General features: G+C 55.0%; 8 protein-coding genes across 18 annotated transcripts in view; 6 read left to right on the top strand and 2 right to left on the bottom strand.

Moving 5' to 3' along the window:
* LOC141750444 (uncharacterized) overlaps nt 1–7,857 on the top strand; it is a 12,073-nt gene extending 4,216 nt beyond the window's left edge. Inside the window, exons 6-14 of one of the 6 annotated variants that reach the window (XM_074605494.1) lie at nt 223–354; nt 1,281–1,425; nt 1,686–1,916; nt 2,152–2,345; nt 3,203–3,330; nt 3,528–3,697; nt 5,538–5,693; nt 6,120–6,233; nt 7,082–7,857. In XM_074605494.1, coding sequence (XP_074461595.1) covers nt 223–354; nt 1,281–1,425; nt 1,686–1,916; nt 2,152–2,345; nt 3,203–3,330; nt 3,528–3,697; nt 5,538–5,693; nt 6,120–6,233; nt 7,082–7,102 — 1,291 coding nt within the window. In that variant the 3' untranslated portion in view covers nt 7,103–7,857. Of the gene's footprint in view, nt 1–222; nt 355–1,280; nt 1,426–1,685; nt 1,917–2,151; nt 2,346–3,202; nt 3,331–3,400; nt 3,698–5,537; nt 5,694–6,119; nt 6,237–6,649; nt 6,734–7,075 lie in introns of those variants that run through there. The other 5 variants (XM_074605493.1, XM_074605492.1, XM_074605495.1 and 2 more) reach the window with 5 other exon arrangements.
* A 1,320-nt stretch (nt 7,858–9,177) lies between these two features.
* LOC141750097 (uncharacterized) lies at nt 9,178–17,724 on the top strand. The gene is made up of 8 exons (XM_074604679.1): nt 9,178–9,216; nt 9,690–9,755; nt 11,675–11,778; nt 13,050–13,177; nt 13,375–13,544; nt 15,385–15,540; nt 15,967–16,080; nt 16,923–17,724. Exons 1-8 carry the CDS (start codon nt 9,178–9,180, stop codon nt 16,947–16,949), a joined length of 804 nt encoding a protein of 267 aa, XP_074460780.1. The 3' UTR covers nt 16,950–17,724.
* Nucleotides 17,725–30,785: 13,061 nt separating this feature from the next.
* Nucleotides 30,786–38,967, top strand: LOC141750194 (uncharacterized). Its single transcript, XM_074604889.1, has 11 exons — nt 30,786–31,225; nt 31,680–31,736; nt 32,207–32,283; nt 32,854–33,019; nt 34,503–34,609; nt 35,109–35,240; nt 36,167–36,311; nt 36,565–36,711; nt 37,266–37,496; nt 37,732–37,925; nt 38,786–38,967. The coding sequence occupies exons 1-11, from the start codon at nt 31,127–31,129 to the stop codon at nt 38,961–38,963; spliced, it is 1,533 nt and encodes a 510-aa protein (XP_074460990.1). The 5' UTR covers nt 30,786–31,126; the 3' UTR covers nt 38,964–38,967.
* Nucleotides 38,968–47,401: 8,434 nt separating this feature from the next.
* Nucleotides 47,402–52,684, top strand: LOC141750129 (neuritin-like). 2 transcript variants are annotated; one of them, XM_074604751.1, is made up of 3 exons: nt 47,402–47,532; nt 48,037–48,184; nt 51,725–52,684. In XM_074604751.1, exons 1-3 carry the CDS (start codon nt 47,490–47,492, stop codon nt 51,948–51,950), a joined length of 417 nt encoding a protein of 138 aa, XP_074460852.1. In that variant the 5' UTR covers nt 47,402–47,489; the 3' UTR covers nt 51,951–52,684. The 2 variants fall into 2 exon arrangements, 1 of the variants encoding a protein (XP_074460852.1); XR_012589590.1 differs by lacking the exons at nt 47,402–47,532; nt 48,037–48,184 and adding an exon at nt 49,899–50,018 and having other exon boundaries at nt 51,725–51,852.
* A 2,274-nt stretch (nt 52,685–54,958) lies between these two features.
* On the bottom strand, nt 54,959–59,481 carry SYS1 (SYS1 golgi trafficking protein). Of its 2 annotated transcripts, none has more exons than XM_074604749.1 (3): nt 59,276–59,481; nt 58,592–58,659; nt 54,959–58,000 (listed from the first exon to the last, which is right to left on the bottom strand). In XM_074604749.1, the coding sequence occupies exons 1-3, from the start codon at nt 59,435–59,437 to the stop codon at nt 57,760–57,762; spliced, it is 471 nt and encodes a 156-aa protein (XP_074460850.1). In that variant the 5' UTR covers nt 59,438–59,481; the 3' UTR covers nt 54,959–57,759. The 2 variants fall into 2 exon arrangements, 1 of the variants encoding a protein (XP_074460850.1); XR_012589589.1 differs by having other exon boundaries at nt 57,917–58,000; nt 58,592–58,831; nt 59,276–59,411.
* A 45-nt stretch (nt 59,482–59,526) lies between these two features.
* SDC4 (syndecan 4) lies at nt 59,527–83,937 on the top strand. Of its 3 annotated transcripts, none has more exons than XM_074604748.1 (5): nt 59,527–59,662; nt 80,088–80,229; nt 81,190–81,242; nt 81,481–81,664; nt 82,933–83,937. In XM_074604748.1, the coding sequence occupies exons 2-5, from the start codon at nt 80,106–80,108 to the stop codon at nt 83,082–83,084; spliced, it is 513 nt and encodes a 170-aa protein (XP_074460849.1). In that variant the 5' UTR covers nt 59,527–59,662; nt 80,088–80,105; the 3' UTR covers nt 83,085–83,937. The 3 variants fall into 3 exon arrangements, with proteins under 3 accessions (XP_074460849.1, XP_074460848.1, XP_074460847.1); XM_074604747.1 differs by lacking the exon at nt 59,527–59,662 and adding an exon at nt 64,683–64,804; XM_074604746.1 differs by lacking the exon at nt 59,527–59,662 and adding an exon at nt 65,711–65,927.
* A 12,157-nt stretch (nt 83,938–96,094) lies between these two features.
* Nucleotides 96,095–117,289, bottom strand: RBPJL (recombination signal binding protein for immunoglobulin kappa J region like). Its single transcript, XM_074604803.1, has 12 exons — nt 117,173–117,289; nt 109,203–109,278; nt 102,167–102,292; nt 100,493–100,563; nt 100,118–100,233; nt 99,052–99,226; nt 98,511–98,648; nt 97,871–97,980; nt 97,632–97,772; nt 97,132–97,287; nt 96,790–96,893; nt 96,095–96,400 (listed from the first exon to the last, which is right to left on the bottom strand). The coding sequence occupies exons 1-12, from the start codon at nt 117,219–117,221 to the stop codon at nt 96,127–96,129; spliced, it is 1,536 nt and encodes a 511-aa protein (XP_074460904.1). The 5' UTR covers nt 117,222–117,289; the 3' UTR covers nt 96,095–96,126.
* MATN4 (matrilin 4) lies at nt 108,221–127,604 on the top strand. Of its 2 annotated transcripts, XM_074604801.1 has the most exons (11): nt 108,221–109,246; nt 119,834–119,947; nt 121,334–121,903; nt 123,119–123,241; nt 123,651–123,773; nt 123,875–123,997; nt 124,136–124,258; nt 124,724–125,137; nt 125,523–125,675; nt 126,459–126,563; nt 126,742–127,604. In XM_074604801.1, the coding sequence occupies exons 2-11, from the start codon at nt 119,875–119,877 to the stop codon at nt 126,798–126,800; spliced, it is 1,866 nt and encodes a 621-aa protein (XP_074460902.1). In that variant the 5' UTR covers nt 108,221–109,246; nt 119,834–119,874; the 3' UTR covers nt 126,801–127,604. The 2 variants fall into 2 exon arrangements, with proteins under 2 accessions (XP_074460902.1, XP_074460903.1); XM_074604802.1 differs by lacking the exon at nt 108,221–109,246 and having other exon boundaries at nt 119,663–119,947.
* Nucleotides 127,605–134,056: the final 6,452 nt, after the last annotated feature.

Genomic DNA, 134,056 nt, shown 5'->3' with positions numbered 1-134,056 from the left:
ACCTTCCTGAAAAGTTTATTATGTGGCTGTTGTCGTGAGCCTCTGAGCAGTCGCTCGCCAAGGTGTGTCCTGACCCCAGAGTGTCAAGGGAATGATTTGTCCCCAGCCGAGATGTCATCTTTCCTGCCAGCTTTTCCTCTTTGCGCGATTACGTGCGTGAGAAGCGAGTCAGCTGATAGAGATGGTGGTGTGAACGTTGGCTCTTCCTTTGTTCTTCTGCAGAGATTTGTCAGAGCTGAAGGCAGAGCAAATGAGGCTTTCTGGGTCTGTAATGGCAAACTGCTCCCGTCTAAACTGCAGCGTGATGTCCTTCCAAGCCAAGGGGGAGCTGGAGAAGAAGGAGCTTCAGGACAGGTAAAGGTGTTTTAAACTTTGCTGTTACCACCATTCTCTTCTGGGGCTGACTCTTGCGTTCATAGATGGGCTGTGTTCACATTGCAAACACGCCCGTTCTGCACAGCCTTGTTTCTGTCCCGAGTCAAACGGTTGCCTTCAACAGAAAGGACGGCAAAAATCGTCTGACTGCCAGAAGCTCCTCTGGGTAAGACCAGACTGGCAAAGAGGTGGCGTATTCCAGTGCTTTTGCTGTGAACTGGTTCTTGGTGAGCAAGCGAGAGCAGCCTAAAGAGAGCTCTGTCTCTGCTACAGCCCTTTTGCTCCCCGGGGCGGTGCTAGAGGAGTTGGCAGGAATTTGCCCAGCACCATCCTAAGCACTGTAGCACCTCTGTGCTGACAGTTCCTTGCCAGACTGAGTGCAGAAGGCCTTTGGGGCAAGAGGGGCCATTTTGCAACATGCAGCATATTAACCTGGACCCTCCTGTGATCCCGTGATCATTGGATTGGACATTCATAGCCGTCTCCCCAGAGAGCTTGCAGGGCCTTTGATTCATTCACTGCAGAAGGCAAAAGTAATTGTGGGAGTCGTAGTCTGGACTTTCAAAGTCTGTTTTAGCCCAAGAAGAACTTGTGCAAGGCTTGTATCCAACGTATGAAAGAGGAGAGAGAGAACTAAGAGGCAGGAAGCTGTTGCGAGTACCTGAACGTTTTGGAAACGTTCTGTGATGTCTGGAAGCTTGATTTACTTTCTCAATGACGAACGTTTCATCCATGAGAAAGAGCGATGCAGCTCTAGTCAGGAAATGCCGGTGGTGTTTAGGTGTAGGTACAAAGCCGTTGGAAGTCGTTCCAACTGCCATAGCTGGGACACAGTATGTGCTCCTGGTTTTGGAAAGGAGAATGTTTTTACATTGACAAGTTGTTTGTCTTTCCCCTTCTCACAGACTGAAGGACTTAGTGGCCCTTGAAGACAAACACTGCTTGTTACAGCATGAGTTGTTAGTTGCGAGAGAGGCGCTGGAGGAATCGCACCTTGAGAGGGATGTGCTGAAGGAAGAGAAGCATGAGCTTAGAGTGGCCCTGGAGAAGGTATGGTCACCTTGTGGTAGCAAGACCAGCACAGATGCTTTTTTCGTGTCAGTAGACGCCAGGGAACGTGCTGTTCTCCTCCTTGGGAAATGGTGATGAGACCACGCAGGCTCTTTGGGGTAGTTTGTCCGCACGTGCTTATTGGGCGCGCTGAGCTGGGAGTATGTCAGCGAGACGCAGGGGATGTGGATTTGCTGCTCTCCTCTTCTTCAGAGTAAGTCTTGCTGTATTTAATTTCCTCTGTGCTTCTGTGATTGCAGCTGGAGGAAGAGAATGACGCTCTCTTGTGTAAAGTGGATGAGATGGAGAGAGCAAAGATCTCTGCCCAGGAGAAGCTGAGCTTGTGTAGAAGAACAACCAAAGAGCTCTGTGCAGAGAAAGCCCACCTGGAGCAGCTGCTGAAGAAAGCAGAGGAGCAACAAGAGGAGCTGCGGGTAGAGCTGGGGGTCCTGGCAGAGGAGAAGGAAGAAGCCCAAGAGAAACTCCTTGAGGTGAGACCAAAGACCTGGTGCTTCTGGGTGGGCATGTGGCTGCTTGGCTGGGTGAAGCTGTGCGTGTTGGCCTCCTTTTTGGCTTCTGGTAAGTTGCAGAGAGAGGACTGCATCCACGACTCTACTGTTCTCCCATGTGGCAAAAGCAGCAAACTGTGTAGCTCTGGAGCCTTTGTCTGGGGCAAAAGCCAGGGCTGCACGCAAGGACTCTCACTGCATTTTGTCCCGCTTTCAGGTTTCCCGCCAGCAAGAGTCGTCTCGCAGTGGCCTGGAGCAGTTGCGCCAGGAGTCCTCTCGCCAAGGGCACGCACTGGCCGAGGTGTGCGCAGAGAAGGAATTGCTGGTGCGGGAGAAGGCTGCCCTGGAGGTGCGACTGGCAGCCATGGAGCGGGAGAGACAAGGCCTTTCGGAGCAGCTGGCAGAGGCCAGGTAAGGGCAGGGAGGAGACCCTGGGCAGGACGTTCTTTAATGTCTGTAATGGTAAAGGTGACAATGGTTACATGGGGATTGATTGCATCCTCTGTGCTTTTCACATGTTTTCGCTTCCATTGACAGAAAACGGAAGAATTTCAAGCAAAAAAAACCAAAGTCTACCTTGATTTGAAGGTTATTTTTCTGACAGCTGAAGCTGGCCAAGCTCTCCTGAGCGTTGAGCTCATGTTTATGCCCCCTTACATGTTCCTCTGTGACGTCCACAGCCAGCCGAGTGGGCTCTCAATGGAGCCATGATTAAACCACACATAATTAAACTAAGCTAACTCGTGTTAGTATGGTGCAGGAGCTAGAGCTGGTGACACCAGCAGCAGGGAAACCTCTCTTGAATTGTCGCCAGCCTTCAGGGGTTCCTGCCCATCACTGATGTCTGTTAAAATGGACACAGTTACTTTGGCCTGCCAGAGACTGGTGTAATCGGGACTGTGTGCTTGTTCTCCTTGAAGATACACCCTCCGTTGTCCATCCAAGTTTTGCTTGCTGGCACAGGCTTGGTGGGCGCAGCTACCCGTGTGTCGTGGATCGGACCCCAGCAAGTGAAGATTTGGCTATTGCAGTCCAATTTGGCTGGGCTTTCTGTGCCCTGCCAGGTGACACGGGAAGCCTGGCCATTCCCTCGCAGGGGCCCGCATTGCTATTTTAAAGGGCAGAAATAGGCTCTCTGTGCAGGAGTTTCCACGCGAGCCTTTTTCCGTAGGCAGGGGTAGGGATCTTGCACCACTTCTTCCTGGAACAACTCCCTGTTGGGTGTCAGGAGCAAGCAGCTCCTTTCTCTCTGTATTCACGCTTTGCAGGTCAGGGAAGGAGACCGTGGAATGCAGCCTGTTGGAGGCTCAGCAGCACTTGTCTGAGCTGGAGATCACCAGGAGTCACCTTGAAACCCAGCTTCACGCGGTGGCGCAGGCCAAGGAGGTGATCCAAGGTGAGAGCCTCCCGTTTCTGGTGACCCCGTGCCCGGGGAAGGTGGTGTGAAAGCAGCTCTGTGTCCGCAGTGCTTCTGAGGAGTGAAGGAGCTGGAGACAGACCCCTCCTCCACGGAAACTCAAAGGGCGTAAGGTCAGTAAAGTCAGAGCCGCTGTTTGTGCAGCCTCTGACTCTTGCCATTTGTCGTGTTTGCAGGGGAAGTGAAGTGCCTTCAGTGGGAGCTGGAAGCAGAGAGGTCTCTCCTGAAGCAGGAACGGCAAAACATGGCGCAAGAGCTCCTGCAGAAAGAAGAGCAGCATACCGACACCCTCAAAGTTCGGGAGGCCGACCACCAAGGCGAGATAAACAAGCTCCTGCAAGACGTGGTAGGAAACACTATGCTTCTGAATCCTTCAAGCAAGCTTTGTGGGCTGGCTTTAGGAGAAGAACAGGCTGAGCGTGGGAAATGGCAGCAGTGGTCTGTCCCGGGCGACACGGTGCCGGGCCAGGCAGCAGAGCCAGTGGCTCGTCCTTGAAGGAGCGTGGAGACCCCCAGGACTCTGGTGGGACAGTAAATGCAGGCACGGGTTGCGTGTGGGCGTAAGAGGAGTTCAACAGAAGGTTGGGTGGTCCCCAGCCAAAGCATGGCAGCAAAGGGCTGGGATCTTAGCAGCCTCCCGCCCGCCATGGAGTAGACTCCTAACGCTGCTGCCAGCTGCAGGCGGGGGAACTTTGTTCCTTCCTTTCTGTCCTTTGGCGGCTGACAGAGGTATTGGAGCAGACGGAACAGGCCCCTTGTTCCTGGTACTGGCGTTCGCGGCCTGTCTTGTGAGGAGGGCACGAGGGTCTGGTCCCTTTCTGACCCTGCAGTCCGTCTGCACCTTTTCCTTGATGAAAAGGGAGCCGAGCTGTGAAAATGGAGGCTGTGAGCCTACGCTGTTCTGAGGAGCTTGGCTGAGACTTCATCAAATGACTGAATGGTTTGGGTTGGAAGAGACCTTAAAGATCTTCTAGTTCCTACCCCCATGCCAGTGGGACACCTCCCACTAGACCAGGTTGCTCCAAGCCCCGTCCAACCTGGCCTTGAGCACCTCCAGGGATGGGCCAGCCACAGCTTCTCCGGGCAACCTGGGCCAGGGGCTCACCGCTCGCACAGCAAAGAATTTCTTCCTAATATCTCATCTCAGTCTCCCTTCTTTCAGTCTAAAACCATTCCCCCCTGAGCCCCTTTAGGGACTGGAAGGGGCTCTAAGGTCTCCCCGGGGCCTTCTCTTCTCCAGGCCGAATCCCCAACTCTCTCAGCCTGTCCTCACAGCAGAGGGGCTCCAGCCCTCGCAGCATCTCTGTGGCCTCCTCTGTCCCCGCTCCAGCAGGTCCGTGTGCTGACATTCATGGCCCCAGAGCTGGAGGCAGCACTGCAGGGGTTCTCCCCAGAGCGGAGCAGAGGGGCAGAATCCCCTCCCTCGCTCTGCTGGCCACGCTACTGGGGATGCAGCCCAGGATACGGGGGGCTTTCTGGGCTGCAAGTGCACGTTGCCGGCTCTCATGGACCATCACCCCCAAGTCCTTCTGCTCAGGGCTCTCTCAATCCATTCTCTGCCCAGCCTGTGTTTGTGCTTGGGCCGAGAAGACAATGTTTGCTAGTAATTCACCATTCAGCTGCTCAAACGCTTTCTGTCAAGCCCAGAACTAATGAAAGAACTACGCAGCTTGCCGTTAAAATTAATGCGAGTCCAAGAGCTGTGCGTGGGTGATTGGTTCTCTCCTACCTAGGCAAGATTAAGCAATGTGTGGCGGCTGGGATTTGGCATGGAAAGGAAAGGGCACAGTTGACCAAGCGAATGTACTAAACGTAGCAGAATTTTGTAAGGATGGCTGAACAGCAGCGACGCTGATGGTGCTTAGAGGATGCTTTCAGAGATGGAGACTTCTGAGGTCCAGCTTTCCCAGGGTATTAGAGAGAATGGAAATGGTACCGTTGGCTGGTGAGGTTGAAGGCTTCATTGCGCTTTCAGGGTGTTCTTTTGGCGCAGGGATTTCTCCGAGGTGATGTGGAGGAGGGCCCCTGGGAAGGGAGAGTGTTGTTTTGGGCTGTGGACCGGGAGGAGGAGGAGAAGGGACGTAGCACTGTCCTTTCCTCCATGGTCGCTCTCCGCGATGTGTTGACTCTGGCCCTTCTCTCCTTTCTGTGGCACCACTCCCATCATCTGCTCTCTGAATGCCCAGCAGGCGATTGCAGAAGGGCAGCGGCTGTCCTGGCTCTCGGAGAAGAGACTCCTGTCGCAGCGGCTGGAACGTCTGCAGCGAGCAGTTGCAAGGCTGGACCGGGAGAAGACGGAGCTGAAGCAATACAGTGCTGAGCTCAGGAGGACTCTGGAGGAGGTAGACCAGGCTTTCGCTGCCTCTGCGCAGCATCACGGTCCTCTGGAAGACACCGCATTCCCAGAGGCAGCACTGTGGAGTCCTCGGCTTGTTTCCTTCCCTCTCCCACTGTGCCCTGTGGCCACACGCTTTTGTCTTTTCTCTCTCTTCTGGCACCCCGTTGCCTTCGCAAATGCACGTTCACTGCGGTACCACCCTTCTTGCCCCAGTGTCCCCGTACACACCCATTGGACACTCTTGTGTCAGGAACTCTTTCCTCCTGCTCGCTCTCTTCCGTGGGCTACTTGGAGTGCTTTTTGGCCCCAGCGTTCTGTGGTGCAATTCACAGTCCCTGAGCAGCCATCTCCTTGCCGTGATGTCCAGAGGTCCTTTTGCTCCTTGTTTGGTGGCAGGCTTCTGTGACCCTTTCTCCTATCCAACGTGCAGGTGGAACGTGAACGGAGGCGACTGAGGAGATATTGCAGAGGTCGTGCGCTGCCAGATGCAGGCGGATTTTCTGTCTCCGAGTCTGACCAGCACGAGATGCTGGCGTCTCAGCAGGTGAGACCAGGATCTTACTTGGTGGGAGGAGACTCTGGCCAGATGGAGGAACGATGGCAGCAGCCCCCCAGTATAGACCGGCTGAGGAGCAGGAAAGCTCTCATCCAAAGCCGCTGTGGCTGTGCTGGTGGGCACAGCTCTGCACGATACTGTGGCCCGAGTTTTGTTTGGCCATGGGGAAGGGAGACGGGCAGGCAGTGGGAATACCCAGTCAGATGCGTCCCTTGGCCATGGCCAGACAGCATCGTTCCCCGAGGTCTGGTCTCTGTGGTGCCTGTGGGTCAGGCAGGGTGGGAGAGGGATTGGAGGAAACTCAGAAAACGGAATGGATGGGAAATAGAGAATCGTCTAAGGACGTTCCCCTTGAGCCTTGCTCGTCTTGTTGAGCTTTCCCATTTTCCCTTTTCACGCGCCAGCTGTCACGTTTTTAAGGCAGATGAGAACAGAAGAGTTCCTCAGTGCCTTGTGTCACCAGTAACTCTCCTGCTGAGGAAAAAGCCTGTGGCAGTAAGGTGGCAGTAGCGCCAGTCTCTCTCTTGGAAAGGGGAGTTGGGTGACTTAATCCTGTAGGAACCTCTCTCTCTCATATCCATGGGATGTCTCGGGGTTGTACGTGTGAATGGTAAGCCAGAGAGAAAGTCAACTTGTTGATAGTGTGAGATGAGGCCAGGGTGACTCTGGGAACCTGCGACTTCCATTCCCCGAAGAGCAAGTGTTTGTCGGGGCTGGCGTTAGAGGGTGCGTCTTCCCCGAGAGCCGGTACCGTGGAGCTAGGGCTGGTCCTACCAGCGTGGGCTTGTCTGAGCTCGGCCTTTGGCCTCTTTCGGGTGTCCCTTCTGCAGACGCAGCTGGCGCAAGAGCGAAAATAGAAGCGGGACTGGATTGCGTGCTGTGCAAAGACCGGCCAGGAACTTCAAGACCTTGAAGGCCAAAGCTGCTGCTCCGATGGCAGAGACTCGGGAGCTGCGCTGAACCTTGTCCTGTCGCGGAGCAGCTGCAGCGTCGCAGGGTTCCCGTCTTGGGCCCTTCCCTGGACTGTGTTTGTTTTCCTGTGGGCAGGGGGGGGGTGCATTTGTTCTGTTTAGATTTTGCAGCATGTGCTAGTGATAGTGGGGTTTTACGTTTTTGTACTAAAAACCGTTTTGTACTATTTCTGAAGGAAAAAAGGGAGAGGGGTTTTTATGTTTTTGTAATAAAAGCCATTTTGTATTGTTTCTGAAGGAAAAAGAGAGTGGGGTTTTTACCTTTTTTGTAATAAAACCATTTTGTACTGTTTCTGAAGGAAAAAGAGAGTGCTTGGTACATTCATGGGTCAGGAAAAGGTTAGAGTAGGGATGTCAAAAGAATATGGTTAAAAAGTTACAGGAGCGCTTTGTATAGAATTGTAGTAGAACTTTGATGGAACCTGAGCTGAACTCCTGAAATTAAACCTTAATTGGCCTAATTAGGGGGATCTCCCAAACCGTTCCAAACTTGGACTTGAATGCACGTGTGTGATGAGGGCTGGTAAGGGAACTGTAGCTCACTCATGGGCTGTATCTCATCACTGTGAACCTGGGACTGTCGGAAACGTGTGGTGTGCTGGCTGTTGTTAAACGCCCGGCACCCGATTCTGCAGAACTGAAATAAAGCCAAATATCTCGACTCAGTGTGTTGATTGGTTTTTGCCCAGCGGGTGAAGAACCCTGATTTAGGGCCATCTCCTCCTGCCCTGGTTTTTCCCATTCCCCGCCTGCAGCTCTCTTTGGGTGAGCCCTGGCACCGGCTGCTCGAACCTGCTCCGCTGCACCGTTCTGGGCCTCCACAATAGAGCTGCCTCCCCGCTGCGCAGCGAGGAGACCCAAAGGCCATGTGGCAGAGCGGTCCCCAGGGGGAGACGCCACCGTCCGTCCCCGGAGGGGCGAGAACAAGGGTTTTGTGCAGGGCTGCTTGCTCTGAGGAGAAAGAGCCCTGGAGAAAGGATCTCAACACAAGGACCGCCAGAACCCAGGCTCAACAGAGCTGGGCCAGTCCCTCTGATAGCCCGGCCACAAAGCTTCCCAAAGGAGACAAAAGCTGGGTCTTCGTCTGACCCAGGCTGTGGGAGGGAGGAAGAGGAGGGAAATCATTGCAGGGAAGATGCCCGGACAGACACAGTATGGCCTGGCCTGAAGGAAGGAAGGCACAAGGCACCCCCTGGGAGCAAACGTTTTATTGTCCGCCTGGTGGAGCTGCGCGGGGGCTCCTTGCCCCAGGAGCCGCACACCTCCTCAGGACCAAACGCTGCCCAAAGCTCCCCAACGTGCTCGCCACAATCTCTCGAGCCACCAGTCCCAATTCCTCCCATCGCTCCGCAGGAGAAGTGTCCAAAGGCTCTGCCTCTCTGGCACTGGCAAACAACCTCCCGCCGACCCCATGGGGAGCCCTCCTGAAGACGTGGAGGGGCTGATCCAGCGCCTTCCCCCATCCAGCACTTCCCCGACCACAGTCTCAGCCTCCTCTTTAAGCTCCTGCTCTTCGGCCAGCGTAGCCCGCAGCAGCGTAGGCTGGATGCTGTTGGGCACGTATTCTCCGGCACGCTTCTGAGACTAAACTGGGGAGCAGCTTGGCATGAGGGGATGGTCAGGCATGAGGGGATGGTGAGGAAGAGCCGCTTAAGACAGGACTGAAGTGTAATGTGTTGGGATTCTTAACTTTGGGGGGTAGGTATGTATTAAGCTGGCCCCCCTTTAAGGGGGCTCGTCCCCATGCCCACTGCGTTCCCGTTGCCATGGCCCGTGTTCCATCTGTAACTGCCAGTCCCTGGCGACGGGCACAACGCATCCCCTCTGCCCTGTGCCCGACAGCCCTTCTCTCCTGCTCCCCACACAGCCCTGCTCTCCTGCTCCTCACAGCTCCTACCCTCCACCCAGCCCTTCCCTTCCCATCCCACCTGCTCCATTACCTTTCCCCTAGCGTTGTGATAATGAAGGCGACGAAGACCAAGAGGCTTGCGCTGGCAGAGGTACGTCCCTGCTCCCCGGAGGTGGGCACCCAGCAGTGGTCGGGGGGCCGAGACCTTGTCTTGCCCTCTCCCCCCACCCCTGCAAGGCCAGGGGCTGGCAGAAGCCCTTCTGGGCTGCTCATGCCCTGCTGGGATGCAGCATCCCTGCGCCGGGGGGACACGTCCCCACACACAGCCCAGGCTGCCCCGGGCTGGTGCCGCAGGGATGCTTGCCGGGAGCAGGCGGGTGCTGGCCGGAGCCTGAGCCGGTGCCTGCGCTGCCCCTTTCCAGGCTGGAGCCGTGGGAGCTGAGCCCTGCCAGCGGAGCAGCGCCGAGCCCAAAGGCCACCTGCACCGAGTAAGGAGCTTCGGGGCGCCCAGGCAGGCGCAGGGCCGGGGTCTGTGCAGGGGGGGGCCCTTGGCCGGGCTGTGTGCTCAGGGCCCCATGGGGCAGGGAGCAGGGCCACTCACCCCTGCCCTCTCTGTTCCGCCAGATCCAGAAGACCATGCGAAACACCAAAATGATGAAGATACAGAAGTACAGGAGCCTCCAGCTGCAGGCACTGGGGCGCCAGTGCTGGTGGGTGCTGGTGGCCAAGGAGCTGCCCAGGTCCAGCCAGCTCCTGCTGGGGCTGTGGCCACGGCTCTCCCTGGCCGGTGAGAGGGGCAGGAGTGTGAAGAGCCCTGTCACACGGGTCCACTTGGCTGGGCAGGGCAGGACCAATGCACTTTTCTGCTTGCCTCTTGTCTTAGGATGTTAGAACTTGCACTGGAGGCTGCGGACGAGGCTGCCAGGAATATAAACATAGAAGAAGAAATGGAGGTTGACAAGAAGGAGGAAGTGGAAGAGATGGAGGTGGATGTGGAGGAGGAGGAGGCGATGGATGTGGACGTGCCACCAGGAGGACAGGCACGTGCTCGCCATGCACTGGCCGCAGGGAGGGAGGGTCTCCTGCCACCGGGCTGGGGCTGGGGCTGGGGCTGGGGTGGGTGGTCCCCGCTGCAGGGACACGGCAGCCGCTGCCCTCGTGCTGGCGGCACAACCGCCCCCACCGCGCTGCCCTGAGCCCCCGTCCGCTTTGGGCCGGGAGTGGTTCCTTAGGGCTGGGACAGACAAGTGTAAGCCCGAGCCCAGGTGGGGCTCAGCGCTGGCAGCAGAGTCCCGCTGTCCCCAGCGTGTCCCAGGGCTGTGGCCATCGAATGCCCATCACGGTGAAGCCCGAAGTGAAGGAGCTGCTGCCGCTGAGCCGGCTCGGGAAGCCCCAGCTCTGCTGGGTGAGGCACTGCTCGTTAGCCAAACGGCCGTGCCGCTTGCTTTTCTTCCAGGGGCAGCGGACGTGTGGGAGTTCAAAGCAACACACAAGAGCGACAAAGAGGAAGAGATGTATATAGTTATATTTCTACCGTTGGGTTTCTATAGGATTTATATAGTTGTATTTCTACAGTTAGTTGTATTTCTATAGTATTTATATAGTTGTATTTCTACAGTTGTATTTTGTACCGTTGTGTTTTGTAGTTACTTGTGTTTTTGTCAGTAGTTGTAGGTAGTTGTGTTGTTGTTAATAAAGAGTTGTGTTCATGTTTTTCACACCCAAGTTCTCTTTGCCTTTGTTTGGGCACCCGCGGCGTTTGCAGAGTTGTGGTTCCAGTGTCTCGGGGATGGCGGGGCTGGAGGCGGCTGGGGGTGCTGGCACGGGCGCCCCGGGGGCAGGGGGTCCCTGTGCACAGATGGGATGCGGCTGACGGCAGGGACGGACCTGGGCACCAGCGGGGTTCGTGGGCTGCTGGAGAGTGGTGGCCCCAAGAGCAAAGGGGTCCCCAGCCAAGTGTGAGCTCTGCTGTGACCGACCCCTGCCGTGATGCCATCAAAGCAGGCGGGAAACCTGCTGCTGGCCTTGCTGCTGGAGGGAAAGGAAAGGGAGGGATGGGGCACAAGCCAGGATGGGGCTGCAGAGCTGCAAAATGCAAACTGATCAGCCGAGGACCATGACATCCTTGGGAATGGCTGGTACAAGGATGAGGGGAGAAGGTTTTGGAGCTGTAGCTGCTGATGTTTAAGGCCTTGAACCTCCCCACGCTCGGGTCTTTGCTTCTGGTTCTGCCTTGCTTTAGCCGGGGCCGTGCCCAGAGCTGAAGCCCGGAGCAAAGCCCTCCTTGCCCTCCGGCATTCCCGCTGCTGGCAGCGGCCCCGGGCCCTGGTCGCCACTCGGGGCGAGCCGTGGAGGGGGCAGTGCAGGCTGCGGGGGGCTTTGGGGAGAGGGAGCTGGTGCAGGGGTGCGGTGGGCGCAGGGTGTCGGGGTGCGGGGAGCCGTGGGTGCCGGCAGAGTGGCGAGGGGGGGCGATGCTGTGCGGGCCGGGGGTGCGGGATGCGGGGAGCCGCGGGGGGCCGGGGCTGCGGGCACGGGGCTGCCCCCGGGCGCTCGGGAGCCGCGGCCCCGCCCGCCCCCTCATTACCCGCGGCTCATTAGCCCCTCATTAGCGGCGGCCGGGGCGTGGTGCCCTCGCCGCGGAGGCGGGCGGGGAGTGCTGCCGGCCATGGGGGTTGCGGGCGGCGGCGCCCTGCCGTGCTGCTCCTGTCCCTGGGTAAGGCTGCCCGGGCGGGGGTCGGGCTGCGGGGGGCCGGGGTGCGGAGGGGCCGCTTCCCGGGGTGCGGAGGCGGGGGGCGATGCGGGGTCCCCTCTCTCCGTGTGGCTCTGTCGGGGCTGTGCGTGTGTGTCCGGTGGGTGTCGGCTGGCGGAGCCGAGCTGTCCGTGCCCCCCCGGCTGTCAAGGCTCCCCTGGACACAGGGGCTTCAGCCAGGGACTCGCAGGTGTCCGGGCTGTCCCAGGGTCAGGCGCTGCAGGGAGCAGCCTGCACCCGGTCTCCACTCGGATCCTGCTGCCCAAAGCAATCCTTCTCCCTTCCCCCCCGCATGCTGAGACCCTTCCTGCGAGATCCTTTGTCCTTGTGGCTTGAGTTGAGCTCAGCCCTGCTGTTGGTGAGTTTGTAGCGAGTGCCCCAAGATGATGGTGTTGGGAGGGCATTAACTTTCTCAGAGCTGTAATAATCCTAGATGAGCTGGGTAACGAGGGTGGTGTTGGGTGGGTTTGGGGAAAGGCCTGCTTAAGAAGGAATAGAGTAGAAGGGGCAAGGTGGGGGGCAAGTGGGAAGTCAGTAATAAAATGTTTGCAGGGATGACTGGGGGCATCTTTTTGTGCCCAGGAGTGAGTTGTGGGGAGCGCAAAGGAGTTGCAAGGAACTGCAGGGAGCAATGAAGGGAAAGCCCCGGTGCCTTGGTTCGGAGGAAAGGTGCCAGGGCAAGGCGGGGGCTGAGTGCCCGGTGGGTCAGGCTTTCCAAGGTGCTGCCAAGCAGCCCGTGGGCTGGGAGGGGAAGGCATCGCCCTCAGCGGTGGGGTGGAGGCTGTGGGACCCGCTCCTTGGTGCCAGCCCCGCTGGCTGGCATGTGTCAGGGCTGAGGCGGGCGGGGGGGAACCAGGATGGGGCAGGGGGTGGCGGCAGGTGGGAGTCTCAACAACCCGGGACGAGGAGCCAGTGCCGCTGCCGAGGCAAGACTGGTGGGCGCAGCTACCCGTGTGTCGTGGATCAGACCCCAGCAAGTGAAGATTTGGCTATTGCAGTCCAATTTGGCTGGGCTTTCTGTGCCCTGCCAGGTGACACGGGAAGCCTGGCCATTCCCTCGCAGGGGCCCGCATTGCTATTTTAAAGGGCAGAAATAGGCTCTCTGTGCAGGAGTTTCCACGCGAGCCTTTTTCCGTAGGCAGGGGTAGGGATCTTGCACCACTTCTTCCTGGAACAACTCCCTGTTGGGTGTCAGGAGCAAGCAGCTCCTTTCTCTCTGTATTCACGCTTTGCAGGTCAGGGAAGGAGACCGTGGAATGCAGCCTGTTGGAGGCTCAGCAGCACTTGTCTGAGCTGGAGATCACCAGGAGTCACCTTGAAACCCAGCTTCACGCGGTGGCGCAGGCCAAGGAGGTGATCCAAGGTGAGAGCCTCCCGTTTCTGGTGAGCCCGTGCCCGGGGAAGGTGGTATGAAAGCAGCTCTGTGTCCGCAGTGCTTCTGAGGAGTGAAGGAGCTGGAGACAGACCCCTCCTCCACGGAAACTCAAAGGGCGTAAGGTCAGTAAAGTCAGAGCCGCTGTTTGTGCAGCCTCTGACTCTTGCCATTTGTCGTGTTTGCAGGGGAAGTGAAGTGCCTTCAGTGGGAGCTGGAAGCAGAGAGGTCTCTCCTGAAGCAGGAACGGCAAAACATGGCGCAAGAGCTCCTGCAGAAAGAAGAGCAGCATACCGACACCCTCAAAGTTCGGGAGGCCGACCACCAAGGCGAGATAAACAAGCTCCTGCAAGACGTGGTAGGAAACACTATGCTTCTGAATCCTTCAAGCAAGCTTTGTGGGCTGGCTTTAGGAGAAGAACAGGCTGAGCGTGGGAAATGGCAGCAGTGGTCTGTCCCGGGCGACACGGTGCCGGGCCAGGCAGCAGAGCCAGTGGCTCGTCCTTGAAGGAGCGTGGAGACCCCCAGGACTCTGGTGGGACAGTAAATGCAGGCACGGGTTGCGTGTGGGCGTAAGAGGAGTTCAACAGAAGGTTGGGTGGTCCCCAGCCAAAGCATGGCAGCAAAGGGCTGGGATCTTAGCAGCCTCCCGCCCGCCATGGAGTAGACTCCTAACGCTGCTGCCAGCTGCAGGCGGGGGAACTTTGTTCCTTCCTTTCTGTCCTTTGGCGGCTGACAGAGGTATTGGAGCAGACGGAACAGGCCCCTTGTTCCTGGTACTGGCGTTCGCGGCCTGTCTTGTGAGGAGGGCACGAGGGTCTGGTCCCTTTCTGACCCTGCAGTCCGTCTGCACCTTTTCCTTGATGAAAAGGGAGCCGAGCTGTGAAAATGGAGGCTGTGAGCCTACGCTGTTCTGAGGAGCTTGGCTGAGACTTCATCAAATGACTGAATGGTTTGGGTTGGAAGAGACCTTAAAGATCTTCTAGTTCCTACCCCCATGCCAGTGGGACACCTCCCACTAGACCAGGTTGCTCCAAGCCCCGTTCAACCTGGCCTTGAGCACCTCCAGGGATGGGCCAGCCACAGCTTCTCCGGGCAACCTGGGCCAGGGGCTCACCGCTCGCACAGCAAAGAATTTCTTCCTAATATCTCATCTCAGTCTCCCTTCTTTCAGTCTAAAACCATTCCCCCCTGAGCCCCTTTAGGGACTGGAAGGGGCTCTAAGGTCTCCCCGGGGCCTTCTCTTCTCCAGGCCGAATCCCCAACTCTCTCAGCCTGTCCTCACAGCAGAGGGGCTCCAGCCCTCGCAGCATCTCTGTGGCCTCCTCTGTCCCCGCTCCAGCAGGTCCATGTGCTGATATTCATGGCCCCAGAGCTGGAGGCAGCACTGCAGGGGTTCTCCCCAGAGCGGAGCAGAGGGGCAGAATCCCCTCCCTCGCTCTGCTGGCCACGCTACTGGGGATGCAGCCCAGGATACGGGGGGCTTTCTGGGCTGCAAGTGCACGTTGCCGGCTCTCATGGACCATCACCCCCAAGTCCTTCTGCTCAGGGCTCTCTCAATCCATTCTCTGCCCAGCCTGTGTTTGTGCTTGGGCCGAGAAGACAATGTTTGCTAGTAATTCACCATTCAGCTGCTCAAACGCTTTCTGTCAAGCCCAGAAGTAATGAAAGAACTACGCAGCTTGCCGTTAAAATTAATGCGAGTCCAAGAGCTGTGCGTGGGTGATTGGTTCTCTCCTACCTAGGCAAGATTAAGCAATGTGTGGCGGCTGGGATTTGGCATTGAAAGGAAAGGGCACAGTTGACCAAGCGAATGTACTAAACGTAGCAGAATTTTGTGAGGATGGCTGAACAGCAGCGACGCTGATGGTGCTTAGAGGATGCTTTCAGAGATGGAGACTTCTGAGGTCCAGCTTTCCCAGGGTATTAGAGAGAATGGAAATGGTACCGTTGGCTGGTGAGGTTGAAGGCTTCATTGCGCTTTCAGGGTGTTCTTTTGGCGCAGGGATTTCTCCGAGGTGATGTGGAGGAGGGCCCCTGGGAAGGGAGAGTGTTGTTTTGGGCTGTGGACCGGGAGGAGGAGGAGAAGGGACGTAGCACTGTCCTTTCCTCCATGGTCGCTCTCCGCGATGTGTTGACTCTGGCCCTTCTCTCCTTTCTGTGGCACCACTCCCATCATCTGCTCTCTGAATGCCCAGCAGGCGATTGCAGAAGGGCAGCGGCTGTCCTGGCTCTCGGAGAAGAGACTCCTGTCGCAGCGGCTGGAACGTCTGCAGCGAGCAGTTGCAAGGCTGGACCGGGAGAAGACGGAGCTGAAGCAATACAGTGCTGAGCTCAGGAGGACTCTGGAGGAGGTAGACCAGGCTTTCGCTGCCTCTGCGCAGCATCACGGTCCTCTGGAAGACACCGCATTCCCAGAGGCAGCACTGTGGAGTCCTCGGCTTGTTTCCTTCCCTCTCCCACTGTGCCCTGTGGCCACACGCTTTTGTCTTTTCTCTCTCTTCTGGCACCCCGTTGCCTTCGCAAATGCACGTTCACTGCGGTACCACCCTTCTTGCCCCAGTGTCCCCGTACACACCCATTGGACACTCTTGTGTCAGGAACTCTTTCCTCCTGCTCGCTCTCTTCCGTGGGCTACTTGGAGTGCTTTTTGGCCCCAGCGTTCTGTGGTGCAATTCACAGTCCCTGAGCAGCCATCTCCTTGCCGTGATGTCCAGAGGTCCTTTTGCTCCTTGTTTGGTGGCAGGCTTCTGTGACCCTTTCTCCTATCCAACGTGCAGGTGGAACGTGAACGGAGGCGACTGAGGAGATATTGCAGAGGTCGTGCGCTGCCAGATGCAGGCGGATTTTCTGTCTCCGAGTCTGACCAGCACGAGATGCTGGCGTCTCAGCAGGTGAGACCAGGATCTTACTTGGTGGGAGGAGACTCTGGCCAGATGGAGGAACGATGGCAGCAGCCCCCCAGTATAGACCGGCTGAGGAGCAGGAAAGCTCTCATCCAAAGCCGCTGTGGCTGTGCTGGTGGGCACAGCTCTGCACGATACTGTGGCCCGAGTTTTGTTTGGCCATGGGGAAGGGAGACGGGCAGGCAGTGGGAATACCCAGTCAGATGCGTCCCTTGGCCATGGCCAGACAGCATCGTTCCCCGAGGTCTGGTCTCTGTGGTGCCTGTGGGTCAGGCAGGGTGGGAGAGGGATTGGAGGAAACTCAGAAAACGGAATGGATGGGAAATAGAGAATCGTCTAAGGACGTTCCCCTTGAGCCTTGCTCGTCTTGTTGAGCTTTCCCATTTTCCCTTTTCACGCGCCAGCTGTCACGTTTTTAAGGCAGATGAGAACAGAAGAGTTCCTCAGTGCCTTGTGTCACCAGTAACTCTCCTGCTGAGGAAAAAGCCTGTGGCAGTAAGGTGGCAGTAGCGCCAGTCTCTCTCTTGGAAAGGGGAGTTGGGTGACTTAATCCTGTAGGAACCTCTCTCTCTCATATCCATGGGATGTCTCGGGGTTGTACGTGTGAATGGTAAGCCAGAGAGAAAGTCAACTTGTTGATAGTGTGAGATGAGGCCAGGGTGACTCTGGGAACCTGCGACTTCCATTCCCCGAAGAGCAAGTGTTTGTCGGGGCTGGCGTTAGAGGGTGCGTCTTCCCCGAGAGCCGGTACCGTGGAGCTAGGGCTGGTCCTACCAGCGTGGGCTTGTCTGAGCTCGGCCTTTGGCCTCTTTCGGGTGTCCCTTCTGCAGACGCAGCTGGCGCAAGAGCGAAAATAGAAGCGGGACTGGATTGCGTGCTGTGCAAAGACCGGCCAGGAACTTCAAGACCTTGAAGGCCAAAGCTGCTGCTCCGATGGCAGAGACTCGGGAGCTGCGCTGAACCTTGTCCTGTCGCGGAGCAGCTGCAGCGTCGCAGGGTTCCCGTCTTGGGCCCTTCCCTGGACTGTGTTTGTTTTCCTGTGGGCAGGGGGGGGGTGCATTTGTTCTGTTTAGATTTTGCAGCATGTGCTAGTGATAGTGGGGTTTTACGTTTTTGTACTAAAAACCGTTTTGTACTATTTCTGAAGGAAAAAAGGGAGAGAGGTTTTTATGTTTTTGTAATAAAAGCCATTTTGTATTGTTTCTGAAGGAAAAAGAGAGTGGGGTTTTTACCTTTTTTGTAATAAAACCATTTTGTACTGTTTCTGAAGGAAAAAGAGAGTGCTTGGTACATTCATGGGTCAGGAAAAGGTTAGAGTAGGGATGTCAAAAGAATATGGTTAAAAAGTTACAGGAGCGCTTTGTATAGAATTGTAGTAGAACTTGGATGGAACCTGAGCTGAACTCCTGAAATTAAACCTTAATTGGCCTAATTAGGGGGATCTCCCAAACCGTTCCAAACTTGGACTTGAATGCACGTGTGTGATGAGGGCTGGTAAGGGAACTGTAGCTCACTCATGGGCTGTATCTTATCACTGTGAACCTGGGACTGTCGGAAACGTGTGGTGTGCTGGCTGTTGTTAAACGCCCGGCACCCGATTCTGCAGAACTGAAATAAAGCCAAATATCTCGACTCAGTGTGTTGATTGGTTTTTGCCCAGCGGGTGAAGAACCCTGATTTAGGGCCATCTCCTCCTGCCCTGGTTTTTCCCATTCCCCGCCTGCAGCTCTCTTTGGGTGAGCCCTGGCACCGGCTGCTCGAACCTGCTCCGCTGCACCGTTCTGGGCCTCCACAATAGACCTGCCTCCCCGCTGCGCAGCGAGGAGACCCAAAGGCCATGTGGCAGAGCGGTCCCCAGGGGGAGACGCCACCGTCCGTCCCCGGAGGGGCGAGAACAAGGGTTTTGTGCAGGGCTGCTTGCTCTGAGGAGAAAGAGCCCTGGAGAAAGGATCTCAACACAAGGACCGCCAGAACCCAGGCTCAACAGAGCTGGGCCAGTCCCTCTGATAGCCCGGCCACAAAGCTTCCCAAAGGAGACAAAAGCTGGGTCTTCGTCTGACCCAGGCTGTGGGAGGGAGGAAGAGGAGGGAAATCATTGCAGGGAAGATGCCCGGACAGACACAGTATGGCCTGGCCTGAAGGAAGGAAGGCACAAGGCACCCCCTGGGAGCAAACGTTTTATTGTCCGCCTGGTGGAGCTGCGCGGGGGCTCCTTGCCCCAGGAGCCGCACACCTCCTCAGGACCAAACGCTGCCCAAAGCTCCCCAACGTGCTCGCCACAATCTCTCGAGCCACCAGTCCCAATTCCTCCCATCGCTCCGCAGGAGAAGTGTCCAAAGGCTCTGCCTCTCTGGCACTGGCAAACAACCTCCCGCCGACCCCATGGGGAGCCCTCCTGAAGACGTGGAGGGGCTGATCCAGCGCCTTCCCCCATCCAGCACTTCCCCGACCACGGTCTCAGCCTCCTCTTTAAGCTCCTGCTCTTCGGCCAGCGTAGCCCGCAGCAGCGTAGGCTGGATGCTGTTGGGCACGTATTCTCCGGCACGCTTCTGAGACTAAACTGAGGAGCAGCTTGGCATGAGGGGATGGTGAGGAAGAGCCGCTTAAGACAGGACTGAAGTGTAATGTGTTGGGATTCTTAACTTTGGGGGGTAGGTATGTATTAAGCTGGCCCCCCTTTAAGGGGGTTCGTCCCAATGCCCACTGCGTTCCCGTTGCCATGGCCCGTGTTCCATCTGTAACTGCCAGTCCCTGGCGACGGGCACAACGCATCCCCTCTGCCCTGTGCCCGACAGCCCTTCTCTCCTGCTCCCCACACAGCCCTGCTCTCCTGCTCCTCACAGCTCCTACCCTCCACCCAGCCCTTCCCTTCCCATCCCACCTGCTCCATTACCTTTCCCCTAGCGTTGTGATAATGAAGGCGACGAAGACCAAGAGGCTTGCGCTGGCAGAGGTACGTCCCTGCTCCCCGGAGGTGGGCACCCAGCAGTGGTCGGGGGGCCGAGACCTTGTCTTGCCCTCTCCCCCCACCCCTGCAAGGCCAGGGGCTGGCAGAAGCCCTTCTGGGCTGCTCATGCCCTGCTGGAATGCAGCATCCCTGCGCCGGGGGGACACGTCCCCACACACAGCCCAGGCTGCCCCGGGCTGGTGCCGCAGGGATGCTCGCCGGGAGCAGGCGGGTGCTGGCCGGAGCCTGAGCCGGTGCCTGCGCTGCCCCTTTCCAGGCTGGAGCCGTGGGAGCTGAGCCCTGCCAGCGGAGCAGCGCCGAGCCCAAAGGCCACCTGCACCGAGTAAGGAGCTTCGGGGCGCCCAGGCAGGCGCAGGGCCGGGGTCTGTGCAGTGGGGGGCCCTTGGCCGGGCTGTGTGCTCAGGGCCCCATGGGGCAGGGAGCAGGGCCACTCACCCCTGCCCTCTCTGTTCTGCCAGATCCAGAAGACCATGCGAAACACCAAAATGATGAAGATACAGAAGTACAGGAGCCTCCAGCTGCAGGCACTGGGGCGCCAGTGCTGGTGGGTGCTGGTGGCCAAGGAGCTGCCCAGGTCCAGCCAGCTCCTGCTGGGGCTGTGGCCACGGCTCTCCCTGGCCGGCGAGAGGGGCAGGGGTGTGGAGAGCCCTGTCCCACGGGTCCACTCGGCTGGGCAGGGCAGGACCAATGCACTTTTCTGCTTGCCTCTTGTCTTAGGGTGTTAGAACTTGCACTGGAGGCTGCGGACGAGGCTGCCAGGAATATAAACATAGAAGAAGAAATGGAGGTTGACAAGAAGGAGGAAGTGGAAGAGATGGAGGTGGATGTGGAGGAGGAGGAGGCGATGGATGTGGACATGCCACCAGGAGGACAGGCACGTGCTCGCCATGCACTGCCTGCAGGGAGGGAGGGTCTCCTGCCACCGGGCTGGGGCTGGGGCTGGGGCTGGGGTGGGTGGTCCCGCTGCAGGGACATGGCAGTCGCTGCCCTCGTGCTGGCGGCACAACCGCCCCCACCGCGCTGCCCTGAGCCCCCGTCCGCTTTGGGCCGGGAGCGGTTCCTTAGGGCCGGGACAGGCAAGTGTAAGCCCGAGCCCAGGTGGGGCTCAGCGCTGGCAGCAGAGTCCCGCTGTCCCCAGCGTGTCCCAGGGCTGTGGCCATCGAATGCCCATCACAGTGAAGCCCGAAGTGAAGGAGCTGCTGCCGCTGAGACGGCTCGGGAAGCCCCAGCTCTGCTGGGTGAGGCGCTGCTCGTTAGCCAAACGGCCGTGCCGCTTGCTTTTCTTCCAGGGGCAGCAGACGTGTGGCAGTTCAAGGCAACACACAAGAGCGACAAAGAGGAAGAGATGTATATAGTTATATTTCTACAGTTGGGTTTCTATAGGATTTATATAGTTGTCTTTCTACAGTTAGTTGTATTTCTATAGTATTTATATAGTTGTATTTCTACAGTTGTATTTCTACCGTTGTGTTTTGTAGTTACTTGTGTTTTTGTCAGTAGTTGTAGGTAGTTGTGTTGTTGTTAATAAAGAGTTGTGTTCATGTTTTTCACACCCAAGTTCTCTTTGCCTTTGTTTGGGCACCCGCAGCGTTTGCAGAGTTGTGGTTCCAGTGTCTCGGGGATGGCGGGGCTGGAGGCGGCTGGGGGTGCTGGCACGGGCGCCCCGGGGGCAGGGGGTCCCTGTGCACAGATGGGATGCGGCTGACGGCAGGGACGGACCTGGGCACCAGCGGGGTTCGTGGGCTGCTGGAGAGTGGTGGCCCCAAGAGCAAAGGGGTCCCCAGCCAAGTGTGAGCTCTGCTGTGACCGACCCCTGCCGTGATGCCATCAAAGCAGGCGGGAAACCTGCTGCTGGCCTTGCTGCTGGAGGGAAAGGAAAGGGAGGGATGGGGCACAAGCCAGGATGAGGCCGCAGAGCTGCAAAATGCAAACTGATCACCCGAGGACCATGACATCCTTGGGAATGGCTGGTACAAGGATGAGGGGAGAAGGTTTTGGAGCTGTAGCTGCTGATGTTTAAGGCTTTGAACCTCCCCACGCTCGGGTCTTTGCTTCTGGTTCTGCCTTGCTTTAGCCGGGGCCGTGCCCAGAGTTGAAGCCCGGAGCAAAGCCCTCCTTGCCCTGTGTCACGTCCCACTCCCAGGCAAGAGGGAGAGTAAGTGACTTCAGATTCATAAATTCTCAACAGTGCGGACAAAGGTGAGATAAATCTCAAGGTCCATATAGAAATATTTATTAGCTTCCCCAGACGGTTAGTATAGGTCTTAACAAGTCCACAATAATTGGTTAGGTATATGACAAATGATGGCAAGTGGTGGGGTATGCATTGTGTTACTTAACAACAGGTACAGGACAACTTATGGCAAGCGGTACTTAAGGTCGTACTTAAGGTCGTTACTTAATAGCTGTAAGAGAAAAGAGAAACTGAGAGATAGAGAAAGGAAAAGACAGAGATAAAGAGATCACCGTTCCTGGTTCCAGCGTCATTTTCAGGGGATCTTCCCAGGCATGATCTTCTTTCTTGGAAAAATCTTCCCAGGTACGGTCTTCTTTCTTGGGAAGGATCTTCCCAGGCATTATCTTCTTCTTTTGTTTCTTCTTTGTTCCCCCTTAGGGGCACTTATTTTCCCCTTTTCTGTTTGCTGAATGAGCGTGGTCCAGCCCCCCTTGCTGAGGACAGCCTCGGCTCAGGCTTCTCCCTTCTCCCAGGTGAGGTGTAGCTTGGTTTGGGTGGAGAGACGAGTGTCATAGTCATACGTGTTTAGCGTGATCTCTATAATCTTCATTAGCATATGCAGGGTGTGCGCTTTCATATGCATTTCATGGATAATGAAGCTAAGGTCGCTTATTGGACACAATGGCCTCGAGAACTGAGAACTAGCGAGCTCACCACACGAGTGGCAGAACAATCCTGTCTTCACAAGACAGTTCTCCCACACTTTCAGGTGCCAGAAGTGTTGGCCTTACCAGTTCCTTGAAGGCCGGTCCTGCATTATTTATTTCCTTGCGAGCGTTTGAGGCATTCCACTGAAGGCTTGGAGGACCTTCTGCCCCTCGGCAGGGAATTTCCAGCCCGTCTCTTAGACCCTGCCGGCATTCCCGCTGCTGGCAGCGGCCCTGGGCCCTGGTCGCCACTCGGGGCGAGCCGTGGAGGGGGCAGCGCAGGCTGCGGGGGGCTTTGGGGAGAGGGAGCTGGTGCAGGGGTGCGGTGGGCGCAGGGTGTCGGGGTGCGGGGAGCCGTGGGTGCCGGCAGAGTGGCGAGGGGGGGCGATGCTGTGCGGGCCGGGGGTGCAGGATGCGGGGAGCGGCGGGGGGCCGGGGCTGCGGGCACGGGGCTGCCCCCGGGCGCTCGGGAGCCGCGGCCCCGCCCGCTCCTTCATTAGCCGCGGCTCAGTAGCGGCGGCCGGGGCGTGGTGTCCTCCTCGTGGAGGTGGTCGGGGAGCGCTGCCGGCCAGGGGGGATGCGTGCAGCTGCGGAGCCCGAGCCCGAGCCCGAGCCCGAGCCCGGAGCCCGCTCCCGATGCCGGTGTGAGTCGGTGTCAGGATGGGTCGTCGTCGGGGCGCGGCCGTGCTGCTCCTGGCGGTGGATAGAGCTGCCCGGGCGTGAGTCGAGCTATAGGGTGGCCGGGGGGGGCTGTGGGGTGCCGGGCTGTGGAGGGGCCGCTCCCCGGGGTGCGGAGGCGGGGGGCGATGCGGGGTCCCCTCTCTGTGTGGCTGTGTCGGGGCTGTGCGTGTGTGTCCGGTGGGTGTGGGCTGGCGGAGCCGAGCTGCCCGTGCCCCCCCGGGTGTCCGTGCCCTGGGCTCCGGGCCGGGGGTGCCGGTGCTGGGGTGCCCCGGCTGCCCCCGCACGGGCTCCCTGCCCCGGCGGAGCGGCGCTTTGGGGCTCTCCGCAAAGGGCGGCGGGGCTGGGCAGGGGCGAGGGACAGCATGAGGTTGGTGTGTGTCCTGCGGGGAAGGGGCAGCTCGCCGTGCCTGGGTGGCAGCGGCACGGTGGTGGCCGTGGTGTGCCCAGGTGAGCCCGGGGGGGAGGTGGGCTCTATCCCCCGAGGTGTGGGCGCTGACGCCGACCCCGTGGGTGGCTGGCAGGGCTGCTGGCATCGGGCACCGCCTGCTCCAGCGTTTACCAAGGCTTGTGGGACTGCGTCCTCCAGCTGGGGGAAGACATGGCCACGTACGAGGAGGCGGATGGTGTGGAGCTGCAGGGCTTGCACCGAGTCTGTGGGTGAGTACGGCCCCACGCCGCGACCCCCTGCCTGTTCCACCCCGTGGGGACAGTCCCCGGAGGGGGGCGGGTTGGGGGTTTATCCGTGGTGCACGGCCAGCGTGGCTTTTTGGCCTTGCCCCTGTGGTGGGTGCTGCTGTCTGACCTCTTCTCTTCCAGCACTCCTGGATCCCACCGGTGTGTGCAGACACACACGTGCTCCCCACCTTGCTCTGACTGAGCCCTTCCCTTCCTCCCAAAGCCACAGTGCTGGCAGTGTCCCACATTTGCTGTCCCCTGTTGGGAGTGCACCGCTTCCTGCTGATAAAATTGCCTGAGCTTGTATATCTTGTATTAATATCGTCATTAATACTGTTTCTTTAGTGTTATTGTCAATTCTTTGGTCTTATCCTATTAAATCTATTTATATTTCAACCCTTGTGTTTCCCTGCTTTCCCCAATTCCCCTTCCTGGGTGGGGAGGCTCATCGGGTTATAGAATAATTGTCTAAACAACACTAAGTTTTTATGGCTTTTCTCAAACCACAGTAAGATTGTAAAGGGGAGCTGGGGAAGCTTCTCTATGGCTTAAAACTCCCCTTTTCTCCCAGCTCAGTTCCAAGCTGGAGTTGACTTGGTGGCTCCTCACTAATTGTCCTGCGAGAGCCGAGGAGGCAGGAAGGACCCCGCTGTGAGCACAGCTGGAGGATTTCCAGCTCCCTGCAGTAAACCGGCCTTGGGGGGCAGCCAGAATGGAGGCATCCAGAAGAGGGGCAGATCCCCCGGCCCTTGCGCGGCTGCCACCGTCAGTGGCTGCACCAGCAAAGTGGGGAGGATGCAGCGTCGCGGCAGCATCGCTTTGCTCCAGGTTGTTCTTGTGCGCCCATTGCTCAGGTATTTGTCTCTTCTCAACGTTATTTGAGACAGCAACGAGAGCAACTGAACGCTTTAATGAAGTCACTGGGGTGATGACTGCATGGTTAAAATTGTTGTTCCTGAATGTTGTTGTTCCTGAAGATATAGCCAATACTGAAAAAGGAATGTTAAGGAAATTTAGATATGATGTTTTTATTTTTTTAATAGATGACATAAATTTAGGGTTACTATAATTCATATGCATTATTATTTAATGCAATAGCTCTATGTTGTAGTTTTGTTTTGTCAGAAATGAAGGTGTAAATGACTGAAGCTTGCTAACAAATGTTGAAACCTTCTTCTTGCTGGGACAACTCCTCAACAAAATGATACAAGCCCGGGAGAAGACGACAAGTGGGGCTGCACCCCCTAAACCGTGGGGACCATTTGAAAACGGACCGTTTGAAAAGCATGGATTAACAAGGAGCTCCTGGACAAGCTCAAAAGCAAAAAGGAGGCGTACAGAGGGTGGAAGCAAGGACGGGTTGACTGGGTGGAATCCAGAGAAACTGTCCGAGTGGGCAGGAACCAGATTAGGCAAGCTAAAGCCCAGACAGAATTAAATCTGGTTAGGGACATCAAGGGTGACAAGAAAAACTTCTCTAAGTACGTCACGGGCAAAGGCCAGAGTAGGGAAGGTGTGGGCCCTCTCCAGAAGGAAACAGGCGACCTGGTCACCCAGGATCTGGAGAAGGCTGAGGTACTCAATGATTTTTTTCGCCTCTTTCTTCACCAGCAAGGGCTCCAACCACACCGCCCAAGCTGCAGAATGCCAAGGCAGGATCTACGAGAATGAAGAAGCGCCTGCTGTAGGAGTAGATCAGGTCTGAGACCATCTGAGGAACCTGATGGTGCATAAGTCCATGGGACGTGATGAAATCCATCCCCGGCTCCTGAGGGAGCTGGCGGATGAAGTCGCTGAGCCACTTTCCGTTATATTTGAAAAGTCGTGGCAGTCGGGTGAAGTTCCCGCTGACTGGAAGAGGGGACACATAACCCCCATTTTCAAAAAGGGAAAAGAGGAAGACCCGGGCGTCGTGGTTTGGCCTCAGACAGCAACAAAGAGCCACGTGCTGCTCTCTTGGGCTTTCCCAATATGGGAAGAATCAGAAGAAAAAGGCAAAACTCTTGGGTTGAGACAAAGGCAGTTTAACAGAACAGCAAAGGGAACAAGAAAACAACAACAATAACACGGATAGAGGAGTATACAAACACGATTACCGGACCGCCGCTCACTGCCCGCTCACCAACCCGGCCCGGGACGCCCCCGCCCCCTCCAAGCGGCGACTTCCTGCTGCCTCCCCCGGCAGCTCGGAGTGGGCATGGCTCCCATGGGATAGAATACCTGTGTCCCTGCCGGAGCGTGGGGAGAATTAATCCTCTCCCCACAGGAACCAGGACACCTGTGCCTGACACAGACCTTGTGCCCTGAACCTTCTGCCTTGAACCCACAGCCCAGCGCTTCCTGCTTGATCCCAACCTTTCCACCCCGAGCCCTTCTGCCATGCGCCTGGTGCCTTGAGACCACGCCCCAGCGAGCGTTTCCCGCCTCAACCTTTGGACACACCGCAGCCCTCCCGCCCTGCCTGTGCCCATCACCGTTATTTCTTTGCCTGCTGCCATAGCATTGTGAGAAAAATTCCCCAACATTCCCCATGGATCTGCAGTCCATGAATGCTGCTGCCTTCCAGGCTGGAGCCGTGGGAGCTGAGCCCTGCCAGCGGAGCAGCACCGAGCCCAAAGGCCACCTGCACCGAGTAAGGAGCTTCGGGGCACCCAGGCACACGTGGGGCCAGGGGCTGGGGGGGGTGGGGGGGGGGGGCGGGGTGCTGGGTGTATGCCCGTGGCCCTGCAGGGCAGGGAGCAGGGCTGCTCACCCCTGCCCTCTCTGTGCCATCAGATCCAGAAGACCATGAGAATCACCAAAATGATGAAGATGCAGAAGAACAGGAGCCTCCAGCTGCAGGCACTGGGGTGTCAGCGCTGGTGGGTGCTGGTGGCCAAGGAGCTGCCCAGGTCCAGCCAGCTCCTGCTGGGGCTGTGGCCACGGCTCTCCCTGGCCGGCGAGAGGGGCAGGGGTGTGGAGAGCCCTGTCCCACGGGTCCACTCGGCTGGGCAGGGCAGGACCAATGCACTTTTCTGCTTGCCTCTTGTCTTAGGATGTTAGAACTTGCACTGGAGGCTGTGGAGGAGACTGTGAAGATGGAGGAAGACATGGAGATCGAGCAGGTGGAGGAAAGTGAAGAGATGGAGGTGGATGTGGAGGAGGAGGAGGCGATGGATGTGGACGTGCCATCAGGAGGACAGGCACGTGCTCGCCATGCACTGCCCGCAGGGAGGGAGGGTCTCCTGCCACTGGGCTGGGGCTGGGGCTGGGGTGAGTGGTCCCCGCTGCAGGGACCCCGCGCACGATGCCCTCGTGCTTTGTTAGTTGTTAATAGTTTTGTTAGTTGTTAATAGTTTTGTTAGTTAATATTTGTAAGAGTTGTTAATAGTTGTTAGGAGTTGTAGGTAGTTGTGTTGTTGTTAATAAAGAGTTGTATTCGTGTTTTTCATGTGTTGTGGTGGGGTGCGGGGAGCCGTGGGTGCCGGCAGAGTGGCGAGGGGGGGCGATGCTGTGCGGGCCGGGGGTGCAGGATGCGGGGAGCGGCGGGGGGCCGGGGCTGCGGGCACGGGGCTGCCCCCGGGCGCTCGGGAGCCGCGGCCCCGCCCGCCCCCTCATTAGCCGCAGGTCATTAGCCCCTCATTAGCGGTGGTCCGGGCCGGGCGCCCTCCCCGCGGAGGGGGTCGGGGAGCGCTGCCGGCCATGGGGGTTGCGGCCAGCTGCGGAGCCGGAGCCCGCTCCCGATGCCGGTGTGAGGGGACGGGGACCGGGACGCGGCCGTGGGGTTCCTGGCCGGGGGTAAGGCTGTCCGGGCGTGGGTCGAGCTATGGGGTGGCCGGGGGGGGCTGTGGGGTGCCGGGCTGTGGAGGGGCCGCTCCCCGGGGTGCGGAGGCGGGGGGCGATGCGGGGTCCCCTCTCTGTGTGGCTGTGTCGGGGCTGTGCGTGTGTGTCCGGTGGGTGTGGGCTGGCGGAGCCGAGCTGCCCGTGCCCCCCCGGGTGTCCGTGCCCTGGGCTCCGGGCCGGGGGTGCCGGTGCTGGGGTGCCCCGGCTGCCCCCGCACGGGCTCCCTGCCCCGGCGGAGCGGCGCTTTGGGGCTCTCCGCAAAGGGCGGCGGGGCTGGGCAGGGGCGAGGGACAGCATGAGGTTGGTGTGTGTCCTGCGGGGAAGGGGCAGCTCGCCGTGCCTGGGTGGCAGCGGCACGGTGGTGGCCGTGGTGTGCCCAGGTGAGCCCGGGGGGGAGGTGGGCTCTGTCCCCCGAGGTGTGGGCGCTGACGCCGACCCCGTGGGTGGCTGGCCGGGCTGCTGGCATCGGGCACCGCCTGCGCCAGCGTTTACCAAGGCTTGTGGGACTGCGTCCTCCAGCTGGGGGAAGACATGGCCACGTACGAGGAGGCGGATGGTGTGGAGCTGCAGGGCTTGCACCGAGTCTGTGGGTGAGTACGGCCCCACGCCGCGACCCCCTTGCCTGTTCCACCCCGTGGGGACAGTCCCCGGAGGGGGGCGGGTTGGGCGTTTATCCGTGGTGCACGGCCAGCGTGGCTTTTTGGCCTTGCCCCTGTGGTGGGTGCTGCTGTCTGACCTCTTCTCTTCCAGCACTCCTGGATCCCACCGGTGTGTGCAGACACACACGTGCTCCCCACCTTGCTCTGATTTCATACCGATCTGCTGAGCTCCTTTCCTCGCTCCCTCCGTCTGTCTGGGGTGCCTGGCTCCAGCAGGATTTCGCATCCCTGGCCCTTAGCATCTCGTCAGGGCCCATGGACTTATGGATGTCCAGTTTGGCCGAGTGGTCTCTAACCTGATCTTCCCCTACTGGGGAAAACTCTTCCTCTCTCCAGACTGCCCCCCTTGCCTCCAGGGCCTGGGATTCGTGCGGGTTGGCTTTAGCAGTGAAGGCTGAAGCAAAGAAGGCATTCGGTAGCTCTGCCTTCTCTGTGTCTTCCACCACTAGGGCGCCCATCTCATTCGTTAGTGGGCCTACGTTTTCCCTAGTCTTCCTTTTGCTGTTGATATACTGAAAGAACCTCTTGTTCTCTTTAACCGTGGTGGCCAAGACGAGTTCTGCTTGAGCTTTGGCCCTTCTGATTTTCGCCCTGCATAGCTTTACTACGTCTTGGTATTTTTCATAAGTAGCCAACCCCCTTTTCCAAGGATCATAAACTTTCTTTTTTTTCTCTGATGGCCAGCCTAAGCTCTCTATTTAGTCAGGCTGGTCTTCTTCCCTGTCTGCTTGTTTTCTGGGACTTGGGGATGGCCTTCTCCTGAGCTTTTAGGAGTTCCTCCTTGAAGTAAGACCAGCCTTCCTGGGCACCTTTGCCCTTCTGGACTGTCCCCCAAGGGACACTCTCAACCATGCTCTTAAGAAGGCCAAAGTTCGCCCTTCGGAAATCTTCGGGAACCGCTCTCGGGAAACGTCTAAATTATCCCTGGCACCCTCAGAGACACCCCACTCCCACAAGGAGTCAGACAAGGAGTCAGACAGCCGAAGGTGGGGGGGTTGAGACAGGAGGCAGCTTTCAACCACTTTTAAGCTGTGCTCCTGAAGCGGTGTTTGTGAAGATGGTTATGGGCTTGGAGGGGCTTGGTTTGTGGATTTTTTTTTTTTGCCTTAAGTGTATTACCCTTCAGGGTAACGCTTTCTGTGGCAGCTGGAAACAGTCCTTCTTGTACACCAAACCCAACCCCGTATTTGGAAGGGGCATTTCGGCTGCTGCAACGTGTGTTTTCTTCCCTGGGTGACACTTGGCCCCAAGCATACAGAGTCTTTCACTTTGGCACATTCTTGTCCCCCTGGCTGAAAGATTCTGTGTTTTCACGGGTTGAATGCTTCCTCAGCCCACCACAGGCCATAATGACTGTGCCTTTACAGACCACTTCCCTTGCTCACTGCTTTCAGATTTGAGCATCGAAGCCATGGAGGGAGCAGGAGAGCAGCAGCTGGATGTAGAGCACAACCTGTTTAAGCAGCGGTTGGATAAAGGTGGCAATCGCGTGACTCCAGGGGCCGAGAGACACGGTAAGATGCTCTTCTGCCTTTCTTGGGTGGATGCTCTGGTCGTCCTGCCATCACTGTGTGCCTGGTTTGGCTTTCACGGGAACAAGGGACAGCTGACGAGCATTTAAACACCTTAAAGGTGTTTAAAACTGAAACACCTTAAGGTTAAATCTTAAACACATTTAAGGCATGCAAGTCTATGAAATGTGCAGATCAGTCCGACTGCTTTTATACTGGCTACTTTTGCGGGGCAAATCTTTGCCTAGTCCCTCTGAAATCATGACAAGGACTCATGGATGCATTTCAGGAATAAAGCTCCCAAGTTAATGGTCTTTTACGACTAGAAAGGAAGCAGCTGTTCTGGCCAAACTTGGCTTTGGTTGTATCTTTAAATCACAGCGGGCTGACAAATGGCATGACCTGGTTAGAGGAAAGAGCCTCTCCCCAGGGAAGGTTCCGGCGACTCAAGCCTTTAAGCCTAAACGTGCCCCTTACTGCAGGCACTTTGTGTGTGTTCATGCATACCTGAGAAATATATTGTAGCTGACTTATCGGTTACAAGTTGTAGGAAGTGGCCCTTGGCTACGTGACCCTCTCCTCTACCCTTTCTACCTGTTATGGCTCACCCTTGCTCTTCGATACAAACCAGAAAGGATTCTGGCAAAGTGTTGCAGTCTAACAGGAATACTGTCCTGACTTCTCCTTTCCAAAACATGATCTCCTGGCTCCCTTTTCTGGGAGACAGCGTCATTCTGTGTGTCAGCATAAAGGGAATTTGTTGGTTTGTGTCACTTGGATGTAGCTTTCTGTTGTTGAAGCTGAAAGGCTAAACTAAGGCAAGAGCTGAATGAGGGGGAGGTACGAGGATTTCTCCCGTTGTCGCGGGAGTGTGGTGATAGTGCTCTCGCTGCTGTGTCCCTTGGCAGCCTTTCTCTATTCACAGGTTGTGGCATTGCAAATTTAATGCCTGGGGACAAGAAGTATTTAAAATGTTGCGTAACGGGTCCTGTATCAGTCACAACGTCCTGACTGGGTCTACTTTAGACCCAGGATGCAGCAGCAGCCGGCCCGCTCAGGCTTTCGTGCTTCCCGGGGTGACACAGGGGACGCCCGCACCGTGATGGAAGGGGAAGGATGAGCACTCTCACTAGGGAACTAATTCTCTTTTGTTTGCTTGCAAGTGCCCGACTTAAGGGCTGTAAGTTATGCAAGCTCATGACTTGAGTGGCGAATAAGTGAATTCCCAGGACAGAGGAGGCTGGGGGGCAAAGGGGGCTGAGCCCCGTTTGTCGTGTTTCCTCCTGAGCCCATGAAATAGCGCTTTATTCCCGGGGTCCCTTGCCCTGGAACTCGGAAGCTTTCCCTCCCGCCCCGGCTTCCCCGTTCCCTGCTGGCGGCCCGGGCCCTTCGCGCCGCCCGTCGGGGAGGACAAGGTCCGGGAGCTCCCCCCGGCCACGTCGGGGTTTCGCCCCGGGCCGGGCCCCCGCTCCCGCGGCAGCCCAGGCCGAAGCCGGAGCCTCCGGCAGAGGCTCCGGCGCTGCCGCCGCCTTCCCCGGGCGACGGCCCGTCCCCGCGGCCCCGGCTCTCGCCCGCCGTCTCGGGGCCCCCCGACACGCGGCTCGCGGGGACCGTTTCCCCCCGCTCCCGCCCCCAGCGTCGGCCGGGGCCGGTAACGGTCTCCGAGCGGAGCCGGCCGGAGCGAACCGCGGCCGGAGCGGCCTCTTCCCCCGCGGCAGCCCCGCAGCCCGCAGGAAAGCGCCGCCGCAGAGCGGCCCCGAGCGAGCCCGTCCCTCCCGCCCCGCGGCTCCCGGCGGCGCCCGTCAGGCGGCGGAGCCCGGCCGGCGAGCGGGGGCATGGCGGCGCCGGGCCCGGCCTCCCTGCAGCGCCGGCTGCAGAGCTCGCAGGAGGCGCGGCACCGGCAAGCGGTGCTGGTGCGGAAGCTGCAGGCGAAGGTGAGGAGCGGGGGCGCCTGCCCGGGGGGAGCTCCCCGAGGCCGGGCCGGGGTGCCCGCGCCGTCGGCGGACGGGACTCGGCGGCGGAGCCCTCGGGGGGCGAAGGCGCGGCCCCGGCGGGGTCCTGCCCGGGCCCTGCCCTGCGCTGCCGCGGGCGGGACGGCGCCGAGCCCGGAGCTCGGGGGAGGGAGGGAGGGAGGGAGGGAGGCCCCGGGAGCCGCCCCGTCCCGTCCCGTCCCGTCCCGTCCGCGGTCACCCCCGAGCCGCTCGCCGGGGCTTGGCCGGGCTCGGGGGAAGCGAAGCTTCCCGGTCCCGAAGGGACTCGGTGTTGTAGCGGCAGCGCCGTGGCGCGGGCTGAGCTCGGGCTGCGGAGAGCGAGAGAAAAGCCGGTGCCGGAGGAGCCGGGTCCGTCCCCGGCTGCAGTCGCTCATCTTCATGCCGTGTCTGCGCCCAGGTCCTGCAGTACCGGACCCGCTGCCGAGAGCTGGAGCAGCAGCTGGAAGCAGGAGCGGTGAGTGCGCAGGGCGCGAACTGAAGAGAGCGGCCGGAGCGTTCGGGAGTGAAAAAGCTCCCCGGGCCATGACAGGGGAAAGCAAGATTGTGCTCGCGGAGGGTTTCAAGAAGCGCTGCGAGTTTGCCCGCCCGTGTTCTGCCCAGTTGCCGCTCTTAGAGCAGCCAGCAGTCCCAGAAATGCAGGATTGGAGTTGTGTGCGGGAGTGCTTTATTGGCGGGGAACGTTTTGTCCTGGGTCTCGGGCGAGGGCTTTGCTGCCTGTTCTAGGGCTGTCTCTGAAATGGAATGGGTGGACAGACAGTGTTTTGGAAGGCGAGAATGCTGGCGTCGGGCAGAGAGAGCTGTCTCTGTGCTTTTCGTTCTGCTTCCCGGCTAAAGCAGATCTAGGAAAGAAAGGGTGGGAGCGTAGGAGAGCATTCCTGGGCTTCAGGTGGAAGAATTGGACTAACTATTTGCTTTCTTCTTCAGGGATGCCTCCCAGGCAGGTGGGAAGGCACAGAGGCCCTGGAGAAAGCCCTGCTTCAGGTGAAAGAGGAGCAGCAAAGGTACAAGGAAGAAGCGTTCCCTCCTACTCAGTATCCTGGATGCTCACGGCAGGGAGGGAAAACCTGTCAGTGGTAGTCAGTCTCCGCAAGGGAAGTGTTGGGGCAAGCCCTTTGGAAAGGAGAGAGGTGCACCACCTGTTCTGTGGGGCAGTAATAGTGGTGTGTGCTGAATGCTTCTGTTTGGAGCGGGGCGTTCCTGTGGGTGAGCTCCAAGGGTCCCTTTCCAGCCTAAACGCTGCCCTGGTGCAGTAGGTGAGGGACTGGGGGCAACGCTAGAGAAAGGTGATGCGTCCAGTGATGAGGCAGCACGAAGGGGAGGCCCAGCCGTGGGCATCGTCCGAGTTGAAGAGGAAGGAGAAACCCAACCTGTAGGTGGAAATGGAAGGCTTAAAGCAAGGAGAAGCAAATGAGTTGGCCATCAGCGAGAGATCTTAGTTCACCCTAGAAAGCGGTTTTCCTGCCTCTCAGTTTGAGAAGAAAGTCAGTGTTGGGGGAGCCGGGAAATCCCGGGGATGGTGCTTGTGGATAGGGGTTGTTCAGTGACCTCATGGCTGTTCCTCCCTTTCCAAGGTGCGAGGATCTGGCCGAAGCGAACAGTCTGCTGCGGGAGCACCTGGAGAAAGCGGACGAGGTGAATTCAGCCCTCAAAGAAGATGTTGGAAAGCTGACGGTGGATTGGATGAGGGCGCGGGAGGAGCTGGAAGCGAAGGAGCGCGAATGGCGCCAGGAACGTGAGGTGAGGCTCAGCTGCGGGAATGTCAGAGGTGGTGCCAGCGTGGCATGAGAACGCATTTTGTTTCTGGCCCAGAGAACTTGCTGTGAGAAGGTTGTGGCTCTGCTGAGGATGTGTTGGTGTTGACGAGCAGAAGAGAGGGGTTGTCGCGGATGGAGCGATAGACTTCACCCCTAAGAGAGAAGCAGCAATATATTTATTGATATAAACCAATGATTTGACCAAGTCGACAGTAGATGCGACAGTTTTAAGGGGGTGCTATAGCAAGGTCCACTTGTTTTTTTCCTGCACAGAGGACGGGGTCAGAGAGAGCTGTCAGGGAGACCCTCCCGTTGAGTCAAGGTTCAGAAAGGACCCCTGGCTTTCTAAAGGCCTTCTGAGAGAGGAGTCTGGGTGCGGCTGGACCCAATCCTAGTCGCAGACTTGGTCAATGGTTTATGGCTAAAGGATTATATGTGCACAAGCAATGCTTTCTATCACAGAATGTCAAAGTTCAGCATGCTATAAAGCAATTTAGCGAGGATCTGTTGCAGCCAGGAATCTCTTAACCTGGAGGAGTAATCCTGAGCAGCGTCCCTGCTCACGGGGAGATCCTGGCCGCAGCCCGCTGCCGAGCAGGAGAGCTCCAAATGCCCTTGGGCTCTTGACTATTTATGGGGGGAAGATGACGACTTCCAGTCGTATTTGCACATTGACCACAGTACCAGGATTGCGGTGAGGTGGGCGCATTGCTCACGTCACCCCTTGGCTGTTGTGGTGTTATGCGTCTCCCTGAGACCCCCTGTGAGCCCCGGATGCCGCCATCACGACGAGATGCGCCCATGCTGACCTCCAGGGGTGGTTATCGCTTGGGCAGGGTTATGGGAGCCAAAGATCAAGTTGGTGCGTGGGAGGGGGAGCTCAGCGTGGCAGGGGTGGGAGGTGGAGGAGTGTCTGCAAATCGTGGTGATGGAAGAGGCCCACCTGCTGTGGCCGTGCTGCTCGGTCCTAAAGGCAAATGCTTGCTGCTGCTGGACGCTGTAGGGCAGTGACACAGGAGCGCTCGTCTTTTTGATGGTTCTTAAATCTCCGTCTAGAGCCGTGAGAGCAGAGAGGTCTGTGTGTTTTGAGATTCAGAGTAGCCAAGGGAAGGACAAGACAGGCCTCCGTCACCGCTAGCAAATGGGACAGTGGTCTTGGAGGGGCTTGTCTTTGTCTTCCTCCACCAAGAGTGTGAGACAGCTCTGCAAGGCGAGGTGCTGACTCGGGGTCAGCTTGCTTTGCTGATGTCCCCTCCCGCAGGAGAAGGGTGGATGTTGCCTTCTTTGAAGGCAGGTGGCAGGTCTGCTGGGGCTGCTTCTGCGGTGCCTCTTCAGTCCTTGGTGCCCTGTCGGAATAGTTATTCAAGGAGAGCTGGCGATGGTGGTTGTGCTCTCTGCCAGCGGAAAGACTCGTACAGTGATGGCGGAGGCTGAACTGGCATTTCTTTTTGTCTTTGCATCTTTAGCTCTATGAGAACTACTTCAGGGGTGACCGTGACCGTCTGCTCGGGCTGTGGCATCAGATGGTCACCTTCCGCCGTCATTTCCTGGAAATGAAGGCTGCCACGAACCGGTGAGTAGAAGTTGAGGCCCCATCTCTTGCAGCAAAAATGTACCTTCCCTTCACACCTCTCTGAGGTTCCTTTCTCAGAGTTGCCTTCTACACAAACAAGAGCAGCGTAGCCGTGATAGTGTCTGCTGCTGGTGTCAGCAAGCGATTTCAAACTCTGGGTTACTGTCAGCCGTTTATCTTCCTGGATTATGAACCTTCCTTAATGCGTCGAGCGTGCCTTGGTTCTTGTGTTCTTTGTGCTTTTTCTGTTACGCCGTTTTAGGCTTATTCTTCCTCCACCTTCCTGAAAAGTTTATTATGTGGCTGTTGTCGTGAGCCTCTGAGCAGTCGCTCGCCAAGGTGTGTCCTGACCCCAGAGTGTCAGGGGAATGATTTGTCCCCAGCCGAGATGTCATCTTTCCTGCCAGCTTTTCCTCTTTGCGCGATTACGTGCGTGAGAAGCGAGTCAGCTGATAGAGCTGGTGGTGTGAACGTTGGCTCTTCCTTTGTTCTTCTGCAGAGATTTGTCAGAGCTGAAGGCAGAGCAAATGAGGCTTTCTGGGTCTGTAATGGCAAACTGCTCCCGTCTAAACTGCAGCGTGATGTCCTTCCAAGCCAAGGGGGAGCTGGAGAAGAAGGAGCTTCAGGACAGGTAAAGGTGTTTTAAACTTTGCTGTTACCACCGTTCTCTTCTGGGGCTGCCTCTTGCGTTCATAGATGGGCTGTGTTCGCATTGCAAACACGCCCGTTCTGCACAGCCTTGTTTCTGTCCCGAGTCAAACGGTTGCCTTCAACAGAAAGGACGGCAAAAATCGTCTGACTGCCAGAAGCTCCTCTGGGTAAGACCAGACTGGCAAAGAGGTGGCGTATTCCAGTGCTTTTGCTGTGAACTGGTTCTTGGTGAGCAAGCGAGAGCAGCCTAAAGAGAGCTCTGTCTCTGGTACAGCCCTTTTGCTCCCCGGGGCGGTGCTAGAGGAGTTGGCAGGAATTTGCCCAGCACCATCCTAAGCACTGTAGCACCTCTGTGCTGACAGTTCCTTGCCAGACTGAGTGCAGAAGGCCTTTGGGGCAAGAGGGGCCATTTTGCAACATGCAGCGTATTAACCTGGACCCTCCTGTGATCCCGTGATCATTGGAGTGGACATTCATAGCCGTCTCCCCAGAGAGCTTGCAGGGCCTTTGATTCATTCACTGCAGAAGGCAAAAGTAATTGTGGGAGTCGTAGTCTGGACTTTCAAAGTCTGTTTTAGCCCAAGAAGAACTTGTGCAAGGCTTGTATCCAACGTATGAAAGAGGAGAGAGAGAACTAAGAGGCAGGAAGCTGTTGCGAGTACCTGAACGTTTTGGAAACGTTCTGTGATGTCTGGAAGCTTGATTTACTTTCTCAATGACGAACGTTTCATCCATGAGAAAGAGTGATGCAGCTCTAGTCAGGAAATGCCGGTGGTGTTTAGGTGTAGGTACAAAGCCGTTGGAAGTCGTTCCAACTGCCATAGCTGGGACACAGTATGTGCTCCTGGTTTTGGAAAGGAGAATGTTTTTACGTTGACAAGTTGTTTGTCTTTCCCCTTCTCACAGACTGAAGGACTTAGTGGCACTTGAAGAGAAACACTGCTTGTTACAGCATGAGTTGTTAGTTGCGAGAGAGGCGCTGGAGGAATCGCACCTTGAGAGGGATGTGCTGAAGGAAGAGAAGCATGAGCTTAGAGTGGCCCTGGAGAAGGTATGGTCACCTTGTGGTAGCAAGACCAGCACAGATGCTTTTTTCGTGTCAGTAGACGCCAGGGAACGTGCTGTTCTCCTCCTTGGGAAATGGTGATGAGACCACGCAGGCTCTTTGGGGTAGTTTGTCGGCACGTGCTTATTGGGAGCGCTGACCTGGGAGTATGTCAGCGAGACGCAGGGGATGTGGAGTTGCTGCTCGAAGGCAGGGATTTCCCTGCCCTTGTTGTCATGTTGTTCTTTTGTCTCTTCAGGCCGAGCAGTCGGTGGCAGAGCTGACAGGGGCTCAGAATGAGCTGAGTGCTGAACTTGCCGATCTACGTGTTGCAACAGCAAACATGAGCTGTATCAATGAAGCTCTTGCTTTGGACAAAGTGCAACTGAACAAACTTGTGCTGCAGGTGAGCAGAGTTGCCAAAGGTCTTGGCAGGTGTTTGTCTCCAGCTGCTGCTTCTTCTCAGACTTCTTGCCTTCTGAGAGTGTGACTGACTGAATATGGAAGGGTTCCTTTTTCTGTCCAAGCCCAACCTTCATAGGAAGTCTAGCAAGAGCGCCACAGATGCTGTTTCTGGCAGGGGAAGACAGGGACAATCGTAGACTCGTAGAATTGTCTAGGTTGGAAGGGACCTTTAAAATCATTGAGCCCAAACACGAACCTAACACTGCCAAAACCCCACTAACCCATGTCCCTGAGCGCCACGTCTACCCGTCTTTGAAGACCGTGTTGCTCCCTTTCCATTCTCCTACTGTTGCTTAAATGCAGTGTCCTCCTTCTTCTTGGGAAATGGTGATGAGACCACGCAGGCTCTTTGGGGTAGTTTGTCCGCACGTGCTTATTGGGCGCGCTGAGCTGGGAGTATGTCAGCGAGACGCAGGGGATGTGGATTTGCTGCTCTCCTCTTCTTCAGAGTAAGTCTTGCTGTATTTAATTTCCTCTGTGCTTCTGTGATTGCAGCTGGAGGAAGAGAATGACGCTCTCTTGTGTAAAGTGGATGAGATGGAGAGAGCAAAGATCTCTGCCCAGGAGAAGCTGAGCTTGTGTAGAAGAACAACCAAAGAGCTCTGTGCAGAGAAAGCCCACCTGGAGCAGCTGCTGAAGAAAGCAGAGGAGCAACAAGAGGAGCTGTGGGTAGAGCTGGGGGTCCTGGCAGAGGAGAAGGAAGAAGCCCAAGAGAAACTCCTTGAGGTGAGACCAAAGACCTGGTGCTTCTGGGTGGGCATGTGGCTGCTTGGCTGGGTGAAGCTGTGCGTGTTGGCCTCCTTTTTGGCTTCTGGTAAGTTGCAGAGAGAGGACTGCATCCACGACTCTACTGTTCTCCCATGTGGCAAAAGCATCAAACTGTGTAGCTCTGGAGCCTTTGTCTGGGGCAAAAGCCAGGGCTGCACGCAAGGACTCTCACTGCATTTTGTCCCGCTTTCAGGTTTCCCGCCAGCAAGAGTCGTCTCGCAGTGGCCTGGAGCAGTTGCGCCAGGAGTCCTCTCGCCAAGGGCACGCACTGGCCGAGGTGTGCGCAGAGAAGGAATTGCTGGTGCGGGAGAAGGCTGCCCTGGAGGTGCGACTGGCAGCCATGGAGCGGGAGAGACAAGGCCTTTCGGAGCAGCTGGCAGAGGCCAGGTAAGGGCAGGGAGGAGACCCTGGGCAGGACGTTCTTTAATGTCTGTAATGGTAAAGGTGACAGTGGTTACATGGGGATTGATTGCATCCTCTGTGCTTTTCACATGTTTTCGCTTCCATGGACAGAAAACGGAAGAATTTCAAGCAAAAAAAAACAAAGTCTACCTTGATTTGAAGGTTATTTTTCTGACAGCTGAAGCTGGCCAAGCTGTCCTGAGCGTTGAGCTCATGTTTATGCCCCCTTACGTGTTCCTCTGTGACGTCCACAGCAAGCCGAGTGGGCTCTCAATGGAGCCATGGTTAAACCACACATAATTAAACTAAGCTAACTCGTGTTAGTATGGTGCAGGAGCTAGAGCTGGTGACACCAGCAGCAGGGAAACCTCTCTTGAATTGTCGCCAGCCTTCAGGGGTTCCTGCCCATCACTGATGTCTGTTAAAATGGACATAGTTACTTTGGCCTGCCAGAGACTGGTGTAATCGGGACTGTGTGCTTGTTCTCCTCCTTGAAGATACACCCTCCGTTGTCCATCCAAGTTTTGCTTGCTGGCAGAGGCTTGGTGGGCGCAGCTACCCGTGTGTCGTGGATCAGACCCCAGCAAGTGAAGATTTGGCTATTGCAGTCCAATTTGGCTGGGCTTTCTGTGCCCTGCCAGGTGACACGGGAAGCCTGGCCATTCCCTCGCAGGGGCCCGCATTGCTATTTTAAAGGGCAGAAATAGGCTCTCTGTGCAGGAGTTTCCACGCGAGCCTTTTTCCGTAGGCAGGGGTAGGGATCTTGCACCACTTCTTCCTGGAACAACTCCCTGTTGGGTGTCAGGAGCAAGCAGCTCCTTTCTCTCTGTATTCACGCTTTGCAGGTCAGGGAAGGAGACCGTGGAATGCAGGCTGTTGGAGGCTCAGCAGCACTTGTCTGAGCTGGAGATCACCAGGAGTCATCTTGAAACCCAGCTTCACGCGGTGGCGCAGGCCAAGGAGGTGATCCAAGGTGAGAGCCTCCCGTTTCTGGTGACCCCGTGCCCGGGGAAGGTGGTATGAAAGCAGCTCTGTGTCCGCAGTGCTTCTGAGGAGTGAAGGAGCTGGAGACAGACCCCTCCTCCACGGAAACTCAAAGGGCGTAAGGTCAGTAAAGTCAGAGCCGCTGTTTGTGCAGCCTCTGACTCTTGCCATTTGTCGTGTTTGCAGGGGAAGTGAAGTGCCTTCAGTGGGAGCTGGAAGCAGAGAGGTCTCTCCTGAAGCAGGAACGGCAAAACATGGCGCAAGAGCTCCTGCAGAAAGAAGAGCAGCATACCGACACCCTCAAAGTTCGGGAGGCCGACCACCAAGGGGAGATAAACAAGCTCCTGCAAGACGTGGTAGGAAACACTATGCTTCTGAATCCTTCAAGCAAGCTTTGTGGGCTGGCTTTAGGAGAAGAACAGGCTGAGCGTGTGAAATGGCAGCAGTGGTCTGTCCCGGGCGACACGGTGCCGGGCCAGGCAGCAGAGCCAGTGGCTCGTCCTTGAAGGAGCGTGGAGACCCCCAGGACTCTGGTGGGACAGTAAATGCAGGCACGGGTTGCGTGTGGGCGTAAGAGGAGTTCAACAGAAGGTTGGGTGGTCCCCAGCCAAAGCATGGCAGCAAAGGGCTGGGATCTTAGCAGCCTCCCGCCCGCCATGGAGTAGACTCCTAACGCTGCTGCCAGCTGCAGGCGGGGGAACTTTGTTCCTTCCTTTCTGTCCTTTGGCGGCTGACAGAGGTGTTGGAGCAGATGGAACAGGCCCCTTGTTCCTGGTACTGGCGTTCGCGGCCTGTCTTGTGAGGAGGGCACGAGGGTCTGGTCCCTTTCTGACCCTGCAGTCCGTCTGCACCTTTTCCTTGATGAAAAGGGAGCCGAGCTGTGAAAATGGAGGCTGTGAGCCTACGCTGTTCTGAGGAGCTTGGCTGAGACTTCATCAAATGACTGAATGGTTTGGGTTGGAAGAGACCTTAAAGATCTTCTAGTTTCTACCCCCATGCCAGTGGGACACCTCCCACTAGACCAGGTTGCTCCAAGCCCCGTCCAACCTGGCCTTGAGCACCTCCAGGGATGGGCCAGCCACAGCTTCTCCGGGCAACCTGGGCCAGGGGCTCACCGCTCGCACAGCAAAGAATTTCTTCCTAATATCTCATCTCAGTCTCCCTTCTTTCAGTCTAAAACTGTTCCCCCTGAGGCCCTTTAGGGACTGGAAGGGGCTCTAAGGTCTCCCCGGGGCCTTCTCTTCTCCAGGCCGAATCCCCCAACTCTCTCAGCCTGTCCTCACAGCAGAGGGGCTCCAGCCCTCGCAGCATCTCTTTGGCCTCCTCTGTCCCCGCTCCGACAGGTCCGTGTGCTGATATTCATGGCCCCAGAGCTGGAGGCAGCACTGCAGGGGTTCTCCCCAGAGCGGAGCAGAGGGGCAGAATCCCCTCCCTCGCTCTGCTGGCCACGCTACTGGGGATGCAGCCCAGGATACGGGGGGCTTTCTGGGCTGCAAGTGCACGTTGCCGGCTCTCATGGACCATCACCCCCAAGTCCTTCTGCTCAGGGCTCTCTCAATCCATTCTCTGCCCAGCCTGTGTTTGTGCTTGGGCCGAGAAGAAAATGTTTGCTAGTAATTCACCATTCAGCTGCTCAAACGCTTTCTGTCAAGCCCAGAAGTAATGAAAGAACTACGCAGCTTGCCGTTAAAATTAATGCGAGTCCAAGAGCTGTGCGTGGGTGATTGGTTCTCTCCTATCTAGGCAAGATTAAGCAATGTGTGGTGGTTGGGATTTGGCATGGAAAGGAAAGGGCACAGTTGACCAAGCGAATGTACTAAACGTAGCAGAATTTTGTAAGGATGGCTGAACAGCAGCGACACTGATGGTGCTTAGAGGATGCTTTCAGAGATGGAGACTTCTGAGGTCCAGCTTTCCCAGGGTATTAGAGAGAATGGAAATGGTACCGTTGGCTGGTGAGGTTGAAGGCTTCATTGCGCTTTCAGGGTGTTCTTTTGGCGCAGGGATTTCTCCGAGGTGATGTGGAGGAGGGCCCCTGGGAAGGGAGAGTGTTGTTTTGGGCTGTGGACCGGGAGGAGGAGGAGAAGGGACGTAGCACTGTCCTTTCCTCCATGGTCGCTCTCCGCGATGTGTTGACTCTGGCCCTTCTCTCCTTTCTGTGGCACCACTCCCATCATCTGCTCTCTGAATGCCCAGCAGGCGATTGCAGAAGGGCAGCGGCTGTCCTGGCTCTCGGAGAAGAGACTCCTGTCGCAGCGGCTGGAACGTCTGCAGCGAGCAGTTGCAAGGCTGGACCGGGAGAAGACGGAGCTGAAGCAATACAGTGCTGAGCTCAGGAGGACTCTGGAGGAGGTAGACCAGGCTTTCGCTGCCTCTGCGCAGCATCACGGTCCTCTGGAAGACACCGCATTCCCAGAGGCAGCACTGTGGAGTCCTCGGCTTGTTTCCTTCCCTCTCCCACTGTGCCCTGTGGCCACACACTTTTGTCTTTTCTCTCTCTTCTGGCACCCCGTTGCCTTCGCAAATGCACGTTCACTGCGGTACCACCCTTCTTGCCCCAGTGTCCTCGTACACACCCATTGGACACTCTTGTGTCAGGAACTCTTTCCTCCTGCGCGCTCTCTTCCGTGGGCTACTTGGAGTGCTTTTTGGCCCCAGCGTTCTGTGGTGCAATTCACAGTCCCTGAGCAGCCATCTCCTTGCCGTGATGTCCAGAGGTCCTTTTGCTCCTTGTTTGGTGGCAGGCTTCTGTGACCCTTTCTCCTATCCAACGTGCAGGTGGAACGTGAACGGAGGCGACTGAGGAGATATTGCAGAGGTCGTGCGCTGCCAGATGCAGGCGGATTTTCTGTCTCCGAGTCTGACCAGCACGAGATGCTGGCGTCTCAGCAGGTGAGACCAGGATCTTACTTGGTGGGAGGAGACTCTGGCCAGATGGAGGAACGATGGCAGCAGCCCCCCAGTATAGACCGGCTGAGGAGCAGGAAAGCTCTCATCCAAAGCCGCTGTGGCTGTGCTGGTGGGCACAGCTCTGCACGATGCTGTGGCCCGAGTTTTGTTTGGCCATGGGGAAGGGAGACGGGCAGGCAGTGGGAATACCCAGTCAGATGCGTCCCTTGGCCATGGCCAGACAGCATCGTTCCCCGAGGTCTGGTCTCTGTGGTGCCTGTGGGTCAGGCAGGGTGGGAGAGGGATTGGAGGAAACTCAGAAAACGGAATGGATGGGAAATAGAGAATAGTCTAAGGACGTTCCCCTTGAGCCTTGCTCGTCTTGTTGAGCTTTCCCATTTTCCCTTTTCACGCGCCAGCTGTCACGTTTTTAAGGCAGATGAGAACAGAAGAGTTCCTCAGTGCCTTGTGTCACCAGTAACTCTCCTGCTGAGGAAAAAGCCTGTGGCAGTAAGGTGGCAGTAGCCCCAGTCTCTCTCTTGGAAAGGGGAGTTGGGTGACTTAATCCTGTAGGAACCTCTCTCTCTCATATCCATGGGATGTCTCGGGGTTGTACGTGTGAATGGTGAGCCAGAGAGAAAGTCAACTTGTTGATAGTGTGAGGTGAGGCCAGGGTGACTCTGGGAACCTGCGACTTCCATTCCCCGAAGAGCAAGTGTTTGTCGGGGCTGGCGTTAGAGGGTGCGTCTTCCCCGAGAGCCGGGACCGTGGAGCTAGGGCTGGTCCTACCAGCGTGGGCTTGTCTGAGCTCGGCCTTTGGCCTCTTTCAGGTGTCCCTTCTGCAGACGCAGCTGGCGCAAGAGCGAAAATAGAAGCGGGACTGGATTGAGTGCTGTGCAAAGACCGGCCAGGAACTTCAAGACCTTGAAGGCCAAAGCTGCTGCTCCGATGGCAGAGACTCGGGAGCTGCGCTGAACCTTGTCCTGCCGCGGAGCAGCTGCAGCGTCGCAGGGTTCCCGTCTTGGGCCCTTCCCTGGACTGTGTTTGTTTTCCTGTGGGCAGGGGGGGTGCATTTGTTCTGTTTAGATTTTGCAGCATGTGCTAGTGATAGTGGGGTTTTATGTTTTTGTACTAAAAACCGTTTTGTACTATTTCTGAAGGAAAAAAGGGAGAGGGGGTTTTATGTTTTTGTAATAAAAACCGTTTTGTACTATTTCTGAAGGAAAAAAGGGAGAGGGGTTTTTATGTTTTTGTAATAAAAGCCATTTTGTATTGTTTCTGAAGGAAAAAGGGAGAGGGGTTTTTATGTTTTTGTAATAAAAGCCATTTTGTATTGTTTCTGAAGGAAAAAGAGAGTGGGGTTTTTACCTTTTTTGTAATAAAAGCATTTTGTACTGTTTCTGAAGGAAAAAGAGAGTGCTTGGTACATTCATGGGTCAGGAAAAGGTTAGAGTAGGGATATCAAAAGAATATGGTTAAAAAGTTACAGGAGCGCTTTGTATAGAATTGTAGTAGAACTTTGATGGAACCTGAGCTGAATTCCTGAAATTAAACCTTAATTGGCCTAATTAGGGGGATCTCCCAAACCGTTCCAAACTTGGACTTGAATGCACGTGTGTGATGAGGGCTGGTAAGGGAACTGTAGCTCACTCATGGGCTGTATCTTTTCACTGTGAACCTGGGACTGTCGGAAACGTGTGGTGTGCTGGCTGTTGTTAAACGCCCGGCACCCGATTCTGCAGAACTGAAATAAAGCCAAATATCTCGACTCAGTGTGTTGATTGGTTTTTGCACAGCGGGTGAAGAACCCTGATTTAGGGCCATCTCCTCCTGCCCTGGTTTTTCCCATTCCCCGCCTGCAGCTCTCTTTGGGTGAGCCCTGGCACCGGCTGCTCGAACCTGCTCCGCTGCACCGTTCTGGGCCTCCACAATAGACCTGCCTCCCCGCTGCGCAGCGAGGAGACCCAAAGGCCATGTGGCAGAGCGGTCCCCAGGGGGAGACGCCACCGTCCGTCCCCGGAGGGGCGAGAACAAGGGTTTTGTGCAGGGCTGCTTGCTCTGAGGAGAAAGAGCCCTGGAGAAAGGATCTCAACACAAGGACCGCCAGAACCCAGGCTCAACAGAGCTGGGCCAGTCCCTCTGATAGCCCGGCCACAAAGCTTCCCAAAGGAGACAAAAGCTGGGTCTTCGTCTGACCCAGGCTGTGGGAGGGAGGAAGAGGAGGGAAATCATTGCAGGGAAGATGCCCGGACAGACACAGTATGGCCTGGCCTGAAGGAAGGAAGGCACAAGGCACCCCCTGGGAGCAAACGTTTTATTGTCCGCCTGGTGGAGCTGCGCGGGGGCTCCTTGCCCCAGGAGCCGCACACCTCCTCAGGACCAAACGCTGCCCAAAGCTCCCCAACGTGCTCGCCACAATCTCTCGAGCCACCAGTCCCAATTCCTCCCATCACTCCGCAGGAGAAGTGTCCAAAGGCTCTGCCTCTCTGGCACTGGCAAACAACCTCCCGCCGACCCCATGGGGAGCCCTCCTGAAGACGTGGAGGGGCTGATCCAGCGCCTTCCCCCATCCAGCACTTCCCCGACCACGGTCTCAGCCTCCTCTTTAAGCTCCTGCTCTTCGGCCAGCGTAGCCCGCAGCAGCGTAGGCTGGATGCTGTTGGGCACGTATTCTCCGGCACGCTTCTGAGACTAAACTGAGGAGCAGCTTGGCATGAGGGGATGGTCAGGCATGAGGGGATGGTGAGGAAGAGCCGCTTAAGACAGGACTGAAGTGTAATGTGTTGGGATTCTTAACTTTGGGGGGTAGGTATGTATTAAGCTGGCCCCCCTTTAAGGGGGCTCGTCCCCATGCCCACTGCGTTCCCGTTGCCATGGCCCGTGTTCCATCTGTAACTGCCAGTCCCTGGCGACGGGCACAACGCATCCCCTCTGCCCTGTGCCCGACAGCCCTGCTCTCCTGCTCCCCACACAGCCCTGCTCTCCTGCTCCTCACAGCTCCTACCCTCCACCCAGCCCTTCCCTTCCCATCCCACCTGCTCCATTACCTTTCCCCTAGCGTTGTGATAATGAAGGCGACGAAGACCAAGAGGCTTGCGCTGGCAGAGGTACGTCCCTGCTCCCCGGAGGTGGGCACCCAGCAGTGGTCGGGGGGCCGAGACCTTGTCTTGCCCTCTCCCCCCACCCCTGCAAGGTCAGGGGCTGGCAGAAGCCCTTCTGGGCTGCTCATGCCCTGCTGGGATGCAGCATCCCTGCGCCGGGGGGACACGTCCCCACAGACAGCCCAGGCAGCCCCGGGCTGGTGCCGCAGGGATGCTCGCCGGGAGCAGGCGGGTGCTGGCCGGAGCCTGAGCCGGTGCCTGCGCTGCCCCTTTCCAGGCTGGAGCCGTGGGAGCTGAGCCCTGCCAGCGGAGCAGCGCCGAGCCCAAAGGCCACCTGCACCGAGTAAGGAGCTTCGGGGCGCCCAGGCAGGCGCAGGGCCGGGGTCTGTGCAGGGGGGGGCCCTTGGCCGGGCTGTGTGCTCAGGGCCCCATGGGGCAGGGAGCAGGGCCGCTCACCCCTGCCCTCTCTGTTCCGCCAGATCCAGAAGACCATGCGAAACACCAAAATGATGAAGATACAGAAGTACAGGAGCCTCCAGCTGCAGGCACTGGGGCGCCAGTGCTGGTGGGTGCTGGTGGCCAAGGAGCTGCCCAGGTCCAGCCAGCTCCTGCTGGGGCTGTGGCCACGGCTCTCCCTGGCCGGCGAGAGGGGCAGGGGTGTGGAGAGCCCTGTCCCACGGGTCCACTCGGCTGGGCAGGGCAGGACCAATGCACTTTTCTGCTTGCCTCTTGTCTTAGGATGTTAGAACTTGCACTGGAGGCTGTGGATGAAGCTGCCAGGAATATAAACATAGAAGAAGAAATGGAGGTTGACAAGAAGGAGGAAGTGGAAGAGATGGAGGTGGATGTGGAGGAGGAGGAGGCGATGGATGTGGACGTGCCATCAGGAGGACAGGCATGTGCTCGCCATGCACTGCCCGCAGGGAGGGAGGGTCTCCTGCCACCGGGCTGGGGCTGGGGCTGGGGCTGGGGTGGGTGGTCCCCGCTGCAGGGACACGGCAGCCGCTGCCCTCGTGCTGGTGGCACAACCGCCCCCACCGCGCCGCCCTGAGCCGCCGTCCGCTTTGGGCCGGGAGCGGTTCCTTAGGGCCGGGACAGGCAAGTGTAAGCCCGAGCCCAGGTGGGGCTCAGCGCTGGCAGCAGAGTCCCGCTGTCCCCAGCGTGTCCCAGGGCTGTGGCCATCGAATGCCCATCACAGTGAAGCCCGAAGTGAAGGAGCTGCTGCCGCTGAGCTGGCTCGGGAAGCCCCAGCTCTGCTGGGTGAGGCGCTGCTCGTTAGCCAAACGGCCGTGCCGCTTGCTTTTCTTCCAGGGGCAGCAGACGTGTGGCAGTTCAAAGCAACACACAAGAGCGACAAAGAGGAAGAGATGTATATAGTTATATTTCTACAGTTGGGTTTCTATAGGATTTATATAGTTGTATTTCTACAGTTAGTTGTATTTCTATAGTATTTATATAGTTGTATTTCTACAGTTGTATTTCTACCGTTGTGTTTTGTAGTTACTTGTGTTTTTGTCAGTAGTTGTAGGTAGTTGTGTTGTTGTTAATAAAGAGTTGTGTTCATGTTTTTCACACCCAAGTTCTCTTTGCCTTTGTTTGGGCACCCGCGGCGTTTGCAGAGTTGTGGTTCCAGTGTCTCGGGGATGGCGGGGCTGGAGGCGGCTGGGGGTGCTGGCACGGGCGCCCCGGGGGCAGGGGGTCCCTGTACAGGGATGGGATGCGGCTGATGGCAGGGACGTCCCTGGGCACCAGCGGGGTTCGTGGGCTGCTGGAGAGTGGTGGCCCCAAGAGCAAAGGGGTCCCCAGCTAAGTGCGAGCTCTGCTGTGACCAACCCCTGCCGTGATGCCATCAAAGCAGGCGGGAAACCTGCTGCTGGCCTTGCTGCTGGAGGGAAAGGAAAGGGAGGGATGGGGCACAAGCCAGGATGAGGCCGCAGAGCTGCAAAATGCAAACTGATCACCCGAGGGCCATGACATCCTTGGGAATGGCTGGTACAAGGATGAGGGGAGAAGGTTTTGGAGCTGTAGCTGCTGATGTTTAAGGCTTTGAACCTCGCCACGCTCGGGTCTTTGCTTCTGGTTCTGCCTTGCTTTAGCCAGGGCCGTGCCCAGAGCTGAAGCCCGGAGCAAAGCCCTCCTTGCCCTCCGGCATTCCCGCTGCTGTCAGCGGCCCCGGGCCCTGGTCGCCACTCGGGGCGAGCCGTGGAGGGGGCAGCGCAGGCTGCGGGGGGCTTTGGGGAGAGGGAGCTGGTGCAGGGGTGCGGTGGGCGCAGGGTGTCGGGGTGCGGGGAGCCGTGGGTGCCGGCAGAGTGGCGAGGGGGGGCGATGCCGTGCGGGCCGGGGGTGCAGGATGCGGGGAGCGGCGGGGGGCCGGGGCTGCGGGCACGGGGCTGCCCCCGGGCGCTCGGGAGCCGCGGCCCCGCCCGCCCCCTCATTAGCCGCGGCTCATTAGCGGCTCATTAGCGGCGGTCCGGGACGGGGCGGTCTCCCCGCGGAGGTGGTCGGGGAGCGCTGCCGGCCATGGTGGTGCGGGCGGCGGTGGCCGAGCCCAATGCCGGTGTGAAGCGGAGTCGGGATGGGTCGTCGTTGGGGCATGGCCGTGCTGCTCCTGACCCTGGGTAAGGCTGCCCGGGCGGGGGTCGGGCTGTGAGGTGCCCGGGGGGGCTGTGGGGTGCTGGGCTGCGGAGGGGCCGCTCCCCGGGGTGCGGAGGCGGGGGGCGATGCGGGGTCCCCTCTCTGTGTGGCTGTGTCGGGGCTGTGCGTGTGTGTCCGGTGGGTGTCGGCTGGCGGTGCCGAGCTGCCCGTGCCCCGCCGGGTGTCCGTGCCCTGGGCCCCGGGCCGGGGGTGCCGGTGCTGGGGTGCCCCGGCTGCCCCCGCATGGGCTCCCTGCCCCGGCGGAGCGGCGCTTTGGGGCTCTCCGCAAAGGGCGGCGGGGCTGGGCAGGGGCGAGGGACAGCATGAGGTTGGTGTGTGTCCTGCGGGGAAGGGGCAGCTCGCCGTGCCTGGGTGGCAGCGGCACGGTGGTGGCCGTGGTGTGCCCGGGTGAGCCTGGGGAGGAGGTGGGGGTGGGCTCTATCCCCCGAGGTGTGGGCGCTGACGCCGACCCCGTGGGTGGCTGGCAGGGCACCTGGCCGGGCTGCTGGCATCGGGCACCGCCTGCTCCAGCGTTTACCAAGGCTTCTCAGACTGCGTCCTCCAGCTGGGGGAAAACATGGCCACATACGAGGAGGCGGATGGTGTGGAGCTGCAGAGCTTGCACCGAGTCTGTGGGTGAGTAAGGTGGACACGCTTATGCTCCCCAGCTTTTCCGATTTCAGATAGACCTGGTGAGCTCCCTCCATCCCTCTGTCTGTCTGTTGCATGGGTCCAACCAGAGTTGGCGTCCCTGGCCCTTACCAATAGCTTCATCCCCAGGACTTGTGCTGCGACCCCCTGCACGCCTGCAGCCAGGAGTGGGGCTGGTGGGACCTTCTGCCCTACAGGAAAGTCTCCCCTGGACATGTGGGTTCCAGCCAGCGATTCGCAGGTGTCCGAGCTGTCCCAGGGTCCAGCACTGCAGGGAGCAGCCTTCACCCGGTCTCCAGTTGGATCCTGCTGCCCAAAGCAATCCTTCTCCCTCCCTCTGCCTCTCCTGAGACCCTTCCTGTGAGAGCTTTCCTCCTTTTGGCTTGAATTGTCCCCCCTTTTTGTGTTGGTGAGTTTGTAGCGAGTGCCCCAAGAAGATGGTGTTGGGAGGGCATTAACTTTATCAGAGCTGTAATAATCGTAGAAGAGCTGGGTAACGAGGGTGGTGTTGGGTGGGTTTGGGGAAAGGTCTGCTTAAAAAGCAAATAAGCGGAAGTGGTGAGGTAGGGGGCAAGTAGAAGGCTGGTAATAAAATGTTTGTCTGGATAAATGGGGCCATCTTTTTGTGCCCAGCAGTGAGTTGTGGGGAGCACAAAGGAGTTACAAGGAACTGCAGACAGCAATTAAAGGAAACCCCAAGTGCCTTTGGGCACCTGGCTCCATGGGACAGCTGAGCTCAGGATGAAAATTCTCTGTGGGATGTGGCTGAAGGCTGGGTTGAAACAGGAACTGCTCTGCTTTCGGCTGTGATATATGCCTTTTTTGAATATGTGGCTTCTTGGTGTTAGGAAACAGCCGAGCATGCAGCCCAAGCACCGGCTGTGATTGACTGATGGTGGATTGATTCCTCTGCTGAAACTCACATGAAATGTGCGAGACGAAGGTTTTTTGCAGGTTCTGGGGCACAAACCATCACAGAACAGGTCCTGGGATCTTCCCCGCTGGCAGGGCTGGGGCTCTGCACCTTTAGGGCCATGCCAGCTTCTCCTGTTAGTCCCAGCGCACAGCTAGCCAGGCGTGCTGTGGCTGAAGGAAGCAGGTGATGATGTCCCAGCTTCCTGCCAGGAAATATTTCTGAATTATTGGTCTTTAAGCTTCAGCCTTCTCTGCTGCTGTCTGCTTTCCTGGATCCGTGGTCCCATCTTCGGGAGCGCGGGTAGGGGACAGACATGGAACTGGGAGCTGGCATGGGGCTGGTGGCATCTTGGCTCTGCGTGCACCGTGCTGCCCCAGAGCTGACGGCAGCCTGCCTGGCTGAGCAGATGGAGGGTTTGAAGGGTGAAACACTGGGAATGGCCATCCAGAACCAGGCAGGAGCTGTCATCATTCCCTCAGCCATCCTTTGCTGGAAGACATGGTCAGGTTTAACCCTTGCCTGGCAGAGCTGCCTTCTGCTGCAGCTTGGGAACGAGCGTGGGAGGTCACCTGGGCTGGCACCAGCTTTTCTCATTTTCTGGAGATATTTATTCTGCCAGAGTGACTCGGTTTAATGAACTCCCTCACAGCTGGTGTTCTGACGTAAGCCCCAGTAGGAAAACCAAGTAGAGTGCTCGGGTTCGCCTGTCCGCACAAGGTGTTGTCTCCAGCACAGGGCACTTGAACAAAACCAAGGTGCCCCTTTTCCACGTGCAGGGTCCCTGCTCAGCTGTCCGGGCTCCATCTCCTTCCTGAGGGGTGGCATGTGTGCCTGGTGTCCTGGTGTGATGGGGAAGATGGCAGAGCAATTGCTCCTGTCCTCTATGCAGTCCACAGCTTGCAGGTAAATTATGGCTTGGAGGCGATGCCCAGCCCCAGATAAGGTGGAACAGCAAAACTGAGGTGCAGGAGGTGCCTCAGAGTGCAAGTCCATGGGTGCTGGGGGCTGGCAGAGCCCGGGGAGCTGGCTGGGACCCAGGGGGTGCCACCTGTGGCTGGTCCCTGCCTTGCCCCAGCGCTGGGTGCCAGCATTCCTCCAAAGAAGCTGCAACAGGAAATGCTTTTGTGAAGCTCTTTTCTTTCAAAGTGAGTTTTTTATCTGAAGTTGTGGGGGGAAGGTTAGTAGCAAGTGTGGTGTAGAGCCTTATCTGTCCCTTGGGGAAGTTTTTGTTTTGGTGAGGAGCCACTTCCAGAGGAGAGGATGACCCAAGGCATTTGCTGAGGTTTTCGGGCTCCTACTGTTTTATTTTGTGGGTTTGTACCTACAAAACAGAGACTTTGCCTGTGAGTTCAGCTGTGTCAGGACTTACAGGCACGCTAGAGTGGATGCAGCCACCTGCCAGGCTGTGGGTGCCCTCCCCCTCACAGGGCAGCACCTACAACAGCCTTTGGGGGGGTCTGATGAGGAGTCTAATGCCCCACTATCCTCGGATACTCGGCATCCAAAAAAAATCGGGCAGGGATGCCATTCTTGTCCTCCCTACGCTGAGTGGGGGGCACATGGCCCAGCTTGGTGCCTGCTGTCCTTGTCCCTGGGCAGCTGGAGCCCACCCCTCCCTGCTCAGCCTGACACCCGTGGGCGTGGGATCGCTGGAAAAGGCTCAAACCCCGCTTCTTCAGAGCCACCGTGCTGCTTCGCCAGAGGTAAGGCAGGAGCTCGGGGAGGGGATGAAGCTGGCAGGCTGAGTACTGCTCTGGGTAAGTACAGCACGGGGTCAGCCCACGTGGCGCTGGCACCAGCATGACGGACTGGTGGGGTGGTGTCCACCGAGCCCCTCCTGGGACAGCTTTCTTGGGGGCTGCAATTTTAAGCTCAGTTTCTGCTGGGATTCTCTGTTGCCTGGTTATACCTCTGGATCTGAAAGTAATCAAATAAAAAGTAAAAATCCAAGTCCTCATCCCCAGGGGAGGCAGCCTATGGGTCTTCAACAAGCAGCTCCTGATTTTTTTTACTGCAGGACTGTGGGTTACCTCTGCCTGTCTTGTTGTTTTCCCCTGGTGCTCCCCAAGAGTCTCTTTCCATTGAGCAGCTTCTACTTGTGCAGGGTAGTACCCGGCAGATCAATGGAGATGTGTCTAATGAGAACACAGTCAATATCTCCTCCCGCCCCTGCCCATACCTTAGTTATAAAGCTGCGACCGCCTGCGGGAGACGTTGTCCTTCTTTCTTTGTGCTTGCGTTTTGCCCTTGACTCAGCTTGGAGAAAGCTGTGAATGAAACACGCTGGGCCTTTGTTTACAGCCCATTTTAGATACTTAGGGTGCTCAGTGACAAAGGGAGACGTTTGTTGATGGAAAATAATGGAATTTATTGACTTCCAGAGACAGGAGGAAAAAAAAGAAGAAAAAAAAAAAGGCATGAAATAATTTCAGTGTGTTTTGCTGTTTGGAGTTTTAGCCAAGATGCTCTGTGAGACCATGGAGAGGATGACAGAATACTGAGGCAGTTGCTACTCACAGGGCCGGCTTGGGGCAGCAAGGCTCTGCCCAGCTCCTTGGCATTGTGCTACGGCAAAGGGACTGATGGTGCGGTGTCTCCCCCGGCTGCAGGTACTGGGATGAGTTTCACACGTGTGCCCTGACGGCGCTCTGGGAGTGCCAGAAGGAAGCAGTGGCCATCTGGGAGATGCTGAGAAGGGAGTCTCAAAAAATCAAATTTCAAGGCAGCTTGTTCGACCTCTGCAGCCCCAGCATGACCCAAAGCTTTGCCTGGACCCACGTTCCCAACGTTTCCATCCTGGGCATCCCCCTCATCGTCACTTGGCTGAACTTATAAACGGCAGCTCTGTAAGTATCGCAACAAAGGTGGTGGCAGCGTGTCGTTTTGTTTTTCCAAACCTTTGAGGAATACGCTGTGCGGTGCTCCGTGAACGCTTTGCTCCATCCTGCGCCTGTGAGACGTGGAAGAGCTCGGCAGCATCTCCCACGTTTTGCTCTTCCTCTATAATTTGGACTAATGCCTGTCCCCTTCTGCCTCAAGGCACAGGCACAGATCTGGCTGACTGTGGAATTTGGGAGCTTGTAGATGTGGGGCAGAGGATTGGGGGAAAAATGATAAATTGGCCATGAACGCTGGATTCTCTTGCACTCTTCTACGGGTACTGGAAAGAAACCTGTTTACTTTGCTGGCTCTTTCCACCTGATCAACTCTCCAGATTTTTGATGTGGGCACTGAAAACAAGATGGGCATTTTCATGGCTGGTTTGTGAGGCACAGGGGATGGTGTAATGGTGTATGTCCTGTCAAAGGCAGAAAGGAGACCTTACTGCCTGTACGAGCCTTTTTTCTTTGAGGACATGGTGAAACCCCTGCTGAAGAACAATCTCAGGTGCATGACCTATTCTCGCTCACATCTGGATTCCTGTGTAAATCCCATGTAATGTGTACATCCCTTTTCTAAGGAAATAGAGGACAAAAATATTTGGGGGAAGAGGGAGTGTCAAAATAGCATGACAAAAAGGATTTAGAACAACTCTCTTGTTTTAAAGCTTTCTCCAAAGGTACCGTCTCTGTGGGTGGCAGTGTGTAATTCCAGAGTATTAAAGTTTGTTGTAGAGTCTGCAGTGTTAAAGAAATTTCTTCACTCTAGGTTTTCTGCAGCAGAGTCTCAAACGAGAGATATATAAGTAATTTAAAGTAAAATCAGTAAGTAGTTTATTTGAATGGTACAGCAGCATGAACAGCTCGATCTGGGTACCTCCATGGAGAATAATATAGAAATTTGGGCAATTACACCCTTACAGTCTGAGTTTCCACCCCTCACGTGACAGTTTGGACCAACAGTAATATTCAGGTCTGGGGTCTTCTCATTCTTCACTGGATTCTTTCTCTGTGTCCAGGCGGGACGTTCCTTCTCTTCTGCTGGTGGCTGAGGCTTCCTTATCTTCCAGCTTGAACCACCTGTGCGGCCGTATTTTACTAAACTGGGTAAAATTCAAAATATCTAGTTGAACGTGTACAACTTCCAGCCCGAGGCTTTGGTGAAATGCTCATGTAAGCTTTTCATAGTGCGAGCACCGTCGTTCAATTATAGTTCACTCTCATTCGTTAGTATTCCTTAACCACAGCACGAGAGAAGTTACTTGTCCCCCCTCCTGCTCGACAGCAGAGTCTCTTCTTGCCTCCTTTGTGGCTCAGGGAATTGTTAGTTTTGCGGCTTCAGTACAGGCATGACGGTATTTGTAATAGGGAGGTGCTTACAAGTGATTTCTGGGTCTGTTAGAAACACTCGGCAGTATTTTTGGTTAGTAAGATGCAATTGTGCGTTTTAAGGATGCTAATGAAGCTGTGTGCCCTGCCTGGCTGCACAGGGCCGTAGGAGCCATGGTGACCCAGCGTGGGTACGTAACCTGTTCCTGGGAGGGTCTCAGGGCAGTTCCTCGCTAAGAGGAAGCACAGTGAGTCCTGATGGGACGTTCTGCTGCTTCCAGTGCATTCCCCATGCAGTGCTGAATGGGGAAAGAGCTGGTCGTCATCATGCTCTAGACCTATGGCTCAACAGCTGGATGTGGTGGTAAACTCCATGTTCTAATTATGGGACTCAGCTGTCTTCCATCAGATCTGAAATTTCCACATTCAACTAATGAGGTCGTTCAGCCGAGCTTTCCTAGATGTGTCACACATCACTTTGGCTGTTTCCAGAGATTGTTTGTCCCTGACAAAGGGCTCTTGCTTTGTCCTCAGTCGGGGCAGGCAGCCGCTAACAGTGAAGGGTGACCCTGGCACTGATGGTCTGAGTGCTGCCTGCTGTGGGAGTGGGCACAGCAATAGATGCCTCCAACTGTAAATGGATCTGAGAAGTTCTGAAATGGTGTCCCCAAACTTGAAAATGTGCTTTACAGTATGAGCAGGGGACCTGGGACCCTGCTAGCCCCAGAGATCCCACCGGATGCATTACAGGCACGTGGGCAAGCTTCTCCTACAGCAAAGGATCCTTTTACCAACAGTGGTGTTGGGCTTTTTAATGATGGCTCATGCTGCTCTGCTTTGGCATTCATGTGTTCTGCCTCTTACCTTGTCTCTCACTTAACGTTCTGCTCCTGCAGCAGCAGGAGGGAACGAATAAATTGAGGCAAATTCCAAGAAATAAGTCAGGGAGGAGAAGCTGGTGTTCAGGCAGCACTTCAGTGCAATGAACCTAGGCTTTCTACAGACAACAGAGTTGTTACTTATGTACTTGGCATTTCAGACACAAAGCCTTAAGATAAGTAGGAGAGAAAGGGTAAACCAGAGCACTGCAGAACCTGCAGTGAACCACTCAGCTCCTTTGTTTTTTCTTCTTACTCTGCTCCAGCAGCAGCATGTGCTGTTTGATCCTGCTCCCTGCTCCCCACTCCCCCTGTTATCTCTTCTCCTGCCTCTGGTTTGTAGCTGGGGAAAGCTAAAGCAGGTGGGTATCGTGTACAAGCAAGGCTGGAGTCTTCTGGATCCAAATCCTGTACCTGCTCTTCATTTAGAATAGGTGTTTAATGCCTTTAGGAAAACAAACAAGCACAGTCCCCCAAAATCCCACAACCCTTAGCTTTTCTTTGTATTTGGCGTCTTTCTCTCTGTTAAAATTTTCTACTTTTAAACAGCTTTGGGGAAAGAGAATATAAAAGTCTCAGCAGAGATCTCTAAGAAGTCGTCTTTTTGCAAAACCATGGATGCAAATGGCTAACTGACACTACCACTGTCTCTAAGAAGAGCAGGTGTTGGGGCATATCTTCCCTGGAAGCAAATCCCTCAAGTCCATTGCACACAAAAAACAAAGATTCATTATGAAACAAAGACCATCTGCCACCATTCTGGTACAGAGCAGCAATTTTTATTTTTTTTTTTTAAAGCCAAAGGTGCTCCGAAATCTTGACTGAAAGCATGTGAGTGAAAATTAGGTCTCACAGTATGGGAGTGATGAGTTTCAGAGGTTCCCTCCTCAATCAATATTTCATTTTTAGCAGAACTTCCCCTATGACTAGGACAATTACAGTAGATTTCCTTTAAAAAAGAAAAAAGGGATATAGATTCAGCCCTCAAAGGCAAAGTCAGCAGACTTTCAGAAAGAATTTCTAATCCTACAGCACACTTCGTGCTGATGCAGCGCAGCTCATTGGATCTCCCACAGACTCAGTGTTAAATGCACATTTGTCAAGGATTCTTCTCGTGGCCTTGCTCTGAGCATCTCCAGATAACAAACTGTACCCTCACACACACCTCCCCCACCCCGGCAAGGGAAGCTGCTGAAGCAGTTACAGCATATCTCATGTTCAGAAAAAAAAGGAGGTAAGTGTTCCTCAGTCTGAAGTTTTCATCTCTGTCCTTACAGGGGAACAAAGATAGCACCTCTTTGATATGGTCTCACAGCAACTCTGGGTTCAGCCGCCCATTCTCCTTTAAGAAATGGGATGAATGTGGCTTTTCCTCTGCTCTCTCATATTCACTGTAATTAGTCTTCTAGCTCAGATTTGCCTTAAGACCACCCTTGAAGTACATATAAGTTCACACTGTGCTTTGGTATTAAGCCTTGAATTAAACCTGCAAGCTTTCCCTGTGCAGGGCTGGGATGTTCTTTCTCAATAACAGCAACAAAAAGCAGGAGAGGACAAAATGACCCTCAAAGAGTCTTAAAATACGACTGACATCAAGCCAGTGTTTGTCCAGCCCAGAGGCAGAGCGTGCCTTCTGCTGTGAGCTCTGATCCCAATCGCTTGCTTGCTCACCGCTCTTTTCTGAAGGAGATACTGGCACCTACTGGAAGACCAGTTTATATCTAGGCTGAAGGTGACTTGAAGAAAGGCAAGTATCCTTATATATGAGAAACAAGCAAGGTTTTGATGAATTGTCTTGTTGACTGCAGAGCAGGGTTGCAGGGAAAGCCCTAGGAAGTGACCTCTGTGTGGCCCTCCAGCAAGCGTTGGCTCCTGCCCAGAAAAAAACTTGTGCAAACTCTTCCCTCTGAATGACTGCTGCTGTTTAAAACTGTGCTTAAAGGGGCTTTTGGTCAGGAAGAGGTCCTGGCAAAATCTCAGAATATAAAAAGTGATGTCTAAACAAATGTAACCGGCAATCCTCCTCTGTGGCAGACCTGCCAACTATTTAAAACATCAGGATGTTATCCTGGCCCAATTTATAGTATCTGAATATGAAAGCAGGAATTGAAATACAGCTCCGCCAGTAAAAACAGTCAAAAGAGCAGCTTCAAAGAGTTTATCAACTTCTACATCTCAAATCATCCCACTACTTTTCAACAAACTGAACTAGCAAACAATTTATGCAAATTACCACTTACAAATATTAACATACAAAGGAAAGTTACTGCAGCAAGATGCTGCACAGGAGAAAATCTGTCCTTAGAACTGGCTTTGCCCTCATTTGGTATTGCACAAACTGGTCACCCCTCAGTCGAAATCAGGCAGGATGCAGATCTGCTTGTTTGGGCTGTGGGAGCTGGAGGAACCATCCAGCTTTGGCCCCTTAGCAGTAAGGTGGTGTCCCTGCGTGCCCACAGGTGATGTGTATTTGAAGTGCCACTAAAGGCAGGCACATCCTGTTATTTTGAGAAACAAACAGCAGTCTCTCACTTAACTGAACGTCGCCTCTACCAGACCAGATCTGTTGCTAGACTTCTGAAGCCTGACAGGAAGACCCAGGCAAGTGGGAACAGCAGCGTGGCTCCAGGACACCTTTGCAAGCTTCCCCCGGTCAGCTCCAGCCTCGGGCTGAACACGTGGAGACCCTTGATTGCTGACAGCTCCTGAAGCGAGCATTATACTGGCTGACTTCCCAAGACAGCACTCATTGATGCCCTCATTTCAGAGCAGAGGTATGAAATATTTATTGTAGGAAATTTTATGTGCCCTAAACAACAGGCATCTTACAGCCACATGTTCTCCTCTGGCCGACTCCTCCTGTTGCCATGATACAGACACTCATGGTACTTCTTGAAGTGCTCAGCTTCCCAGGAGAACCGTAACACGCTCACAGCAACATAATATTTTTATTATTACAAAAGATTTCTTCAGCAAACCGCTGTCTGACATCTCTATGTATTAAACACGGAAACGGCAAACAAACCCATCTAATGTTACAGGTTATTTAGGGTCTCAGCTGGTGATTCAGGTAAGTACAACTATTTTCTTTCTCCCCATCCATTCTCTTCCTTGACTTTTTTTCCAACCAAAGCCCAAACAAGTTACAGATTGGAAGCAGCAGCTCCCAGCCCCACTGCTCACTGTGCCAGCCCCTGCAAGAAGAGCTGACCATTGCATTACCCATACAGGGCACCCCCATATTTGTTAAATTCCAGATGCTCCTCACACATCCAGTTTTGCTACCTGGCTTTTAACAGTCTTATGAGTGAAGAGTTTAAGAGCACGCTCGCCATACAGTCATATTAAATGCTTTGTGTTAACAAAATAAACATCTGCTCCTCCCCCATTGTTGGCTGATGCCAGAGAAGATGCTCACGCTCATGCAGTCACCAAGGTCCAAAAAAAAAAAAAGTCTAAACAGACCTGCTGTGCTTCTTCAGTGGTGATTCTCAGGCATTTAGATGCACTTATGCTGGAAACAATGGCATAATGCAGCATATTGTTGCCAGAGCGAGTCTATACGTTGGATTTGGGGGCAGAATTGAGGGGGATTTCTCTGAGTTCTATCCTCATACAGAGGTACTCCCCGATTGCAGCCATCAGCGCAGTACACACGATGTGCACCAGCCACCACGTGAGAGTCGAGGGAAAGTGTGAGTTATAAATCCAGCAGCCCAGAAGGTGGAAGAAGTGAACTGTGACTGTGAAATCCAGGCACTGCTTTCCTCGGCGGATGAAGTACAGCAAGCCCAGAGCACTGCAAAATAAAGACAGATTAATAAACAAACTGTGCTGTGTCTATGGAAAAGGGGATACAGCAAGAGCTAATAGAAGCTGTCAGTGCTAATTATTTAGCTGCTTTAGACTTCTTAGATGTTTTAAGGATAGGTTGTTTCTGATCTTGCTCCCAGCAGCTGCAGCAAGACTTAAATGCTTACAGCTTTTTAATCATCTGATAGCAGGGAAATGAGCTTTTAGTTTAAAATTTCCTGCCTGGCTCTCTGCACAATCTCCCCCAGTAATCTTTGCCCAGTGGCAGGGGCAAAATACATTCTTGTTTGTAGATCAGTGTTTGCGGAGATCCATTAATTCTAACTTTCAGTAAAAGCTCTCACAGAAGCAAATCTCATTGCCAGCTGGGAAACTGAGGCAGTGAAGTGAAATGACTTATCCAGGCTTTAGAAAGTCAGGAGTCAGCAGTTCCCCACTGCCCTCAGCAGATGCTCTCAACCAGGCACAGGGCTGTCAGGAGATGTTTTGAAAGAGGCAGTATGTCATGCTGAATTCTCTTAAAGTTTGATGTTAAGAAAGAACAAGACACAGGCACTCCAGCTACTTGCTGACTTACCAGGTGAGCGCATTGAGGATGAAAGCCATCATGGAGAGCCTCCCCGGCGGGGTTGAGAAGCCTAAAATCTACACGGGACTATTAGTAGGAAACCATGGCACAAATCACAGCCCACAGCACGTAATCTCCTCCCGTGGCCCAGCTGCATCGGCATGGCCCTGTGCTGATTATGATCCGTAAGTGGAGCCTGAGCAGTTACAGCAGTCCTTTTAAGAGGTCTGTCTCTCTCCCTGGGGATACCTACAGAAAAGGGACAGGTCTGTTTCTATACTGAGGGGTACCACCTAAACGGGGGCTGTGCCTCCATACTGGGGTTACCTATATGGGGGGGTGCTTGTCTTTATACTAGGGGAACCTATACGGGCTGTCTGTCTCTATACTGGGGGGTGGCACCTGTACAACTGTCTCTGTACTGGGGATTGCACCTATTCGAAGGGAGGGGTGGGCCTCCATACTGGGGGCACCTCCACAGACGGCGGGTCTGTCCGTATACCGGGGGGCAGCTGCATGGAGTCGGGGCGGTCGGCCTCCATAGCGGGGTGTTACCTACGGCGGGGGACTGTCTCTCATACCGGGGAATGCCCACACGGGGAGCGGGGCCTGTCTCCCCCAGGGGAGCCTCCGAGCAAGGCCTCCCCCCCACCGCCCCAGGGGCCTGTGCCCAGGACGGGCCCGCCCCCTCACCTCGTCGCTGAAGACCTGGTGGAGGGAGGGCCCGGTCCTGCCCAGGGTGCCGAGGAGGGCGAGCCAGAGCCCCAGCGAGCTGTAGTAGCCGGCCTGCAGCAGCACCATCTGCGCCACGATCAGCGCCGGGTCCCACACGTAGCTGCGGAACTGGGCCGCCATCGCCCGCCCCGCCGCAGCGCGCCGGAAGTGGCGCCCGTCCGTCCCGTCCCGTCCCCCCCCTCCCCCGGCCCGCCGCTGCAGCGCCCCCTAGCGCGGCGGAGGCCGCGGGGCTGACCCCCTGACCCCGACCCCCGCCCGCTGGTCGCGACATGGCGGGCGGCGGTCGCCGAGGCGGGGTGGGGGGTGTGTGTGTGTCCGCTGCCTCCCGCCCCCGCTGACAGCCAGGTAAGCACCGGGCCCTGAGCCGTCGGTCGTCCCCGGGGAGCTGAGCCCGCCGGTCGGCGCGGCCCGGCCCCGCCTGTCAGGCCTCACCGTGAGCGCTTGGGCCTTGGGTCATGGCTGAGGCATCGCCCTGGAGCGCAGGCCGGGCGGCTGCGGGGGGGAAGGCGCTCCCCTCCGCCCCGGAGGCCGTAGCACGTATATGATTTGTTATCTAGGGAAATTCTGTCGGTGAGGGAGTCTCGGCTGTGTGCTGCCCGCCCGGCGATCCGCACCCAGCTCAGTTTCTCATGCCGGCGTGATTTGGGCTTTCCCCATCTCCTGCATGGTAACAGTCCGCGTTTGTTTCACTGGATTCAATCATTTGTCTGAGTGAGCAACCCTTGCTAAAAAGACACAGATAGCAGACATGGAAGAAATTATTGTCCTGGGATATTTCCGTTCATCTCTGGGCCAGTTCCCGCAGGTACTGGGACTGTTGGTAGCTGCTGCCCAGCTGTACGTGTTTTAGCTTTAGGCCACAGGGCACCAAGATGTTACGAGTCTTGGTGTGCCCTGGCAGCACTATTCTGTTAGAGGTCAGGTGTAGTGCTTGGCTTCTTTTGGGAGGTTTCTTCTGGTACCTGGTGGTTCTTTTCACGCCCCATGGAATGGTGAGGTGCCAGAGTCCTTCATGCTCAGCCGTACTCCCTCTGTCATTTGTTCTTGGCTGCTAGAGCTCATTTAGTGGCCTCAATAAGCTGTCCTGCTTGCTTAGCTTTGGATGTGGGAATCGTCACTAACTGAATACTGAAATCCCCAAGGCTGCGTGGGACAACGGAGCATTTTGGAGATAAGGTCTTCACTGGAAAAAGGAGAGGAGACACCCCTAGGCTGTGCTGGTGGACAGGAGAGTTCTCACAGAGCTCTTGTCACCTAGAAAAGAGAGGAGGAAGACAAAAGGGGAACCCAGCTTTTATGGGAGGTGGTAGACTCACATTGGTCGTGGGTGTGGAATATTTCTGGCTATGGGAGCTCAGATTATGATCTCTGACATTCTCTTGTGACGTTTTTTCCATGTCCCCATATGGGAAGTTCCCTATGCAGCTTGCAGCGTGTTTTCCCTTCCTCATTCTGTGGAAGTCACTGTGCCGAGGCCGCTTTGACACATTTTCCTCCCTGTTCTGGACTTGCCGCTCCTGGAAAGGATTGTGCAAGGCAGAGGCGGTGCACAGTGGATGTGGGCCACTGCTGCTGAGTTCTGACTTGGGCCTTCGGAGAATTTATCTCTGTAGAAGCTTACTAACCTTAGCCAGTGCAGAAATGAACATGGGAAAATCCCAGCCCTATCAGGGCTGTCTGCTGCCAGCACGTTGCTGAGCATAAATTGCAAGACTTAACACTTCCTCTGTTAACTCTTGGTAGAAATTGATTTCCTTTCCTGATATCTGCTATGCTTGGCTCTCCAAGCCACTGCTTAGATATTAATTTTCACTTTTCTCCTTCCTTTTCAAGTTGTATAGGACTGACTTTCCTTTGACAGCAAAAATTTCGTTGTTTAGCCACAGCTGACTAAAACTCCAAGCTAGCGTAAGGTAGGACTGTTGGTATGATTTCTGGGTGTTTTTCCACAGCCAAAGTCACCAGCAACAATATTTCTGATTTATCCAGCAGTCCCCTGGTTACGAGCTGGTGTTTTGGGAGGCGCCAACTTGAATTCCTTCCAAATTTGAGACTCCTCCCTTCTTGGTTGCTGCCCTGTAATTGAAGGCATGGGCATGTCAGGTGTGAGTTGAGGCTTCATCCTGCCTTGGGCAGGCAGTGCACCAGCACAGATGCACTAAAGTGCTGTGGCACGAAGACATTTGTGCTGCGAGTCAGCTGCAGCTTGATTCGTGGATTCATTTTGTGTCTGACTGCGACGGCATGGTGCATGGTCACATTTGTTGGTCTCCGCTCCTGAATTTGGCCCTCCCTCCTCTCCAGGCTGCTCCGACTAAGGGGACCATGTCCTTGTCCTGGAAGAAAGGGTGTTCTCCCCACACAGAGCCTCTCCCCACAGCCTTGCTCTGTGGGAAGGGCTTGAAGTGAACCTGGGGAGCAGACGTTTTTGGGGAAATAAGTGGCATTTTCAGCTTTTCTTTCCTTTCTCTTTAGTTCAAACAAAAGTCAGAGGCGGCTGTGGAGAAAAGATGTGTAAAGGGGAAAAAGGATGTTGAAACATAAAGACTGTGCTTTCTAGGATACCATAGTAGGTGCTGCTTGTTTGGCTTCTACTTAGAATGTCCTTTTTTAACCAGCTGACTGTTTTGTGTGTGACACCTGCATGTCATGAAAAGCAGCAGGTGGAAGAAGAAGTGGCAATATGCCCAGGACATTGCAAATGCCCTGGGAATGTACCCATATCACATGCAGCTATCGTGGTCACTTTTTATCTGGAGTGTGGAATAAGAATGCTCTATTTAGGCATAGATTTTTTCCATAAGAAATCGCTGTATAGGATGGTATTGTTTTTCCTCCTCAGGAATCATTGCCTAAAACAGCAAGCTGTTTGTTTAGGTGGTCCATATTTTTCCAGCTGGTGTACAAAGGGCAGTGCTATCTGAACGGGCCTTTGCTGGGATTTGTTTCCCTCTTGCCAGGCAGGTAGGATTTGTACTTAGATGACCTTTGCTAAAGGGACGGTAAGGCTAAGATTATACGTTTCCAGAATAACTCGGCATTAAGTAGCTCAAAATAAGGGGTGAGAGTTTTCAGTCGCTCCTCTTCTTCTACCCACATGGTGTGCCAGTGTGTTTTCCCAAAGAGCTCAGCATACTGAATGGACTTTGAGAGTTGAGATTTTTTTAAAACTCTACTTAAGGTTTCTTCGTGCTTGAGAATCCTGCTCTAAGCTCGTTTTAAAATCTGCCTGTAGGAACTATGCTGAGCTTGGCTAAAGAATCTTTTTTTCTGGCCAGTGCAGTAGCATTTATGATCTAGAATTGTCTAAAGGGCTCTGCGTGTGGCCTTCTCAAAATTATCTAGACATTTCTTAACATGTCATGTAAAAATGTAATTCCCCTCGCCCGCCAAATGCATTGTATTTGGACGCTCCATTCCACTTCCAGCATGTTTGTGTTGTGTATTGGGAACTGGCAGTTATTTATTTTTACTTTCTATGCAAGAGTTAGGTGACTGTTCACTGTTGAACGCTGGATTAGGAACAATGGTGGCCAGCCTATGTTATTTCTCTGCCAACTGTAATTTTTAAATGGCGGAGGGAACTGACACACCTTGAGTGTGAGAATTCATCGCCCAGAACAAATGTGTGGCTCAACATGTGTTTTATTTTTCTTCTGCTTCTCTCACGTGTAGTGAGGTTTCAGGAAAGTACTTTTCAGTTGTGCACTTTTTCTCTGTGGGCCCATTTGTTCTCTTTCTCCTGTTCTGTCACATACCCACGATTTTTCTGCATTATTCTAGAGAGGAGAATGTCAACATTTTGAGAGGGGCCACTTGAAGGGCAAAATGAAGCAGACTATTTTATGTCATGGGTTATGGAACCATATTATGATTTTTGTGGCTGCATTTCCTCTCATACAAATTCTCTCGAGACACAGTCGCAGAAAGTGTGTGTTTGTGTGTGTCAGGGAGGGGGGGTCTATGTAATGCACTTTGAAAATGTCATCGGTAAGGTTACGTAAATTTGTTCTCGAGGTTGGAAGATACATTAGGGTGGAGTTTAATTTTCTCTTCTGTTTCCGGAGGCCCAAAATTTCTGGCACTTCGCTTGAAGGATTGTGCGTGCAGGTGTGACTTTGATGGATAATGTGTGTGGTCCCTGGGCCAGGTAGGCAGACTGGCTCCTCTCCATTCTGTCAAAGCAGAACTTTTCTAGGAGAGGAAATGGTGTCCTGTGCCATGCAGGGGGACGTTTTGGTGGAGGGGGTGTGCTGAGGAGCATGAGAACCAGGAGGAATAAGGTGTATTGTGCTTGTTTGAAGAGGAAGTTAACAGGGAAGTGAGCAGTGTTTGTAGCCACAATACAGAAAGCTGGTTTTGAAAGCGTCTTTGTGGTGGTTGCTTTACCTGTAAGGAGGTGTTAAGGGGTCATGACCACACACACACAAATACAGGTGCCATTTAGAGGCTTAGGGAGGAATGGAGTGCTTCTGGCCACCTTGTGGTGCTGAGGCTGTCTCCTGCCTGGCAGATGTTGTCATGGTACGGGCCAGTCTTTGCACATTCGACCCAGCCCATGTGCTCTTGCTTCTCTCCGTCCTCTGCTACCCATCTCTGCTGGGTGTCCAGACCTGGAGGCTCGCTGGAGCTGTGCTCCCCAGCTGCACCAGGAGTGCCTTTCACCAGCTCCTCTGTGTGATGAAGCGAGGGTAATAATGAAGGTTGGTAACCCAGCCCACAGCACAGATCCCTCCCTCGTGTCCTTGGTGGCCTTGGATGCTGAGATGAACCAGAGAGTTAGCAGTACCTCGCTGTCCTCAGCACAGAGGGTCATGTGCTATGGGAAACTCCACCACAGCCTCCTAACAAACATTGAGGAGACCTCTTGACCTCAGCTTGCACCCTCCATACCTATTTCTTCCCAAAGGAATAGGAAGTTGGGAAAGCTGCTTCACCTTAGAGATCTTATTAATTTGAGGGTTAGCATGCTAAGGTGGGACAGGAGGAAAGCTACAGGTTCTCTCAGGGTAGTTTTGTAGTGCTGGAGCAGGCTGAGAACCACATCTGTCAGAGTTTGCATCCGTACCTGACAGATGGGATCATGGCACACACGCTTTCTAGTCTGTGCTTTGCTTCCCTGTTAAGAAAATATTTTATTCTCTACAAACTTAAGAGTCCAAGTGCAAACTGATGTGACAGCAGAATGAGCAAGGGACTGACGCAGAGGGCATATCGGGCTGTTAAGGGGCTGAAGTGGATGCTTTCAAGCAAATTCTCATGGTCAAAGTTATTAATGAGAGAAGAAAAACTGAAATAGTTAAACTGCTGTTGGGGGTTTTCCCCTTCTTTATCTGTGTGGGTTTTTGGCACTTGCTGCTTACAGAGAAAACAGACGGAGCGGTTTCATTTTCCATCTCCGAGAAGAGCTGTGTGATGTGTAACACCCCGACTGATAACCACAGCGATGACACGCTGCCAGTCGCAGAAAGTTCTTCTCGGTTTTCTGTAAGTGTGAGACTGTCACTTGTGGAATGCTGTGAAAGCAGAAACTGCTCCCCCCACCCCTTCGCTTTCCCCCCCTCTCTTCTTTCCCCCCCCTCCTCTTTTTTCTTTCCCCTTCTCTTTTCCCATCTCCCCCTCCTCCTTTCCCTCCCTCTCTTCTTTCCCCCCCCTCCTCTTTTTTCTTTCCCCCCCTCTTTTCCCATCTCCCCCTCCTCCTTTCCCTCCCTCTCTTCTTTCCCCCCCCTCCTCTTTTTTCTTTCCCCCCCTCTTTTCCCATCTCCCCCTCCTCCTTTCCCTTTTACCCCCTTTCACTTTTCCCCACGCCTCCCTTTCCTTCCCCTCCTTTCCCTTTTCCCACACTCCTCCATTCCTTTTTCCCCCTCCTCCTTTCCTTTCCCCCTCTCCTTTCCCTTCCCCTTTCCCTTTTCCGCCCCTTCTCCTTCCCCTTCCCCCTCCTCCTTTCCCCCCTTCTCCTTGCCTTTTTCCCCCTTCTCTCCCCGCCCTTTTCCTTTCCCCCCCTTCTTACCCCCCTTTCCCTTCCCCCCCCTTGTTGCCGTTGCCCCCCCTTTTCCTTTCCCCCCCTCCTTCTTCCTCCCCCCATCCTTCTCCCCCCCCTCCCCCTTTCCCCCAGCCCCACGGGCTCAGGCCATGCCGAGCAGGCTCTTCGGCTGACCCACGGCCGGGGGGGGCCGTCACAGCGGGGCTGAGATGCCTCGGAAACAACCCGACACTGTCGCCGGCGCCCTGTGCCGGTCCCCGGGCTCCCGCGGCGGGACCGGCGCCGCCCTCCCGGGGATGCCGGTGCGGGGTTGCTCGCATCCCTCTCGGCCTCCCGCCGCCGGGACGGGGGTGCGGAGCCGGGGATGCGGGGCCCGTCCCGGCGGCGGGAGGCCGCGGGCATTCCCGGTGGGGCGGGCGGCAGCGGCGCTCCGCCCCCGCGGGGGCCGCACCGGCCCTATAAGAGGCACGACGGCGGCGAGAGGCGGCTGGATTCCGTTCCGCCATCCGCTGTCTCGGTCCGTGCAGCCAGCACAGCCCGGCCATGCCGCTGCCCCGCGTCCCGGTGGTGCTCCGCGCCGCCCTGCTTGTCGGTCTCCTTCTGCTGCAAGCCGTTGCCGCCGAGTCGGTGAGTCCCGTGGGAGAGAGGAGGGGGTTTCCCCCCCACCTCCGTGCCCCGGTAGGGAAGGGTGGTCCCGGTAGCGGGGGGGATCTCAGCCGGGGGCGCACTTAGAGCGGGTCCCGCTTGCCTGAGAGCTAATGCCACCGGTGCCCGCCTGGGGATCTGTCCCCGGCCGTTTGCCCCTCTCCGGGGAAGGGAGGGGGGGAGTGGGCAAAATGGGTTAACGGCAATAGGGCAGTTGCCAATCCCTCCTCTGGTTCCCCTGCCTCCTTCCTGGCTTGCATGCTGCTTCCTCCGTTTTAGGCCAAAGCTGCGTTTCCTGGCCTGTGTAGACCCCTTGCCCTGTCACTAGCGGCCCTGGTGGCTGTGCCGCTCCTCACATACCGCTTATTTCCCTCTGCACACTGGTGAGCCTCGTCTTGCTCTTCCGTAATCAGGCTCGGTGGAATTAGGGCGGTTCAGGGTACAAGGGTACGTGATAGAAGCAAACTGCTCTCCATTACAGCTTTGATCTCCAACTGCTGGTCATGGACTTAAGTCCTTTAATCCTGTGCCTGGGTAGGCTTTCCAGTCTTACCTGAGTTTGGTTGTGCCGGTACCTGGTGTCATTTCTGTGTGTACCAAATCTTCCTCTCTTCCCCATCGTAGTGAAAAAAGAGTCATTACCATGGAGGGTTTAAGAGTCTCTTAAATATAGAGTGAGGTGAAACTGTTTGGATGCTTCAAGCCAGGCACATGTGGGATCTTTGTGGTGAAGCAGAGATTTTGGGATTCTGTCTTCCCTGCTGTTTGTTTTGTGTGTGTCCATCTTGCTGATAGTGCAGTCAGGGCAGATTCCTCTGCTAGTCTGAAAGAGCTGCAGAGATTAAGATAACTGCGGGAGATCAGGGGGTCTCAAAACAAGGTTTAATCATTCGCATTGCTTCCTTCTGGATGGAAGGCTGGGTGGGCAGATCACAACTGATAAGCCTCTGCTGCTCTGTTGCTCTTTAATAGGGACACAGGGTTGGGGGGGTTGATGGTTGTAGAGTAGGAAACTCACACAGAGAGCATCTGTAGTAATTGTCAGCTACTCTCTGCTAAAACCAACCAGCCTAAATCCACTTTATTCTAATCTGGTGTCTTTATCCCTGCTATTAAGCACGTGAATCGCTCGTTTGAGAACTGGCCCCAACTAGTAGGGCAAACCTTTGGGGCAGCCAGCATCTGGAAGTTGCATTGACCATGTTTGGTATGAAATGCAACTTGGTGTCCCTGGGGAACAGAGTGGTCTGCAAGCATCGGATTTCTGCAAAGACAACAAATTTTGCACAGATGTATTCTGTAATTCCTTATATAGAACTTGTACGGAGGATTTGTCCATATCTTTTAAGCTACCTAAGATGGAGTGTACGCTTGAGAAGTAACACTGGCCTACTGTAAAGCCTTATCCAAACAATTTGTTTGGGTTACAGGCTGCTGGGGAGGAAACGAGGATGACAGACTGTTTGGGAGAGTTCTGCTGGTGCTCCTCCCATTTTTTTATTTTTATTTTTTTTAATAGCACTCCCAAAACGTGCAGGGCTGCACAGCATGTGGCTGTCAGTTTTTCTGTGCGGGCAGGGTGAAGACAGGTAGCTCTTTCTTAACAAGACAGGGATTGTATTTCTCGTGCTTATGTAAGAGCATGGCTTTTGAGAGTGATTCGGTGCTTGAATATTTCCCCGAGCCTGTACAAACAAAAATGCCTTGGCTCCTTTCCCCTTGCCTGGCTTTCTGGTGTAGATGGGATTTCTCCACGTGAAGCAATCTCGGATGTGTAAGAGGGTGGGGAATATTACTGAAGTGCTGAAGTGTGACGTTGGTGCTTGGGCTGTGGGTGGGTTGTGTTACAACAGCATTGTGTGAGAACATCCCCATGTTTCCTTGGGGTGGGGGGAGGTTGGAGCTGAAGCCTGACCTCTCCTAGTGGTCCCAAGCCCTCTCTGGTTGACTGCTGTAGAGAGCAAAGGCTGTGTGAGGCTCTGCTTGTGCTGTGCGAGGATGGGGCTCCTGCAGACGATGCTTTAGGGGTCTGCAGCTGGGGATGGGCAGAAAGCCACCAGCGCCGCCAAGTCATGGCATCAGTGGAGCTGATGAAGGACTTGAGGTCTGCCTTGCTTGGGCAAAGTAGCATCCTTCAGCTCTCCCTGCGCTTTTAGCATCTAAAAGCGCCCCTGGCAGCACAGGAGGGAAGCAAGGGGTATTCCCCTGCAGCAGAGGTGTCTGTCTGCGGTGGGCTTGGGCTGCTCCTGTTTTCAAGCTGCAAGAGGGCTCCAAGTGCCCTGAGCCCAGCAGGGCCATAGCAGTGCTAATGGGCTGCAAGCTTGTTCCAGCAGTCCTACGTTTCTGCCTTGAATTAAGCAGAAAAAGCCTCTGTGCCACACCACATCGTGTGTGTGTGTCCCCAGCAGTGTAGACAAGCAGAAATCCAGCCCAGAAGCTGCTGGCAGAGGATTGCTCAGGGAGAGGGGGGAGGCTTCGTGCTGTTTGTGAGCTCTGTTTGCTGGTTTAAAGCAATCATGCTTGGAGGCCTCCTGATTGGCAAAGCTGGTGTCTTGTTGATGATAGCTGTGTTTGGAAAGTAGTGCAGCATTATTAATGTTAAAACCGGTTTGGCTTGTCCTGCTGCCATTGATCCCCGAGGCCTGTTCTTTCTGCTCTTTGCCCAGTTTCTCATCTGTCCCTCCCAATCAAATCAAGACATTGTTATCTGCACGTTTTACTTTATTTTACCTTCTGACTTGGCAAACTCACGGGGCAGCTGAACATGTAGAGAAAATCATTGCTTTGCTTCAGCCTCCCTAAACCACAGAGCAGGAAAATTACAGTGTCTAAGGCGATGTCCCTTAGTCTTGAAGGGAAGGAGCCCATGACTTCTGGTAGCTGAACCTAGAGCTGGCTGTTAGGATGAAAAGTTTGTAATGTGTAAAAAGAAGTAGGCTCTCTAGCACCTTGTACCTTGTTGAACTGTGTGCACAACCCATGGGGCGGGATTTTAGGGGTGCACAGGCCCCCTGCAGCCCAGCACCTTGTTCGTACCAGCCCTGGAGGTCCCCAGGTGGGTGGGAGCAGTCACCCCACAGTGCTTGAGGTACAGTCAGGGAAACAGTGCTCCTGCCCAGTTCTCCTCTGTCCTAAGTGGCTGCCAGCTCCCATGCTGGAGAGCACTTTCATGTGGTTCAGAGTTTTCCGAACAGCTTACGCAAGAGGCAAATTGGGGCTGATCTTGGTACTTCTCAGACTCACAACACCAGAGACCCATTCATTCTAGGAAGTTGAGGCTGTTAGCCAACATGATTGCCCTCTTTCCTGCCACTCCTGTCATTGTCCCCCAAGGCCTTGGCACTTTGAGGTCCTGCAATGGCCTGTATCCAGTCCAACAACTGTGAAAATATTTTTTCCCTATATGTCTTCTCCTCCCCTCCAAGCCTCTATTAATGGCTTTACTATTATTGCCTTGAGCTGTCTGAATGGTTGGGGAGGCCGTTTGCTGCTCTAAAATGCCTGAAGTGGAACCTTAATGTGACCTTGCCATGGTTTTCCTGTGGTGGCTTACTGCCTTCTTGGTACACTCGTGTCCTGCTTCCACCACAAGCTGGAAGCTGCTAACTTGACTTTTGGAGTGACGATGGAGAGGAGGGCACCTGGCTGGCTGCTTGGCACACAGACTTCAGCACAACTGCTGCGGCTAGTTTTCCCTTCCCTCCGACTCCCAGTGCTGGTAAATGCTCTGTCGAAAACGTGCTGGCTGCTTGAATCCACTTGTCTGGCTCTAAGTTGAGTTGCATTTTGCATGTGTTAAATTATTCTCCCTCAAACGGATGGACTGATGGGCTTTGTCTTTAAAACCAACATTTTCTTTTTTTTTTTTTTTAAATTTGGTGGTAGTGACTGTACCAACAAGGGGAATCGTGGTAACTGTGGTTCTATGGTCTGCAATGTAAGTGACTTAAATTGACTCAAGATTACTTGATTGAGTTATTGTGGCTTGTTGATTCCGCAGAACTCCCCAGTTATCACTTCAACTAGATAAAACGGAGCGTCCATCTTTCAAAACACTTCCTTGCTCTTGAGTCAACACTTATCCTCTTCAGCCTGCTCTTAGATCCTTGCAGCTGCATTCTCCTCCTCCACTCAGTACAGCTTGTTCCTTTATGCCCTGCAACAACAGCAGGGTCGTGCTGCTTTTGCAGTCTCAAACTAGAAGCTAATGTAGTTGAAGCACTACAAAACCGGTGGGGACAAACCCTGTGTATGCCTGACCTCTGGGTTGCTGTTGCGGAGCATGTGTGGCTGTTTGTTTGAGACTCGGTGGAATGCAAACACTTCAGATTAAGGATTCAAATGATTTGCACTAGAATGAGACTCTTGTGATGAGACCGGGCTTGGTGGCTCTGAATAGACAGGGCAGCCTAGTTAAAGAGTTTAACTTGTAATAAGCCGCTGCTCCGAGGGGCTATAAAAGATACTACGTTAATGAGCTGCGAGGGCTGCACTTCTAGATTAGCTCAGACTTCTATTTTTATTTTTTTTGTTGTTTTTAAGCGTGTGCCTGAATGGTTGTCCAGTGAATGCTGCTGCCTCTGACCAGCTCTGCTGCGTATCACCATCAGCGCTGACTCGCAGCAGTCATGCTCTGACTCAGGGTTTCTGGCACTTGCCTGCCCTGCCAGCTCCTGGAGCCACTGCTGTCACCCTCTGAGTAACGGCCCTGGCCCCTTACCCAAAGCAATGACTCAGGCTTCCGAGGCGCTGCAGCACAGAGGTGGATCTCTTCTTACAGGGGGAAGAAAAGCATAATTAGTGCTGCTTGGCGGAGATGGCCTGTGCTGCCCTCGACACCGAGCGCCTGCGCTGCTGCCTCTTGTCTAATCTGCTGTGGGTTGTGGGCATGGGTGGGCAAAAAGCTATCGGGCTCTGACATATGATTGCTGCCAGTAGCTGAGTTGGTGTTGGCAAAGGCAGATCAGAAAACGGCCTTGTCTTGAGCAGCCACTGACTTGCTCTGGCAGCTCTGTGGCGATTGTGTTCTCAGACACATACAGCTGGAAACGAGAGTTGCACGGGGGAGAGAGGAAGGCAGCGGTGTTATCTGAAATGACTGAAAGTGTTCAAAGCAAGTAAAGGAGCGGAAAGTCTCAAAAGAGGGGGTTAAATACTTAATCCTGAATCTGGAGAAAATGTCAGCGTAGGAGGGGAAAACACACAAGATGTAGCTGCGTCCCTCTCAATTTCTGAAGGCTGGCTGACTTCAAAAATGCACTTCTTGTAAGAGTCTTATTTTTGCTGGAAATATGCACTCTTGTCAGTTTTAGCCTTAAATCCTTTGAGGCTGAGACTGCTTATAAAATGCCAAGTGTCTCTTGTTAGACAAATTATTTGGATAACTTAAAAATCAAAGCAGTTAATTAAAGTCTCAGAGAGACACTCCTTGGGGCGGGAAGGAGACTGGGAGACCCGTAGCACTGTGTTACCCAAGCAACTAGTGTCACGTCAAGCAAAAACAAGGTTTCTTCTTGCTTAAACAAATTGCATTCTGTCAGGGAAGGCAAAGCCTGCCATGGGAAGGATTTCTCTCTTCTGGTGTTGCTCTGCCTCTAGCTGCTGAAGGGGAAAAGGTGTCTCCACCGCAATACAACTAAAACTGCGCTGCTGTTCTTTGTAAAATGAATATGAAGTGCCATGGCCTCGCCTTGTTTACTTTGCTGTGAGGCTAACCCTGCCTCCTGCTCTTTAGCTACCATTACAGTCAAACTATAGTGATAAAAAGAAGCACTAACATGCATTAATGACTGTGAAAGTGCCTGCCTTGGACTTGCACCAAAATGGCCCATGCAGCACAGCATGGTAACCAGAAATCTCTGCATGAGGTGAGTGCGGGGAGCATGGCTGGAAGGAGGGTGCCTGGTATGATGGGGTGCTGCGACCCCGGCCTGGAGAGGAGTGGGACCCACGGGTGGAAGGACGACAGATCCTGGCCAGTGTGCTGCTAGGAGAGTGGCAGAAGCTTCTTTTGTGGGCTAGTGTCCCCCATTAAAATCAGAGAAGCTTCTATGGGTCTCTCCCCCAAATGGAAATATAGTCCTTACTGATGTCAGGAGCTTTTGCTTGGAAGACTCTGTTCCCCAGTGAGATAAATATTTATTGCAAATCCACAGTGTGCAGTGGAGCAGACTCTGGAGCCAGGATCTTGCAGGAGACTGTTTATGTGCGGGCTGTTCTTGGCGCTAATTCTAAATTTCCTGAGGCTGAGTATGAGGAGCTGGTCCTGCGCGTTTGTTGCTAAATGACTTGCTAGTCCAGCCGAGTGCAGGCTTTGCAGAGCCAGGGAAGGAGTGACCAAAACAAGAGCTGGGTCCCTCTGGTCCTGGCTGTGACCATGTGGGTGCAGAGACGTGGTCAGGGAGGGCTGGAAAACTGCTACCAGCTGCTCACCCCCAGCTCGGAGAGGGGAGGAAGCCTGGCTGGGAGTCCAGAGCTCTCCGAGAGAGGAAAACGCTCCGGGAGTGACGGGTTTCCCCAAGCATAGCTGCATTATCCCCGATAGCACGCGCTGTGTCTGCTGCTTTCTGGGCCCAAGCCAAGGCAACCTCTGCACAAGTCAGGAATGTCCCTACTGAAAAAGAAAAAGAAAAAAGAAAAAAAAGAAAAAAAAAAAAAAAACAGAACAAAAAAACCCCACTCACCAAAAACCCAGCCTCTGCATCTGTAGCTAACTAGGAAAACCCCTGCTGTTGAAATGTTTGTTTGTATAAATGCTTACATGGGTATAGCCTGATAGTGCGGTGGCACGGATACTCCATCTCGAGTGCTTTTGTGCTGATAACTTCCTCTGCTACATTTTTGCTGGTAGCTTTGCCAACAGGGCAAAACTTTAAATAGCATAACTCGTGCTGGCAGAGCTCAACCGCCTGGGCTAAGCCTAAATCTTTGGGCTACTACTGCTGATTATTAAAATGGCTTGTGGGAGGGGAGGCATTTGTAAGGTGCAGCATTGGGAATCTTGACTGTACAAACATGCTGAGATTAGCTGCATGGTGAGCCAGCTGGGAAAGGCACCCTTTGAAGTTGGGTGTCTGCCTGGCTTAATGTTCCTAACATTCTGGCATGAGGGAGCATAAAGATCCCGAAAATGCACGTCATGTGTTTCTTGCCAAGTGGAAGTTCTGCTTGTGTGTGTGTCCAGGGAAATATTGGGATGTAGCTGTATTCTAGGAAAGGGCAGAGAGGGCAGACCTCTCCCTGGTGTGAGGGGGGAACGTGATGTATGAAATATCCCTGAAAGCCTGAAGTATCTAGCATGAGAAACCATCCTTGATGGAAGAGTTGCTTTGCTGGGGCCTTTATATCCCTTTTCTTCTTCCACAGACGAGGATGCAACAGGAGCCTCCTGGTGCAGAGTAGGGCAACTCAGACTAGGTCATGATTCAGAAAAACTGAATTCCTTTTTTAACATTGACTAGAGTTCTCCAACTTCTGAATTGAGACCTGGGCAGTGAAGTATATGAAATACCTATGATCAGGTTTGTAAATACCATAAAAAATATAATCACTTTATGAACTAGGTGTGTATTCACTGCCTGTGACTGGGAGAACCTTTCAGGGGCATGAAATGTCTGTGCCGCAGTTGTTTTCCTCCCGAGTCACATGAGAGCTCCTGCTTTCCCCTCCTGCAGTTCTCCTCTGAACCTTATCTTTATTTGCTTCAGGGCAAGTGATTGACACACAGCCATCTGCAGCTGCCTGCTGAGCTTTATCTCCTCTAGCTGGAGGGGGGAGGCAGCCATCTCCTTCCCAATCCAGCTCTCTAGGTCTCTGGAGCTGGGCATTGAGTATTTAGAGCAGCTATTTTGCCAGCGTTGCAGTAAACAGATCCCAGCATGTGCCTGCCTGGCAATGGACTCAATCTTTATGGCTTTGCTCTTGGTTGATAATCAGGCAAGAGCAGTTAAACAAGAATTCATTCCTTTGTAATCTCTCCGTCCTCCTCCTGCTTGCTTCTATGGCATGGCCTGAAAGGCACGCACACACGGTGTGGTCTGAAGAGAGCAGGCTGTGTGTAAGCAAACGCACACGAGTGAAAAGGTAAGTGAGGTTTGACTTTTATGAGTGCAGGGAAGCCTATTTTGAGCAAGCAGAGCCTGGGAGGATTCATCCCTGCTGCAGGGGAGGCACCCGTGACAGCGGGTCGCTCTCCGGAGCCCGGGATTAGGGTGTAATTGTCATGGGGATTATGCCTCCGCTGCCGCATGAGCCCCCAGGAGAGCTGCTTGCGGCGACGCAGCTTAAAGAACCACCCAGGGTGTGGGGGCAAGTCGGGGGGGTGACCCGGGCTGAGGCTGTGTTAGTGCAGGACGTGCATTACTGCGCCTGCCCCACACAGCGTGTGGGCTGCCGAGTGTGAGCACACGGGAGTGGTTATATGGCTGCAGGGAGATGGGTACCTGCTTGGGCAGGGACTGGGGATGCATCTCTTAAGTCACCTTGAATGAATGATGCTTTTACCAGCTGAACAGTTCATCAGTGTGCATGTTGCCCTTGGCTTATTAAGCAAGACCTTGCTCCTTGCCTGTATTACTGAGCACAAGTCAAAAAATAAATGTATTTTTCCCTTCTTTGGTAAGAGGCATAAAGAGATAGCATGCAATAACTGGTACTGAAGATGCAGTGCTATCCCCTGCTGCCAGCCAGGAGCTGCCTGCAAGCCCCAATCTGTGCTTCTGTCTCTGATTTCCCCCTTAGTCCTCAGAGGTGTTACGGATTTACTTTTGCAGCTCACTGTGATGGGAGTGCTCCGGTACAGTGGCCGTTGGAGAGGAGACGGGCAAGGCCGGCTTTGCCCAAGCTGCTGCGGCTGTGGTCCTGCTCTAGGATTGCTCGAAAAGTGTTGAGCAAAGGCATGGTAGTATTTAACCATGTCTGGAGGCCTCGGGATGAGCCTGTCGTGCAACTAAACATGCATGTGTACCTGGATGGAAGCTGATTAACTTCTGTCCCTTGGCACAGAGGCCAGTGCGGGCCGTGTATGCTGTGAATTACGTGGGACAGACTGACCAGGGACAAGCAAGAGTTAAAATGATACCCTCCAAGCATGGGTACTAGGAGTTAGCACAAGTGGATTTGCTACTGTGGCTGATGTGTCGGAGGGAGTTAGGTGTGACCTGGATTGAAATAGCAATATTTGCTTTGCTCTCAGAACAAAAGTGACTTTTGTATTTTTCATTTTTTTCCTCCCCAAGGAGCTGGAGCCTGGAGGGAGGGGAGGGAGTAAAGGGTGGTTTGAAGGGAAACATAGACCCTTCCCTTACTAGCCTGGCAGGAGCTGCCGCTGCCAGAAGCTCATGTCACTTCTAATAACTTTCTTTTAGTGCTTATTAGGATGGGAACATAGAGCTGTCCTTGCCTGTTACCTTGCTGTGTGCCCCCCTCCCTTGGAGGTCCACTCTATTTGGCTGACTTGCACCAATCTGAGCGTTGCCACCATTGCGTGGCTCCTCCGCTCCCCTGGTTTCAGGGGGCTGGTGTGCTTCAAGGGGGTGAGCTCAGCTCCTAACCCCTGCTCCTTTGCATGAGCTGTAAAACCTTCCTGCTTTGTGTACTTCTGCAAGAGTTTGGTGGAAGTGGACTGTATGGAAATCCCCTCTCTCGGGCTTGGTGGCTCACAGCGTTTGCACTGGAAAGGCCCCCTTGGGTTCGGAGCTCTGTGGCCTGTGATGCAGGAGAGCAAGAGGGTCAGGGTGGTGGCTTTGCAAGAATCATCTCTTAATAACCAGACTCCGATGCTGGGCCATGCAGGCAGCTGCTCATGTCATTCAGGAGCCCTTTCTTGTTCAGTTGAGCTGGATGTGCATTGTGGTGGTATAAGGTGACATCTGCCTGTGACAGCACAGGTCTGGGAAAGATGTTTTGTATAATACTGTGCGTGAGGTGATCCATACGACTGTCCCCTAGTACAGAACCCCTGACGGAAGCCCCAGGAGCCACTTGCATTTATCTGTCCCTGCAGGCTATAAAGAGTTAACAGGTCTACGCCTCTGCCCCCTCTTCTGCCACCTCCCAGGCTGGCCCAGCTCCATGTGCTTTTGTCTAGGAAAGGCTGACTTTCACCTTGCTCCTGTTTACTCCTAGACTTGTGTACACAGTGCTGGGGAGGGAGACACAGGAGCGAGCGCTGGGGCTCCACGCCAAAGTTATATATATAAATTTGATAGAGAGCTCTCTGGGCTTTGGATGCCCAGGTCGCTCCAGGTCTGACTCCCTTTGCAGCTTGCTGGCTGTGACCCTTCAAAGAAGCTTTTAATGAACTCCGGTGTGTTTGATCAGAGACAAGGGCCAGCCATAAAAGCTAGTTTCATGTCTGTAAAACTTTGTCTCTGCCCAAAACATCATTTGGAGTTTTTTTTTTAAAGGGTTTGCAAAGGCTGTGGTGAGGACATGTGGACTGGGGCAGGCGAAGTGCCTGCGTTTGTTACTTCCCAGAATTAGCCAGCGGCTGGGGAAATTCACTCAGTGGACAGAAACTTTGCTTGCTGCCTTAATAAATAGATGTTCTTGCTTTGAGAAGAAGCTAGTAGTATACTGGGGCTGTAAGCAAAGGCCCCAGGAGCACAAAATGGAGTGGGGTGGGCTAGGGATGGAGCCCAGCAAGGCTGCAAGCCCCTGCCAGGGGTGCAATTCCTGTGCTTGAACTGAGTAAACAGTGTCTGGCTTCATCCAGTAGTGCAGCCTCTCTGGGGCTCGAACATGAGACCTCTGTGCCCAGCTTTTCCAGGAATGACGCTCATAGTTCACGTGCCTGACGTGCGGGTTGTCTGGCAGGGAATAAACCCTTATTTTTTTGCCACTGGCAAGCGGGAAAACCTTCTGCTCCCCGGCACATTGGTTAATCCCCCATGGTGCTTACTGGGGATAAAGCTGCCTAACGTGAGGAAGAAATTCTGGAACCAGACTCCTGCAGAAAAGGTTGATTTCTGTACAGACCCCTCCTAGAGAGGAGCATATTAATAATAGTAGGGCTCGACTTCAGCTGCTGGGACGAGGTGTGACTGTGCAGCCGCCCAGTCCGACACTCCCAGCAAGTCCCTGGCCCGGCTCCAGCGCAGGGATAACAGGTGGTGGAAAGCAGACTCCGGGCAGCGCCGGTGCCCTTCTCCAGCTGGCAGTTGCAGAAGGTGTTAAGCTGAATGTGGCCAGAGATGACTTGGCAAGCACTGGCCATCCTCCTGTGGCAGCCTCCTAGCTTTTTCCTCTTGGCTGCAGCTTGCCAGCCAAGAGGAAGCATGGGCACCTTTTTGGTGCCTCTTCACCTGGTAGTGGTGCTATAGGGAGGGACAGAATCCTCTCGGAAAGGGATGCACTTTTTAAGGAATACTCTTAAGAGCTCTTTATGTGGCCCTTGGGAAGCCCAAAGCCTTGCTTTTAAGTCTGTGAAAGTACCTGTGTGCCCTCTCACAGGTGTGTATGTGAGGAATGTGCCTGCTCCAGACCTGCCCTGTGAGCACAGCACTCCAGTGTTAACTCTTCCCGGGCTGTCCATGCCCCAGATCCCAGGAGGAGCCTGCTCCCAAGGAGAGCATGTCTTGAAACCTGGAGGATAAGTACAGAGATGCCCTGCAGCCCTCTTAACTTCCCTGGCAGATGAATTTGTAAAATGAGGCTCACTGCCCACAAGAAAAGATTCCTGTACATTTTGAGAAGCTCTCATGGCTTCCAGGAACTTCCCTGTCCTTGCTCAAGAGTATGATGAAGAGTGAGTTCAGGGAACGCTCCCATATAATCTTATTTACGCTTGTGAGTCAGTAATTTCCTTGTTATGTCCTCTGGCCTGTAAACACTGTCTGTCCTGATTTAAATAAGGTTTTCTGATAGCCAGACCTGGTGCATTCCACAGTATGTACTAATCACCGTGGCTGGCTGCCACTGCTTTGCTTGCGGCTGGGCTGATCTGATAAGGCCAGCCTGCTGTCCAGCCATTTGGTGGCCTAAACATGGGTTTTCTTGAGCCACCCTCGTTAGGACATTAGTTGGCCGTGATTCATAATGAAGCACGGCGTGAGCTGGCACAGGGGTGCGGCTTGGCACAGCGCTTTTGCCAACATTGATCTACCCTGACGCAGCAGCTGAGTTATACGGATCTGCAGCAAACGTGCTCCCCAGCCCCGGTGCCCTGGCTCAAGCAGGCGGGAATTGGGCTCTTCTTGCCCCTTAATGAGATGACCAGAAGCTCTCATGGGAACAGCTACTGCGTGCTGGCAGCAGTTTCTGTTGCACGTCTGGCTTTGGCTGGGTTTCACATATCTTGAAATGAATTTGCCTTGGAGCGAGTGATCCATAACGTTTGGAATGCCGGGTTCCAGGCTGGGAGGGGATTTCTTCCCAGCTGGCCTTCTTCCCCAGCCCCCTTCCCATCATCTAGTGCCAGGCTCGGGCAGAGCGGAGACAAGGGGTCTAGGAGGCGAGCTGGCTTCAGCACTTCATGCCCTTTAGGCTGTTCATTTGGTTATCCTCCAGCAGAGTTGCTGGGGAAACCAACGATGCCTCAATAAGCACATCTAGTAGCCACTGCTCCTTATGCAAAATGAGAAACATCTTGTCCTGACCACAAGACCTTGTTTGTGGCAAAACCAGTATGCTAATGGACCGGGAGATCTGGGCTGGAAGCAGGGCTGGGGCTGTGGGCAGAGGAAGCTGACACATGGCTTATAGCTGATTGTTGACCTTCGCTTGTGAGACTGATAGCGGATGTAATTCTTCAGTTGGTGTCGCCGCTGGGCTGTAGGATGGGCCACACATGGCCAGGTGAGCAGGAGGGCTGATCCCAGCCACTGGAGCTGCAAAACCCCTTGTCTCATACTCAGGGGCTCGCTGCTGCCCTGATGAAGAACCAAGTGCTGGGGTTGGGTTGGTGTCACCCAGCTTTAACTGTCCCCGTGAGCCTCTGCTCTTCACCCCCGTGAGGCTGTAGCTCATGGTAAACCTGTATGTTAAGAAGGGCCTTCAGACATGCAGGACTGGAATGAATTAAAAACGCTCTCTTGGGTAGTTATACATTGAGCTTAAGTTCTAGGAGACACTCGGGGAATGTGTTCCCAATCTTTTGATGGGGACACCATGGAAAAAATGCTGACAGCTTAGCCCCTAGCTATGGGACCTGTCCATCTGCATTGTGCATCTTGCCATAGGGGAAAGGGTCAAGTCCCCCACCACGACGATGACTTCATGGCTGTGGAAGCATCTGGAGCTGCTGCGGGCTGGTGTTAAGCAACCAGAGAGCTCATACCTGTGGTACGCTCACCGGGGCTGGCCCCAGGGCTGTGGGGTGAGGGGAAATAGTTCTGGGGAAGTTGCATAACCTTGGCGAGGGCAGGAGGTTTGGGCTTGTGGCTCCTTGAAGCCAAGTGCATATGAGGTCTGGTGTTTAAGTGGCCGTTGTGGCCAAAGAACTGATTCTCTGGGAGGCTGTCCTGCTGTTTGGCTAATGTGTCTGTAGCTGCAGTCATTCGGACTTCATTTTACAGGCTTGTTTGTTTACATGGGTTTTGAGAGGTGAGGCAGGGGAAGCTCTACCTTCAGGCAAGTCATTATTGATAGCAAGTGCTCTTGAACGTCACACTATATTGCAGTGCAATTCAGCTGAACTGACAGGCCACTTTTTAACCCTTGGGTGATAAAATAGGTTTGTTCTCAACACAAGCAGCAATGAATTGTCTTGGTGTGAAACTTCAGTGCTATGCAAAAAACCAACCTATAGGTGCCAGGCTTTTTCTCTGGGAATAGCAAGTCCTTTCAAATCCCCCCTTAGCACAAACTGAAGGTATTGCTTTTCCAAATGCTTTTGCTACAAACTCCTGACCAAGATCCTGTTGTGTTATTTTCACCCTTTGGGTTCACGTGAACCTCCTGAATCCGTAGCCCTCAGGAAATTCCACTCACAGGCAGGCTCTCACTTCTCTTCTGAAAAATTCTAGGGGAATTCAGCTATTTCCAGGCTGATGAAGATAATGCTCTTGCTGGAGAGGAAGTTCAGCATTTAATGTTCTTCTGATGGAAGTGATGTGCTCAGCACAAGCTCTGAACTCCTGACCTTTTATGAAATGCCTCTGATGAGTTGCCTGATACTTAACGCTTTTCGACCTCCATTTTCAGGTGAGAGAAACTGAGACCATGGACGCCCGATGGCTTGACTACCCTGCCTCTGGAGACTTGCCAGACGATGAAGACATTGGCGAATTCAGACCTCACTTAACTTCTGATGAGTTAGATATAGATGAGGCATCTGGGTCTGGAGGTAAGTGGGGAAGGGGGAAATGGATCTCCCTCAGTTGGTGCTGTGAAATTCTTCCCAGTGCCACCAGTCGTGAGCTAAGGGCACACCCAGAGCTCCAGAGGGAACTACAGCGTCAGGTGGAGATGAGAAAGCCGTGTGAATAGTAGGCACTCATAGATGAGTACAGTGAAAGTGGTTGTACCGTGATGTTGAATCACCTGGGGGAGGACAGATGGAGTCCAGCCAGCCTTGTCTTACTGCAAGTGAAAAGGCATTGCACTCGCTGGATCTCTTTCCTGTTGAACTCCAAAGAACTTCTGAGATGCTTGGTGGGGGGGAAATATATATTAAAAAAAAATATCTGTTGTTGAGGCAGTGTTAAAAGGCTTAGGGGTAGTGTCTCAGCTGAGGCCAAACAAGGTAAAGGGCTAACTGGTGTTCGGGTGAACTTTGTGTGACATGCAAAGCTCCCTGCCCAAACCAGTTTCTGTAGCTCCGTGTCCCCTTTATGTGAACATTTGTTCTCTAAGAGGGAAAGAACAAGTGCTGAAATCGGTTCCTGACATGTTTGGGCAGATCTCATAACTAGAGGGCTGGTGAACTACCCTTCAGGGATGGGTGGTGAGACCATTGCCCTCCATTGGCATTAGCTTAGCAAGCCATAGCAGACCTGCTTTGCCGGGCAGCTCCTGATGATCTGCATCAGGGGCTGATGGATCCAGCTGAAGATCCCTCCCATGCGAGAGGTGTTGGCCTTCAGATTACATCTCGTGGTCTTGTGCAATCAAAGCTGTTAAGTGGCGAAAATACTAGTAGATAAGAGGGAATTGTACTCAGAACATGAGGTCTAGTTTGTCTGCAGTTGCTGGTATTGTTGGAAGTGTCTGAATTCTGGAAAAATACCAAGTAATGAGAGGAAAATTTAGTGTCCTCTTTTTTTTTTTTTATTTTAATTAATTTATTCTTCCCCCTCCTGTGCAGACTACCCAGACTCTGAAGATGTCATATATCTGACCACCATGGATACTCCTGTGGTAGGTATTGCCTCTGCATGTTCTAAGCCATACATAGTTCCTCTGGTCTGTCTGAAGCTTTCTGAATACCCTTCCCCCTGCAAGACGTGGCATCAAGATGAATCTACCTGCATGAGCAGGAACAGTGTACTCGTAATGCACTAAGCAAACTTTCTTTTCTCTGCACGCCCTCTTACTTTTAATTGTAGGTAGGCTGGGTGCTGCTTACTGATGGGTGTGGTCTGTCTATATTCTGTAGATATCTGACAACTATATCCCTGGAGATACTGAAAGAAAGATAGAAGGTGAGAAGAAAAACACAATGGTGGACAATGAAATCATTCCAGACAAAGCTCTACCTGTCGGAGAGAACCTGTCCAACAAGATCTCCATGGCAAGCACAACCAACAGCAGCATCTTTGAAAGAACAGAAGTCCTTACAGGTAATATTCCACCTCGTCCTGATAAATCATTAATACTGTAAATCAAAATGGTTTCTGTTGCTCCCTGTTTCTCTGGGGAGCAGTCCCCTGCTGACAAGGGGAGTGAGATGCCTTACCTCTGTGACTACCTGGAGCAGGGTCACTTCTCCCTTCCAGTCCTTAAACAGCAGAAGAGCCTACTAGGTGCCTTGCTGGGGTGAGCAGCTTGGTTTTTAGCCTGCCAGCCGACTGTTGGCTTACGTGCCACGCAAGTCATGTGGCAGCTGCTCTGCACCCAGGTACTGCCTCGGTGAGAGGTGTATCTAGCCATAAATCAATGACATCATAGACTTTTGTATCAAATGCAGGCATTTTCCTTCTAACCTCTGCCCAAGTCCTGCCTTTTCCGAGCCTTGCCAGGAACCAAACAATTCCTGTAAGGGATTTGAACACCGAGTTGACTGTTACGAATTTACCTATCTAGGGCAAAACCAAGCGACTGGCGTCCCTTCAGCATGTGGGGGTATATCTGTCTCAAGGTACACTTCATCCACTTGGCCTGGTGGTCCAAGTACAAGCTTCAGCACATCTTGCTGATCTGCAGCCATCCTTCCAGCTGGAGGAGGGGCTGGAAGAGTGGATTGCAAAGCCACCTAACAAAGAAGTTGATTTAGGGCAATGAGTAGGTATCACAGACAACTTCACTGAAGTCTTGTGGCCGCCCTTGCTGTGAGGAGAGAGAAAATCTTAGTGGGTTTTTGTGGGTTTGTGGTTTTTGTTAAATTCTTCCCAAGGTGTTTTTTGGAAGGAGATGGTGGTGGTAGTGGGATGTTGCTGTTTAATTGAAGTACAGAGTCTCCAGAATGTGCTCACACAGGTAGTTAACAAAGCAGTCAGATCAGAGCTGTACCATTTTCCTGGAGTTGGTGGTGTTTGTGGGTTGTGGTGGGGCTTTTTTGGGTGTGTTTGTTTTGTTTTGTCTCCATGCGATGGGCATGTCTTTTTTTTTTTTTTTATCATCAAGACTTCCTTCTTGCACTAAACTGGAATATTAATAATGTGGAACATGTGATTATTCTATGGTTGGATGAAAAGCAATTTCTGGCCTTTTCCAAAAACATCTGCTGTCGCTGAAAATGCCAGCACATATGGTGACAGGCACACGGAGAGCAGGGACTCCGGAGGCAGTTCTGGGGGCTGGTACTCTTGAAGCAGATTTTGAGATGTCGCTGATGGTTTAGAGTTGTCCAGGAGTTTATGCTTATTCCATGCTCTGTTTCCTTCCCCAGCTCTCATTGCAGGAGGGGCGGTGGGCCTCCTCTTTGCTGTCTTCCTCATCCTCCTCTTAGTCTATCGCATGAAGAAAAAGGACGAAGGCAGTTACGATCTTGGGAAGAAACCGATCTACAAGAAAGCCCCTACAAACGAGTTCTATGCTTAAAGCTCAGCAGCACCTTGCGCCCAGCAAGGGACAAACAGACTATGGAAACACAGTGCCCTCAGATGAGATCTGCTGGACAAATGCTCTTTTTGGATTGAATTTTAAAGCGACTTCGAGAAAAAACAAACTTCCTACGTGACCCTTCCCATCCTGCTCAGCTAACAAGGGCCCAATGAAATACAAAGAGTCTGAAAAAAAACCAAAACAACACCTCAGTGTATTTTTTTTTCTAAAGCTAGTGTAAAAAGAATAAAGATGCCAGATTTTCTGCTTGGTTTTATAGAGGGTATATAAACACAAAACAGACTGTATGGAAGCAAACACCATGTGTTTGCATCCAGTGGGCCGTGCTCAGATTGGCTGCTTCTATAGAAGATGGCTTTTTTTTTAAAAAACAAACAAACAAACAACCAAAAAACCAAACCACCATGCTAATAGATGTCTTCCAGCAGGCTGTTGGTGTGAAGCTTTTTTGTGGAGAACTATTTATGAATCTCTTACACTACAGATAACTGGTGCCTTATCAGGGAGCAAAAGGCCCATAGGGGCTCAAAATCCCTGAATGCCATAAAGGGCCTATGGGAATGTCTTTCCCAGGAGACTTGTGTCTCTTCCTGTCGGCCCCAGGCAAGGGTCATTAATCCATGAAATCAGGACAGCCAGTTCTGTTTGGCTCTGACGACACCCTTTCCTTGCCTTCAGTCTCTTACCTTTTTTAAGGATTGCTTGTAGGATTTTTTTTTTTATAACAAAATTTTAAAGAAAATAGTCTAATGTTTATATAAAGTTTGTAGAAATTGTTTTGAAATAATAATAATAATAAAAAAAAACCTCTACTTTTTTAATTTCCTCAGATTTATTTTTTCAATCCCTTTGTGTTTCTTTTGGCTGGGCATTTCTCTGGAGATGTTGTTTTATGTGATTCATGTTCTGAACTGAAGCAGAGTTAGCTACAGTGTGTTACAGGTTTCTTTTGGTTCTATAGCAGCTCCTGTAGAGGGTAAAGATATTTATGGTTTTCCTGTAACTTTTTTTAGGATTTTATTTTTTTTTTTAATAGAATTATTTATAGTTTCTGAAATGGCTGCTCTTCTCATTTGGTAACTTTTATCCCTTTTTATGTAAAACACTAATATAATGAGTCTCTGTGAAAACTATTTAAGCTTTATTCTGTGAATTTTAATTATAAATTCAAGGCAATAACTTCTAGGATTAATCTGTATGCAAAATTGGATTCATAATATGATTGAAGTAGGGAAAAGACGAGAGTATTTCTAGCCTGTAATATATTATAATCAGTCCTATAGAGCTATATATTATATATTTTACTGAGAAATATACAGTTCAGAGTGAAAAGGCTGGAGTTAATTCTTCAGCAGCCTTACTGTGTGTAAGAGGCTTGATCTGTTTGTCCTGCTGTTTGTCCAGTGTCTCGCCTGGAGCATGAGTGGGCTTGTTTTAGGGAAGGCAGCCGTCAGCAGCCGGAGCCCTGGGGCTCGGTGGCGTGTCCTGGGAAAGGACACGGAGGCAGGCTGCGGTCGGTGATGTGCCGTGTTTCATCCTCTTGAGTTGGAGCAGAGATCCCCAAATCTGTTCTGGGGTTGCTTTTTGAAGCAAGCGTTGAAAGGGCGCAGTACAGAGAAAATATCTCTTTGTTTTGGGGGTTGGCAGTGCTGCCGCGTCGCCTGCGGTACTGTGCCGAGTGCCGCCTCCTGCAGAAGGAGCGTTGGTAGCTACAAGTCTGCCTCGGTGGCATCTCCTGGCTGGGAGCGCTGAGCTTTCCTAGACAGCCGGCTCTGAACCTCCTGCGGTGCGTTTTCCCAAATATGCCATGTACATAGCTCCTACCTCCGCGGAGGGTTAGACCGATTTCCCCCAGTGCTCCCAGAGCGAAGGGTAACGTGCGTGTCCGATGCCTCTGTTTCAGGAGGGCATTACAGAATGACTTTGTGTGGGTCGTGTCCTGCTCCGGCTCTCCAAATCCGGTGTGGTTTGGGACAAAACCCCTGAACTGTGTGACTGGGCAGGCAGCGCAAAACCAGGCGGGTGTGAAGGCTGTTTAGAAATCTCATCAACTCCCAAAGGCTCCTTCCCAAGGCTTTGTTGTAGGCTTGAGGCCAAATTCGTAGAGGCGATAGAACAAAGAAATTCAGCTTCAGCCGGCAGTAGCTGCCTGTCGGAGCCGGGCAGGCGAAGAGGAGATCACAGGGGAGCTGTGTATTGAGACATCGGTGCGAGAGGGCTTTTCCCAAGGTTCCTCCACCGCGTTGACTCACTCCCTTGGTCCCAGCACGAGTGTGTTCGGGGAAGTTGCGGGCTCTGGGAGGCTCTGAAAACTGCACAGAGTTCACTGTAGGCTGGGAAGGAGAGGGAGGACTTCACTGCCTGTGGACAGCACTACCAGGAAGGCAGGAGCAGGGTCTGCTTCTCGGGGTGTTTAGATTCTCTTGTGTAATTGCTCTTGGGGATTTTCCACTGTTACTGGTTCATTTTTTTTATTATTTTTTTTTTCCTCAAATAAACTGGTACTTTGTAAAATTGGCTTTTTGGACTGTTTCTGATCTGAAATTACTTTTGGGAGCTGCGTAACAGGGAGATCATGTTTGTGTAACTTCTTGGTTTACCGAAGGGGAAGGCACGCTGGGATCTGGCTTGGGGGTGGCCCGCAGCTCGAAGGGGCTTTGTCAGCTGCTCCCAAGCTGTCCTCAGTGTCTGACCCACAAGTGACTCCTGTAGGACCAGCCTCGCTGGGGTTCTGGAGCTACTGAAGCTCCTCTGGGCAAGTAAAGCAGATGCAGCATGGCACAAGGAGGTGAGTCCATCCCTTCTCTGGTGATCAGTTTTGTGGTGGCACTTGGAGAGGGCTGTCCCCTTGCAGCCAGAAGGGACAGAGGGAGGTAGAGGTGGCCTCGTGCGTGTCCCCTGGTGACAGCAGCACATTCCTGTGCCCTCAAACATAGGGGAGCAATGCACAGAGTCTTGCTTCACCAAGTTTTGAGCCAACCCCCTCTGGGGGGCCTTCAAGTGGGGATAGACCTGCAATTCCACAGGTGACTCCATGCTGTTTTGGACTAAAGCAGCTCTTCTCTTAAGCAAGACCCTGGAGGAAGCTGCTGCTTCTCCAACCCCCTCTGCTCTGACAGCCTGGTGTTCTCAAAGGATGGGACCCACCTCTGTGTCCCTGGGCGCATGGGAGGGGGTGGGCTGTGTGGAGAGCGGGGCTGCTGGCTGGGAAGAGTGCCGAGTCTCCTATGAAGTGCTGTATTTAAACGGATTATCGTCCTCGAGAAAATCTAATTCCCGTCTCCCCGGTGGGAACTCCCACTCCGGGTGGTTAGGATTAGCAGGGATGGAGGAAACAAATTAGGACTAGTACGCAGGCTCCCTGGGGGGTGAGGGAATAGCAAACGCTTGCTCTGCTCCTTGTTGCCTGCTCCATCACCAATGCGCTCTCGAAAGTCCTGTGAGAACCTGCTTCTGGTACCGAGAAGAAGCCAAGCGCTCGCAGGGCTGGTCTTTGCTCCGTGGGAGCTGCTGTTTGTCAGTAAATGTATGACGTATTCCCGCGATCTTCATGTTCTTGTGCCTCGTGTGGCTGTGACGGGTTCTTGGACGTGCTCCTTGGAACAGTGTATGTTTGTCTTTTTTTTTTTAAATTTTTTTTTTCCCTTTCCTGGGCTTCATCTCTCTCTGTTGCAAGAATCCCGTGTACTTTCCAAAACCGCCCCCAGCGTAAAAGCGCCTTGTTTTCGCAAAGCAATCTGGACGGGTACTCTGCAAATCCCCGGAGCGCAAGCCTGGCTGCCTGCCCGTGCTTGCAGAGCTGCGGTTCCTGCCATGGATTTGTCACCGTTCCCTCCATCTGCATTTCTGCCCTCCGCGGCCAGCCAGCCTGTGTCTGGTGTTAGCCGAGGGGGGACTCGCACTGATGCCTCGCGAATTCCTGGTGTCACTGACCAGCTCTGACCCCGTTGTTTTTCGTCCTAGCACTTGCTCTGGTTTTAAAAACAAAACCCTGAGGACCTGCTGCTCCTGGCTTGAAAAATAGCTGGAACCCTCCCGGGTACCGATGTGATGGAGTGGCCGTGGGCAGCTCTGCCCTTCCCAAATGCTCCCTGGCAGCAGGGGATGGAGGGAATGAGCGGAGGAGCTGGAAGATGAAGCGTAACCTTTACTTTATGGCTTCCAGGTGGTTTTGAGGTGGAGTTCATGGGTGTTTGGGTCCCTTGTTTCGCAGGCTGTGGCAGTGCTGGGGTGGGTGCTGTGCTGCGTGCCACATGGTGCCAAAATGGGTCACGGAGGTGGTGTGTAATAGTGTTGGTGATGGCCGTGCCTGTCCCCACCCCCTCTAACCCCTCTGGAGGGACACCCACGTCTCCGGGTAGGACACCCAGGCTGCCCACAGAAACGGTGGAGTCTGGAGGGGGGAAATTCCTGCACCCTGGAGCCACGGTGTTTCCCACGAGCATCCCCCAGCGCGCTGGGTGCTGGGCAGGGTGCACAGCGGGGACCCCCACGGCTGCAGGCGGGGGAGATGGTGAGCAGGGAGAGCCCAGGGGATGGGGGTCCCAGCACAGCCCTCCCCTGCCCACAGGGGCTAGAGGGGGCCAGTGGGCTCCCAGCTGGCCAGATGAGTGGGTTGTCCTCGGGGCTGGGGCCTGCCGGGGTGAGGACCTTCCTCCTTCGATATGGCTGGGCGCAGCTGAGCCTTCGCCACAGGCATGTTCCTGTCGCTGGGGCTAAAACTCCTCCTTCGCCCTCCTCTGTCCCACCTTGCCGGGTGCCAGCTGGGGTGCAGGCAGTGCTGCCCGCAGGTCTGGTGTCTTTTTGGCGGGGGCCAAGCCCATCCCTCGTATCAAAGTGGCTCCTTGAAGGTTGTGTTTTGGACCAACCAAGAGGAAGGGAGGGCTGGGATGCTCACTGCCCTGTGCTGGAGCAGCATTGCCCACCTCCCGTGGCTGAAGATGGTGGGGTTTTTTTGGTTTTGTTTTTTTTGGTGTTTTTTTTTTTTTTTTTTTTGCACCAGCAGTTGCATTTTTGGGGTGTAAGAGGGCTCTTCTGGGTTTCAGCTGCACAGTTTGAACGACGGCTGCCTGCCTGCCCCTGCCCCCCTGCCCGCCCACCAGCCCCGTCTTCCTGCCGCCCCCCAGAGCCCCGTGGCCGAGCACCCCGGGCCCACACCTGGCACCCCCCCGCCCCCGGCACGGCTCCCCGGGCCCGTTGGCTCCCGCTCGCCCGGGGTCTGCTGCCACCTCCTGGGCAAACCCCTCCCGACACGGCCGGGTCGTCCCCCCCGCGGCTCCCACTGGGGAGCGGGTTTTTTCGGGGGGCAGAGGGGGTCGGGGGGGCTCCTCTGCTAAGTACAGGCTGCCGACCGCGGGTGGGGATTCCTGGGCAAGCAGCGGGATCGGGAATTGCGAAGGTGCTAATGCTGTGAGGAAATGCAGCTGCCTGCCAAGAGTGTGGAGTTTTTTCCTTCCCCTACCTTTTCCACCCCCTTTTTTTTTTCCTCCCCCCCCCCTTCTCCCCTTTTTTCCTTTTTTCCTTTTTTTTTCCTTTTTTTTTCCTTTTTTTTCCCCCTTTCCCCCCTTTCCCCCCTTTCCCCCCTTTCCCCCCTTTTCCCCCTTTTTCCCCTTTTTTCCTTTTTTCCCTTTTTTTCCTTTTTCCCCCCTTTCCCCCCTTTCCTCCCTTTCCCCCCTTTTTTCCTTTTTCCCCCTTTTCCTCCTTTTTCCCCTCTTTTCTTTTTCCTTCTTCCTTTTTCCTTTTTCTAATTTTCCCCCCTTTTTCCCTTTTCTCCTTTCTTTTCCTTTTTTCTTTCTTCCCTCTTTCTTCCCTCTTTCTTCCCTCTTTTTCACCCTTTTTCCTTTTTTCTCCTTTTTTCCTACCTTTTTTTCTTTTCCTCCCCTTCTTCTCACCCTCCTTCTTTGCTCCCCCCCTTCTTTACCCCCTTTCCCTCCCTTCCCCCCCCTTTTTTTTTTGTAGTGCATTGCAAGAGCCTCAACGCAGCTGAAGGCCCAGAGCCCTTGGCAGGAACGGGGAGGAGGGACTGAAACAGCTTCACACCTGGATGTGCCACCAGCTCCTGGATCCTCGGATGGGAGCAAGCGCTCCCCAGTCCAGGTTTGTGCTCCTTAGGGGAAGGATTCAGAGAAAGCATTACTGAGGCATTAGCTGTGGCGCTTTTCATCCCAGCTATTGCAGCCAAAGCTCTTGGGTACCTTTATAGAGGTCGCCCGGGGTCTGAAAGGCTACTGAAAGGGCTAGGAAAAGCTGCACCTCCTCCACAGCACCCTCGACACCCTGATGTAAGGATCTGTTTCGATTTGTGTCTGGAGATGATCAGACCGGGCTGTGCCTCACACTGCAGCCCAGGCAGGGAGAGCCCCCCGGCTCCCCAGCACCCCCCTCCCGCCCCAGTGCCACAGGGGTGGGCCCTTTCCCCAGCAGAGCAGATGGAGGTGGAGATCCCTTGTCCCCGCATGGAAACCAGAAGGGGTAGGGATTTCTCCTGCCATCCTAAAACATTGGTGCCTTGGGAAAAGTGTGGGTGGGAAAAGCTGTAATGGTGCATTCATCCTGGGAAGAGATTGAACTTAATAATGCGGGGTCACTGCGGCAAAGGTGCGTCTGATCAGCGCAGCGAGATGAGGCAGAGCTCCATGGTGGGGAGCGGACGCCGGGGGATCAGCTCCTGTGTGTCTGGTGTCACCCTTGTCGGGAAGAGGCTTGGGGTGCCAGCCAGCCTGCTTCGTGGAGGAACCCACCACCCATCATGGGGGTCCCACCAGGCTGCGGGGACAGAGGGTGCTGGCAGCACCAGCGGCTCCCTATGGCCCCCCTCTCCCTGCTTGTCCTGGCCTGGGACCAGCACCCTGCAATGAGCTGCCACGTTCACAGCTCCAGGAGCCACGTCCCCAGAGCCACCGGCAAGCCCGGACCTGCGAGGGCTGTGCCGAGCATCGCGCAGGGTGTGGTGGAGCCAGGGTGGCTCCCAGCAGCACCCCCAGCCTTGGGGCGGGGGGCGGAGGTGGCTCCGTGCGGAGGCCCAACTCCTGGGCATCTCTGGGGCAGGGGCACTGGCTCGGCTCAGTGTCCCCATCGCGTGCTTTGCCACGGGTGGCTGAGCCAGGTGGGGCCGTCCTGAGCCCCGTGGGTGCATCTCCATCCAGCCGCAGGGATGGGAAGCTCCCCTAGGACTGGTGGCCCCTCATCCCGTGTGCTGGTCCACGTGGCCAAGGCAGGCAGCTGAGTGGGGTGCTGAGCATCTGCCAGCAGCTGATCCCGGTGTGTCCTTAGCCTGGGTGGTGCTTGTGCATTATCTGGCCACCAAGGCTATGGAGGCTGTTTGGCTCGTTGCAGGTTTGCTTTGCAAGTCCATCCTTGGCAAAGGTGATCCAAACCCCTGGTCCTCCTGTTGAGCCTTTCCTGGGGCTACCAGCAAGGTGATGGCCAGGGTCCCTTCATTGCATCTCCTTTGCACAGCCTAAATGCACAGGCAGAGCTTGGGGCTGCCTAATTTTGAAGGCAAACTGCTGGGACCACAATGAAGGCCAGGCTGGTGTGCTCTGCCCTGCCCCTGCCCCGGCGAGCAGCCGTACCACCAAAGACCAGTTCCTTGTTGGAAACCAGTTTGCTACCGCTGTAAGTCCATTGGGTTTTGGCATGGGCAAGGTCGGACACAAGTAGCGATGTCCCCATGGCTCTGCCCAGCTGGGCTGGCGGGAGGGCCTGGGGTGCTGGGGGTGCTCCCTGCCTCAATGAGCACCCAAGGCTGAAGTTACCCCCCCGGGGAGACGGGGATGCTCCCACTGCCAAAGGCTCTGGCTCACCCACGGGCACTGCCCTTGCTGCCCCAGCATCGCCCTGCCGGCCCCAGGCAGGGGGGAGGCTCGGGGCGTTTTGCCCAGTGTTGCTGTTGCAGAGGGAAAAGACCTGCTTTTTAATCATGAGCTGGTTATTTTGGGGAAGCGGGGGGTGCAGGAGGTGGGCTGGCGGCCCCAGGCGCGCGGGAGGGAACAATGGGGCCACTGTGTGGCCAAACGCCCCGGCTCCTGTCAGAAAGGCCCAGCGAGGAGTTTTCAGCATGTTTCTATTCCCCTGCTCAGGTATAATTACACAGGGGAACAAAGAGCCCTTCAAACCTGCCCACTCCCCCCAGCACAGCCCCGGGGGGGCTGCGAGCATACACGCGTGTCGGCTCCCCACGGGGTGCAAGGGAATGGTGACCAGGCACTCCAGCAAAGGCAGCCCGGCGGGGCCGGTGACACTGGGCAGTGGGGTGGGGACAAACATCCCCAGGTCCCCTGGGACCCACGGCCGGGGTAGGGGGGCTCCTCTCCCATACCCACGCTCCTGGTTGTGCCCCCCAGGGCAGAAAGCAAAGAGCAAATCTCGCCCTGCCCCTCAGAGCTCATCTGCTGCTGGTGTTAATGGAGCCCTGTGTCAGAGCGGGTTTGATAAAGCACTTTTTCCTCGCTGGGCTCACCGGGAGGGAGGTGCACCCGGTCATTTCTTTCTCATGCTGCTCCGTAGCTGCCTGCTTTGCATGCCTAATTACAGCAATGATGCATGGAAATCAGGCCTGTGTTTTCCAAGCCTAGTTGTTTATTTAAGCTGTTTAAAAAAACACTTTCCTTCCTCAGCGAACCCTGAGAAAACTATCTGTGTGTTTCTTTGGAAAGGGGAATGAGAGCAGATTGCCAGCTTCCCCCATCCTGCCCCCCGAGCTGGGCTCCCTGGACCCCCCAGCAGTGCTGCAGTGTGGGGCTGGCCGTGGGGAGCCGTGTCCAGCGCTGATCCTGCACCCCCAATCTGGACACCAAGCCCCAGCTGCAGCCCCGGGGCAGTGGTCCAGCCCTGCATCCCAGTGGGATGCTGCCGGCCCCTGGGCTCAGTCCTTCCCTGGGCTGCAGGGAGTCCAGATCTTGCCAGGAGTGAGCTTGTTTTCAACTTGTTTTTAGGGGGGGGGAAAATCAACCCATGCCAGAAAACCAACTTTCGACAGGCTTTTTGGCTGCATGGGCAGGGCTGAGCGCCCAGAGCTGTGGGCACAGAAGCATCGTGGTCTCTGCCCCTGAACAGCCCATCTCAGGACAGGGGCTAATAATACCCGCTTTTGGCATCGCTGGTGACGCAGGCACCCAGGGCTGTCTCTGGATCGCTCCGTCCTTAATGCTGTTTGGGTTTGGGTTTTTTTTTAGAGTCTGGCCAGTGGGGCCGCATGCCTGGGCAGTTCCCGATGCGCTTGGAGCCTCTTGAGCAGGTAACTGTAACTCCTCAGCGATCCAACTCAGCTTATTTTGGCCCCGGCGTAGTTTTGCATCCCGCTGCCCAGCTGGGTTATTCATAGCTCTGTCAGAACAAAGATAAAGTCAGCACAGGTTTTCTGGGCACTGCCCAAACCTACAGCCCCGTAGGCAGGGCTGCGCTGGGCTGGGGCCAGGGGTGCCCTTGGAGGGATGCTCAGGGTAGGGGGACCGCACTGGGGTCTGCTGGTCGGGCTAGGACCAGTGTGAGGGGTTGCTGGGGAGGGGGATTTTTAGGCTCTTGATGTAGTAACCGGCCCTTTGGTTCAGGCTCGTCGGCTGAGCCTGGTTCGTGGACTGCATCAGCCCCAGAGGCAACATGTTTCCAAGAAAGGGGGTTTTCTCTGGACCTTTCCCTTGGCTGGCGGGCAGAACAGCATCCCCCGTTCTCGAGGGTTGGTGATACAGGCGTTTACACCGAGCAGTGTGGGTCACGGACCACCCGGGGGTGCAGGGCAGGGACAGCCCCAGGTGCAGGGCTTAGGGCTGGGGGAGACAGGCTGCTCTTGCCGGGGGTGGTGGCGCGCTCGCCCCACGTCTCTAGTGCTGGTTCATCCTGATGTGGGGACCCCAGCAATGGTCACCCGCAGCCCCGTGCTCCTCCGCAGGGAGCTGGGAGCGCTGCCACTGCCCCGGCCACGCTGCTGTCGGGGAGGTGACGAAGCCGCAGCGCCGCAGAGAGGGACCTGCCCTGGGCTGCCCTTGCCAAGGCAAACACCTCGCTGTTCCATACAGCCCCCTGCCCAGCTCTCCCTCTCTGCCCACCCCTCACGCTCAGGGCGATGGAAAAAAATCCCCTTTAACCCGAGTTTTTCTGGCCTTTCTGCAGGTGTGGTTGGAAACGGCCCTACAAGCAAGCTGGTGGCGGTGCCAAGAACGGTGTCACCAGGCTGGATTTGGGCTGGGTGAGCAAGGAAGGGACATTCCCCGCACTCTCCATGTGCCACGGCTGCCCCCCGCTCCCCAGAAAACACTCAACATCATGAAACCTGCCTGTATGGTCCGGGACAAAATGCAATGCAATGGCTGTTAAAAAAAAAAACAAACCAAACCAAACCAAAAAAAAACCCCCCAAACCCAAAACAAAACAGCCAGCCCCTCTGAAATGGGCTGAAAATGTCCCCTGGGGATGGCCAGAGATGCCCGGGTGATCCCCAGCACCCAGTGCGGCTCCCGGGCTGGCCCGAGCCTGTGGGGCAGCATTGGCACAGGCAGTGTGATGAGCACGGCGGTGCTCAGCGGGCAGGGCGCTGGTGGCCGGGCTCACTAGATGGCAGCAGCTCTTCTTCCAAAGGGCCGGGATGGTGCCGCACAGCCCAGGCAGAAAGGGAGACAGACCCAGACCAGAACTTCTTGTTCCTCTGGGGTATTGTTTCATGGAAGGGAAAAGCCAGGATTTTATTTTCTTCTTGATGTTTTTGAAAGTCCGCTCACCTCTGGGACCTGAAATGGCTCCTTGTTGTGACGGGGCTCCGGGCAGCCCCAGCTGCATCCCAGCCCCGCAGGACCAGGAGATCCACATTGCCTTTAAGCCGCACCATCAGCCAGGGATGCTCATGCAACACCACGGCTGCAGGCAGCGAAAGTTATCCTCAGCATCCCTAAGGCGTTTAATGCTTTTCCTAAATCCCCAGCTCTTGGAGAGATGTGAAGGGTTTTATTTTTTGTCATGCTTCGTTTTTATACCCATGTTTCTGGCTGCCTTGGGGACAAGGGAAAAGCTCCATGCACAATTCAGGAGCACAGAAAAGAGCTGCCAGACGGGCTCTGCCATGCAGCCCAGCTCTGAGCAGGCAGCCCAGCTCTCCGGAGCCGGCAGGACGGTCCGTGCGTGATTCTCCGACACGTGCTGGGTTATTGTAGGATCCGGCAGAGACAGGCACTGCCGACTCGTGAGCGAGAACATAGAACTGGATGGCTGGCGCCTGTCCGAAACATTTGTGTTAATCAGTGATTATGCAAATAAACAGCTCTGCGGGTGCTACGAGCTTCTCCGCCGCGACGTGGAGCATATGTTCCCCGTGGCAGGGAAGTGGCTCCTCCAGAAGCTGCAAAGCTCCTTGTTTCCATTTGCGGGTCCCGCTGTGAAAAGCAGACTAAAAGCAGCCCGCGGCTGGTCGGGGGAAGGCAGGAGCCCCTGGAGGCGCCCCCAGCCCACCCGCCGCCACCTCTCCCTTTTCCCCATGTGGCTTGAATTACCGCGGCTGTTTGCTTAATCCATCAGGCTTCAAGAATGAGCCACTCGGTGCTTTCTTGGCCTCTCCAGCAAAGCGCTGCGCCGTAAACATAACAAGGCAGGCTTGTTCCAAGCCCTTGAAGTCAACAAGTAATGTTTCTCCTGCCCTTCAGGACCAGGCTGATGCTAAATATAGCTGAGGGTGCTTTCCATTCATAAAATGTGAATTATGCCCCGGGCTCCGAGGGAGGGGAGCAGGTTGAGGAGTCCGCAGGCTCCAGCCACTCCTGCGTGGGATGCAGGCAGACACGGAAAGGCTTGGCCCCATCCTTTCACTGCCTCCAGCTCTTCATGGTGACATGGGGGTAGAAATGCTTTTGGGGAAGCATTTCGTGCTGGGTGCATCTGTGCATCTTCATGCTGGGTGACACGAGGCCGTCGGTCCCCTGCAGCCCCAAATTCAGCATCCTGAGCTGCAGCGTGGCAGGGGACGCACACGGCGAGGCCGGGGCTGTCGGTGCAGTGCTGGCATCCGAAACACACTGGATGGCGCAAAACACGCAGGTAAGCCGGGCGATGAGCCAGGGGTGCCCGTGGGGGGGTCCGGGTGCCCTGTGCTCCTGGGGTGCTGCAGGTGGTGGGGCACCATGTATCCCCCACTCCCTGCCCGCTGCCGCCGAGGTCAGCGTGGGTTAAACACCTCCCTGGGTTTGGCAGTTGGGTTGTTTCAAAACCCAGCTCACAACTGCCAAACCAGCAGGTTTCCAGGCACACCATGGGCCTTTTGATGCCACAGAGATCTGAAGACTTAAATAAAGCTGTAAGACCGACTCCGCGTAATGCTCAGGTCCAGCTCCAAGAAACCTGGTTTCTTTTTATGGCATCTGCAGATCAGCAGTTTCCTGCTGATGCCAGCACTGCAATTTCTGTGTGTGTCTAAGTGTGTGTGTGCACGCGCGTAAGTGTGTAAAACAGCGGAGCTCGGCAGAGCCACGCCAGCTAGGAAGGGGCTGGGTTTTACGCTAGTTTTTCTTTCTCTCTTTTTCCCGTTTCCTTTTTCAAATAACCCTGTTTGGGCCTCTTAGGAAAAAAACCAGACCATCTGGTACCAAGTATTTGACTGCTGGAAATCAGCTCCTCCTTACTGAAAAGCACAGAAGCGATGCAGGGATTCCTGGTAGAGATCAATAACGCTTAAGGTCGCGTTTGCTCATCATCCCTCCCGGCCTTTGAATATATGGACTGAGGACATCAAGGGAGCTGTGATGCTCTGTGCCAGCACGGGAGGTAAATCGCGAAGGTGAGTAAAGAAGCAATTGAATCAGTAAAGAGTCCTTGAAGCCTGATTTATTGATGGTCTCATGTGAGATCTCAGCAGGGCGAGATGCTGCCACGAAGAGACAAGTCAGCAAATCACAGTAACTCGGTGGGCATTTGATGTGTGGGGAGGACCCTTTGGCTGGGACACCCCGATCCCCAGATGGGGTCCCCCGGCAGGACTCAGGGCTGCTCCCCTTCCCTGGGGCCGGCGGTGGGGCTGAGCCTCTGCCTGCCCAGATCACTAGCTCTGCATGAAGAGGTGGAAGTTGGTCCTGGTGAACTCCTGATGGATGCTGTCAAGTAATTTGTCCGAGTCTTGGGGGACATCCGAGAGGACCTGCTGTCCTGGGATGAAACTCTGCTCCGGGGTGTAGGTGAACGTGAACGAGCTGGAGTAGATGAGGCCATCCTCCCTGATCAGCAGGAGCGGGACCGTGATGGGGTATCGGAGCCACCTCCAGTCACTGCCAAAGGCAGAGACGTCGGGGACGACACACACGAGGGACTTGGGGTTCCTGGTAACAGCACAGGAGAAGAAAACGTGCATTAGCCCAGGAGGGCCTCGTGCAGGAGCAGCCGTCAGTGAGTGCTGGCATGTCTCCTCCAGCCTGGAGCTCAGAGTTTCTCCTCTCCTCCCCAGTGTTTCATTCCCCTTGCCGGGGTTGTTTGGTTGTTTGCAGCCCCTGAGGTCCCTGTTGTCCCCCAGACTGCATCCAGAGCCAGAGGCACCAGTGAGACTTGTTCCTGCCTCTCCTCCCAATGCTCATGCTTGATCCCACAGAACGGGCAGTGCCAACGTCCCTGTCCCCAAAGCTGGCAGCCACGTCCCTCCCAGAGCTGCCCAGCACAGCCCAAACCCAGCTGCTATTCCTTGCCCACTCCCTGGCCCCCTCGGCTGCGTTACCTGTACATGGTCTCTGCTTCCACATCTCCAAACCAGACCTTGAGGTGTGTGTGGAAATACTCCCCCTGCACCTCCAGCATGGCCACGTCCCCGCCGCCCGTGAGCTGTGACGGGCAGAGCACACAGCAGCGCGTTACGTGGTGCCATGAGCCGGATTCCTTCTCCCGCAGGATGCTCTGCCCACGTGTCCCGTCCCCACCACAGCGGTCCAGACCCAGGCATTCCCACAGCACCCCAAACCCGGGAGAGGCCAAGCGTCGGCGCAAGGGCTCAGGAGCTGGAGCCACGCTGGAGGCAGCTGACGGAGAGGCGGGGGTGGCCCGCAGCTGGCACTGTGCCTACCTGCAGGGCAGTGATGAGCGGCACGGGGCTGACGGGCTCACGGACGCAGGCCAGGCTCTCGCTGAAGGTGTACTCCACTGTTTCGGTGCCAATGATTGTCCAGCAGGAACCGTCGTTCAGCAGCTCCCGGTTGGCTTCCTTCGGGCAGGGAGACGCCTGCGGAGAGTGTCACAGCTCCAAACGCACTGCAGGGGGCCAGGGCCAGGATGCCTGGCTTCTGCCCCACAGTGTCTCGGTTCCAGCAAGCCACTGCTTCGCTCACTGGGAAATGGGGGTCACGACGCCTTCACAAAGAGCTCAGTGATGATGTTCCCACCTAAGCAGGCAAGCTGGAAGCAGATGGCTTTGCAGTGATTCTGACCTTAACGTGGATGCAAACCCCGCTTTGCTGGAAGACCCTTCCCAGTGACATGTTCCCCAGCCAGCAGCAAAGCAGAGGAGCTTGGAGAGAGGATGGGGAGCACCCCCGGGGTCCCCACCCCCTCCTCACGCTGCCATACCTGGAACTGGATCACTTTCTCCGTGGAGAGACACAGGTACATGCGGTCGCTGCCCTGGAACTGGAAGGCGCATTTATGGAGCTGAGAGATGGGCTCGTCCACATCCAGCATGGCGTACTGCTTCGTCACCTTCCGGATGATCTGCAGGCAGCAGCGGCACCCCAGGGATGGTACCCATCCCTCGGGGGCACAGAGCAGCCAGGTCCATGTGCCTGGCACCCGCAGGGATGGAAGCTTACCAGGGGAGGCAGGGTGATGCCGGTGGCTGTGCAGACCAGTTGGACCACGGAGCCGTAGCGGATATACCCTTCCCGCAGGGGGAACTCGCTCCGTGTGCGGCGCTCATCGGCTTGCGGGGAAGGAGAAAGGCAGAGTCACCCCCTCAAGCATCCCAGGAGCTGGTTAACCTGGGCCCCCTTGTTATGCACAGGTCTGGCCATGCTCCTGGTGCTTTCTTACTGCTTTTTCTGCTCTGCAGGTGCTCACTGCTTGGAGAGACCACTGCTCCCTGGGAGCCCAGCATGGGAGAGCAGGACTGGGATGTGGTACCTCACAGGGACACCGCTGGGCAGGGATTCTCTGGGCTCTGGCCTCTTCCAGGCAAGTTACTTGCTTGGATTTATGAGCCTCCAGACTGGTATGGCTCTTGCTGCCCCGGTCACAGCCTGTGTGCTTTCAGGGCATGATGCGAACCCTCAAAGCCAGCGGGAAACGGCCATGGGCTGCAGAGCCACACCAGGAACACCGGGCAGAGGTGAGACCTGAGCCAGGTTCCCCCATCCCCAGGCTATTTCCCACCCCTTCCACCCCCAAGAACTGGCTGTGCAGGAGGGCAGAGCCAGGGCTGGGGGCAGGCAGTGGCCCCACGAGGCTCCTTACCCAGGTGGAGGGTGAAGGCTGCCCACTGCCTGGCGCTAGCGATGAAGGCCCCCCCCTCGACGGAGAGGTAGCGGGTGCTGACGGTCTGGGAGCGCAGGCGGTTGAAGAGGGAGACTTTGGAGCCCGAGGAGATGCAGACTGTGGGGAGAGGTGGCTGCTTTAGTGCTTCCCGGGGCAGTGCTTGAACTACAGCTTTTGTCAAGCCAAGGGAGGACAAGTCCTGGTTGCTGGTGTAACCAGCCTGGCAGGAGCCAGCATCCCCCTGCTGCCTTTCTCTATATGAGGGCCCCAGCTGGGCTTTTCAAAGGTGCAGGTGAAGCCCACGGTGTGCGGAGCAAGTTGGCATAGGGGCATTACACATGGTGGTGGGTGAACCATTTGGAAATGCCACATATGTGCAGATACATCCTCTTTTGGAGGTGCCCATGGGCTTTGGATCCAGCCTGGACCGCTCTGGAGCCAAGCAGCAAGCACGCAGAGAGCATCCCACCCTGGGCTCGCGTCCGCTTTCCTCCCCGCAGAGCCACCCCCCCCTACGCACGGTCCGTGTTCTTCAGCGACTGCTTCTTCTGCGAGGGCTTGGAGATGACCTTGATCAGCTTGCTGTGGAAGGTGCCTATCTCCTGCCCGTTGCTGAAGAAGAGCTTCAGGACCAAGCGGAAATGCTTGCGCTTGTCCGCATCCGAGATGTACAGCGCCTTGGCACAGCCGAAGCCCTGCCAGGGGCAGAGAGGGGCTGTGGGCACCTCCAGCCCAGCCCCGCCAGCCTTCCTCACCCTCCTCACCGCCCCTCCAGGACATAATAGCCCCCTTTCAAAGAGCCCCGGGTTAGTTAAAGGGGGAAATGACCAGAGATGTTATTACAGGTGGAATGAAGAGCTGGGGCTCGGCAGAGGCTTTATTTACACTGGGGGCAGAGAATTCCTCATGGAAATGAATGTTCACGTGTGATTTATCCCACATAACATGAGAAATCACCCTGGGTTTATGGTTTCCCCGCCGTCCTGGCCGATAGGCCATGCATTAGCAGCAACGCAAGCGCTGCAAACAAGGGCTCTTTTTGTAAGGTTTCTGGCCCGACTCAGACCCTGCGCTCTTTGGGGACCCCAGATAATGCTATTTTTTTTTCATTTCTTTTTTTTCTCCTATCAAAAGACGCCAGATCTCTGACGCCAGATCTCTGCTGAAGCTCTTGAACTTCAGGATCCGTCGGGGTGTGTTGTTGGTTTTTTTTCTAGCTGTTTATCAGCAAATCAAAGACTGGGCTTTCGTCTTGCAATAAGTGGCAGTGCTGCTCATCGGGAGAAGCTATCGGGGCTGAGGGAGCTGTGCAATTTTTGGCAGCTTGCCTGCCACGGGGCTGCCGACCTGAAAAGATGGTGGCAAAGAAAGATGGGGCTCTTGGCAAGGCAGGGGAGGCTGCCCAGCTGCTTGGGCTCGCGCCACAACAGGGCAGCAGAGCAGGAGCGGGGAGCGATAGCTAGGAAGGAAGGAAGGACCACAACATCCCAAGGAAGGGGATGATGTGACATCCCAGGGTGTGGGGTGGCACCAGGGAATGCCCAGCCCCTGCGGGAGCGGGGTCCCCGGGGAGCGGCAGGCATTACCTTCGCGTCCGGCTGCTCCTCGAAGCTGAGCTTCTGGGTCTCCATCAGGCTGCTGCCCATGCTGTCCAGCCCCATGTACCCGCACACCCGAAATCCCGCCTCTCCCAGGTCGCTGGCTGGAAGAGATGGGGAGAAACACCCTTCAGCCCCCACACAGACATGGGCTCAGCTCCTCCTGGAATGGTGGGTGGCCCAGGGTCCAGCCCTCCCCGGGACCGGACCACAGAGGGCTCAGCCTCGAGGGGGAAAGAGGAGTTTTGGGCGGGTAAAGATAGAATAAACTGGGTGACTCCATCCTTTGCAGAGGTGGAGGGCAGCTCTCCGTGGCATGGGAAGGGAGGGAGGAGAGGTCCAGGACTGCCGCCCGGCGCTTACCTTTTATCTGCTCCTGTTTTAACTTCCATCCCGGCCCGCTCAGGTAAACGCAAGGTGGGGGGCAGAAAAACCTGCAGAGACGAGAGGACGTTTTCTTACTGCACTTCAGCATCCAGAAAAAGTGCTCGGGGGTGTTGGGATGGCTGCGCTGAGAGCGGAGACCTTCATCCAGGGTTCTCCAGTGCCGGGAGCAGCCCTGCACCCTGGCAGGTACGTGGTGCTGCGGGGGCGTGGGGGGGGCTGGGAACCTCTCGGTGCGGGGGTATGGACAGGGCTGGCTGGAGGAACTGGGCTCCGCTGCCTCCAGCCACAGGGTCTGGCCCCAGCCCGGGGCGGCTGACACATCTGTTGGTGCCGCTGGTGGCCATGGGCCCACCGGCCACAGGAAGGCCCCGGGAGGGGAGGACAGGGCCTTGCCCCCCCCGCCCTGCCCGGAGCCAAGGAGGGACGAGGCTCCCTGCCTCTGCCCGTCTGCCATGTGGGAGTTCCGGCAGGTCGGGAACAGAGTTTGCATTCACAGCCAGATTTGGAGCCCAATGCAAATAAATCTATAGCCAGGGTTTTGGAAACCTATTTTCCTATGTTTTATTTGGGTTTCCACTGTCTTTGCACTTGTGTGAATGGTGCAAATTCATCCTCTATTGATACTGGGTAAAGCGCTAGCAGAGAAAACACCAGTTTGGGGGGGTGGTGGTGGATATTTCATAGCCCTAAAGTCCTCGGTACGGATTTATTTAAACAAGTCAGCTACAGCACGGGCCCCTGCCTCCCCCTGTGAAGGTAAAAAAGCATCAGCACCTTTAAACTTTAACCTGGGAGTCTGTTTTCTCTCCCTCTCCAGACCTGGCATCTGATTTTCACGCTCATCCTTTGCCCGGGGTCGGGAGCAGGGGGAGGAGGAGGCTGTCCCCGAGGTTCAGTGACACGGGGGCTTCCCTCCTGGCTGGGAGACCCCATCCCAAAATAAAACCTTTAGCTGTGGACCAGCAGCTCCTGGCAGGAGGGTGGCTGCAATGAGGACTGTGCAGGCACAGCCTCGAGCTGTCTCCGGGGGTGGCTGGGGTCCGGGTGCGGTTGCGCCTCAGGGATAGAGCTCGTCGCCTCACAGCTGCTCCGTAGTTGGGAATAACCGAGGATTATTTATATCACAAGGATTAATGGAGGATTAATTATATTACAGGGCCACAGTCTGACGTCACAGCCCAGGAGTGGCAATTTTGGAGATTCGAGCCAGAACCTCAAGGTGTTTTTGCAGTGCGGGAAGGATTTTCAAAAATAGCTGCTTTTTTGGAGACTGCGGGCATTGATGGAAACGCCCCAGTCCCTGCTGTGGCCATTCAGATTTTAAGACAAGATTTCCAAAGCGCTAACCTTTCCCCTTCTTCTTCGTGGATAGTTTATTTCCTTCTTTTACTTCATCTTTCTGATCTTCAGTGCGTCATGGGAGGAACCTAACCCCTGGGAATGGCTAACTGGGCTGGATGCAGGTTAGTATCATTAGTTCAAGACTAAACAGTAGTTTTGGATGTCAAGAGGTTATGAATGGATGGAGACAGGATATGCCACATCATTTGCTTCACCAGCTTGGATCAGAGAAATCTAGCAAGGCTGAAATGGAGCTTTGGGTAGCTGGGTTTGGAAGTGGCTGCCGGAGAAGCTGGAGCGATCACCTACCTTTTTTCATTGCCGTATGACTTCTGTGCGACTTTGGCGTGCAGTATCAGTACTGTCTGGTCCGCCGGCAGCTGCAGGTACCTCCGCACGCCGTCTCGAAGCAGGTTGGTTTGGTACGGGTTGGACCTACAAGAGAGACGTCCCCCAGCACCGTAACACCAGCACTGGGCTCCAGGCCTTGCCCTACCAGCCCTGCGCCGAGCCAGGACATCCCTCCGTGTCCAGCATGGCAGGGTGAGGGGGGAAAAGAGGGGAGGCTTTCCCATCGGAAAGCACTGGAGCTCAGAGAACATCTCAGCCGCTGCAAGACCAGGGCTGGCATGGAAAAATGTAAAGTTTGGATAACTGAGTAACGGCTTCTTCAGTTTTCAAACACACACACAGAGGGCACTACGTTTGTAGCTCTGAAATGCACATTTCTAAGAATTCCAGTCCCACATGATGGTGGCAGTGCTCTAATTGATCATTAAGTTGTTTTTCCACCTGGTGTACTTGTTGCCGTGTGGCTTTTTGGCGAGCGGGGAAGCGCTGCTGCTGAGCCGTGAGTCCGGCTGGGGAGCTGGCACGCAGGGAGGAGCTGCCTGGTGGCTTCTGCGAGGGCTGCTGGGTGGGAATTGCTGCATTTTTCCCCGAGCCCTAAGAGGTGGGTGGTTTTGCTGATTGTTTCTGCTCTATTAACTAGAAGGAGTTCGCATGCACATGGAATTTAACTCTGCTAACTTAGTAGGTTGGGCGTTAACCGGCTGGAGAGAGATGAGGTGGGTCCAAGCCCGAGGTGCCCTGCTCTGCCGCCTGGGACACGTGAGCAAGAACTGGCGGATGAGAAGGGAGAGTTGTGGGGTGTCTACTGGGGAGATCTTTTGTGGTGCTGCCTTGCTTTCAGAGGAGGCGAGACTGCCCATCTGAAGACCATCCTGCCCTACGGAGATCCCCAAAACCACTCAGGTACCTTTGGCTGGATAAGAAGTAACCAGAGGAGGGGAAAGCAGTGCTGTCTGGGCAGGAGCCCCTCGTTGGCACATCTGCTGATGTCTGTCACGTTGCAGCTGGGCACATTCAGGAGAAATTTCTCCTACCAAGGGGACCCAGCCTGGCTGGTTATGAAAAGGTCTTGACTTAAGCCTGAGCTCACTTCTTCCATGTGCTGAGCTCCCTTGCCTTGCTCCAAAGGGGTGTTCATACCTGCTGGTACTTGGCCAATGCCTCTGTGTTTCAGCTCTGCGTGACCAGGGGATGCTTTCAGACCCACCTGGGTGACCATCAGACCCAAAACAGATCCAGCATCCCCAGGAGAGAGAAAGCTGTATGGAAACTGGCTTCAGGCTCTGGCTCTTGAACCTCCCATGGATGGCTACTGGGATCACTCATGACCTCCCCGCACAGTGATGGCCTCGCATCCGAGACAGAGAGAAACAGCAGTGACCAGAGAAGGCTGGGAAGCCCCAAAGACAGCTGCAAACACGCTGCTGAGCCACCGGCAGAAAGTGGACGGGGACTGCGGGAAGTGCCAGGGGAATGCTCAGAGGAGAAGCGGTGAGGATGGGGAGCTCTTGCAAGGGAAAAACTTGCCAAAGGCACCCAGTGGAGCACCCCCATTAAAAACAGTCTCTCTTGCTCTTAAATGGGCTAGAAATGGAGAATAACTGAGGGCAGTGATGTGTGAAAAAAGGTAAATCGTGTCCTGCCAAGCGCCCCAAGGCAGGCCATGGTGAGCTGGGTGCTCGGAGGCCAGAGCAAGCTCCCAGGGAGGGAAGCAGCAACCGCTGCCATCCCAAGCAGAGACCAGCTCATCAGCCAGTTTTACTCTTCCCAGTGCAAGACATGTATTTTAAAGAGGCTGCGCCCTTCGCAGCTTCTAGGACCCACATTACAATTAGTCTTAAACTTCTATCCCTTCCCTTCCCGCTTTCCCACGTTGTGGATGGAGCTGATGCTCTCCTGTTTGTGCATGGAAGACAACGGCATCTCCCATACCAGCAAATATGTACCCAGCGTTCTCCTCTGGGTAGTCCCACGGGGACTTGATGCTTTTCACTCCACCGATTTTCCCATCGCCGCTGTGTTCAGGCAATATAATCTCCTGCCCTCCTTGTTCCCAGCTCTTTATCCTAGACGTGTTAGCCTGATCACCGGCAAACATAAATCAACAGAGCTCTGCCAAAATCAAATTTACAGCCGGTGCCAGTGTCACCCACAGCATTAGCTGCCGCTCTGTGTCTGAGAAATGAAGGTTTTATGGCCACGGCAAGCCCCTTCCTGACTGCAGCGCACACGCTGCCACCGAGCTCCTCTCCCCACGGCAGCCCCGATGCTCTGGGGCTCTGGGCTCAGCCCCGGCCGGCACACACGGCAAGGCAGAAGGAGCTCCTTTGCCAGACAGACCTTTGGATCACCCTTAACAGCCCCCACAGCAGGGCTGGATCTGTTGCCTCCAACCCTCCTTCTGGGAGAGTCTTGCTCCGGCACCCTGCAGTTGAGCTTTACCAACCAGTATCCCACCAGTGCCTTCTCTAGGAGGAGGTACTTGGAAAGGCTGGGGTGAAGCTTTTCAGCAAGTCTACCTACTGACTGGTTTGTATCTTTGCACAGCCAAAGAGATCCTGCAAGAGTGTTGTTTTATCTTTTTCCATAATGGCAATGCGGAGCTGTCTCCCTGCTCTGCTGCCAAGGTATAGTGTGATTTCGGCTTTGATCCACCTTTGCTATTTTTCCCTTCATCTAAAAGCACCATTTGGGAATCTCTTTGCAATAGTCTTTTTTTTTTCTTTACAGAACTACTGATTGCGATCAGGATAAATGTGGAAACGGATCAAGGAAAAGTCTGCCTTGTTGGCCTGACCTTGGCTGTTCTTTTACACTAATGCAACGTGGTGAAAAATGAGTATTATGCCTCCATCCAGCAGCATTTCGCCCTCAGTTTGTCAGAGACAACGGGCAGAGAGCAGGGGAGAACCAGGCTGGCTGCGTGGATTTTTTCCTGGTGAGTCTCATCATTCGGTATTCAGTGCAAAACGAGGAGCGTAGCTTTGGGTCCTTGCTCGTGTCTCAGCTGCGGGGACACGTGCTCCATCCCTGCAAGTGTCACCCACCAGCACCCACCCGTATAGCTCATGGTGGGCCGGGGAAGCGCGGATCCTGCAGTGGTGCTGGAGGGAGCCTCTCCCATTAACCCCTCAGCAGAGCAAGGATCACCCTGGTACGGAGGCCGGGCAGCGGCAGGGAGTGTTCAGGAGCAAATTGCCAAATCCTGTGGATTAAGACGTGTGCTGACAGCGTGGCCAGCAGCAACGCCTGCTCCGCAGAGCCTCCCGCGGCACCGGCTCGGGGCAGGGCCAGGCTTGTGCCGGTATCGCTGCTCCCTGCCATCCGCACGTAATACCAGAGGCACGTGGGTTACTGCCTGGAGCTTATTAAAGAGCTTTCTGGAATAATTATCCACATGTTATTTACTGCTTAAAGTGGGGAACGTGCATGCCAAAGGCAGGTAAGCAGCCCGGAGTTCTTCAGATTTGATGTCTAGCTGGAGGAACGACTACTGAGAAACTTGTTTTTCTTTCCTTTGTCCGTTCTCTGCAGCCATTGCCTTCCAAATTTTGGGGCTAAATTGTTTCGGTGACGCACTTCTGAACAGTGCTCGCCATTCTGCCCACCGAGGCGACCACCCAGCATCCATCATCTGGTTTAAATTTACCTTCAGAGAGTCAAAGGGCTATTGCTAAAGCAGCTCAATATACCCACTTGGCTTCTTCTGGCACCTCCAGCCTCCTCGGGCTTACAGGGAATTATTCACTCCTCCTGACATTTATTATATTAAATTATTAAAATGCTTTGATTGTAGTGCAGTGTTAGTTCAGTGTCATGTTAGCAGCACCGCACAGGCCGGGCTCTGGGAGCTCAGGCTAAAAGCCTGCTTTTCAGAGCCTGAGGTCTCAGCTGGGACTCGGCTGCTCTCGCACACAGTTGGGCATTATGTGGAAAAAGTTGGGGGGGCGGGGGGGAGAGCAAGCGGGGAGCCACCACCTTTCTCCGACGCTGATTTTTGTGAGGCTTTCCCCCTCCCTGCTCAGCCTGGCGTCGCTAAAGCTGAAGGCTTTTCCCTTTAGCTCAGGCTGTGCCTCGGGAGGGGGTGCGAAGGCGCTTGGAGGAGCATCTCTGGGGTGGCTCTGCCCCCGGTGGGATAATCCCAGAGCACCCATGGGTGTTCTGCACTCCCTGGCCGTGCTGCTGTGTCCTCATCCATGGGAAACAAAGCCGAAAAGGAGGAGTGCCCCGTGTGCTTTGCCCAGGAGACACACAGCTGGACCATCTCGTGAAACATCTGTCCTATGTGGGCACGCAGGGAACCCAGGCGGGCGCCGAGAGGCTTCGGTGGGGTCGGACCCTGCCATCCCCTCCCTGATTTTAGGAGAGCTGGTGTTTAACACCACAGCTGAAAATTAGCCTTCGCCTTCCCAGCAGCAAATGTGGGGGGGCCTCAATCAGCGCTTTGTCCTGTCTCCAGCTGGGAAATGCATTTTCTCCTTCCTCAGTCCCGAGGGGTCGGGCAGAGCTGCACATCGCTGGCTACCCACCACTGCAGCTCGGGGTGTCCTGCCGCCCTGGGTGACAGCCCTGCCGCAGGCACGGCTCCTGCCTGTGTCACAGACAGGGGGGAACTCAACAGAGGGACCTCTTCTGCTCAGCCTTCCCCTGCCACTGCGTCACACGTCCCTGCTGAGACAGCCACGCTCGTGGTGTGGGACATATCCCGGTCCCTGCATCGCTTTCTGCTCTACGAGGATGAATTGAACCAGAAATCCCACAGCACCCTGTGTGTGCACCCTTGGGTGGCTGCAGGAGCCGAAAAAGCACTTTACAGACACTGGGAGAAGCAGTTTGCTGATGTTCACCAGCTCCATCTGCAGAGGATGGTCCCCTGGGAATAAAAGTACCCAACTCAGGAGACCAAAATACAGCCCCAGCGGCTATTGTTTAGAAACTGGGTCTTCAAATCCGCTCTTTATACAAGAACTTTAACTCATGGTAATGCTGTCCTCAAGTGCAGGTAATGCTGAATTTGAGTGCAGAGATTTAATTCGCTGCTTTTCCCCCTCAAAGGAACTGCCATTTGCCTCACTCAGGAGATGGCTGCCCAGCAGCTTGCTGCCACAGAGGGCAATTGTTCTTTCCTGGGCTTGGGGAAACCAAACGTCCTAATAAAAAATATCCATTTTAGAGGTCTGGGTTATATTTTGTGCAGAGCAGGGGAGAAAATGCCTGAAGTGCTCTTGGGTATGGAGTCAATGCACTGTTTATGCAAAAGGAAAAGCCATTAGAAATCACAGAAATGAGAAGCCTGCAGTTTCTGGCTTCCCTCATTTTTCAATACCTCCTTTAATCCAGACCAACCCAACCCACAAGCCCTTGTATATGCATGGGTATTTATAAATCCTATATTTTCCTCACTGCGCACACAAGTGAAATTCAGCCTTTTCTGGGCTTGGGGGATTTATCGACCACACCAACGGCAAACAGCAGCGGAGAGCAGGAAGCACAAAACCCCTGCGGCGGTGAGCTCTGCGGGAGGACCGGGGGCCAGCCGGGGTGGTCACCCTGGGCATGTTCCCGGCTGCCCTGCGCCTGCCCCAGCAGCACCAACACCCTCCAAATGCCCCAGTTTGATAAAGCAGTATTGCCCCGCCTGCTAGAAAACACAGCTAATGTGGGTGATTTACTGTAGTCCCCTTTCTCTGTTCCTCGTGTAGCTGTTGATGTTAGTGCAAAAAGGAAGGAAAGTGCTGTTTAGGCACTAAAACACAGTTGTGTAAAGCACTAAAGGTGGTTCCTACCACCGCTATATTGATCTATGTGCTGAGAAGAGGTGGAGCACTGGGAAGGTCTGTTCCAGGGTGTCTAAGAAGCCTCTGCTAATGATACCCATTGCCACAGTTGGGCACATCAGTTGACCTTCTTGCTGGAAGCTCAGCCTGAGGCTTTACAGCCCTCAGAGCCCTGGTCGCCAGCTCCCTAGTCCAAGCCTACCTCCCTACACTGACTGCAGCCACTGCCTGTGGAGGTTCTGAAACTCCCAGGGCACCATAACTCAAATGCATTGAGCTTGGACTCTGCTTTTTCCAAGAACTTCTGAGTTTACGGGGTTCCCAGGTGCACTCCCACATCAGGGGAAGATGAAAAAAAAAGAAAAAGAAAAAAGAAAAAAAAAGGAAAAGAAAAAAAAGAAAAAGTAAAGAAAAAAAAGAAAAGAAAAAAAGAAAAAGTAAAGAAAAAAAAGAAAAGAAAAAAGAAAAAAGTAAAGAAAAAGGAAAAAGAAAAAAGGAAAGAAAAAAGTAAAAGAAAAAGAAAAAAGGAAAGAAAAAAGAGGAAAAAAAGGAAAAGAAAAAAGATAAAGGAAAAATAGAAAAGGAAAAAAGAAAAAAGGAAAAGAAAATAAAAAAGGAAAAAAGAGAAAAGAAAAAGGAAAAAAGAAAAAAGGGAAAAAATAAAAAAAAGAAAAATAGGAAAAGAAAAAGAAAAATGAAAGAAAAAATTAAGAAATTAAAATGGAAAAAAGAAAAAAGAAAAAAGAAAAAAAAAGAAAAAGAAAAAAGAAAAAAAGAAAAAAAGAAAAAAAGAAAAAAAGTAAAAAAAAAAAGAAAAAAGACAAAATAAGGCAAGCCTTCCCCTGGACGACACTCTCTTCGCCGCAGGGGCTGTGAGTGACCCCGGGCCGTGCCCGACTCGGCGCCGGTGCCACCGCACCCCTCTGGCCATCGCCGCTTCCACCTGCGCGCAGGTCCCGCTTGCCCGTGGGCACCTGCAGGGACACGACCCGCGGGGCGGGGGCAGCGGGGAGCCCGCGGGCACCCCCCCATCCCAGCGCTGCCCCGGGGCCGGGCGGGGGCGCGGCGGCCGTGCCCGCCCCCCCCCGCTCCCCCCGCCCCGTTAAAAGCCGAGCGGGGCCCCGCCGCCTCCCAGCGCTGCCGCCGCCGCGCACCGAACCGCGCACCTCCCCGACCCGCGCAGCTCCTCGCCCCGCGCAGCTCCGCGCCCGCCGTACCTGATCCAGCAGCGCGGCGGGGAGCGGCTCCGCGGCCGGCACGGGTGAGTGAGGGGCTCCGCGGGCACCGCTGCCCCTGCGGGAAGGAAGGGAGAGGAGCGGGGTGAGGGCGAGCCCGGTCCCCGCGGGGGTTGGCAGCATCCCCGGGGGAGGGGGGGGCTTTTCCTTGGAGGGGAGCAGCGATGCTGGGCGTGAGGGGCAGAAAGCAAAGCCAGGGAGGGGGGATGAAAGCGGAGCCTTTGACACGTGTGTTTCTCCCAAAGCTGTGGGCTGGAGCCCTCCCGAAGCCCCCCCGGCTGTATGCTCTTCTCCCCCGGCAGCGGTGTGAGTGGTCGCCCTCCCTGCCGGGGGACACGGTACCCGGCTCTGTCACTCGGTGCCTGTGCGGGGGATGTAAACGCTGCTGGGCTCTGGGCATGGCGCAGTTTGCCATCTGCTCTGCTCACCTTTTGCCTAGCTTTCGGGCAGGTTCCTGCTTATACAATGGAGGATCTCTTTTACCAGGGAATAATAAGGTCTGGTACACCTGGGCAAGGCGTTCCGAGCAACAGGAGAGCGAGATCCTGCAAAAAGATAAGCTTAAAAGTGTGTTCCCTGAGTTTGTTATGCGCTGTTTCTGCACGACTGGAAAATTGGGTCTGTGCATACTCGTAAATATGTTTGCACAAGCAATCACCCACCTTTGGCTTATAATTCCAACCATTTCCCAAGGAAAAATTAGCTTTGGGCACTTCTGTTCCGAGCAATTGCGTGGGAAAACTTGTTTGGAAAATGAGTTTATTCTGCACTCATCATATTTGCACTAACACGCAGCAGTCAGAGATAAGCGGAGCCGAGCAGATACACGATGTAGTGGTACCTGCTCTGGGGTTTTCCCCCTGGTTCTGCGAGGACAGCCTTTGCTGCCGTGCTGGGAGCTGCCAAATCCACCCGGTAGGCAGGACTCCAGAGTGGGAACTGGTGTCGGTGAGGAAGATGGGATGGAAATGGGACTGTCCCACTTTGAAGGAAGCCACCACGTGTGTGCAGGGGTACTGGGGGAGATGAGGAATCACAGATGGTGATTCCCATTCCTGGGATGAGGAATCACAGAATGGTCGGGGTTGGAAGGCACCTCTGGAGATCATCTGGTCCAACCCCCTGCCAGAGCAGGGTCACCCAGAACAGGTCGCACAGGAACGCATCCAGGCGGGTTTGGAATATCTCCAGAGACGGAGACTCCACCACCTCTCTGGGCAGCCTGTGCCAGGGCTCTGCCACCCTCAAAGTAAAGAAGTTCCTCCTCATGTTTAGGTGGAACTTCCTATGTTCAAGTTTGTGCCCGTTACCTCTTGTCCTGCCACTGGGCACCACTGAAAAGAGCCTGGCCCCATCCTCCTGACACCCATCCTTTGAGTATTTATAAGCGTTGATAAGATCCCCCCTCAGCCATCTTTTTTCCAGACTGAAGAGACCCAAATCCTTCAGCCTTTCTTCATAAGAGAGGTGTTCCAGTCCCCTAATCATCTTGGTAGCCCTTCAGAGCCCCCACTCTGAGATGAGGCACACCACTTCACCTCCTCTGCCTAAACCAGTAGGATTTTTGCTTTGATCAAGCCCAATTTATTTATAAAGTTGCTATGAAGTCCTCCCTGTGGCACCCTCTGTAGCGTCTTTTGATAGTAAAGTGTTTTTTTTTTTCTTTTTCCAAGAATGGAAGCAATTAATCACGGGCAACGAGCGTGCAGGTTCTCAATAACAAGTAGAAACTGCATTTCATAAGCAGGTTCTTGTGCTCTCTGCAAGGATTCATGAGATAGGCATTTGATATCAGCAAAAAGTGTGTGTGGGGAAATCTGCTCACAGATCTCAGCCCTGATATTTGCCACTGGGATATGGATAAATTTGGCCTCATCCGAAATACAAATTCCCATCTGGAAAGCACGGAAGAGATCTTGGTGTTTGTAGTAAAATGACACTTCCCATCAAAGCAGGCGGGGTATTGCTGCGTCCAACTGGAAAAGGCTGTTGTTGATTTTTGTGGAAGTTGTAACTTTCTTTTTTTCTCGAAGAATGAAAGAAATTTGATGTGATTAGTACAAGACGGGCTCGGGAGCTGCCCTTGTTGGCGACGGTAGCCAACAGAAAAGACGAAGCCAATAAGGCAGCCCGTTGTAGGCAATCTGCGGTCACAGAAGATGTTTGTGCTCCAATTGCTCATAACATAGCATTTCCCTTGAGGTTGGCATTAGGGGTTAAAGGTTTTCAAGAGAAGCCTTTGTTTAAACATCTTTAAAGTTTCCAATAGGGGCCCCTTTGTTGGCTTCCCGAGCAGTGTGCCTGCCTTGTTAAAGACTCGAGCTCATAAAATGCCATTTACAAATGCCTGATGAATAGGGCTGGGACACGGAGTGGGGAGAGAAGTAGCGTTTGTATCTACACGCACATGAGAACTACAGACAAGTCCTGACACCAGTGAATTAATGGCACCTAGAAAAAACACAGGAAAAAAAAATAATGAAAAAAAAAGATCGAGTGGTGCTTATAAAGAAACTTATAAAAATCATCTATTGCCCCCAAAACAGTCAGTCCCTCTTGTGCCAGATGTCACACGCATCTCCTCCAGATGTGCCTCTCGGAAATTGTGTTTTCTCCACTTTGGGCCCAAACAGTAGCAGATTGATGACTGGGGCTGTGTTTGCCGGGCGGGAGCAGACGCAGTGGCCATAAGGGCTCCATTGAGCGGCCGGGCCGGGGGACCGCGACTTTGCGCGGTCTGTTCCCTGCCGTGGGCTGCCAAGAATCGCCCCTCTGTAGGCACTTGCAGTGCAGAGGTGTCTTTAGGAGTCGAGTAACATTTTTAGCATTTTGAAGGATTTCGTCCCCTCTCCCATCCTGGCTAAAGGTAAAGGGTTTAAATACATCTCTGTTAAAGCAGGGTTGGATCCAGGTGTGTGCTCGGAGTCTCGCTGAGACTCCAGAGACTGGTGCACAGCTATGGCCGTGTTTCCCCAGGGGATGCCCCTGGGATGCCATGCCTGATCCTGTGTCTGAAGATTTTCTGCTTCTCAAGCAGCTTGTCCTGCCTGATGGAGGCTGGATCCTTCTTCCCTAGCAACTTTCTGCTTTTGCCTGCGTCTCTTTGTCCGCAAACTTCTGATCTCTTGCCTTGCAGGCCCTTGGTGGCGCACATGAATCCATCACTAACCCGGTCCCTCTGGTGCCCATCAGGGACATCTGTAAGGATCAGCTGTGGTCCCTTGCAGAGAGGTGGCAATAAGTTGGTTTCTTTTCAGATTTCAGCCTTCCCGTCTCTGGGCTGTGTCATGCTGCTTTGCTGCTTGATGGCCAACATAAAAGTTTGTGAGTTTTGGGTTGTGATCTGCGGACCCATAGGAGCCCATGGTCTATGGCAGGAATCAATAGGAGCAGATCTGCTGACAGCAGAGGCAACCCACTATACAAGAGTCTGCATCTCGGCAGGAAAATTAGCAAGGTCCACAAGCTGAAAAATATAGGGAAACCCTGCCTTTGGGTGTTCACAGCTCCTACGCTTGCGGCTGGACTTGGATGGCTTCCCCAAAGTGTCATGTTAGGCATCCCCCTCGGTTTTTTTCTCTTTTCACAGCATCTTGCTTTGGCTTTAACAGCACCAGCAAGGAAGAGAGTGACACAAAACATTTCAGTCTGTGCTCAAATGCTCCTGCGTTTCACTTTCTCTTGTCATCTGCTGAAGCTCTCATGTCAAGTTGTTGAGGCAGATGGTGGGCTGAGAGCGGCTTCCCCATGCCCAGGCTCCCTAAGGCACGTCTGGGTGTTCCCTCATCCGTCTTCAGGTGCCCTGAGGTGTGCCCTCACCCCGGGATGCGAGCGGGAGATCCAGCACAGGTCCCGGCTGCCACAGTCTTGAACAAGTGGCTTTGACTCTCCTCATCTCTGGTTCCTCATGCCATGATGTAGGACTCTCCTTGGAGAGCCTCATGAGGCCTGAAAGCCTCAGTGAAGCAACCTTGGACTCTTCCCTGATCTCTCCTGGAAGCTAAGATCTTGTAGGCACCCTTGACAAGAACTTGGTAAATGCAACAGGGTGAGATGATTTCAACTGGTTGCTCCCAGGTTGACCAGAAAGGGCTAATCCCACAGAGGGGTGAGGTTGAGGTCAAGCGATCCTCAGCTGTGGCCTCCAATGCTGCTTTGAGGCTCTGGGGAGGTCTCGCAGCATGTTTCCACGCAGCGTCTCTGTGTGTTGATAAGGACAGGATGATGCTGAGGCACAAGGGTCCCCGAGGCACCTGCTCTTCAGTTTGGGCAGCAGTGAGGCCACAGGCCACTGCGACAGTGGTGGAAGTTCTTCTCTGGTGCATCTCCTATGGGCCAATGGCACCCTGGTCCTGGAACAGCAGTTCTCCTGCCATCCTGCTGTCAGAGGGACGTGGCAGCCGTGAAGTTAAATGGGAGCAGTTCCCCAAGCTACCTTTGGGAAAAGTTTCTAGACAAAGAATTTTACCGGCTTGCTTTTCTGTCTTGAGGAGGGCCGAAAAGTCTAAGCATGCCTTTCTGCAGGCGCCAAACACTCCTCGCTTTCTGCTATTTCAATTAAAGCCATAGCAGGATGGGTAGGATAAAGGGGAGAGGCACAAGAATATTCTCCTGGCGTGTTTCCTTATGCCAACACATTGAGTCACGTCTCCAGAGTGAGAAATATGATATAAAGATTTAGAGAAGGAGGTCAGGCAATGGATCTATGATTGCGGGGCTGAAATAGCAGGCGCTCCCTGTGGTTGTCTGTGCCGTGTTAATCTTGCTGGAGGTCAGCTGGGGATATCGGTCCCAGCAGATTCAGGAGACAGACATCCTGCTGGTAACTATCAATCTCATTGCTTAGAGATACCGGCTCTGCTGCGTCAGGAGCTCAGCTGACAATCTCTGCACCAGCCCAGGGGCTGCTCCGGGCCATTTCTCTTTCCTTTGTGGTTGAACATGCATATTTCTGGGGAAAAAAAATGCTAACACCTTCCTCCCAGAACAAGAACTTGGGCAATGGATTGCTGCCTCAGCTTCTGGATGGCCCAGAACTCCTTCCCTCCAAAGTTTGAAGTCTCTTGGCCCAGTTCAGCTGTCCTCCAGGGGCCTGTTTGCCAAAGAGCATTTGCTTTTTAAAGAGAGTTAGTGAGGTGGGTCTTTCCCCTGTTGATCGCTCTTCATCAAAATCTAAAAGGATTCCAAAATCCCTCCGGTTTTGCTTAAAATACCAGTTAGGAGCAAGGCTGAGTTTGCCTGTCATGCAGCCCAGGGGACAAGGGCAGCCTAAGCGGACTGAGAGGAACAGAGAAATGCTACCAGCAGTCCTGAAATAGGAGCCATCTCTTGACATGAGAACAAGCGGAATTGGCTGACCGTGTTTTTTCCTCTTGGCTAGATCTTTAACACCGGCTTCAAAGGGCCGTGTTTAATTTGCAAGTGAATACGGCATTTATTCTTGCCAGCTTTCGCCGCAGCAGCCCAGGTACGGTGTGTTTGAGAGCAGAGGCTGGCTGGGCGAGAGGCTGTCCTAGCTGAGCTGCAGAGCTCTTTTAGGAATAGATTGACTGGGATTTTAACTTTAGGAATTAGGCTGGGAGGTCTTTTAGGAATAGATTGGCGGCAGAGAAAGATCCCATAGTGCTGTCGTGGAGAACCTCTAGAAGGGGATGGTCTGTTCATTGCTACACCCAGCATTTCCCTCCCCAGGGGGCTTCAAATGTTATAGTACAAGCCTGTTGGGACTTATATGAGCTGAGAAACAAAGACATCTGTCACTCAGCCTGCAAATGGACCTGGACAAAAAACCCGTCTTCCTCCTGCCCTCCCTGCGAAGATGCTAATCCTTTCCAAGTGCAGGAGTGGGCCCCATAAAACGAGGAACTGGCTCTTTAGGGGAGCAAGGGGAGGGAAAGAGAAGTCCCTTCCGCTTCCAGCAAGGTTTTCCTGTTAGAACACTCCTGCCGGTTTGCTCCTGTTGGGTTTGGAGCCGTGATGTGCTGTTTGAGAAATGCAGCCTTGTTTTTTTTTTTTTTTTTTCAAACAACGTGTCCTTCCAGGTGGCACTTGGCCCAGTAAAGCTGCCATAGCGTTGTAACCGGAGAGTACTGCGATGTCCTGGAAAGCGTCTGATCTTGTTCTCCCACACGTGTGTTTGGGAAGAACCAAGGACACAGCAGTCCTTAAAAAGAGACAAAAAAACCCCATTTCCATGCCATTTTCTTGCTTTTGGTGTTCTTGCTCAGCTCTCTCCTGGGAGTTGCAACTCGTCACCCAACCGCTGTGGAGGATGAGCACTGAGATGCTGAACTGTGATGAAGTGCAAGGTCAACGCTGCCTGTGAAATGGTCCAGAGGGTGGATTCGGTGCTCGTGGGCAGCAGAGGCACCGCTGAGAGCCGTCACCTGCAGGCAGGGAGTGCCTAGAGATTGTGGCTTATCTTGGGAGAAACCAGCTTTTGGGCAACCCTCCAGGAAAGGGTGGATCCAGCTCTGTGGCTGCCCTGGGCTTCAGCCGTTCAGACGACTTGAGGGTCTTGCAAATATATGGACCACATGCCAGCGGTCCCTCAGGGTCTCCACAGCAAAATCTGGCATCGAGAGGTGCCTCCCAGCTGATGTAAGTTGTCTGTATCTCTCCAGACAGATCTGGTTGCTTCCTTGTCCCCCATGCCTGGGGTAAGACACGCTTCTGTCATCCTCTCTTGGTCTTACATGCACTTTTTGGTCAGTCTTTCTCTCAGGCATGGACCTGAAGGATGACTTGCTGTCCCACCAAGGACAGATGCAAATTCGTCCCCCACTCCTCCAGCCTGAGGCCAGCTCTTGCTGTGTTTCTGCTGTTGTCCTGGCAGGACTCGTGTCCTAAGCACAAGGAGTCTGTATCCAGGCTCATGAACCTGTTTTGGGGCTTTTTTGATACTTTGGTCAAATAACACTCATGTGGGAGTTGAATTAGGACCTGCCAAAACAGCTTGATTGGGTCTCCACAAAGAAAGACCCTGCAGAACAAAACAGGCTCTATGGAGAGGCAGGCGAGATGGGTGAGTCTCAGGAGCACCACGTCTAGGGCTGCTCTACCATCGGCCAAGGCTTCCAGCACAGAAATAGGTGCTATTAGCTGGTAGTGTGTGTGGCATCAGTATCGTGCACCCCTGCCATGTGTACGTGCTCCGGCACATGGGCACACTGCATGGCACAGCTCTCCAGCCTTGCTCGTGTTGGGTAGCAGCGTGCTCGGTCAGAGGCCCCCAGCTGTGCCCTGCGACTTGCAACGCATGGGGATCCCTTGTCCTGGCTTCTCGCGGGGTCTGGAGCCAGGGCAGAGCTGCTGCTGCTCCCACAATGTGCCAAAGGTCTGCCAAGCCCAGGCAGGTGCTGGAGTCATCGTAAACAGAAATCTCAGCTAAAGGCTGACGTGCCCAGATATACGAAATGTTGTGTGTGGTTGGATGTGAGACCTGGCTCACAATTCCATAGCTGTGGTGTCCACAACCTGCTTTCCTCCTCCTGATGCTACGGTCGGGGCTTTTCCTGGGCTGCGAATGCACTGCCTTCTCCTGAGCCTTCCACCCCTTCTTTCTCCATCCGCTTCATCCCTGCTACAATTCAATATATAAAGCCCCCACCCCTGTAACAGTGAGGAGGGTACAGAGCTGGCTGCATCCCTCACCCCACTCCCTGCCCTGCCCTGTCCTTTGGGCTTGACCAAAGGATGGTGCACTCAGGTCTGACCTGCGCGGATGAACCAGAAGGGGAACATACGGAGCATTTCTGTTAACCTGTAGCCAGGAGAGAGCTGCCAAGGAGGCCGCGCTGAAACCCGAAGCGGCTGTTTTTCCCGAGACTCAGCACTTGGCAGGGAGAGCAGACGGAGCAGTGACAGAGCGGGGATGGATGCAAGCACCTGGGGGGCAGCGCTGCCAGGGAAGGTACCCAGGGAAGGTGCCTGGGGAAGGCGTGCTGTCTTACCTGTTTGCCTCTGGGGATTCATCTCCATGTCCTCCTTGTCCGAGATCATGAGGAGAGCCGAGAGGAGGCTGGGGTCATTGCTGTCCCTTCCGTCCTTACGTGTGGCTCTTCCCTTGGTCACCCTCTTTGTGCCACGTACTGAGCATCTCCTTCAGCAAGGACAAACACTGGCTGGTTTTCCCCTCGCGTTGCTCAGAAAGCTCAGGAGATGGTCCAAGTGTCTCTCTTGGCTCGGCTGCCGCGGGGTTCGGCAGAGCCAGCCCATCCAGCAGCGCTCACCCTGCCTGTGCTTTTTTTCCTTTATAGCTCAGCGTTATCTCAAGGTCTCCGGCGCTGCGGCCGGCGCTGTGTTTGCCTTGCCTCGCAGCACCTGCCTGCCAGCCGCTCGCTTCCCACCCATCTCCCTCCCGCTCCCGGCTGGTGGCAGGGGGCTCGGCGGGGACGTGGAAGCCCTTGGGGTAAGGGGGACTCCTGCGGGGCTGCAAGCCAGCCCCAGTGCTGCCAGTCCCAGGACAGTGAGGAGCCGGGGACGTTGCCCAGTGTGGGATGGTGGGAGGGATACTCGGGAGCTTCTGTCCCATCAACTTTGCTTCTCCGTCCCCATCAGCCTCGCTGCTGAGGCAGGGCTGGGCATTATATTGAATCGGAGACCAGGGCACCATCCCATCCTGGGTCTCTCCTGCCAGGACCGGTGCTGGATGCATGGCCGAGCTGCTGTGCCCTGCCCTGTCCAGGCAGCATCAGCCCCTCCAGCCAGGAGGAGTGCCAAGACTTCATCCAAAGCTGAGATGCTGTTAAAAATAGATCAGTCATGAACTGGTTTTCTCCTCCTTGGTTCCTGGCCCAAGAGCTCATTCCTCTCTCCGGGCTGGCTTTGAAGCTATCTGGATGCTGCGAGACGCAGGCTGCGTGCCAGCCTGCCGTTGCGGGGAGCCTTGGAGAGCAGAGGGCTGCAGGGACATTATAGGTGGCATAGCTGTCCCTAAAATATTTAGTGGTTACTGAGTGCTTTCTCTCCCCACCAAAAAAGCGTCACTGGAAAAATAATTTTGTGGGGAAATGAAGCTGGGATAGGAGAGGCTGTTTTCTCCTCCGCTTGCACATGGTGCTTTTGTGAGGGGGTGCAGGCACTCGAGCACTCCCGGCCACAAAACGATGCTTGCCTCGGCCCTGTGGCTTCCTAGAAGATGCCTGCCGTGCTGCAGCCTCCCCTCATCTCCCAACCCGGAGCGATCCCTCCACTGCACGGCTCTGCAGGAGCTCCCAATGCCCACGGCACATGCTGGGCTGGCTGGGCTGCTCACCCTCCCTGGGAAAAGGCCGTGTCTCCCACTTGAGACTGGTGTTCTGGATCCCGGTTTCCTCTTGTAGCCCTTTTCTGTCCTTCTAATTCCTCAATATCGTTTTTCAGGTGTGAACACTGAGTCTGGAGACAATTTTAAGATGCAGCTGTGAAACCTATTATCAGCATCGCTGCTATCAAATGCATTAGGTTCAGGGCTGCACGTAACTACTGAGCAATTAAATGGCAACCCTGGTGATGAATTACAACTGAGACCTCCTGGGGCTAAATAAATATCGGCTGATAACTACTGATAAAATGAATTTCCATGTGCTTTTTTCAGAAGCACCCTTCCACTATCTGTGCCCACGTTTCCCGGGGGAAACCGCATTAACTGTGGTATTTCCCAGCCCGCCCCCCCGCCCCCCCCCCCCAGCACCTTGGGTTTCCAACCAGAGCTGGAATAAAAATAAGCCAAATAAATCTGTGTCCCTGCAGGAGCCAGGCAAGGGCAGGGAAAAGCAAGGCAAGACAGGGGTGGGCAGGGAGGGGGGACAAGTGACAAGCTGAGGTTTTGGGTAACTGGTCTAAATGTTTTTCCTCCGCCTCAAACGCATGAAAAACCTGTCGGGGTGCAGAGTATGCCTTGGAAAAGGCAGCAGGATGGGGAACGCTGGTGAGAGAGCGGTGGGGTCCCCCGGGGTGATGCTTCCCCGTGAAGAAGGAGAGCAGTGGGCTGGTAGTGCTTCTGCCCGGGGCAGGGGGACGGCTGCAAGGCCATCTGCACAGGCACCCTGCCACCCCGCGCCTGCGGAGGCTGCTGCTCTCCTTTGGAAAAAGGCAGAGAATAAATTCATGGAGCTTCTTGGAAAAAGGGTCTTTGACAGTGACTTCGAGAGCCTTCTGAGCAGGTTTTGTCTGTGCTGGTGTTTCATCTGGGGGCTTCTCTTCCCAGCATGTTGCGGAGGGAGTGTCGGGGGGGGCCGGTGCTCCCCATCTCTGGGTGCAGCCTTCCCACTCTCCGGCTGGCTGCGGAGAGCAGCCGCACTGCCAGTGAAAAAGCATTTGGCTGAACATCCCATCCGCCTGGTTTGCAAGTGAAAATAAGGTTTGTCCGATGGCCAGCTCCACCCAGAGCAGAAAATCAGACCCTTTGGCAGATGGTTGCTACTGTACTGAAATTTAACTGTGCTGAGACTGCCAGTCCTCAAATGGGAAATGTCCCACGTGGGTTCAGAGGAGCTTGGGGATGGCTCTGTCACAACTGCTGCTGCTGCACAGGGTTTTTGGCACTGTCTGGGGACACCCACCGCAGGCGAGCGTGGCCCCACGGCTCAGCCCACTCTCAGCACTGATTGCACATCATCTTCTCCCCGCAGCGAGTTCCCCCAGCCCCGGAGCCGTGTGGTCTCGCAGAGCCATGATGAAGCTCCTGCCCGTTGCCCCTCTCCTCCTGCTTCTGACGGCACTGGAAGCAAGACCAAAACCTGCAGGTGAGCCCTGGACGGTGGGAATTGCTACGGGGAGAGAGAAGGGAATGTGTCAGGGCAGTGAAGCCCTCCGAGGACAGCTTGCTGCTTGAGGGGGGGGACACCTGCTGCCTCTTCTTTGGAGGCATCCCCAGGAGGATGGAGGATGTCCCCAGGCATGGGACCCGAACTTCCCAGCACTGCCCAGGGGAGCGGGAGCCCAAGCCTGGCCCCAGCATGGTGGGTCTGGTGCCACTTGCTCCGGGCACATCCTCAGCCTTGGCACAGCCCAGCTCAGGGCTTGTCACCCTCCTGCTCGTGGGCTCTGACCACCCGAGGGGGAACCCCCTCCCTCCATGGGTCTCCTGATGGGGGGGACAAAGCAAACCCAGGGCCACCAGCCTCTTTCCTCCCAGGGCAGAGGGAGCTAAATCAATTCCATTTTGGAAACAGTGAAGGCACCGAACAGAGAAAAGAGCCGGGTATGTCTTGGAGACCTTCAGAGCAGTTGAGATGACAGCCCAGGTCTGGGCATCATCCCAAGGGGACGCAAAGTGTTTGCTTACCATTAGGGCCAAATTCTCCCAGGCTTGGGTACACACAAGCCAAGCAAAATATGTTCCTTGGCATTTCATACGCTAAACACTCTCCCGGTTTGCACTGGAAGTTGCACCCATATGTCCAAGAGAGGCTCTTTGGCTCCATCCCCGCCATGTGCGTGCCCTTAGCTGTGCTTTTCACTGTCTCGTTTTCTGCCCTTAAAAAAAAAAAAGCAGACCAAAGCAAGCTCTGGTTTTAGGCAGAAACTGGCAAAATGCAGTAAAACCATGGGAGGCTGGAGCTGTGGGGGAAACAGAGGAAATGCCCAGAGTGGTATTTTCATGGAAGGTGCCACAGCAGCGGGAGCCCGTACGGGGCAGGGTCTGGAGCAGGAGCTGCGGCTTACAGAGGACAGCACAAGGCACTGGGCTGTTTTACACTTTAATGCTCTGATTTACTGCAGAGATGAAGATGCCGCTGCCTAAACCTGTGCCTAGACCTTGCCAGGGCAGATGCCGACAGACAGAGAGGCGTTTCTGCAGCCTGGGGCCATCGGCTGTGGAAATACAGGGAGCAGGATCTGGGTCTGGCTGCAGGGACAGTGTTGGGGAGGAGGGGACACTGCCATTTCCCCACAGCCCCACGGCCAGGGCCTATCTCCCCAGCCTATCATCCCTGCTCCCCCTCTGCCGGCACCCCCCATGGGTTTATTTGGCAGGGGGAAGGTGCTGGTCTGTGGGGGCTGCCCAGACCTGCCCTCTCCATCCCCCACTGAGCACCCCTCCAGCCACCCAGTGGGGATGTCTCTGCTCCCAGCCCTGCTCCCCACAGGCAGCCGCAACGCTGAACCCTCCCTTTGCCCCCTTCCAGCCCTGAAGTGCAGGACAGGACCCCTGGACATCGTGTTTGTGATCGACAGCTCCCGCAGCGTGCGCCCCTTTGAGTTCGAGACCATGCGGCGCTTCATGATGGACATCATCGGCAGCCTGGATGTGGGCCCCAACGCCACGCGGGTGGGGGTGATCCAGTACTCCAGCCAGGTGCAGAACATCTTCTCCCTCAAGACCTTCTTCACACGGGCGGACATGGAGAAGGCCATCAACAGCATCGTGCCGCTGGCCCAGGGCACCATGACAGGGCTGGCCATCCAGTACGCCATGAACGTGGCCTTCACCACGCAGGAGGGCGCACGCCCTCTGCACAAGAAGATCCCCCGCATTGCCATCATCGTGACAGACGGGCGGCCCCAGGACCGCGTCACCGAGGTGGCCACCCAGGCCCGGAATGCTGGCATCGAGATCTACGCCGTGGGCATCCAGCGGGCAGACATGAACTCGCTGCGGGCCATGGCCTCGCCACCGCTGGAGGAGCACGTCTTCTTGGTGGAGTCCTTTGAGCTCATCCAGCAGTTCGGGAAGCAGTTCCAGGACAAGCTCTGCGGTGGGTGAGAGCTGCAGGGTGGCAAGGGTGGCCCTGGTGCCTGCTTCTCATCCAGGCTAGAAAATGACCTTCAGAGGGGCGTTTGGGGTGGCTGCCCTTGCTAGAAGGAGTGTGGACAGGGAAGGAACCTCCCCGATGGGGTGTTGGGACAGGCAACCTTTCTTCTTGCTCGCCTTTCTTGGGGGGAGATATGGAAAGCTTTGAAAGCACTGCAAGCAAGTGCTTTTCTTCACCTGTGCTCTGCCCCAAGCCAGGACATCGTGGCAGCAGTGACAGGAATATTCAAGAGCAGAAGACGTGGAGCTGTTTTCCCGGGTGTGATGGGGGCGGGTGACACAGAGCCTCATATACATTTCGACGTGGCTCTAGCAGGGTTCTCCTCCTACGCAGACACGTGCATGGCATCTGCTGCACGCACATTTGTGTTTAATAAAACCCTGGCTGCGTGGTGCTGCTCTGGAGCGTCCGGCCGGTCTCGGCGGGGAGCCGGCAGGCTGGTTCACACCGTGGCCGTGCTGGCGGGGCTGGGACCTGTCTGTCCCCTGCCATGCTGGCGGGTTTTGCCCGAGGGCTGGCACTGCAGCGGGCTGGCAAGACCTTGCTCATATACTTCAGCACATGTCGAAGGGCAGAAGGCAGCTGCCAGCATCCTTTGGGCAGCGTTTCCCAGCCAGGGGCAGGTGCGTGCCTGCAGGGCTGCATTATTGCCGCGGTGGGTCCCTGCTTGCTGACCAGATATTTCTGGTGGGTCCAGGGCTGACCAGATATTTCCCCCCCGGGGCCCTGATGTGCTCCTGCGCCTGATGCCTTTGCTTACAATGCCCTGTCCATCACCTGCCTGCCCTGGTGCCCGCTTCCCGGCCGGCTCCGCAGGCTCCTGGCCGCACGGACACACAGACCTGACTCATTCGGCATGTTCTGGCTGAGCTCAAGCTTTCGCTTACTCAGCTCGAGCTATTGACAGTATCAATTAATATTGAGCGTTAATTTAGTGCTTGGGTAGATCAGAAAGCTGAGGCAGTCCAGAAACCTGCCCCGTGCGGTGTCCGTGCCCGTGCATTGGAAATCAGTGGGTGAGCACTGGGGCTGGAAGGGCTGGGGCCATGTGGGTTGTCCCGGTGGCTTCGGCTGCAGGGACATGGCACATGCCAGAGCTGGGGTCCCTGTGCATCCAACCTGCCCGTGGGCTGCTCTGACGCCCTTTCTGTCTTTCAGGGGTGGACATGTGCATGGAGCAGGAGCACGGCTGCCAGCACAGCTGTGTCAGCACCCCCAGCTCCTTCTACTGCGAGTGCAACCCGGGATACAGGCTCAATGCGGATGGAAAGACCTGCTCCCGTAAGAACCCTTTTTTTATCCTAACTCTCACAGAGGGCTTGTAGCTACAGGTCTCAGGGAGGGAAGCCGGAGAGGACCCAGTGAGGCCAGCAGCAGCCCGGATGCTCTGTTCACCAGGGAAGCTGCCTCCCGGGTCTGTAACGACTGCGGACGTTCAGCATTGCTAAACCCTGGTCACCTCTCTGGGGTGGGACACTTGGGGCTCATGTGGGTGTACCTGGCTGTCACCCGAGTGCGCAGTGTTTTGGCCCTGTATTTTGAGTGCAAAGCGGTATTCATTAGTTCTGGCCACTATCCCGGGACTTTTCCTTCTTGTCTGAAGGAGATGGGAGGTTTCCTGAAGCCCTGGAGCAGTCCCTGCTCGGCTGCTCTGGGGCAGGAGGGTGACGGGTGTCCTGTTCCCCCGCAGCCATCGATGCCTGTGCAGACGGGAGACATGGCTGTCAGCACCAGTGCGTCAGCACCCGTGGGTCCTACTCGTGCCGCTGCCGCGTGGGTTACTACCTCAACCAGGACAAGAGGACCTGCTCCAGTAAGTCTCTCTCTCCCGTCCTGTCCCTTCATTTGCTTCTCACTCTCCCTCTCCGTCTCTTGTCTCTCCCTTTCTGCCCACCCCTCTCCTTCTCTCACCAGTGATCGATTACTGCAGCTTCGGAAACCACAGCTGCCAGCATGAGTGCGTGAGCATCCCCAACGGGCACTACTGCCGCTGCCACAGTGGGTTCACGCTGCAGCCCGACGGCCGGTCCTGCAGGGGTACGTCCCGGCGCAGTGGCACAGCATGGGCTGCGGTGTACGGCGGACACCGTTACGTCCTGCCCGGTCCCCAGGGGAAGGGCTGTTCCCGGGCCACCCCACCTGGACGGGGATAACCCTAAGCTCTATGTCTTCCAGCCACTGACCTCTGCAACGGGGTGGATCACGGCTGCGAGTTCAAGTGTGTGAGCACGGAGGGCTCCTACCACTGCATGTGCCCCGAGGGCCAGCAGCTCCAGGCTGACGGCAAGGCGTGCAGCAGTGAGTACTGGGACCTGGCTCTTGGTGTCCTCCTTCTCTGGGCTCTCTGCTCCTGGCAAGGGCTTACCTGAAACTAGGCTGGGGGTCTAAGTGGGACTTCATCTGAGCTGGGTTGGAAGGAGGATGGAGAGCTAGCTGGGCTTGCGGGAGCGCCCCGGCTGCTGTGGGGATGGATGTGGGCTTGTGTCCTCAGAGATATGGCCCAGAAGGTGCAACAGGAGCTTTGAGGAAAGGCTCAGGAAAAGGGAGACCTAGGAAGGACTTTCAGGGGACGCTGGGGTGGCAGTGGAGGTTTTTGGGCTGAGACCTCTGGGCACGCTTTGTCCTGCTTCCTGGCCTCACCCCAGCTGAAGATCCAGGGGGTCCACATGGTGTCCTGAAGCTCTGCCCCAGCCCTGGGCATCTTCACCCTGATGGTGCTCCCAGCCAGGCTGGTCCCTTCTCACCTTCCTCCTCTGCCCACAGAGTGCGGGGCCGGGCACGTTGACCTAGTGATGGTGATTGATGGCTCCAAGAGCGTCCGGCCCCAAAACTTCGAGCTGGTGAAACAGTTTGTGAACCGCATCGTGGACCTGCTGGAGGTGTCCCCCCACGCCACGCGGGTGGGGCTGGTGCAGTACTCCAGCCGCGTCCGCACCGAGTTCCCCCTCAACAAGTACCACAGTGCGGACGAGATCAAGAAGGCAGTGATGGAGGTGGAGTACATGGAGAAAGGCACCATGACGGGCCTTGCCCTCAAGCACATGGTGGAGCACAGCTTCTCCGAGCTGGAAGGTGCCAGGCCTCTCTCCCACAACATCCCCAGAATTGGTCTTGTCTTCACGGATGGGCGCTCCCAGGATGACATCTCCGAATGGGCCAGGAGAGCAAAGGAGTCAGGTGCGGGGGGCCGGGGAACGCCCATATTGCAGTGCTTTGGGCATCCCAGGATGGTTCCTTGGGGTGGCTGGCTCTGGGGGAGGCTGCAGCATCCAGCCTTGGCGTTCTGCATTGCCTGGGTCCACAGGGGCAGACGTGCCTCTGCTGTGGTCACAGGGTGCTCTGAGCAGCATCCTTCATGCAGCATCCTCCACCGTGGCAGTGCTGCTGCATTCCTCAGCATCCTTCCCAAATTCCTGATGTGGATTTGGGAAGCTGAGGGGAAATCCTGCATCCACGGCTTCCCAGGGGAGATCCTGCATCCTCAGCTTTGCTCCCTTGGGGCTTGGGGCTGCTTGGTGCGGGGTGGCTGCCATGGTGCTCAGGATCCGTCCTTGCCATGCAGGGATTGTCATGTTCGCCGTGGGTGTCGGCAAGGCCGTGGAAGAGGAGCTGAGGGCGATCGCCTCCGAGCCGGTGGAGCAGCACTTCTCCTACTCAGCAGACTTCACCACCATGACCCACCTCGTGGAGAACTTCAAGCTGAACATATGCCCAGGTGGGTGCTCCTGGCCACAGCAGGGGGCTCAGCCCCGAGCCGGGGGAGCCCTCCTCGCCCTGCAGAGCTGGAGGGGTGGTTTGTGTGTCTGTCACCCTGTCACGTACCCCAGGGCTGAGCTGGGTCGGCGTGAGCCTAGGTTGTCTCTGGATCTCACCAGGCTGTTGTGGGTATGGAGGTGGGTCTCAGGGAGGCATTTGGAAGAGAAGGTGGTGGAGCTGGGGGGTTTAATACAAAAATATTCATGTGAGTGGCCACAGCAGTGCTGTTGTGTGGGCAGAGCCTGGGGTCGCACCCTGCCTTGAGGGACACTGCCCCAGCTCTGAAGACGACCTGTCTCCTCATCCAGACTGGCACTTCTGCTGCTGACGGGTGCACCATGGAGGACCATGGTGGTTTACTGGGAGGGTGTCCCTGCCCAGGGGCAGGCTGGGGCTCCCCAATGCCCTTGGGACCCCCACAGGGCTGTAGATGGGGGGGTCAGCATGGCTCCTGCCACCACAACTTGAAGGCAAAGTGAAGGTCGGCACTGGCTGTCCTTGGCACGCTGTGGCCACGTGCGCGGCAGCTCCGCGGGATGCCCGGCGGCGAGCTTGCTGGGCTCAGAGGGATGCAGCCTGGGGAAAGGAGCGAGGCTGGAAAAAGAAGGGAAAATAGAGGGAGAGCCCTGAGCCTCAGGTCCGGTGGCTGCAGGGACAAGGGACTCGTGCTACCTGGGGGCAGGGCAGAGCCAGGCGCCGTGGGGCCATGGCTCTGACTGCACCCAAACCCCCCCGGTCACAGAGGAGGGCAAAGGGGAGATGGAGATCCGCAGCCCGTGCGAGTGCGAGGCGCTGGTGCAGTTCCAGACGAACACCGTGGCCATCCTGCAGAGCCTGACCGAGAAAAATATCCTTTGGGGTGATGCCTGGGCTAGCCGGGGTGCAGGGCAGGCTGGGGACAGGCTGCACACAGGGAAGGGAGGGGGGGATAAATGGGAGCGGGAAAGATTTTAGGCTTTTTCCTCTCGAAGGAGTCTTTTGCCCCCCAGACCATTGGGCTCACAGTGTTTCCTTAGCACATTCACTTGCTCAGATGACGGCCAGACTCGAAGACCTGGAAAAGCAGATTGCCAACAAGAAGTGATCCTTGTGGAAGGCTGCAGCGCTCGGATGGGGCACGGGGACGTACAGTAGCTACGTGGCATTGTTATTGCTAGGTTATTGTAAAGCATCAGTGTTTGTTCTTGTATTGCAAAATCCTGGGGGGGGATGCGGAGTGTATTTACAAAAACAAAAACCCTAAAAAAAAACCAAACTAAAAAAGAACTTGAGCGAAAACCCCTGCTGTGAAGCCAAGGGGTTCAGCCGTCGCTGTTGCCTCGTTCCTCCGAACTGGCAGGACTGGGATGAGGTGGGATGACTGCGTGGGCAGGCTGGGCTTTGGAGGAGAAGACATGACACCTGGCTTTTTCCCTGGGATGAACCAGCCCCCCCCCCAGCCCCTGGCCAGCCCCCAGCGCCCAGCGAGCTGCTTTGCAAGAGAAAAAAAAAAATATCTATACTGATCGCACCCTGAGAGCTTCTGCCATCTCAGCGGCTGCTGAGTGGTGGGGCGAGGAGAGCTGGGTGCTGTGGGCAGTGCATGGGGATGTGTGCCCCCCCGGGGCCGGCTCCCGGCATGGTGCCCGGGTGTGCACCCACGGGAAAGCAAGGGGGCAGGAATCGTCAGGTCCCCTTGCCCCCATTTCGGCGGAATTATTTGGGAATCGGTCATTATCTTGTTGGTTTTTTTTATCACATAGCGAAATGGTAATATTTCTTTCTATAAATATCTACGTGTGTGTGTATATATATATATTTCATTTTGAGAACAGGGTAGTGCTATTTCTAAACACTTCTTTTATATAAAAAAAATTCTATCTGGACAATAAACGCCCTGAAGATTTGTATGACCCGTCCCTCTCCTTTCGGCTGGGCTGCAGGGCCATGGAGGCAGCTCTGAGTCAAACTGGGGGCCTCTGGCTTTTGCAGAGGCCCCCTGTCCTCAGGCTCCAAAATCCTTTGGGAAAATCCTTGCTCTGTGGGCCCCTGAGGATGCTGCAGACCTGGCCTCGGCTGGAGGGAGCCAGTGTGGCATGGGGGGCTGTGTCACCATTCCCAGTGTTTGCTTTGGAGCCTGCGCTTGTCGGAGCGTGGGGAACTGTCATGTCCCACTCCCAGGAAAGAGAGGGGGAGTAAGTGACTTCAGATTCATAAATTCCCAACGGCGCGGACTAAGGTGAGATAAATCTCAAGGTCCATATGGAAATATTTATTAGCTTCCCCAAACGGTTAGTATAGGTCTTAACAAGTCCACAATAATTGGTTAGGTATATGACAAATGATGGCAAGTGGTGGGGTATGCATTGTGTTACTTAACAACAGGTACAGGACAACTTATGGCAAGCGGTACTTAAGGTCGTTACTTAATAGCTGTAAGAGAAAAGAGAAACTGAGAGATAGAGAAAGGAAAAGACAGAGATAGAGAGATCACCGTTCCTGGTTCCAGCGTCATTTTCAGGGGATCTTCCCAGGCATGATCTTCTTTCTTGGAAAAATCTTCCCAGGTATGGTCTTCTTTCTTGGGAAGAATCTTCCCAGGAGCAATCTTCTTCTTTTGTTTCTTCTTTGTTCCCCCTTAGGGGCACTTATTTTCCCCTTTTCTGTTTGCTGAATGAGCGTGGTCCAACCCCCCTTGCTGAGGACAGCCTCGGCTCAGGCTTCTCCCTTCTCCCAGGTGAGGTGTAGCTTGGTTTGGGTGGAGAGACGAGTGTCATAGTCATACGTGTTTAGTGTGATCTCTATAATCTTCATTAGCATATGCAGGGTGTGCACTTTCATATGCATTTTGCGGATAATGAAGCTAAGGTCGCTTATTGGACACAATGGCCTCGAGAACTGAGAACTAGCGAGCTCACCACACGAGTGGCAGAACGATCCTGTCTTCACAAGACAGTTCTCCCACACTTTCAGGTGCCAGAAGTGTTGGCCTTACCAGTTCCTTGAAGGCCGGTCCTGCATTATTTATTTCCTTGCGAGCGTTTGAGGCATTCCACTGAAGGCTTGGAGGACCTTCTGCCCCTCGGCAGGGAATTTCCAGCCCATCTCTTACAGGAACTCAGTGCCTGCTTTAGAGGGGTGTAAATGTGCCAAGTCAGTGGTGTGGGGCCACTTACACCCATGGGGGGGGCATGGCCCTGATGCTGGGATGTGTCTGCTCGGGGCAGGAAAGCCACCGAGCGCCCTGGCTGGCTGCACGGGGAGGGATGCTGAGGCAGCCGGGGACCCATCTCCCACAGGTGCATGGGGCAGAGGTGGCTTTTCAGTGACAGGAGCCTGCCTTGGTGTAGTCCCTGTGTCCCACACGCGGGGAAAAGGAGGGCTCCACTTAGTCCTGTCTCCTGCATGCAGGCAGAGGCTGCTGGGTAGGGACAACGACTGGTTTTTGGAGGGTCCTTCACGTACCCACCTTGCCTGCTTGCTGGTGCAGGAGGAAGAAGAGGAGGAGGAGGGTTTCAGCCCTGGGCTCACACCACTTCAGCACAGTTCCTTCTCCCCGAGGATGCTGTTAGTGGCTCCAGCACCCACCTTGGCTAATTTGCTTTGCAGAGCTTGGGTGTTTCCACTGCCGTGACTATTCCTGGTGGGTTTATAGGGCGCTTTCAGGGGTGACCCATCCTGCTGGTCCTGCTTCCGTGAGCAGTTTGTTCGATGGGACTTGTGTCCTCGGGAGTGTGAGCAGGGATATGGAGAGGTTTTTGTGTGCTTGGGGCTGGGATGTGGAGCCGAGGAGCAGGAAGCTCAAAGCAGGTCCTGGGCTGGGATGTGGAGCTTGCTGGGACTGCTCCCAGAAGAGCTGGGAAGTGCTCAGGTATTCGCTTTAGGAGGTGAGGAGTAGCTTTTTCCACATGCAATCCAAAGCAGCAGGTCCCTAGGTCAGCATGGGGGTTTGATGGCTTGTGAGCAGGGCTCTTGTCCCAGTTGGCATGGACTGGGGCACTTGTGGCCTCGTTATATCTGTTTGCTGGGCCAGCAAACGAAGCCCTGCTGATTAGCTCTGTGCGTATCCCAGCTGGCAGCCCCATGGCCCTTCTGGCAGCCCTGTACCCAACTCATCAGCCCTGTACCCCATCCGTCAGCCTTATATCCCATCCGTCAGCCTTATATCCCATCCATCAGCCCTATATCCCACCCGACAACCCTATATCCCACCCATCAGCGTTGTACTCTATCTGTCAGCCCTATATCCCATCCATCAGCCCTATACCCAACTCATCAGCCCTGTACCCCATCCGTCAGCCTTATATCCCATCCATCAGCCCTAAATCTCATCCATCAGCCCTATATCCCACCCGTCAGCCCTGTACCCCATCTGTCAGCCCTATATCCCACCCATCAGCCCCACATCCCAGCCATGCACACCCACCCCCCCACCCCCCGCCATCCCTCTCACTGCCCCGCAGCCCAGCAGACAGCCCTGGGGGGGGGTTAGGAAGGTGCTGATGGTCACAAGCCACAACCAAGCCAGATCCTATTGCTACAGAGCGCAGTGACCAACAAGCCACAACAGCGTGCTGCCAGCTCGAAACTGGGGGCTGGGAATTCACTGCTTTGTATGCAGCTCTCTAAAAAATCACACAGTAACTGCAGGGAAAATTAAAAAAAAACGGGGGTGGGGGGGAAAGGAAGCAATTAGTTGAGTAATAACAGGCTTGATTAGGGCAGATAACAGCATGGCCTGAGGGCATGATTAAGCCTCCATTGGCCCAATATAATTTTGGCAAACATTAAGGGAGGTTGTAGGCAAAGTGGAGCTGGGCTGGCATTGCGGTGTGGCCTCCGGGATGGCAAAGTGTCGGTGGAAAGGTGGGAGAGGAGAAGTGGGAGGCACCGAGATGAGCAGTGGGAGCTGGGCATCAGCTGAGGTGGGATTTTTTCAGGGAAACATCACCGGAACACGCTGTGGGATCACGTCTGGGAGCAGGACTGTATCTGCATGGTCCTGCAGAGCTTCATTAATGGCTTTTCACTAGATGGCACCAGACACCAGCGCTACTGAGGGTGCACTGGGCTGGGGGCACCCAATCTCTGAGGCGATGGACCTGGCCCGGGGCAAGTGGAGCATCCTCAGCCGTGAGCTGAGATGAATGGATGGAGCTTGGCGTCAGGCAAAGCATTACATCGGCCGATGAGGGTGTCATGATTTGAAGAACACACAGATATTTACTGTCATTTAGACAATTTTTCTATCACCCGATGACCCCTCCCCACCCAGAAAGGGGAATGAAGGAAAAAAAAAACCAAGGAAACACGAGTGTTGAAATATGAATAGATTTAATAGAATGATACCAAATATTTAACATTAATAATACTAGAGAACTAATACTGATCCTGATACCAATATAAAATAGACAAGGATCATTTCCAGCCCATTCCATCAGCAGGAAGACATGCACTCCCAGCAGGGGACAGCCAACGTGGGACACTGCGAGCGCTGCGGCTCCGGGAGCAAGGGAAGGGCTCAGGGCTCTGGCACCAGGGCAAGGAGTTCTCAGGATCGCAGCCATGAAAGGAAGAGAGAAAGTCCTCAGCAAACTTTCTAATTTATATTGAATGTGACGTTCATGGTATGAAATATTCCTGTTGGACAGCTTGGGTCAAGTGCCCGGGTCTTGCTCCTCCTCATCCTTCTCACCTGGCAAGGCTCGAAAACACCGAGACCTTAAAACCCGCAGGTGCTTTGTGCACCCTGCTAAGGCTGGGGCTTGGCCATGGTCAAGCCCTGAGCCAGGGGACCGCGGGCTGCTGGCCTCCCTCCTCGCCATCCCTGGGAAATACAAACCGGAGACGCCTGGCCTGGCTGGGAAACCGCAGCATGGGCCGGCAGCATCCTCGGCATTGCACAGCTGCACTTGGCTCAGAAAGTGCTTTGCATGGAGGAAAGTATGAGCAGCGTGGGACGGGGGCAGCTCTGAGGGACCCTGGGGCAGCGGGTGCTGCACACATGTCAGAGTGCAACGCAGGGACTGCAAGTAATCCCGCACACAGAAATGCCATGGTCTGGGTTATTCTTATTCCATGGGAATTTGCAATAGAAGCAGATTTTAGACTTTTCCCCTAAGGTCTTGCTATGGATAAAGCACTATCAAAAAGTCCTTCGGATGGATTTCTTCCCCCTCAGCTTTTCTGCAACTGAATCCAAGCCTTGCTCCTTAGTGTTTTCTCCTCTCTTGGAGAAGGGAGGAGCACTCCACCCAAGCACCACCTCAGCCGGATCCTGGCACCAGCTGGGAGCACAGCACTGTCCTCTCCAGTCCCGGCAGCAGCTGAATGCCAGAGGATTGCTTAAAAATTAATCCAATGCTTGTATTTCTCATTAAAAGTGCTAAATTATTGGTGCACGGCCCAGAAAGCCTATTTGGGTTGGCTAAATGCTCTCCCGGTTATTTAATAAATGACTTCACAAAGAGCTAAGTGCAGCCACAGAATCATTAGGGAAACTGGACAATAATTAACAGATATCCAGTAAGTTAAGGTCCAGTTAACGTGCCCCATGGAGACACGAGAAGGGAAGTCTGAGCAGGAAAGGGCACAGTGAGATGCCCACCATGCCCTGGGTGGAAAGCGGGGGCTCCCGGGGCAGCACGATGGCTCAGGGGCTGCGTGGAGCACGTCGGGGCGATGCCCGGGCTTTCGCTGTCCTCGCCCTGCCCAGTTGTGAAATCGGGGGCTGCCCAGGGGGGCCCTTCGCAGGAGCACGAGGTGTTTGGCTGTGGGTGCCTTCTCCTCCCAGGGCATTCCCAGCGCCTCTTTCCAGCACAGCTCAGGTTCCTGCCAGCCCCAGAAATCCCAAGGAAAGGCTCCGGGAACCCGTTACACAAGGCGAGGGGGACATTGACCTGTTGGTAGGAAATGGAGTAATTTCCCATTGCCCAAGAGCACCTAAAGAAAACAGCTTTGCCCGGAGCGGGGGTACGACCTCCTTGTGAGGGAGAAGACGGAGGCCTGAAGGCTGCTGAGATCTTTGTCCTCTGAGCAAGGACTAACAGTCCCTGATCCCTACAGCCATCAAGAGCTCGGGCTCGGTCACAGCGGGGCTGTTTGGCCGATGACAGGGCTTTATGGAGCTGATGCTCCTGCCCCGGTGAGGCCAGCCACCCTCTTCCAGCACCAACCTGCTTCCCGCATGGCAGCAGCCACCCAGAGAAGATGCTGGGGTTTGGATGACCCCCATAAAGCTTGGGAAAGACTCATTCATCCCACCTTTCACCCCACCCTGAGCCAAAGCTGCTTTCCCCACACTTGCTTATGGCACCAGTGGGGCAGGAGCCAGCAGGGTGTGGGGCTGGGGCAGGTTTCCTCTGGGAAAACCTCAAAGGATCATCCCTGGGAAGGTACAGGCAGCCCCACGCTGATCTGCATCATGCTGTAAGGTTGGGTTTGCAGGTCCATGTGGAAGCAAGGTACAGAGGGAAACCCACATAATGGACCCGCAGAAGGGAGGACGGCATGGTCACCACCTGGAGAAACGTATCTGCCCAGGAGAAAGCAGCTCCACTGCCTGCAGCCTGCCTGGGGAGATGGTGCCCTGGGCCATCTCCCCTTGGCTTGTCCCTCAGCCCCAGGTGTGGCTGCAGGGGACAGTTGTGCAATGGAATAACTGCTTCTTGAGCAATTGAACAATCCTGTTGGTATCTTGTGCAAAAAGCTTCCCTAAAATACAACGGCAGAGGAAAGAGGTACAAACTTCGGCATGTGCCCAGCCCAGCTCCTCATGGGGAGGAGAAGAGTGCCCAACCCCATCCTCCCCAAGGGTTTAAATGTCCCCCCAGCTCTCCACACTCGCACCTCTCAGGGACACGCAGCATGAAGTCGGTGGCTGCCCTCCTGCTGGTGGGGATGCTCATCCTCTGGACAGAACTGCCGACAGGTATGAGATGTCCCGGGATAAGGGACGGGGAGAAAAAACACAGGGGCTGGGAAGGAGCTGCGTTTGCATGGATCCTGTGGGAGGGGAGGGGAGAGGAGGGGGGCATTTGCTGGGGAGCATCTCCCCAGGGCCCCTCAGCAGCCTGGAGCAAACAGGTCCCTCCTCTCGCAGGCAGCGCCTGGTCCTGCCCACCCGTCCGTATCACCTGCGCCAGGCCCAACCCACCAAACCAGTGCTACAGCGACAGGCAATGCCCGCGGTACAAGAAGTGCTGCCCATCCTTCTGCGGGAGGAAATGCCTCTCACGCCGGCCTGCCCTCCCCGTCTCCTACGGTACGGTCTCGGGAACCCCCCCGGGTAGCAGAGCGGGGATATGGTGACAGTGGCTCTGGGCAGGGAGCTGTGTCCAGCTGCCATAGCTCTCCACCGTC

Source organism: Larus michahellis, chromosome 12, assembly GCF_964199755.1.
Source record: "Larus michahellis chromosome 12, bLarMic1.1, whole genome shotgun sequence".
NCBI lineage: Eukaryota > Metazoa > Chordata > Aves > Charadriiformes > Laridae > Larus > Larus michahellis.
The sequence above is the reverse complement of the archived record's forward strand: the minus strand, read 5'-3'. Positions and strand labels throughout refer to the sequence as shown.

Coding starts and splice junctions, on each gene's coding strand:
- SDC4 (XM_074604746.1), top strand. CDS start 65,844: ATGCCGCTGCCCCGCGTCCCGGTGGTGCTCCGCGCCGCCCTGCTTGTC. Junction 65,928..80,087: donor AAGCCGTTGCCGCCGAGTCG/GTGAGTCCCGTG, acceptor CTCCATTTTCAG/GTGAGAGAAACTGAGACCAT. Junction 81,243..81,480: donor CCACCATGGATACTCCTGTG/GTAGGTATTGCC, acceptor TATATTCTGTAG/ATATCTGACAACTATATCCC.
- LOC141750194 (XM_074604889.1), top strand. CDS start 31,127: ATGGCGGCGCCGGGCCCGGCCTCCCTGCAGCGCCGGCTGCAGAGCTCG. Junction 33,020..34,502: donor AATGGCGCCAGGAACGTGAG/GTGAGGCTCAGC, acceptor TTGCATCTTTAG/CTCTATGAGAACTACTTCAG. Junction 37,926..38,785: donor GAGCAGCTGGCAGAGGCCAG/GTAAGGGCAGGG, acceptor CACGCTTTGCAG/GTCAGGGAAGGAGACCGTGG.
- LOC141750097 (XM_074604679.1), top strand. CDS start 9,178: ATGAAGGCGACGAAGACCAAGAGGCTTGCGCTGGCAGAG. Junction 9,217..9,689: donor AGAGGCTTGCGCTGGCAGAG/GTACGTCCCTGC, acceptor CTGTTCCGCCAG/ATCCAGAAGACCATGCGAAA. Junction 16,081..16,922: donor AGATGCTGGCGTCTCAGCAG/GTGAGACCAGGA, acceptor TCCCTTCTGCAG/ACGCAGCTGGCGCAAGAGCG.
- LOC141750129 (XM_074604751.1), top strand. CDS start 47,490: ATGGGTCGTCGTTGGGGCATGGCCGTGCTGCTCCTGACCCTGG. Junction 47,533..48,036: donor CGTGCTGCTCCTGACCCTGG/GTAAGGCTGCCC, acceptor GGTGGCTGGCAG/GGCACCTGGCCGGGCTGCTG. Junction 48,185..51,724: donor AGCTTGCACCGAGTCTGTGG/GTGAGTAAGGTG, acceptor CCCCGGCTGCAG/GTACTGGGATGAGTTTCACA.
- RBPJL (XM_074604803.1), bottom strand. CDS start 117,221: ATGATCTCGGACAAGGAGGACATGGAGATGAATCCCCAGAGGCAAACA. Junction 100,564..102,166: donor TCATACGGCAATGAAAAAAG/GTAGGTGATCGC, acceptor TCGTCTCTGCAG/GTTTTTCTGCCCCCCACCTT. Junction 97,981..98,510: donor AGCCTTCACCCTCCACCTGG/GTAAGGAGCCTC, acceptor CTTCCCCGCAAG/CCGATGAGCGCCGCACACGG.
- MATN4 (XM_074604802.1), top strand. CDS start 119,704: ATGGCTCTGTCACAACTGCTGCTGCTGCACAGGGTTTTTGGCACTGTC. Junction 123,242..123,650: donor GGATGGAAAGACCTGCTCCC/GTAAGAACCCTT, acceptor GTTCCCCCGCAG/CCATCGATGCCTGTGCAGAC. Junction 125,676..126,458: donor CAAGCTGAACATATGCCCAG/GTGGGTGCTCCT, acceptor CCCCGGTCACAG/AGGAGGGCAAAGGGGAGATG.
- SYS1 (XM_074604749.1), bottom strand. CDS start 59,437: ATGGCGGCCCAGTTCCGCAGCTACGTGTGGGACCCGGCGCTGATCGTG. Junction 58,660..59,275: donor ACCAGGTCTTCAGCGACGAG/GTGAGGGGGCGG, acceptor AGTCCCGTGTAG/ATTTTAGGCTTCTCAACCCC. Junction 58,001..58,591: donor ATCCTCAATGCGCTCACCTG/GTAAGTCAGCAA, acceptor TTTATTTTGCAG/TGCTCTGGGCTTGCTGTACT.